The sequence below is a fragment of the Hydractinia symbiolongicarpus genome, chromosome 2 (assembly GCF_029227915.1).
Source record: "Hydractinia symbiolongicarpus strain clone_291-10 chromosome 2, HSymV2.1, whole genome shotgun sequence".
Classification (NCBI taxonomy): Eukaryota; Metazoa; Cnidaria; class Hydrozoa; order Anthoathecata; family Hydractiniidae; genus Hydractinia; species Hydractinia symbiolongicarpus.
The window spans coordinates 35,474,684-35,618,862 of record NC_079876.1 but is presented as its reverse complement, the minus strand read 5'-3'; the positions used below and the strand labels follow the sequence as shown (position 1 = coordinate 35,618,862).

General features: G+C 32.6%; 7 protein-coding genes and 4 long non-coding RNA genes across 13 annotated transcripts; 5 read left to right on the top strand and 6 right to left on the bottom strand.

The window, feature by feature from the left end:
• The first annotated feature begins 2,677 nt into the window (after positions 1 to 2,677).
• Positions 2,678 to 4,932, top strand: LOC130630727 (uncharacterized). The gene is made up of 3 exons (XR_008982111.1): positions 2,678 to 2,967; positions 3,060 to 3,163; positions 3,298 to 4,932. It is a non-coding gene; the product is annotated as an uncharacterized LOC130630727 (long non-coding RNA).
• An 8,417-nt stretch (positions 4,933 to 13,349) lies between these two features.
• Positions 13,350 to 14,999, bottom strand: LOC130627999 (uncharacterized). The gene is made up of 2 exons (XM_057441419.1): positions 14,453 to 14,999; positions 13,350 to 13,901 (listed from the first exon to the last, which is right to left on the bottom strand). Exons 1-2 carry the CDS (start codon positions 14,841 to 14,843, stop codon positions 13,879 to 13,881), a joined length of 414 nt encoding a protein of 137 aa, XP_057297402.1. The 5' UTR covers positions 14,844 to 14,999; the 3' UTR covers positions 13,350 to 13,878.
• Positions 15,000 to 39,186: 24,187 nt separating this feature from the next.
• On the top strand, positions 39,187 to 47,592 carry LOC130630726 (receptor-type tyrosine-protein phosphatase F-like). The gene is made up of 14 exons (XM_057444314.1): positions 39,187 to 39,712; positions 40,826 to 41,035; positions 41,263 to 41,355; positions 41,507 to 41,570; positions 41,931 to 42,286; positions 42,479 to 42,637; positions 43,199 to 43,560; positions 43,989 to 44,291; positions 44,502 to 44,772; positions 45,011 to 45,342; positions 45,648 to 45,782; positions 46,103 to 46,260; positions 46,561 to 46,696; positions 46,803 to 47,592. Exons 1-14 carry the CDS (start codon positions 39,673 to 39,675, stop codon positions 46,989 to 46,991), a joined length of 2,808 nt encoding a protein of 935 aa, XP_057300297.1. The 5' UTR covers positions 39,187 to 39,672; the 3' UTR covers positions 46,992 to 47,592.
• Positions 47,593 to 54,317: 6,725 nt separating this feature from the next.
• LOC130627983 (penicillin acylase-like) lies at positions 54,318 to 59,527 on the bottom strand. Its single transcript, XM_057441418.1, has 5 exons — positions 59,083 to 59,527; positions 56,854 to 57,142; positions 55,899 to 56,009; positions 54,998 to 55,459; positions 54,318 to 54,584 (listed from the first exon to the last, which is right to left on the bottom strand). Exons 1-5 carry the CDS (start codon positions 59,083 to 59,085, stop codon positions 54,352 to 54,354), a joined length of 1,098 nt encoding a protein of 365 aa, XP_057297401.1. The 5' UTR covers positions 59,086 to 59,527; the 3' UTR covers positions 54,318 to 54,351.
• Positions 59,528 to 63,130: 3,603 nt separating this feature from the next.
• On the bottom strand, positions 63,131 to 67,722 carry LOC130630725 (penicillin acylase-like). The gene is made up of 5 exons (XM_057444313.1): positions 67,482 to 67,722; positions 64,949 to 65,237; positions 64,320 to 64,430; positions 63,638 to 64,099; positions 63,131 to 63,458 (listed from the first exon to the last, which is right to left on the bottom strand). Exons 1-5 carry the CDS (start codon positions 67,491 to 67,493, stop codon positions 63,292 to 63,294), a joined length of 1,041 nt encoding a protein of 346 aa, XP_057300296.1. The 5' UTR covers positions 67,494 to 67,722; the 3' UTR covers positions 63,131 to 63,291.
• Positions 67,723 to 69,295: 1,573 nt separating this feature from the next.
• LOC130630154 (uncharacterized) lies at positions 69,296 to 77,307 on the bottom strand. The gene is made up of 7 exons (XM_057443547.1): positions 75,510 to 77,307; positions 72,527 to 72,595; positions 70,959 to 71,037; positions 70,381 to 70,645; positions 70,099 to 70,311; positions 69,901 to 69,929; positions 69,296 to 69,531 (listed from the first exon to the last, which is right to left on the bottom strand). The coding sequence occupies exons 3-7, from the start codon at positions 71,026 to 71,028 to the stop codon at positions 69,296 to 69,298; spliced, it is 813 nt and encodes a 270-aa protein (XP_057299530.1). The 5' UTR covers positions 71,029 to 71,037; positions 72,527 to 72,595; positions 75,510 to 77,307.
• A 5,053-nt stretch (positions 77,308 to 82,360) lies between these two features.
• Positions 82,361 to 83,979, bottom strand: LOC130630724 (uncharacterized). 3 transcript variants are annotated; one of them, XM_057444312.1, is made up of 3 exons: positions 83,594 to 83,979; positions 83,124 to 83,234; positions 82,361 to 82,950 (listed from the first exon to the last, which is right to left on the bottom strand). In XM_057444312.1, the coding sequence occupies exons 1-3, from the start codon at positions 83,867 to 83,869 to the stop codon at positions 82,945 to 82,947; spliced, it is 393 nt and encodes a 130-aa protein (XP_057300295.1). In that variant the 5' UTR covers positions 83,870 to 83,979; the 3' UTR covers positions 82,361 to 82,944. The 3 variants fall into 3 exon arrangements, 2 of the variants coding, with proteins under 2 accessions (XP_057300295.1, XP_057300294.1); XM_057444311.1 differs by having other exon boundaries at positions 82,361 to 83,234; XR_008982110.1 differs by having other exon boundaries at positions 82,454 to 82,950; positions 83,124 to 83,951.
• A 479-nt stretch (positions 83,980 to 84,458) lies between these two features.
• LOC130630723 (uncharacterized) lies at positions 84,459 to 85,497 on the bottom strand. The gene is made up of 2 exons (XR_008982109.1): positions 85,249 to 85,497; positions 84,459 to 85,163 (listed from the first exon to the last, which is right to left on the bottom strand). It is a non-coding gene; the product is annotated as an uncharacterized LOC130630723 (long non-coding RNA).
• A 13,340-nt stretch (positions 85,498 to 98,837) lies between these two features.
• On the top strand, positions 98,838 to 106,551 carry LOC130630722 (uncharacterized). Its single transcript, XM_057444309.1, has 7 exons — positions 98,838 to 100,435; positions 100,513 to 100,541; positions 100,623 to 100,721; positions 100,940 to 101,017; positions 103,210 to 103,246; positions 103,894 to 103,968; positions 105,011 to 106,551. The coding sequence occupies exons 1-7, from the start codon at positions 100,256 to 100,258 to the stop codon at positions 105,560 to 105,562; spliced, it is 1,050 nt and encodes a 349-aa protein (XP_057300292.1). The 5' UTR covers positions 98,838 to 100,255; the 3' UTR covers positions 105,563 to 106,551.
• Positions 106,552 to 116,078: 9,527 nt separating this feature from the next.
• LOC130627972 (uncharacterized) lies at positions 116,079 to 117,909 on the top strand. Its single transcript, XR_008981833.1, has 3 exons — positions 116,079 to 116,214; positions 116,375 to 117,501; positions 117,833 to 117,909. It is a non-coding gene; the product is annotated as an uncharacterized LOC130627972 (long non-coding RNA).
• Positions 117,910 to 118,238: 329 nt separating this feature from the next.
• On the top strand, positions 118,239 to 122,610 carry LOC130627961 (uncharacterized). The gene is made up of 3 exons (XR_008981832.1): positions 118,239 to 119,510; positions 120,470 to 120,536; positions 120,749 to 122,610. It is a non-coding gene; the product is annotated as an uncharacterized LOC130627961 (long non-coding RNA).
• Positions 122,611 to 144,179: the final 21,569 nt, after the last annotated feature.

Sequence of the window (144,179 nt, the reverse complement as noted above, 5' to 3'; positions counted from 1 at the left end):
CCTTCCCTCGATACAAGTAATTTCAAACTACTTCTTATAGGCAGGTAACAGTATGTCTTCAATGGATATAAAAGTGTTTTCCCAGAAGCAGTAGAAATCTACATCATTAATACTTGACCACACGCTTTGCGGTGGTGCTTTTGAGTGTGGTTCGGATACAAAACATTTGAACATAATTTTGAATGCGGAACACCCTGAATTTTTGTGATACAATCCTCTAAACTATACAGCGTGAAGCACTTTGTGCAGACTACATATTTTTTGTAGGGGGTAGAATCACATCCAATATGTTTAAAAAACATGTACAAAGATGAGGGCATAAAAGCTGCTAATTCACCAATTCCATCAAACCGTTGAGCTAATACGTTTAAAAATGCTTTCAAAAATTTTATTAAATGCTCAAAGGCTGTGTCTGTTATAGAGAAGGTGTATTGCCATAATGCTAAAAACAGGCATAGCCATGTAATCAAGTATATTGGTCCATTTACTTTTTGTATATTCTCTATTGGTGTATTAACTTCAACACTGAAGTCAGTTAACAAATCATGTAATTCAGATTCATCAACCAGCTCTTCGAGTAATGTTTGAATATGCTCCCTATCATCGTCATTATCCCCATCATCATCATCATTGTTACTGAACCCATCAATATTTTCATCATTATTCATCTCTGGTAAAGGTGTATCCTGTACAATGTCTAGTGGCTCATCAGTATCACTATCTAGAAATGACAGATTTAATGGCACAGAAGGCTTGTTTGTATTTTGCTTTTCTTCACATTTTTGAATATGTCGGCTAAAGTAATGACAGGAAAAGCTTTTTCGACAGAAGGGACAGGTTCTTCGTAGTGAATAATTACTCCTAAAATAAAAATAAACATCTTGGCACAAATGAAATTTATTTTAGTTCCCGAAACAATTGTTTGTCAATATTCTTAAATTCAATTTAGAAATTAATTCTGCATTTTGCACTAAAAAGAGTTTCTAGCTAGGCTGCTGCTGGAAACTGTTTCCATAAAGATAAATTATTTCCTTATCTCATTGGACTATGTGGGCAGCAGGGGGGGGGAGACAACATTGTTTTTTAGCTAGCTAGCTATCATCTGGACTGAGAAATAGAAAAACACATATATATTAGCTGGCTCTATACTCCCCCTACTCATCGAAAAGAATTATTCTTGCAAAGCGGGCCTTCTTCACAATCCTATTTTTTAAATGAATGTTAGCTATAACTTACATTGCAGATTCTTGTTTAGTCTTTCTTTCCCTTTCCTCGTGTTTACATAGCTTTAGCTAGCATCTTTTTTGGTCTTTGTTCGGAAGACGCGCGCAACGAAACAATGCCGGTAGCCATCTGGTTTCCTGTGCACCTAGCACAGAATTTACGGGGGTAATAATTACAATGATTAATGAATAATAATTCAAATTATTTAATAAAATAAATAAATAGAGCTCCTGCTCATTTTTTCTTTTATTTTTGTAGTTCTTGGCATTAACATTTTGGCCTCAATATTAATTTAATTCGTCTTAAAGATAATGATATTATTACTTAAACACCCTTTGATAATAAAAAGGAGACTAGAACTAGAAAGCGCGAAAGCGTAGTCAATACAAAAAGCTGGCTGACGGCCATGCTGACTTTCTTTTTCTGTTGGCGCATGCAAAGTTGAATCATGTCTGCTTCAAATTCAAAAAGAGCAAAAGTAAGAAACGACAGCAAGTTGGCTTTCCTCAGCTGTAGTGAAGACGAAAGTGGTAACTCAGGATATTGCAGTGATCACCACTTCTTCTTATCTTCTTCATTATCGTCGTCGGTGAACCACAGTCCAAACATCACTGTAAACAACACACCAAAACCTAAACCTCGCCCAAGGAGTACACCCATACTAAAAAGAAAGGTGGCTAGGCAAGAAAGTGAGGAGAATGATATACTTGGAGACTTATCTGGTAAGAAAGTTTTTCTAATTTTTGCCTCATATCTTCTAGCTAGTATATATATAATTGCTGTCTTTTTATAGGCTAGTAGTTTCCAATATTTACAAAATGTACGTGCTTTTGTGGGGGCAGAAAAAGCAAAGCCACAGGGATATAGCTACAAAGACACTGAAATTAATTATTCCTAGCTTCATATGCTCTTTTTAAAGGCAACACAGGTTTATATTTTCTGCCCTTATGTATGCACTGCATGCCCATTGTTCTCGACGTAAAATCACAACATGTCACACAACGTGCCGACGTAAAGCAGGCAAATTGCATCACGTCAGTAGTTTTTTGCCAACATGTAGTAATTGGATTAGCAAGGCTGAGCTAGAACTTTTTCTTTTTTAGTACCTGCACCAAGACCAATAACCGTTGATGATTTGGACGATCTAAATGCAAAATATCAACAAACTTTAGAAAACCAAAAAAATTTGTTTGACAGGTTAAATAGCGTAGAGACGAAGAAAAAGAAAGAAATAACTGTTAACGCATATACCAAAGTAAGATTTTTTATTTTTGTGAGCTTTATGGTAACTAACCTCGTACAAAATCAGAAGACGTTGACCAGCATATGTAGCTAGCACTTTTAAATCTAATTTCTTTTAAGCATAGTATTGTCATTGTTATATTTTATTTCTGTAGAATTTGAGGAATTCTGGTTATTTAGAGGGATCTAACAGAGATCTAAATTGGAACTTAGATAAACCAAGGTATAAAGTTGTCAATTTGATTAACCATTGTTACATGTCGGTTTTTTTTTTTATTATTTGCAGTTTTTTAAAAATGTTATATCTCTGTCTAAAGTTTTGAAAATCCTTTGTTTGATAAAACAGCATCTTTGGTTGTTGTTTTGTTCTAAATCTTTTTATTTTACTTTCAAATTATTATATCTCTAGCCCATTTCGTGATGGAAACGAGCAGTTATCCAATTTTATTAAACAGCATATCAGGGGATACGATAAAGATATAACTGATGACATAATAATAGGTGAGATTTGGAAAAGTGATTTGATACTGTGTATACAATTTACTGATATATTTTAGTGATTGGAAAAGAGTGCTGTCTATGGAATATTTTAGCATCAATTGAACAATATTTCACATCAAAGAAGACAATGAGAAAGAAGGGGTCTCATCGATAAAACATTAAAGCAGTCGCTGCTTCTACACAGCGCAAGTTGAATGTAAGTTTTTCAAATTATAGTGTCTGTTGACATTGTTTACTGTGAAAAAGACACAAGACTGCCTGCTTCGATAAATGTTTACATAGTCTTTCTTGAAGTTTATTTATGTTTATCATCTTTTGGTTTACTTTTAGAAAAGTAAAAGACGGACGAAGGTTCTTCAAGCAATGAACCTGCCTGAAGAAAAGAAGGCAAAAGTTTTGAAAGTCCTTGGGGTACAGTATATGTCATCAGAGGAAGAGATAGATGATAACAATGGGCGATATTTTACTGTCCATTCGCTTCCGTGGAGATGCAAAAATTGAATTCAACTTTTAAAAAACTCGATGCAAGACATCAAGAAAATCAAAACAAAAGAAGCAAAAATCAGACCGTGCGTCGCGAGGAAGGACAACCATCAGAACGAAACCCGCCACCAGATGCTCCTTCATTTGCCATTGCTCCTTTTGATGAATCACAATAAAATATTGAACATTCGTGACATTCCTAAAAAGATTTTTTTGTATATATTTAGAGAAAACATTTTTGTTTATAAGTTTTTGTAAATAGACATACATCTTGTGATATTTGTTTCTCTCTTCCTTGCACCTTCTGTATACGTCAATCATCCCATCCTGCAAGCTTTAGGATATTCATTATTTTTATCAGGTGGATGAGATTATAGGTACTTTTAACTCCTAACTCAATAAAAACTAAAAAAAAATTAAGAAAGGAAATTGAGCTCTTGTTGAAAAGTATTTGCAGGTTATAATAAAGGAAATTTTAGTTAAAAAGCGGAGCATAATTTTTTAAAAAAACATTACAAAATCTGGTATTTTCGTAAAGATTATGTCAAATAAACGCAGATCATCGGACAATTACTTCGCTAAAAAAATGTATAATCTTTTCCAGAAAGTTCGTATAATTGCGTGTTTTCGGCTGTGATTATTTTATATAAAATGCATATAATCTATCAGATTAGTTAACATATGGAAATAATTGATTCGCGAAAATTTCATATAATCGAATTTTCGATTATGTCTGAAATATTTAGATTATTCTGAATAATCGAATATAATTTTGCATAATCTCATTACCGATTATTCCTTTTTTCGTGCAGTGATTCGAAAACATTCATATGCAGAATCTGTTCTGTCTTTGACCACACGCTTCCCGTTCTGGTACCATGGAAAACTGCCCCCCAACCTTTCATAAAAGCATCTCCCTGTAACAAAATTTGTGCTTCAGATTGCACAAGCGAACGCCCATTGTACAAAATTAGATTGTTTACCCACCATAAAAGTTCCTTTAGAGACTCCTTCTTTAAATGCACTAGGATGGCATAAGTTTTTGATGCTTTTAGATTTGAATTTGTTGTTATAGAAAAAAACTCCAGACATGTTGGCAGAACTGCTTGTATGGTGGAGGAAAGAGCTCCTATTAATTGAGTTAGCTCCAAAATAGTAGCCTCTTGCCTCAAGCACTGTTTCTGTACTCAAGCACTGTTTCTGTACTCAAGCACTGTTTCTGTACTCAAGCACTGCTTCTGTTTTTTGGCAACTTTCTCCCTTGTTAGATACAGAAATTTTCCGGGTTGCCTTTAGGGCAGATTTTTTCAAATTTATTAGAAATCCTAAATTTTGTAACAGGAAAATCAAAGTGTCTTGTGCCATCAGGACCTCCTCTTGGCACCGTCCTAAAACTAACAATCGTCTAAGCAAATTATAAGTCGTATCAATAATCGACGAAGTACTGCCATAGGGAACAAAGACAGAGGAATTCGTATAGGTTGCATGATCATTCGAACGTCACAAATTTTTTGGAAGAATCGTGCAATGAAATAGGTATCCTTCAGGTCTAACTTGCACATCCAATCGCCTTTGGTTAATGTGAGTTTTAGTGAATACAAACCTTCCATTTTGAAGTGTTCGTAAGGAAAAAATTTGTTTAAATGCTTGATGTTTATTACTGGTCGATTTCCTCAATCTTTTTTTCTTACTAAAATTGGCGTGCTCAGAAGTTGTCCCTTTGATGGAGGCACTTTTAAAATGGCTTCTTTACTCAACATCTGCTCCACTTCTAAATCTATTAATTTTTTGTCTGGCAGACTGGAAACTGGCACATGTGGCGTCTGAATTTGTGTTTGTTCTGAAAGAAATAGGATTCGAAAACCTTTACTACTGACAAGAGATTTTGGTCCTGTGTCAACCTGCATTTATTTCAACCGTCCTGCTAACGGTGCAGTCGGGATTTGCCATCCGGTAAAAAGACATTTTATGGCGGGATGAATTTGAGTAAGGTCCTCCAAGTTCACCCAATTTTCCATCAGTAAAAGTGGTACTGAAAGTTGTGAGTTGAGAAAAAGATCCTTTTTTAATTTTTGCTATAGTAGTGTTGTTTTGAAGATGAGTATTGATTTCGCCCCTCACTTCTTCGTTGATGTGAGGGGTCACACTGAAAGGCCCTTGTATCCACCCTCGACCACTGGTGTGGCGACGACTAGAAACAGCCACTGTAGCTTCTTGTTTCATCTATTTTGACACCTGGGCCATATGGTCTCTATAAGCTTTCTTAAACAGCTTGTTGTCATGTTTTTGTAAATACAAAGCTTGCTCTCTACGGGTAGCAGTTGCTTGAGCCTGAGACATTTTCGACGATGCCATCAAAACATTGCATCTTCTCTCATATGTGATGAAGTTCATTGACTGACCCACCATCGTGACTGCTTTTTCCACCACAGAAGAAATTCCTTTGGGTGATGGGAGATCATCTTCCTCATTGGTAGACGTGCGAACTTGCCCGACCATCGACCACACCTTTGGCAAAGAGCCCATGATATCTCCTACCTTCGCCTGAATCTTCTTCTAGCATCTTTCGTAGTCTCTAGTACTATCATTGCTTTTGATGAGACTCGCCAACGTCTCATCTAATGATTTGATTGGATCCCAGTTCGTGGGTCTAGGAGTCTCAACCATAACTTGCTCCTTTAATTCTTTGTCTGACATAAACTCCTCAGACGCCTCATTTGCATAAGAGGCCATGCCATCAGGAAGAGCCCATTTGAAGGCATCTTCTTCCTTAATAACTTTAAATCGTTTGTGACTTACTAAAACATTTGTCTTCGGCGTTATACGCTATTCACCCATCGTGGTTTCTGTGTCTTCATTGACCACAGAATGATCTTCTACATCTCCGTTACGCTCGTCGTCAACAGAAGTATTTGATGTTATAGGTGCCGAAGCCATGACAATGTAAATTGAAGTATGTATTATAGATAAAGACCTAATTCCAAGGTCCTTTTTCGATCGCGAAGAAGTTGAAAGAGAAACGATGTCTGGGCTCCATTAGCTCAGTCTAGTGGAGCTGGTTGGATTTAGACTAAGACTATTTGATCGATTGTAATTTTATGAAATAAAATCGTAATTTTTTCCACTTAACTATTCTGATATCTCGGCTATAATAAATATTATGCTGGGATTTCTGGCTGAGTACTCCAATATTGACCACAACAGCAATAACAAATTAAATATGGTCCAAATATGTATAACCAAAATGTGTCCAACTCTTTTTACACAAAACAAATTTTGACCTGAAATCGAAGTTTGATTTGGTCCGGAAGCAATATTCGATGGGGTAGCGAAACATTTCATAAGAAAATGCTACAAAATGTTAAATTAAACTGGAATGGTATCCGGTATTTAGTTTTCTTATACGAAATATTTAGGGCAAACCCTAAAAACGAATATCAATGTGGTGACATCTTACCCTTAACAGCCAAGAAAATTTTAATATGTTTTAGTGATTTCCCGATTATTAATACTACTTTGACAGTGGGGACTGGGAAGGCAAGGAGAGCGACAAGGCATGGCAACGACCAAACGACTCCTTGTCCATTGGGCCACTATAGCGGAGCCGATACTCCAAAATTGAGTCCAGACATTCACTAAAATAAAAATAAACGTTAATTCAATGAATTACATAGAAAAGTAAAGTATACCGAAGTTTTAAAGCCTAACACGAACTTTTAAAATATTGGAAAATTAAAATCTTACTCAATTCTAAACCAGGTGATTTTTTAGTTAGATCATAAAAGACCTGTATCCCATTAATCCGGGATACAATTTATGAAATCAGCATAAAGTGCAACTAAAAATTGGAATTTTGCGATAAATTTTTTGTTCATGAATACGGTGAATAATCTATATAATAATACGCTAAGTGTGTCTGTGTGTCTGTGACAGGTAAAGTTGATATCGTCATTTTCCTTTGATGTTGCCGAAAAATTTTTTTGATGTTGCCGAAAAAAATATGTATTCTTTGTCGTGAAAAGCCGCGAGTTTTGTGTGGTTTATTAAATGAAGTTCAAGCACAAAGTAACGGAAATTGTGTTTGCAAAAAGGATGGCTGTCCTTTTTAAGCATTTGTCGTCTGTTGCCTTCAAAATAAATCTTTACAAAAGCATTTAAAAAGGGGCATGGTATATAATTGAAGTATAGAAAGGTTTCTGTAAGGTTTGTTTATGTTTTTTAAAGTTTTGATGATATTATTGATGCGAGACATGTTTGTTAGCTAGCATCAACCACACCAACAACAACTAGCTAGGTAGCTAGGAATTTATAAATATGTAGCCATGTTCTTTATACCTAGCTAAGTCTCCAGTTTATATTTAAGTGACCAGCTATTAGCTGCTGTAGCTACCTTGTGTTAGCTTCAGTTTTATGTTACTTTTTACATGTAAGCTAATCTTAGTGGTCTTTGCTAAGAATGTGCCTGTAACTTATTTTAATTGACATTTTAAGCTTAAATTACCAAGCCACAACAACTTTTAAAAAAGTATTACATAATATTTAAGAAGAGTTTAAGGACTGTTTTTAGGCAAATAATGTATTTTTCACAATTTGTGTATGCAAATAATTTATTTTTCACATTTTGTGTAACTAAACTTATATACATCGGTTACATGCAATATGACGAAACGATTTTTATTTAACATGTAGTAATTCTGGTACCTTAAGTGTAGTGATTTTTGTTGTTCTAGATGTTCTGACTAAAATGTTTTTGTTTATGGCATTTTGTCTCAATTAAGAAAAGTTTCAACTTTTTTGAGGGAGTACAACACCGAAAAAACTTGTGTTTTTTTTATATTTTGTATAAATTCTTACCGGGCAGGACTCTGTACAACATACCGAAATGACTGATCTCTCTCTATTTATAAATTTGATGCATTCCAAATCACAGTTTTTTGAAATTTTGGGTAATATTTAATGAGTACAAGATGCAAATACTGATTTTTGTTGAATCAGAAGTATTTCCTACAACCATTCTTTTTTTACACTTTTGTGGAGAAAAAGTGTATGCAATATCATCAGAATAACTGATTTTGTTGCAAACTGTTTTTCTTTTTCACATTTTGGATTGAAATATTGTTATAAAGGGCATATATCAATAGAAATATATATACCAAAATAATTAAATTCTGCAAACTTTGATTTTGTCGTTCACCTCTCATCTTTTATATTTTGATTAAACTTTTGAGGAAAACCATAGGAATTATTTAGAATTTGTATTTTGTGTTGCAAATTTAGTGCAAAAATTTAACTGTTGTGAGGGAGGACCATATGCAATTATATATACTAAAAATAATAATTTGATATTCTACAAGTTGTATTTTTGTATGCACTTAAATGACTGCTTTTTCTGAGTTGAATTTGATGGGTTTCATATCAATTTTGTGGAAGATTTTATGGCTGAAGACAATATAGAACATGCCAATTGAACTGATTTTTGTTCATATTTTGATTTGCTCCTCATAAACCTTTGTGTTCTACATTTATTGTAAACTTTTGTGAGGAAGGACCATATATGTATACAATGTTTTCAAAATAATGATTTTTGTTGATTTGAAATTTATTCCTTGCTCATTGCTTTTTTGACATTTCAGGTTAAAATGTTTGGTAAAGTCAGTACGGATCATTAGACAAAAAATTGTTTTGTTAACCGGTTAATTTTTACATTTTGTGCATATTTTTGTGGGAGAGGATGGTATGCAACCGAATGAATGATTTTTTAAAGTTTAACTTTTTGTTTTTAGGTGTTTTGTGTTTGTTTAAGTTTGGCTTTTTGATATTGTTTAAAATGCGTAAAGAACTTATTTCATAGATTTGTGCTTACTGTTGCAAGCCTTTCTTTTCAACACTTCAGATTAAAATATTGAAGGTTTTCAACATAATCACATAATAAGATGTATACATATTTGAGATATGTGTTATTTCTGACATTATTATTATTGTTGTCGTAACTGTCTGGGTTGTGACTGTCAATGTTGTAACTTTCTACTAACTAGATTTTACACCTTGCACGCCGTTGTTTTTCATATTTTGTCTGAAGTTTTGTTGGGAGGATTTCATGCGATTTGACATTTGATATTTTGTGTTAGATTTTAAGAACTTTTTTGTTAAATTATGACTTATATACTTTCTTTTTATGCATTTTCAGATTATTTTTTTTAGTAAAAGGCATATTCAATATACTGAAATATTTGCTGATGTCATCAAAATTCAAATGACAGAACTTTTCAATTGTTTTTCTGCCTAAGTGGATTTTTCCACGGGCCTAATCGACTAGTAATAACAATAATACACTTACCAATTTTTTTATCGATCGTGGTAAGAGCTAACAAAAGCTAAAAATTCATTTTTTTCTTACATTTCTTATTACGAAAGAAATAAGCTAAAAAAGTTAAATAAATTATTTAAAATAAGTTTTTATTCAAGTAAAATTAAAATAGTATATTTATTGATATACAGATTAGTATCATTAGCGTAACAGGGTGCACCTCATAAAAGTAAGCCATAGGATTTCGAACCCCACCTATAAAAGAAAAACATACATTGCCACAAAGGGTGGTTCCACCTATCATAGGTGTTGGACGGAAAATAACATTATTAATTGTAGAAGATAGGATTTCTAAAGCAACACCACGTGTGACAACCTTGTGTCACAAAACACCAAGTAGACACGCAATATCCAGGCATAAAACGTGCTTTAACCTTCAGTTGAGAAACATGGCATGATTATTGCATTAGACAGGACCTAACAATGTCCACATGCCGGTAAAGATATGAGTATACCTGGAAATGATTTTACTGCATGTTTTACAATATTTAATTACTGTCTGTAACTGTGACCACAACAACGTCATGCAACTGCTGTTGTTTCTCCACTTCCAGGGAACAAAAGGATTCAATTTTAATTTTACCAACGTGTAAGTCAATAGCAGACTCTTTTAACAAATTTTTACAACCTCAAGAACTTCTAGGTGACAACAAGTGGTTCTGCCCCCAGTGTTCATCGCATCAAGAGGCCACAATTGAAACTCAGATTTCTAATTGCGGCGACTTCCTTGTTGTACAATTGTTAAGATACACATCAGTAAATGGGTCTTCTTTCAAAGACAACAAGTTAGTCAATTGCTTGCCTAAAAAACATCATGTCTTAAAGGTAGCATCTCACCCAACTGACGATGTGTCTTTCAACAACAAGTATAACTTGGTTGCTACCATTAACCACTCAGGTACATTAAAAGCAGGTCATTACTGGGCCTTCATTAAGGACCAACAAAACACCTGGTTCAAAAGCAACGATCGCTGTATTTCTCAAGTAGACACATTCCACTTGAATAATTCTTCGTCATACATACTTTTCTTTTCCAGAAGTTAGCTTATTTGTATGTCACACAACAAATGGGGGAGGGAATCCATGACCCTAGCGGTTTTATTTACACCAGCTGATTTATGTTGGTCAGTGTACCGTGAAACCGGAGTTTGCTCACTCTTCTCTTTGTATAGAGACACTGTAAGAAGCACAGCAAGGGGGCTTAATATCATATCTTGTCTTTGGGCTTAACGATCCCACTTATTACCCCAGTCCAGTAGGGAGGCAGAGTTTGCTCACTTTCCTTTCAGGATTGACAATCCTGCTGCCCTTAGTCATTTTAGAAGAAGCTTTGCAAGGGGGGTAGATTTTCTTATCTGGTCTTCGTGGTGTTACGCCCACGCATATTACCCCAGTTATGACAGGCTGGTACTGTCATTAGGCAGGTCCACAGCAACAATTATCTGTGTAAGGCTGAGTGTTGGAGCTCCATAACACATGTGGAAAGCTACAGCCAGGGTCACAAGTCCTGGCGCGCAGATAGTTGTTTGCTTCTTAAACACATTCTCTAAAGAATAATTTTAAATTTATTCGTTTAAGGATATTCACGTTATGATAAGTTTTATTTATTTCATTTGTACCTATTCAATTCATTTTGAATTGCTTTAATATTTATTGTTTAGTGTTGTGTTCTGTCGCTGTTGTATTTTTCTGCCTTTTACGGTCAATGTTTTTAGGAAATCCTTGCAAAAAGGGGGATTTTGCTTTTTTGAAAAATCTCTAGAGGGTTGCAACCTCTAACTATAGTAGAACCAGCTGTCATTAGACAAGAAATATCATTACAGCTAGCTGTTTTGTCACCTCATCATCAATGACATAATACTTTAATAAGTGAACGTGTGTAGTAAGGCAAACATAGTGTAACACTTGCTTATACAATACACAATTTTTCCACTCAAAAGTGAAAAGGCAGAAGTTGGTAGCAATTGCAATCTTTTACATTAAATTTTGTGTTGTTGTGGGGTTAATGCTAACATGTAACAATGTAGCACAAACCGATTCCTAGTACCATAGTGTTGCATTAAATCAAAGAATTGAATATTTTACCAAACTTGTGGAAAAACACATTTTTTGTGAAACATATTTCGTACATAACCTTGCTTAAAAGTATTAACAACATTGGCCTTCACGGCATGAAATGACTGAGCATGTGAAAATGCAACATAAAGCTGGACGTTACTAAAGAAATGTCTATGTAAAAATATACCAAATTTCTCGAAAGTTTGGCCTTGACTCTTATTAATAGTCAATACGTAAGACAATCTTAAAGAAAACTGACTGCGCTTTAATTGTAAAGGTAGATTGGTATCATTTGGGCAGAGAGACACTCTAGGACTAAACACACTACCACTTCTACAAATAACAGTAAGAATTTCACAATCGATAATTGACCTTGTACCATTATAAATGTTCCCTTATCATTTTTGGCAAAATACATAAGGTCACCGGTCTGGTTTTTAATGTCCGAATTGAATTTGTATTGCACTCTGTGTTTTAAGGTCGTTGAAGGTTCTTTTTTAAGCTTGTTAATGAAATCTCTTGTGTCTTCTATATAATTTTGTTTTAGCTGCTCTTATTTATAAGTAAAGAATTTCTTCCAATCGTCCAAAGCGGATGACCCATTTTCTCTTTGGCGCTTCGACGGATTCTCTTCTCCTGGACCTGGTAATCTTGCATGTGCTTTTGGCATCTTTTTCTATAACTTGTTACGGCTTTAATGGTTAATCGACTTGTGGAAGGGTGGAAGGTGTTGTAACTTTTACGATAGGATCTGAGGTGCCGTGTAACAGAGCACGAAATATCATGTAACGAAAATAAATACAACTTATGTAAATTGAAAAAAAAATTGTAGTTGGAAGTAGCCTATTTATTTGAAAATAAAACTCACCAGAACTTATGCCGTAAAATAAAATTGCTGACTTAGTCTTTGCAGTATGAAGTAACGTCAGGCTGTCCACTTTTTATTTCAACGTTTGCGAGAAAGTAATTTTTTGAAAAGAACATTATGTCTTATAGCGCACTGCTATAGGCATTCTACACAGCGCACTACTATGAGGACTTCATAAGGTTGTGCAGCACGGTTTAGCGGCACTTAAACGCTCAATCTAACGTTCAATGCAGGGTTACCTAGATACACTCTACATTAATAATCGGTTGTGCGCGAGATAAAACTTGTGTAAACATGAAATAGCAGATGCGATACATTTTTATTTTAAGCAACAAGGTTTCTTATTTCTATATTTCTGTTACGTGTTTAACCTTTGCTTAGACAAACCTAATTTGGCAGGTCCAGTTCACTTTTGTGGTAAAGCACTTGTGTATCACCTACTTTCCTTGGTATTATTGTATATCCTGGGTTTCCACTAATGATATACATTAAATGAAAAGCAAGCCGTTTTTAAAGTATTCCATTTGGTTATGGATTGCTCACTTTGGAGAATTCAAGTTTGGTGCCTTTTAAAAGATCTCTTTTCATAAATTTTATTGTGGACTTATTGCGAACGTTTAAATTTCCTCTTTGTTATGTAGCCATATCTTGAGACAATACAAAATCTCCACGATATATATATACATACATTGCATATTTCCGTCATAAAAACAATACTAATACTAAACGTCTGCACGTTAGAGCTATTATTACTTTAGGGGTGCATGCGGAAACACAAGAACTTTGATCTCAAGTAAAATACAACACAAAAGTGAAATCTATATGTTAACTTTAAGAGCTACCTGCTTGTTCTAACAAAAACGTCATTTAATTATTACTTGCATTTCTCTGACCCGCTCACATTATAATTTTTTTATGCGGACATTGGGCGTTATTTGCAACGATACATTTAACGTCGCGATATAAAAAAAATAAAATGAATAATAAAAAAAAGGTTTCGTAATTACGTCGTCAAATAAGCGCTAGCAAGATCAATTTCAGTAGTTACATCAAGTAACAAGTGTATTTGATATGACATCTTTTTATCGAGGGCTCTTCCTGGTGCTTTATCGAGCGCTTGCCCTAGGATACATGTTCATATGTTACCACGACTGCAACCTAAAATTACGAAAGGATATTAAAATATATTTAGATCGCTACTTGTACGTTTTGTTAAAAAATTTCGGGAATTCTCATACAGGCTAACGAATAGTCCTTATTTATGTGTTCCAGATGGCTGCATGCAGCCTAATCCCCGAACCTACGTGTAAATGAAGACTATCCTTTACACGAAACTGGTTTATAATAATTTAAAAAATGTATGAAGCCACAAAAAGTAATTAGTTTGTCATAAGAAACTTAAGTTAAATGTTTTTGCTGCCAGTATTTCTTTAACATAAGAATTTGTAAAAAACGTGTAACAGTAATATATGGTTTCGTGACCTTTAAGAACTGATTTAAAACAAATAGGTTTGGAACTAACGAAAAACCCAAGTGGTAACGTCATTGCATGGAGGTATTAAGGATCTCTATAGTATGGTCATTATTGTAATTCAATAACGTAAAATTCCAATTTTTGTGCATAACGCATGTCAAAAACTTTAATTGTTGTCTTAATTACTAAAATATTCTGAACACAAAAACATTGGCAAATAATAAATAGAGCTAACCTTGCAATTGTATGAAAAAGTTTTCTACAGTTGGTACATCACACTGAATTTCACCAGGACGAGTGTCGATTAGACATTGCTTTAAATAAACTGTTTTGTCTTTGAAACCAAAACAATTATTTTCATCTACTGCGTCTGTTCTTCTTTTAAAGTAAATGGAGAGACAAAACTTCTTGCGTAAGCATTCGTCAGCACATTGGATGTAATTGTTTGAAGTTGTCTTTAAAACAACAAAACGACTTCCGCAGTGTTCTTTACTTATGTTAAAAACTCTGTCATTAATTGGGAATAAAGTGTGTAAATTGCAGAATGGCTGCTCAGCTTTTACGGGAAAGAACGTAATGAGATATGAAGCAAATATAATTTTCTGTAACATTTTTGCAGCTTTCATTTACTCTTCTAACCGTTTTAAAATTTTCCACTTTAATCTTGTTTACTTTTTCTTTTCTTATTCTTACATTTTTCTTTGATATTTTGTTCTTTATCATTTTTTTCTCGCCTTTTTTCTTTTTAGAGATTTCGTTTTACAGTTTAATTTTTCATGTGAGCGTTATATCTAAATCATTTAGGTGTTATCTCTTTATTTTTATGTTTTTGTGCAGCGAACAAAAACAGAGAATGTTCTCATAACATTGTGTAAATTATCCACACCTTCAGTTGTAGCAACTTCAAAAGCAGAATTTTATTATTTTTATGGTATACCAAATCAGAATTTCACAAAGAAATTCTTGTTTTTATATTATGCGAAATCAACGGGATAACTTTATGTCACAATCCTTTTTAGCGATGAAATAGAATATTTTCTACGTTCTAATAATATTCATACATTAATTTGTCAACAACTTCTTTAAATTATTTGGCTTAATTAATTTTTGACAAAAAAATATTTCCCCTTTACTTAACACACAATCTGTTTTAATTAGATAGTCGTTCATGTGTTTATCTTGAATTAACAATAAATTATTTTTCGTAATCATTAGCGTATGTAACGTATGAAGGATAAAAGGCGCCAGGAATTAAGCATGCGACAAATACAATGTATCTGTGATGTTTCCATTAGAAAGAGTAAAATTTTATGATTAAAAAATATCTGTACGTGTTTTGACATTACGCTAGTGTATAGTGAACCCTCCTAACAGAAAATGATCCCCAGGCCGTAGTACAAAATTACTCCCCCCTAATTGCTTCCAAAATCAAACCATAGTCACTTATTGCATGGTATATTGAGAATAAAGCCATTGCAGTTTTGTTTGATCAGTCTGGATTTTTTCTGCGTTTCGTTTTTGTTTTTTCTCATCGTCCGCGTTTATTCAGGCTGAGAACTTTAATCTGCGAATAAGCGGTGACCTTTTGTATTTTGGGCCATGCGGTATGGCAGCGCGCGTTGCGAAGCGCCAGGTAATTATATAATCAGTTGTTACCTTTGAATGATTCTGAACAAAGGCTAGTTTATTGTTTAAAAGATATTTAATCTTTAATCTTGGCTGCAAAACACGGTTGCAGTAAATAAAACAAAGAATACCACAAACAACATCATTTTTTTCTGACTTTTACGATAATCATTAAATAGTCAAATTCTTAAGTTTTCACGGAACTTTGAAAAGATATCTCCAGTTTGATTAATGTTTAAATAAGCTGAGGTAAACAGCAAAGTACATGTGCATATAAAATATGCCTGGTAAAAATCTTAAGGATGTTGTGGACGTCTTTGCCTACAAAATATTTACCACGATAAGCTTTCTCGTCAACCTGTTTTTTTAATTTCTACAATCGCGGACAAAAATATTGAGACCAAGGCATTTTTACTCATTATCCAAATATGGACAAAACAGTCAAACAGTCAACGCTCTGCAGCCGGCAGCCGGCAGAGTGCAAAGTCGCTGCTTGTGCACACAAGTAGACCAGGCAGAGAGCGTTGAAAAGTTGCTAGTCACATTCTTTAGCACGCCTGCACACCGAAATAATTCATTTCGGGGACCACGAAGGCCCCGAAATTCGTGATTAACGGCCTTGCTGACATCAGCAACAATTTGCACATTTTAAGAAATTCGTATTTACCAAATAACTTTAGCCCACTTTGAACATAGACAGGTGAACTTTGACAAGTTCAAGATGTATGAATCTAATACAGAATGAGCCTATGCAATTACTTGTGGTTGCCAACTGCGAAATTCTTTGTCTTATGCCAACATATAGTGACCACGATTGTAGTCTCATTGTTTTACACCTATATAAAACGCGCATTGCCAATTTTTATCTTTAAAGTAGCAATGTTATGAGAACTTATCCTTTGTAACCAAGACTCTCATATGTTTAAGCAAATTTTTTTTTCTTTGTTTCGTCTGTTTGTTTGTGACATATAAATGCGATTTTATTGGCCACAATTTTCTGCAACAACCTATACCCGGAATGCTTATGTTTTTGTTGTTGTCAATGTCTGGATGATTGTGGGCGCAAAAGGGAAGCATAAAAGCTGAAATTTTGGATCCTACGCTTTAAAAAGAATTCCAAAAATGTAACAGTGCTGGGAAACTTTGATGTAAACAAAAATGTTTGAATCTGTGAGTTTGAAATTTCGATGTCTAAATAATTGTCGGGCGCAAAAGCATTAAAGAAAGAATTTTGGATCGTAATTCTGTATTCGAATTACAGAGAATGTAAAAGGACTTGCGGACTTTGATGTAAACAAAGATATTCGAATTTATGAGCAGGAAATTTTGATCTGTTTTATGTTGTTTAGTGGATTAGGCTTTGAGTTTAGTGAAATAAACGTTGTAGGTTTCCATTGGTCTTGGGATGTTGGATTTTGGGTAATACGATGCATAACTACTGTCTACACCATGAACCGGGGTGGTGAAAAATCTTTTAGCGTTTTAGTCATTTCACCAAGACAAAATTAAATGTCCATGCATTTATCGTGGTTGATCAGGATTTGGTTCATTTTGTTTATGTATTCAATGGTGCGGGTTATTGGTGAGTCTGGGGTTTTCGCCTTGAGCTTTTAGATAGCGTGTTGTTGGAACAAAAAGCGTGGTGCACTGATAGTGTGTGTATTCAAGGAGGGTGGCCTCCGCTCATGTAATATCATACTTATAGTATTAAGTTGCGGAAATATGGCCTGTGGGAAAAACGAGTTTATGTTTTTTTTTCCAGCAACCCATTTGTTCAAAAAAGCAAATTATCAATGCTCACAAATTGATAAGAATTAGCGTAAGAAATATTTACCATGATAAGCCTGTTCGACACCCAGTTGATTTTTCGTCTAATTGTTTGACACCTGCATAAAATGCGCATTGTGACTTTTTATTTCTAAAGTAGCAACTCCAATATACTTACTTTCTCTTAATCATCGATCTTTATCAACTAGTTTTAAGAAACAAAAATAACATTCAGTGATTTTTTTTAATTTAAATAAGTTATAAAATGTAGAAATATTTATAGTTTATCCTTTATTTTCTTCCAAGATGTTTTAATCTTGGTTCGACACTTTTATGCAATTCTTCTTTTTCCGGGCGCTTTAACCTGTTGGTGGCAAATGCTTTTCTCCTTACAATTCTAGACGAGGTGTTCTATTACGCCACAAGCGTATGTATACGTCAAAATATGTTTTCATGCGACCAGAGTAATCAGACGCGAACAACTATACACGTCAAGTATTGTAACCTTGTGCGACCTACCATTTTTTACCTCAACAACCAAGGATTATCATATTATAAATGTTAAAATATACATAAAAAATGTTCATTTCTTCTCTAGCAAGTTATCTTTCAGACTTTATTATGAAATTTTTTTAAAACATGGTGCTGAGCAGAGTTCAGAATGATTTATACAATTATTGCATTTAAAGCGATTATTTTTTCTGTTTCCTTCTTGGCGCAGGTCTGCAATGCTATTTGGGGTTTAATTTATTTTCAGTTGGTGGAACAGGTTGCAAGACAAGTCTTCCAATTATTGGAGGGTCGTATTCTGCACTATGTGAAATAATTCCGCAAAGAATTTATGAGGAAGCCCTGACTATTTACTTTAATTTTCCCTTTTAATTTCAATGGAATCCTTTAATTGTGATTATTGTTTCAGTAGCTTAGTTTAATATTTTCACTAATTTCGACACTTGATCAACTAGTGAATCACTTCTTATCACCTGTTAAAAGTTGGAATTGACCAAGAATAAGCTTGTACCTGTGTGTTATACTTTTGCTGCGAACTCATGGTGTTGAAGTCAAGACCAAGCGTTGCAAGGACAGTATAGGTTTCTTTAATTATGTTTAGACATTAATGTTGTAGATATTGGTGTGTACATAATAATTAAGTGTAGTTTTGATGTTTTTCTTCTGCAATTAATGTTTAGATATTTTATTTATGGTGTATACAGTCTCAAAAATCGACATTTCATTATGTTATATATCCACAGAATTTGCATGTTGAAAAGAAGTGACGCTAAATAGGACAAATTCATAATCGATACGGATCAGATATGATTCACATCTCAATTGCGATCTTCTAATGTGCGAAAGGCGTATACTTAGAAAAGGGAGCTAAAAATGACGAGATTATGATAGACAATGCATTTAAAATACCGACACGCAAAATGGTACCGTAAGTAGAAAGATGCATGCAATTGCGGTATAAAAAGAGCGCCTGAACCCGTGGATGTTTCCACAGGCCCCGACTAATGTTCTGATAAAGCACTAAAGTAAAGAAACTAGTACTGTATGACAAACAAAACACAACGTAAGCAAATGTATAAACGAACACAGAAGAACGAGTTTTATTGTGTAGAAGAAGACAGTTACACTTCGCGTTAAGACTGTTATATCGACATCTAAATAAAACAGAAATGTTACGAGGAGTTGTTTCATTTAAAAATGTATTAAACAAAAACTGTCCCGATTGTTTCCTGATAAATCATTAATAGATCTACCAAACTAAAAAAAATAAAATAAAAATAATAAAAATAACCAACAAGAATGTTAAATGAACGAGCGAATTATCCAACAAAAATAGCTTTTGAAAATCATTGTTAACAAAGAAAATGTGTACTGTGATTAAATGAGACCAGATGTTTTGTTGTTTCTAAAAAACCTACCGCATTCTTCTTGATTAAGATTCAAGTCATGCATAGAACGTTTCTTAAAAACGTGTCTGTTTAAAGAAGTGATTCTCATTTTCATATTAATGCTAAAATATACTTATAAAAGAATATGTATAGTTGAATTCCTATTATCAATCATGACAGCTTCAGATGCTGCATTAAAAGTGTCCCGGACTTGACAATTATCAAGCAATGTAATCGACAATGAACTCTCAATACACACATGTATTTTTCCAAGTCCAAATCCAAGTAGAGTAATAATAATAAGTAACCAAAATTATAATAATAATAATAAGTTTTCCACTATTTATAATAAAATTCCGAAAATAAATTCTTTAATGTCTTTTTTTTCTTTCTTCCAATTTTAATGTTTTAATAACGTCCATGAAAACCAAGTCGTTATTCAAAACAAATAACTCTTTGAACAATTTTGGATAACTTTGCATGGCATTTAAGAAATCTAAAGATTTTAAGCCGTCACTTAACTAGTCAAGGGCCACCTTCCTCCGACCAATTACGTGAACAAGAGTTTCTTTACTTTTGAAATAATTAGTCCTTCAGGCCCTGTAATAGTCTGATCCAGACCACTTGAGTAAAATGCGAGATGTGGTGACACATTCAAATACCGCTTTTCAAGTTTATAACACACAAGTCAACTGCGCTATCAAATTTATGATATTTTCAGTTGCTACTAGATCGTTGAGAGTTATTAAACCAGCAATAGCAGTGCAAACGTTTTTCTTTGAAAGTTCACAATCAATATTATCATCATTTTTAATGTTTTGTGTCAGCAATGATAACTCATTTAAAAACTGCACCGGTGATCTTTCTCTCTTCCATCCATCGTTCAGTATATAATGCAAATTTTAATCTGAAAATGGTAAAATTATTATACATTACATTAAATAAACACAGGTTTCATTTGTTGCTGTTAATGTCCTTTAGGTAATAACGTGTCAAGAGCAATATTGACCAAGCACTTGAGAAGGGGGCAGGTACTGTTAACTCATTATATAATCTTAAATTTTATTAACATACAGCTAAGAAGAATAACTAGGCCTGAGAATTACTACGTACCTCTGAATTACTTATTGTATCGGCGAAAAGGGGTTAACGAGCCGTAAAGAAGCAGTTTTCAGAAACGAAAGTTTATCATGGAGCGCTGTGCGATGTAAGCAAGGCTTAACCAGCTAAACTCTTTTCTGACAGTTGGGGGATATTGTAGTCAATATTTGGATCTATACTTGTAACAATAACTCTGAAATGAGAGCATACACAAAATCACAACAAACAGTTTTTCTCTTCTCTCTTTTTCAAACCTCCATTCATGCTAACACACATGGTTATGAATTAACAGTTTGCAAAATATCCTTAGTGTCACCTGTATTCAAAATCTGGTTGCTCTCTTTTCATCTTGAAACAATCCGCTTATAGCGATTAAGTGAAAAAAGAGAAATTCTTACTCTGGCATTACTAATCATAAATTCCGTGCCACTATTAGGTAACGTAGATTTAGCCATTTTGGTTTTTATAGCAAGAGCTGCTTCTTCAAAATTCTAGGGGATTTTACTTTCATTATTAATGTCAGTAAAGGGGTGTAAATAATTTATTTGTCGTGTTATTGTGTCAGAAGACAAAATCAGTTCATGTTTCACCTTCAACTGTTTTTATGAAACATCTGTAACAGAAAGAGTGCTGGCATTTGATTAGCTGCTGCTAGCATTTTAAATATACAGGAGGAAAATGAGTACAGATCCAAATTTGAATTGTTCTCCTTTTCTTAACTTTGTTTCTGCAGCTTATCAACTTTTCGTATATTTTGTAAGATGCATACTTAGTCCAGTATGCAAAATTCATTGAAATAGGTGCAACGAATTGATTTTAGAGGGGCGACAAAACCATATTATTTTGTTATTTTATGTTATTTCTCTTAAACATTAAATTTGAAAAAATCTGGGAAGCCTAGACAGTTACCTGTGGTCAATACGCCAAGTATCGAATTACTGGCCGAAATGTTTACAGCAATAACACCGCCGACGATCCAGGTCCATTATCCATCTTTTTCTTGATTAATATAGTGCCAGTTATACACCGAGTATGTATTCTCGATTGACATATAACATATAAAAATTCCTGTGCTGGAGGGGCTGAACTCTTTTGTATCATATCAATAATGGTTATGCAATTTGGAAGTTTCACTGACCGTGAATTTTATATGACATCATAAAATCGTATATGCATACGCCCAGGCAGCAACTTTGCGATTTTCACTCTTCACAATATTGTCAAGAAACTTCTTATTTTCAATCCACAGTGAACGGCTTATCCATCTTATGATTATTCACTTTAATCCGCAATGAAAACCAGAATCTCTCTTGTATATTTTAGTGCTTTGTTGTTTTATTATTGTTGTTGTTTTTTAAAAAATAGTTAAGTGCTAAAATAAATGAAATTAATAGCCTACCTAACCTTATTTAATATTTTAGGCGTTCTGGTTCCCTGGTTGCAGGGTTAACGTGAATAAATCTGTTTTTCGTTTTTAAGCGTAGGTTCTCGGTCCCAGCTCTGTATTATTAGATGCCATGCTACAGATTATATCCACAAATTTCAACGTACCACACAATGTTCTCCGTCATAGAATTTTGCGTCATAACAATAAATTTAAGTTACAAAAACACAATTTAAATTTAAAATGTAAATTCATAAAGTAAATTGACTATATGACAATGTAAAGGAATATTACCATTTTGAATTAAATCCTCGATTCCCAGAGCTGTGAACCGCAAACGAATCCACCAAACGACGTGCGCCAGTGCTTACAACAATGACATAGAAAGTGTATTAAAATGGTGTGTACATTTAGATTGAAATATTTATCTCATATATTAAAACCTGTACCCTGTTTAAAATGTTACGGATGCACGAAATGTCAAATCTAATGTTTTGTTTTTATAATCAGAACGAAATAGGCGAAGACCTGGTGACTGGACTATGTATTATAGTGTAAATATGAAAATATGTTTTCAATATTTTTGACACGTAAGAGTGCAATACTCTTTTTTAGTTTGATGTTAATTTGTCTTTATATCTCTTATTTTCTATCTTCTTATACGTCACGTGGTTTATTGGGTGTTTTCTCACTCCAGAATGTTCTTAAAACCAGTCTTTGATTTTATTGCGTGATCTGTCACTTTATATATTTTTCCTTTGTAAGTATCCCATTTGCAAAAAAAATCATAATTTAAAAAGTGCTAAATATGTTCAACATACAAATTTTGCGAGATTTGATGGCTGAAGATACCTACGACGGGCGAAGATCTGGTGACTCGAATATGTATGACAGGTGGATTTTTTCACGGGTTAACGACTAGTAATAGTACTAGCGTATTTTGTCTGCGATATAATAACTGCAAAAATCGCTTCGTATTAAACATGCACAAACAACGAACATTAACCAAGCTTGTTGCTTAACCGGTCGATTAGTTAGATTAGAAACGATTAGTCCCCCGATTAGTTTATATTATTAGTCTAGTTTGTCTTTCTGACATTTTTCGTATGGTTCAAGCAGAACGTCAACAAGTAAATGTCCACCAAATGATGAATATCAAGGACTGATAGACTGTGTCCAAACGCAAGATAATAACTGGCCAGCATGGACCCAACACGTCGTATCATACATGATGCACTTCAGCGCGCTCTAAGTTTAAAGTAATAATATAAGTCGTGTTGAATTACTGTATTGAATTTGTTGACATCGTACAGCATTACTTCAATTATACATTGATCACGTACATTTCTAACGACACAACACAATTACACTCGACCAATCAGCGAGTGCCAAGTTAGCTAAACTGAACCATCTTAAGACGTGGAAGAGGGCACGTTTTTCTACCAACCACGCTGATACAATGACTCACCTTATGATAACCTCGCGTCCAATTATTTTATTCTCAACTCGAACTGGACAGTTATGACGAATTATAGTTTTGTATTAAAAAGGTTACATTAAAAAATCTGCTTAAAAAGAAATTTGACGTGTGGAATGCTTGTAAAAAACATTTTTAGTAGTCCGAATTCTATTTTTACGAACGCCAGGGATTTCTTGGCGCGACAAATTGACGTCAGATGCCTAACAAGAACGGGAAGGAAATATTTTTTGCACAAAACCTTTCTTTTATACAAATGAAGAAGAAAAAAACTTTTGATTCAAACTCGCAATTATATCTACGTGATTTTGTACATGCTTTAACAGAATATCCAACATAGCATCCTCATAGGAAACAAAATTTTGTCGGACAGGTGACGGATATTTTGCCCCGTAATAAATTATAACCGGCACAATGTGAAGTTGGAAATAAGCATGTTATTTCTTATTAGGCCCAGCATAATTTTTCTTACCACCAGAAAATCGAAATAGGTAAGGTAAGAAAAATTACGCTCGGCCTTTTCCCATTTTTCTGCGGTGAGAATACTAACCGCGCTTTTTGATTGATTAATTCCATTGTTCTTTGCGTACTGGTCTTACCCACTCGAACAAGTATAATAAATTTTTGTATTTCTTAAGAGGTTGAGATGTAACCACGCTGACTTTGTGCTTATTGGTTGATTGTAATTCGGGGTTTGCTATGACGTGGATTTGAACTTTTGGGAATTGCTCTGACATTTTTTTGCTTAGCTTTCGTTTGAGTAAAACTGAATTTAATAGCCTTCAAAAAAACTTAGTTAACTAGGCTACTTTCTTATAAGAATGATGTATCCTTTAAAGCGTTAAATTTTTAGCACTTGAAGCTTTTTGTAACATTATAGCATAGACTAAAAACTTTTAACATAGTCTTATGTCGTTGACAAGCCTAATAAGAATGATAAAATCAATTTTTGTTAGCAACTAGGTTATGTAACATAGGCTTTAATTAGGTAAAAATCAACGACATCTTCAAAGTAGCGCAGTCACTAGAAAGAAGCAAGTAAGTAAGTAACGGGAAGTTTTTACGTCCTTAAGGATTCCATCCCAACGATTGACTCTTCCTCCACTTCGACTGTGACTATGTTACATTACAACCAGAGATACGTATATCATTGGTCTAACTTGCTTGCCTGCCACACAAGCCAGTTAGCGGTCAGTAGATGGCACCAAATGGGCTGGCAACAATACATTTAAAGTGCGCCGAAGTGGGAGCTTAAACCTGAAACCTTATGACTACAAGTCGAACGCGCTACACTACACCATCTCCTCTTATATATTAATAGGGGTAAAAGAACTGAAAAAAGGAGCAAAATATTCAAAGTAAAATATAACATTTTTACTGTCATCAATTTTATCTACCTAGCTATAGCAGCTCAGAAACAGCTATTTTGTCATAAGCAGAAGATGCGATGAATCCTAGTTTTTCATTGTATGTATTGTATGAATGTTTATATGAGAAGCGAAGTGGTATTTTCCATACAAACAAATATTTTTGTGCATGATTAAAGTTATTAAAAAAAATATTTTTTCTGTACATAGTGCAAAATTAAGGGAAGTGAAACAGTTGGCTGGTTTACATCTATAACGCAAACGCGGAAGCAAGTGAAACAAAACGTGTGAAGGAAATTTTTTCATTCAACAAAGAAGAAATTATGCTACAACTTTTGATAAAATGCAGAACACTTACAGCTTCAAAATGTTAGGAGTTTCTGCAAGCAAAGTGAAAATCATGAAAGCTTTGGTATAAGTCGTCCTCAAACTTTTATCGATTTTACTACTAACTCCTATATTTTTATTTTTTCGACACAACCTTGTGGTCAACGTCTTCGTGTTTTGGAATAGGTTTGCTTCAGTATCTTCTGGTTTAGTCTCTTTATGTATAAAAAAATGAACATGCGCTTACGGAAGATTATATCTTTCGTAAACGCAGCTATGCGAATAGTCAACGTATGTGATTAGTCAACAATAATGAATTTTGACGTTTGATATTGTTAAATCAATGACATCCTCAACAAAACATTCTTACTTTTTAAAATAGACATTTTTAATTTTTTAGCAATATATCTTTTGCAAGATATGTATTTTTCATTCGTCTTCAGGTCGTATTTTATAATTTGAAACCTTTTATTCTCTTGCGTATTTAAAAACATTGCCAGCGTACATTGCTAGTGGGTTTAAAAAATTGATATTCTTGCTTTAACGCTTGCTTCACATCTACTTCATTTCCTTCATCAGTTCCCACCCCCTCAGCTTCTACGTCTGCTTCATAGATGTGAACCAGATATTTAAATCTAATGGTGAAAACTAAAGCCTGATATTGTTTCATATTATACGCGCTCTCAACTGAACAACGTTAAAAATGTTTTTAAATGTATATTTTAACTTTGATTTGTAAATTTTATGTTAAACTTTGGTTTTTAAGAGAATAGAACAATTTGTACACTTTTAGATGTGAGTCATACCTTAATTATGAAAACAAGATTTTGAAGGAAATGACTAAAATGTATTAGATGACAACTCAAATAAAACAGGTAAGGTAGCTGATATTCCTGATTTTTACAGGAAAGTGCCTGTAAAAATCCAAAGGTCGCTCGAAAGATGCCTGAACTTGTTAGGATAAGACTTTGGCGTTAAAAAAATATAAATGTTTATAATTTCGTGAATTCAAAGATTGATATTGTTATTAATGGGAGACAAAATAAATACCTCAAATCAAAATGCTTTCTTAACAGAAGATTTAACAGCACTTTACAACAGCGACAATAGACTTTAGTTCATTGCATATTTTTGATACTCCGGGTATTGCTGTTCACTATCATTTATCTTCTTTTTAAAAAAAACTCCAACTGCAGTGGGTTGAGTAAAGAAGGATCTTTGTAAAATAATCGGATTATGAATATAAAGCCTGATAGTTCTTCGAGAAGAACATGTGTTGAATAGGCCGAATCTTAACAAGCTTTGCCCTATTTTTTAAAAACAAGAAAATTCATCTTAATGAAGAGAATATTCTCTATGTTCATAAAAAATCGAAAGAAATTATTGAAATAATCAATTTCACAATTAATGCTGTCGGCAAAACAAAGTATAAGTCCTTCGGAATGTTACTTAAAAGCGGGGCTTTTTTATGTATTACATCTTGGCCTGTTTAGCCTCACTTTGATATAGGTTTCTTAAAAATCAGGAAAGAAAAAAATCTGTGTTTTTTGTAATATTTGTGTTTGTGTTGTGTAAATATTTGTAAACATCAAATAGAGGTTACATTTAATTTATATTGCCAAATAAAATAATTAGCATACCCATTTCAAGAAGCTTTTCTCATATCTTCTTCGCTTATTACTTTTGGAATACAACCTGAAAATTATTTAAAGTGAAACATGAAAATACATAGTAAAGTTTCTCAAAAAAATTTAGACGATGTTTTATCCTGTATATATATTTATTATAAATAAATACAAATAAATAAAGCTTTCTTCTCCTTTTTTCTCTTCTGGGACTTTAAATAAGTTAAAAACAACATGGAGGATTTCCCTCATGCAAACAAAACTTTGTGTTGTATTTTCTGATATTTGAGTGGTTGAGAAACAAAGAATTCTGACTCCAACATTGTTGGCGCGTGGTTTGTTCATAACTGCGTGGTTTATGTACAAAAACAGTCCCGAGAAGATCATAGTTAGTTAAATGTTTTCTTATATTAACTATTGCAGCATTGTTTATTTCATCTGATAATGTTCGTGCAGATTTTAATTTGATCTGTCGTAGTCATTATTTACTCCTTTTTTACTTTTGATGGCACGAGAGGCCCATGGGGTCAGCGGAATTGTAGCTACGACCCCTGTAGAAACAGGGATTTAAATAACACTAATTTAACAACAACTGCTGCTTTAAAGTCTATACCATCCGTAACAAAAAGAAGGGATAAAGCACATGCTCGCAAACAATTACTTACAAGGTGAGCAATGCATTGTATGCATAATGCATTGCGACTAAGTTTGACAGTTCTACGGAACCGAGAATAAATATATACATAACTAGTTGTTAGCCCGTGGAAAAATCCACGGGTTCGCCCGTTGCAGCTAACCTACCATCTTGCATGACACACAGACGGACAGACGGACGGACAGACGTATACAGGCATTATAATGTAGATAATCAATGGCCCGGAGAAAAATCCACGGGTCTGCTCATCTTTTTTATACCACTTAAGCGTGTCTCCCGTTTGGCTTACCCCAGTGTCGAAACGTCGGGGTAAGCCAAAGTCAAGGTGTGACCTGACATTGAACACTCTGTAGAACGCTTAATAAGAGCCGTAAACTGTGCCACACGATCAGGTGGAGCGCTTTAGTACAGGTATACAGTATGTCGTAAATTAAGTGAAGCGCATACACCATTATAGTCTTGCGACTGTAACATATTTTTCAAAAAATATTTCCGCAACGATAGCTGAAATAAAAACACAGTTTACAAACAACATTCGGTACCCCATCATAGCAAAAACAATCAGTCAATATTATTTTATTTTGCAGAATAAGTTTTTGTGAAGTTAAAAAATTTATCGTGACACTGGGCTAAGCGCTTACTACAGTTAAACCATGTCGCACATGCGGATAGGAATAATACACCTTTGGAAAAAACTTTCTCACAGACTCTGTTTAAAAAAAAACACAACAGGGCTGATCAGTTAGTCCAGGTAAACATTGTTGCACATCCATACAGACAGAGAAAGTTTAAAAATGAATTGTCACATTGGGTTGACCCCTTAAGTCAGGTAAACCACGTTGTACATGGTGCATAGGCGTAACAGCCTTTACCAAAAACAACAGTCTGTTGTTAACACTGGGCTAACCGCTTAGTATAGTTAAACTGAGTTGAACAGGCGTATAGGCGTAATACCCCTTTTCCAAAAAAAATTCATTGCAACTTCGGCCTGTCATTACCGGTTCAGCTAAAATAATCTGTCAGTCATTTTATTTGCACAAAAAGCTTTCAGGAAAAAATAATAAAAGGTGTAGCTACCTAGCTAACTGCATTTAGCATAACACTTTTTGTTTAAGAATTGTTGTAGCCAAACTGCATTTTCATACTCTCAATTTTTGCCAAAGATAGGAGCTAACTAAATGGCTACAGTCACAACACAAAAATAAATGGTGGGTAAGATAAAAAGATGTTATACCATACAGAATAGTAATAAGTAAGGTTCTAGCTAGCTAGCTAGCCTTCAAAATCTTTGTTCCTAGCCAAAAATCCTAAAACTGTTGCGTTTAAGATGTGTACGTGACTAAAAACGTGACAATATATTTATCTTAACATTTTTTAGAACATACATAAAAACAATATTACGAAAATAAAAAGCTTATAGAAGACGAAACAGACTTACAAACAGCACTGACCACCATTACTTTAATAACTAAAATGGCCATCATGTTTCGGTCCTCATGTTTCTTCGTTGGCATGCCCAGGCCGCGAAAGTTTTGGATTGGTTTTTTAAACAATTAAGCGTTTTGATTGGTGTATTATGTGCGAGCGGTCAAAACAAAGTCAGTAAAACTATCAGTAAACTGTCCCATTTGTTTTCTGTAGGTTCTGAGCGAAAACGGCGATTGAGGTCACGGGGGTAATTATTATTAAAAATGGCGTATTAAAATAATGCATTCATTTTTATCACTAAATTTATTTCTCTTACTTATGGCAATAAATTAAAGTAATTCAATTAATTAAAGAAATAAATTAATTTTTAGAATTTATTTTAATCAATAATAAGATTTGCGATTGAACAACCCCCTGTTTTCTAAAAATTCGCGGAAAGATCAAAGGAATATCGGTAACCCTTTTGAACAGACAGACAGACGACGGCTATTATTATAGAGAAAATTGTTCGTCTTGCACATTCACAAAAGAAAAAAAATATGAAAAATGAAAAATGCGTTAACTAACACAACGTCTTCAGAAATTTTGGGTGTGTGTTTTCAATGGAACTATTTTCCACTAACTGTTAGCTATTAGCTACAACAACCTTTATTGTCGTCCTCGTAATTTTAAAATATTAAGGGAGTATCTGTGAACTGCAAACCTTCCGTTTATTAAAACCGTTTTTGGAGGACCAAAGTATTCATTCCCTGTAATCCTCTAGCTAATCTTCAAATGATATTCTTTTTGAATTTTTTAGCGTATTTAAATATAGTATTTAAATATAGAGCTAACAAATTTTTTAGCGTATTTACTTACATTCTGTGCAGAGCTAAAGCTGGAAGTAAAACCTTTCATGCTTGATGTTCTTATTTTCTTCTAATTATGAACTACCAGTATGGAAATCGCCCAGGCTTCCCCGTACGAAAGCTAATAATTACTGGTTTCGAAAGTGTACTTAATTTGTTTGTCATAAAATTTCATAATTTATACTGCGTAAAACTTTAATTACTAAACAACTACTAAGAATGACTTTTGACAAAAATGTTTTTTTCATTTTCTAAAGCTTGCATTTATGTAACGAAGCGCTGTATTGGGTGTAGGCGTTGTAATGAATTTATGTAACAATTCGCCGTTCCCTCCTCTGTACTTTCTAAAGTTGTCATTAACACGTCATGAAAAACTTATCACAAGTGTTGTCCAGGCCTTAAGTAAAAACTTCGTCACAAAATATTACTGACGACAAGACTTGTTTGCCAATGACGTCATAAAATTTGTCAAAATGGAAAAAAAATTACAGTAAATTTGGAATTCGCAAAATATTTGTATAATTGTTTGTAATGATGGAGAATTATCGCGATAGTAAATTGACAACAAAAAACCACATTATTTGCAGTTTACACACCCATTTTCAAGCTATCAAAATCGTACAATGTTCTCATAAATATATACAAGTTACAGTTGTTAAATACTATTAAATACTAATTGTATAAATAAAATACAATATGATACAAATGTTTGTAAGATTTAAAAACATTTTCAAGAACATTTCCTGGAAATATCAAGTTGTAACTTTAAACATGAAGTTATAAAAACCCCCGTACAAATAAGATTAAGGATTACCCTCATCTCATGAAAGTTCACAGAACAGTTTCATACGTTTTTTACGCAGTCTTTTGGACAAAGGGATAATCGGTAGGACGTAAATGTTTAACTTTTAAGTTTCGTTTCGTTGAATCATGTAATATGAACAATAAAGAAGGGGGTTTAACTTTTAACTCAAAACTTGCATTTAAACACTTCTTGATGCATATTAGACGAAACATGTTTGATGATGTCAAATGAATATGATCAGATAGATATTAAAACAATGGTTTATAGAAAAGAAGTCAATATCTCAAAAAGTCCTGACTTATAAATTTCCAGCGCAGACAAGCTATATAAAATTTAAGTTTGGCGACGTCGCTTCTTTGAATTGGAAGTCAGTCAAAAAGAAAAGACAATTGCGAAATATTTCTGTATTGAACATGAAGTACTTTGAAAGAAGACCAAAGTGTTTGTGTTTAAATGGACAAATGTCCGTTCTCAACCGTACCAAATTTTTAACTAAAATACTTTTAAATTTCGGAAGTTACGTGTCTTTTTTCAACATTAGACGCCATGATAAAAAACTGTGAGACAAAAATATGACTTTTTTAGTGTTAGCTTGGTAAATGGAATGGTTGATTACACCGGAATTCATAGATTGTGGCAGTCACGATACAAATGTTGTGACTAATATTTCCTTTTATCTTCACAGCCGGTTAGCCAGGAGAGCCAGCATAGTTTTTTCTTACTACCGGGAAATCAGAATAGTTAAGGTGGGAAAAATTATTCTTGGTCGTAAACGAAGTTTCTACGGCCGGAATACTGACTGCGCATTTTTATTACTTGCTTCCATTGTTTCTTGCTTACAGGAAATCTTTTCTTCCTTTTGTTTTAAGTGATAATATTCTCACTCACCCGAACAAACATGATTAATTCCGCTATTAATTAAAAGGGATGTGAACATACTGGCATTATGCTCATTGGTTGATTTTAATTCGGGTTTCGCTGTAAGAAATTAGTTTGGGTTTATTAGTAGATTAGAGAGAAATTCATTTTAATTTACTAGTATAAAAACCAGGTAATAGAGTTATCAACTGTCCCATCTTGAGTTCACATAGCACATCTTAGACCACAGGTACAACTATTATTTGGCGTTGAAATTTAATGACAATAATTATAATGGCGACGTTTAGCAGGATGTTAACAATAAGAAAAAGAAGTTCGTCTAAATGTTGACCGGAAAGTTGATTTGCGTCAGTTCCCTATTAATTAATTTAAATTACTTTGTTACCGCCATTATCTTCATTTTTTGTAAAAGCAAACAAGGAAGCCAATAACGGTAATTACATTGAACATATGCTTTTTATTATTTTGAAAAAAAAACCTTCCCTGCTTCCTACCACAGTAAAGGTAATTTTGTTTCATGGGCATTTGATGGTCCTTTCTCCAAGATACGCTATTTCTTGCTACTTTTAAACGCTACGTAAAATTCACGTGCGTATTTCACAAAGAAAAAATTTTACGCATTGATCAACTTAGCATTTAAGAGGAATAAGGAAAACCAGAAGCATAGACTTTTCCAATCATCCCGCTAAAGGTTTCGGGTAACTGAAGATTTTGATATGTCTCACTTTGTGAGCAATACACGTTCCTTGAATTGCTTGTTTTTTAAAATTTTAGAATTTTGATGTTTTAACTTTAAGATCATATTCAGCATCATTGAATTGGTGTGTGTATAAACGTCTAACTTCCGACATGCTAAGTTGCTGTTTTGATGGTATTAATGTTGAGGTCACAGTCTTTTTAATTTTTGATATGTCTTAATAAGCTTCTGTTTCAAGCAGAGTTCAATTAGTACAAATGAAAAAACCTGCTTTAACAGGCTGTGTGTTTGCTGTATGAATCTAAAAAAATCACATTTTATCAAGTTACAGGTGAGGATTTCATTTATTTTGTTTGACAAAGTTGAGAAATAGCAGCGGTACATCAAAGAAAACTAATTCGGGAAATGTGTATTTCGGTAATTGTAGATATTGAACAGGAAACGGAAATTTGAACACTGGTCTACTTATTGCGCCAATGTACGTGATATTGACATGTTGAGATTTTCACATTCAACGTGTATGAGTTGGAGTTGTGAAATATATTTAGACTTAACATAATGTCAAATAAAACCTGAATTTTTTATCTTCCTTACTTTTAAAGTAAATTATCTTCCTTTATCGCGGTGTCTTTAGGTTCACCATAATTAGCAGCGATATAAATTGTTGCTGAAAGAAATTACTGGCTTTGGTTGTTGACCAGAAACATCCTGTTGATAAATCGCATACAGGAAGGTAAATTTAACGTAACCTCGGGTTTGTATGACTCATCTTTTCAGGCAAAGTAACATGATAATACCCATAATTTTCAACGATATTACTTTTTATCCGGAACGAGGAAATATTACCTAAAGAAAATCACGCCATTCTGCAATGTCGTGTTTTTTTTTACTTTTATTTTCGTGAGATTTATCCGAGCATCACTATGTTTTCTGAAGCCTATTTACAAGTGAAGGTTAGCTATACAACTAACAAACACGTTTAAATATAATTACTAACTTTCGTTAGTCACGTAACAAAAAAGGCTGGCGAGTTGGATGCTAACCGTGGTTCTTAATTCTTGTAAAAAAGTGACAAAATATTGGCTTTGTCTCACATTTTCACGACCATGATTTTTACCGCTTTATTTTTTTTTTACCCTTACTGAATTTGCTTTCCCTGTTTGCAGTGTATTTAGAGCTCAAATACCTCACACACAAGAAGATGAAAGTTATGGATATTTTTAGTTGATTTTTGAAGTAAAAATTGTTATTTAAACAAAAGAATTTGTAAATTTCCTTCGCATTTTTGATCGTTTTTTATCCATTTTTCTTTCAACTAATGCTTGCTTTGAAAATAATTGCTTTCCACCATTTGTTTTTGAAATTTGTCGGCAAAAGTTTTTTCCGACCTTGTTGACCTTGTCTTAGCCGACTTTTTTTTTACCGTCTTGATAGTTATAGCTACTTTGAGTGAGTTTTTAATCCATAATTTGTGCTAGACGTGAATACACTTTCATTTCCCTATAAATTTTCTGCAGTTTTTGCGTTAAAACGAGAATCAAAAACTCACATTCCGTTAATGGATGTAATAATAATCTGTCTGTTAGCCAAAACCGGGTCATGCTGAACGACGCACAAATCAACCAAAACTGTCCGATTTAATCACGTGATTTAAATGCTTATAATCCGGTTAAACCATGTGATAAAAATGCATATTGTCTGACTACGTCACGTGAAATACATGCATTATATTTAATTGAATCACGTGATTTTAATGCGTAAAATGAATCATCAAAATAACGTGAATGAAATTTAATTTTTTTTTTTGTTAAATGTGTCTCTGGTGTATTTTTGGCCATATTACATAAGTAAATGAGGAAAATATTTTATTGTTGTTTTGGCTCGAGGCGAAACTTTGCTTTGTCACGCTTCATGCAACACAATCTTACACGGTTTAAAAAAACTTTTAAAACTATAATAACAAGACGTTCTAAATAATCGATGTCTTATCAGAAATAATGGCGGTGAAAGAGGTGAATATTTTTAAGGATGTGAATCCTTCCTCGTGAAAGCACATTTCTTTTGCTTGTTTGACAAATTATTAAGAGAATTTGCGTTACATATAGCATGTCTGTCTCAAAAAATTATACATTGCACTGTACAGCTGCGGTGTAGCAATGTATTTTTTTATTGTTTTATTAAAAAATTGCACTTATGCGGTGTGTTCGAAACCACATAGTGAAGAAACATAAGACTTCGGTACTTTAAAACTGCAACGATTTCAGGAACGTATTCGCCATAACAGTAATTCTTTATGGCTGATTAACTTGAAACGTTTGCACACGCTTCAAATAAATGTATCCTTGTCACAAATCATTATACAGAAAGACAGGTTTTCTGCATTATATTACGTCCGTTTTAACTGTACGAAATATTTACTTGTAATATCCATACTGCGTACGAAAATTGTTATGTGCAGCGAGAACAGGGTCAGTTTTGTATAAATCTATTGTTGTAAAATGAATTTTTTGTAAACCCATAATACGTTTGCAGTTTTATAATTGACAATAATTGACAATTCTCACCTAACAGAATTACGAATTAGCAACTATCAGTATTTTTTAGGAAAATCGCTATGTAACCACGAAATTTTCATTAAATTAATGAATTTTTAAAAGATTTGCAAATTCGTTTGCAGTTATATCTTTTTTACATAGTTTTAAAGGTTGTGTCATCATAAATTTGTCCGTACAAGCAGATCGTACTTAACGAAGGTTCTGTGTAATAAGCACGGTCAGCATTTTGAACCTACTAGTATAGAAGATCAACGACATTGCATATTTTTAAGAAAGGGATAGAGCAATTCTATTGACTTGGACACTATTTCCCGCTTGTTTTTTGTCTGTAATTGAATTGATGCTACAAATCTTTTATTGTTGCCCACATGCACACCATGTCAATATAGCAATGAGACAAAAAAAACATATTTTTCGTGTGTGAATTAACAATGCTGAGATTTCATCTTTTTACAGCTAGTCGTTTATTTATTATATTAATGTAATCTTAACTTTATCTCTAGTTACATCATTTCTTTAAAAGTTAAGCCACTAACAGAAGGTTAGTGAGCAGAATAGAAAATCAGCTTTTTCCACCTAAATTATTGCCGTGTCCGCCGATTGTATATTTTTGACTGATCGGAATTTTCGCTTGAGGATTTAATTATAAGAAGACTCTTCACTATGCAAAAGAATCATCATATTTGTTTATTATATGAAAATATTTCAACAACACTTATTTAGTTGGGCTATTACAATTTGAACGCGTTACAAGCGGGGGAGTAGAGAATCCCTCAATAATATGGAAAAATGATTATTAATCTTTTTTTAATCATCTTGGCCAAAAGTTAGGTTTGTGATACATATATTGCATCGTTTTTAAATGATTAAAACATATCATTTTGCAAAATAAACATCCCCACACACACCCCACCAACACTACCATCACACTCTCAAAACAAGTTTTCTTCTACAGGCCTGTAATTTAACAATTATATTCTCTTGATAATGGGCCTAGAACGTCTGTAACACCAAACAATTATTTGAAATGGCGTTATGTCAACGTCAATTATTAAATATGCAACCATAGCTAAAAGATAAGAAGTAAAAATAGTTCTTGACCAAAACGTTTTAATTCACAAAAATATGCTCTACAAAGCATTCTGACGCATGTGTCTTACACATCAATAATATTTTTAAACAAGCAAAATCTTAACCAATCATGACATGGGCATGTACAGGTTGATGCACGCTTATATTTTGTTGCCCTGACTACTTGTTGACTATGGAAGAATTAGTATCAAGGAAATAATTGAAACATACAGTTATACTTTCAGTAATTTTCTTCGATTCCTTTTGCACGTATGATCATCCGTTTCGAAGGAAGTATGCACATTATAAAATCCTGTCAGACATCCTGTGCAATAGGACTGTCATTAAAACGTCAATAAAGTTGTGCTGTTTGGAAAGTGGTGTTAACCTTCCCTGTGTCTCATTTAAGTTAATGAGAAGACAAAATGTAAGATGACTAAACAGAATAGGCATATTAGGATTACGAAGCTTTAAGATCGGATATATATGTAATTTCGTCACTCCTTAAACTCAAGCTGCTTATATTTTTTTTATAAATAATGAGATAATAAAATAATCAGCATATCTCTCCGAGGTTATTATAACTTTTAAATTATCACTGATACTTTTAATTATTCTGTTTCCTTATCACTGAGGGGAACTGCCTAAAAGGTATTCAAATGATTTCTCCTTAATTGTTTAAGTGTTTCTGTTGTTGTAATTGGAGCTTTAATCCCTCTGGAGATTTTTAAACATCTATGTAATAATACAAAGAGTGTGTCTGTCTGTCTGTAACAGGCAAAGTGGATTATATTTTTTTTATATTTTCTTTAAAAGCGTCTAGTACGTCTCCTATAAAAATGTTCTGTATTTTATAAACGTTTTGTTTACAATTTTAATTGGCTAGAATGTGATAAAATAAAGTGACTACATTCATTAGTTAGGGATTTATTACATTCTAATTTAAATTTACCGTGACGAGTGCTTTTATAAATTATTGCACGGGTAAAAACACAGACAATTAACGTTGTTATTGTTGTTGTCAATTTCGTTTCAAAGTTTTAATTGATTGTTTGTGTCTTTTAAATGAAATTGACAACAAATCATGTAGTGATAAGAAACATACCAGACATTTTATAAGTTCTTTAGTGGACACCTCCACGGAATTTCGTTCAGCCTTGTTAATGAAATTATTGAACCACTTTTTGTGATAAAAAACAAAATAAATTTCGGTGAAATCTCCACCAAAAAGAGAACAACTTCAAGCACTGATATAGATAATTAAAGAAGCAGTGAATCTAAAGGATAGGTAATTATTGGTATCCTCATAATTGCTATTAAAATATGTCGTCACTTTCTAAGTTTGTACAAAAGAAATGACGTAGTTATCAATGTTATTGTGTGACTTTTGTTCAAAGTTGTCAAAGATTTCAGTTATAAATATTTGAATTTCTAGCCGATGAATACTCAAGTTATCTGGAATAATTAACAAACGGACTAACTGTGTTCTGTTTCCCATAACAAAACCATGTTGACCCTACAGGGATCCATGTTGTTTACCCTACATGGAATAAAGAATGTCTCTTAGGTTTTGTAGGTCAATCATAAAGAAAAATGCTTCCTTTTCCACTTTTGAAATTTGGTGGAAAAGAACGTAAACTGAAAAGGATACGATAAAATTGTTATCCACCGAAAGTTAAATTAGAATTATTAGAATTAGAATTAGAAGTATTAAATTAGAATTTTTTTAAAAAGAGAATAAGAACTTAAATATTGATTGAAGTCAGACCTATTTATAACAAGTAAGGCAACTGGTAATTCTAGATCAGGTGGAACAATAACGACAAAGGTATGAGACTGTAGACTTTAAGGTAAAGAGAGCGTAAGTACCACATTCTTTTATGTGAAGTAAAAAAATTATAGAAATATATCCTCCACAGACGCTTTATGCATCACTGCTTATTTCTACTTATTTTAAAGCTGAAAAAAAAACATTCACGGAGGAGGAGATCTTGCGTCTTTCACGAGGAAGCAATTTACAACGTTAATTTCGTTTGAACGACTTTGTCAATTATATATAACATGGAAACCACGCTTAGACCACGCAGAATGAAACTGACGCGCATAAAGAAAACGTGAGTTTGCGCATGCGCGATAAAACGTGGAAAATACCCTATCAAGAAAATTAAACAAAAATCTAAGAAAGATCGTACTATCAAACGCGTCCAATTTTGTTGCAGGTTACAGAAAGAACAAGATATAAAATTCCATGTCTTTCTGTGTGTTATAACGCAACCAATACTATTTGCTGATTCATGATGATCTGGATTAACAAAAATAGTGTTTTTAATTAACTTAATGAGTCAATTTACTTAGTTATATAAATGTATACTTCTTTGATTTTGTCAAAGAAACTTAATTGATGCTACTATCGATTCACAATGCAGGCTAAAGATGTTGATGGATATTTGCAAACGTAACGTGAGATGTTTGATATATAAAAAGAGTCGGTTAACATGGGGGTAATGGTTTGCTGTTCCTAATGGGACATTAAAAGTGTTGTTGTCATATATTATCAAGAGTTATGTAAGATGCATTTAAAACAACATTAAAAAGTGATTATGCTGAAATAAAAACAAAACAAAAATAATGATAGATTATAATTATAAATAGTAGCAATTCTGAAAATATTTATTTACAACTTTTTGTTTATAATTTTTAAATCGAAAGTTTTCATTTTGAACACCATTTACCTCAAATGACGTTAGTTCTTAAGAGCTAAGAATAGGAGACTGGTAATTAAGTTGAGTAAACTATGACACGGTTAATTAACTTTTGGTATTTTTAACGAGCTTACGTTGGTTAGAATGATTATGTTGAACTGTGAAAAGAAGTTTCGATGTTTACCGACTGTTGTTTTCAAATAAAAAATTTTCCGCCTGATGGTCAGTTTTGTCTGAAAGTAACAAGAACTTAACGGGAATGTGCTACACAGAAACATTTCGTATAGACATGCTGTTTTGTTTTTAATGTTTAGGATTTTCATGTTTATATGTTTATGTATGGCATGTTTGATAAAGCATACAAAGTTTTTTATGATATTGGTATATATTATACATATATATTTCTGTTATCTATCTATTTTTTTTAATTATATCTTCATACAGACATGAGTAATTTAAAAAAACAGACTTGGTAAGGACTTGGTAACTACAGCTACATATAACGACTGCTTTGAAATATCAAGTCTTGCTGTTATCATTAGAACTAGCCTCAATATTCTTGTATTTATTGTATACCTTCTGTTCCTCAAAGTCGAAAGTTAAGTATTATATAATTATCTGTGTGCGTCACAACAACGCGTATATAATGTGGCTGTTCTGTCTCTGGATAAATACTTCCTGGATGGAATAACCATGTTCTTTATCCTATGGTCGCATCAGAAAATAAACCGGATATCCTAAATGACACAGGATTTTCCACAAAACCAACTGGCAATACGACGGTGAATCATTGGAATAAGATACGCAGCATCTATGGACAGATGGATTTACTTTACAAGAATTTACAACAATGCTGGTGCTAACTAGCTAACTATAGGGAGCGTGTTTGTTTTTGTGTGTGTGTGTGTGTGTCTTTTTGTGTGTGTGGTCAAAATTTGTAGAGTTAAGGGTATATTTATTAATTTAACGTCTTGTAAACGACCCAGATTATAAATGTTGTTCATGTGTGAACGATTAAAATTGAACAGGGGTTAATGTATATTTTTGTGCGTTGAATACTGGTAAAGCGCCGTTGACATTGACGGACAAGATTTCACTGATAGAGTCTTCCATTATAGAAATTTTAAATAACTTTTCAATTTTATTTAGAAATATACATAAAAAACAAATACACACAGGACAAGGAAGTCTACCAAAAACGAAATTGAGTTCAAAAGCAGATACACATAAAAAAGAAGCAGAAATGAAACTTATCGGTTATTTGTTATTAAGTATTGGACTAGGTAGGATTTCTATATTAAACATGCCTGCATTTCGTTTACAATAGCTGCTTTGTGATCGATATCTACTTAGTAGCGATGTTGGCAATATGTATGACGAATAATTTTCGTTGATCTTCCACAGAATGACATTTTTATGTAATAACTTTAAAATTTACTTCAATAACCCTTTATACTTCAATAATGTTTTTATTCCTTAAAATTTCTCCACGGAACGAAACCAAAAAGATAGCTTAGTTTATCTTCTAATCCTATTTGTCTGAATCATCTTTTTGCAACATAAAAGATGCTTGTTATTATTCTATTTAATGTGTTAATACCCACAACAATGTTGCTATGAGCTGGGCCGAAGTTTATTAAACTTAGACTTTCCGCTTTAAAGATTATGCCGTTAAATACAACATACAATTGGCTGGTTAACTTTCCTCTTTCCCTCCGTAGTAAATACTGTCATTATTTTAGCTTCCTTTTGAAAAAAAAAGCGGAAAATGTTTAACAAAACAAACGAATAATTAAAAGTTTAATTACCGAAAGAAGCCGTGGATTGACACAAAACATCAGCTACATGTGAAAACATTATGCCTTCTTACCTTTTCTTTTCTTCTCATCCCGAAAATGAACTTTTATGTGAAAAACATTGTCCCTTCTCAACATTTTCACAATGTGAGAGAACAACACGTTTTTATTACACAGTTTCTTTATTTTTTTGTTAAGAACTGAACTTTTCATACTGTCTCTTAATAGTGAATGAATGCTTAAAACAAAAGAAAATCAAAATCTCGCGCATTTGCAAAATTGGCTTCAAACAACAAAGTTCTCTTCTTCCTGAAATTAGAAACGAAGGTTTTCTTCTAAAATACCCTAAAATTGGTTCTCCTATGCATTTTATGCATTTTTCTTGTATGTCTATTTGGTAAGGCTTACTTATGAATAACTCTTTGGTTTCTATTATGGAACCATTTTTGTACGTATTTTGTTTATATTCTAAATTTTAAACCCAAAACCTTTTAGATTCTCCTAAAATTGTACAGTTTTGAGCCTGTGATCACCCTGCGTTACTGAAAATGTTATCCGCGCAACTGCTTTCTAGTCTAGATACTCAACTCTTCTCTTTAGCCTATGGCGGAGTTAAAGAATTTAGCATTAACGAAATTGACGCTCCTTTGCAACTTCAAAAGGTAAAATTAAGCTGGGATGCACCAGATAGCACAAATAAAACGGAATATCGGGTGATTTACAGAAAAGTTGCGGGTTTTGATCACTCAAACGAAGATGCTAAAACTACTGAGAAGACAGAACATAAACAAGTCGAGATCACTGGATTAGGTGAGAGTACATTTTGATATGCGGTCAATTAGTTGAAGATTTAGATAGACATATCCTTTCTACTAGACATACTGGCATCCCTCACTTTTGTTTTTTTATAAACAAAGCTTTCCTTTGAAAATGAACTTTTAAGACGTTCTCGAGTTTAATTTATGTTCTTTTCTCTCAAAAAACATCAGAGGATTGACTGGCAAAAAACTAAACTCCCTTTACTGCTTTTTATTTAGATTATGATTCAAAGTATAATTTTTCTGTCGAGACAATTGTTAACTCAAAAACTGAAGGTCGATCACAAAATAAATCATTTAGCACAGAACCAGGTAAGATCTTTTTTTGCAGGCGCCAATTCTTATTTTTTGTAAAAATTTGGCAACAGTTCTCAATTATTCTTTATACCATATATTTATTATACTTAGTTCCGACAAATATATTCTTCATTAATCAAGTCTTTATATATAAACTTTCATTTAGCTCCATGTGCAATGTTAATTAATGGAGAAATGAAAGCATTCTTGATTCATGACGAAAAAGCTACGTAAGTTGAATTTATAAATTTGCTGTGAATGGTAAGTTGCATGACCATTGTATAAAACATCGATATATATATATTTAATAAAAATATTAATACTGAATTGACGAACCAACAAACCAACGTTGCCAAAATTTTCATAGAGCAGATAATAAGTTTTCATCGATTTATATGTATAGGACCATAGTTACTCTACCATTTTAAAAAAAATGTGATGACATTTTACTGTAAATCAGCTACTCAAGTATACTTTTGGTGTATTTTACAACTAGAAACCTTCAGTCAATGTCTTATTTGTTTATGCGTTGCTAGGTGCGTTGTTGAGGTTTTCTTTTATTTGTTAATGTTAGAAATTTGTCTGTTTAGGAAGTATTCGTTAATTGTCCTGAAAATGCCAATCGATATGACCATTGCACAACTAGAAAGCACTAGCTCTATTGATAGTAGCAAATATACGGGCAATAACAGCAGCTTTTACATCACCTATGAAACCACTGACCAAATTCATAAGAATGGTAAAAACATAACTATTGGAAGTGGGAAACCCAATATAAACAAACCGTTACAAAACGGAAGTTACTACACGTTCTTTCAAAGAACAGAACTTTCTGATGGCAGAGCCATCATGCATAAATGGATGCCAAAGGTGCAATTTCTAAAGGCAGATGCAGCAACTTCCAATTCTACAAATAATCCAAAAGAAGCAGATACTGGACTGGACGGTGAGAAATGTGTCTGATTACTAACTAACTTTTTTTATTTAGAATTTGCGTTTTTTTTTAAATTCTGTACCAGTTTTTATTCAGTCTTTAAAGAAGAGTTCCTAAGTCAATATCTATTTTTTATAACCTCTATATTTTTAGAAAACATTTGTAAGCATGCATATCAGTTGATTTTCCAATGTTAAATTTCAGGTGACGACATTGCATTGATGACTGCAGGAATTGCCATTGGTCTTATTGCACTGATCTTCTGTCTCATCTGCATATGCCATTACAAATATTCTCTAAAATATGCTCCGAAACCACCTAAAAAGGGAGGACGAACACTCGCAATGGTGCGTCTAAGCACAGGTAGGCACAAAAGTCGTTTCTAATCTAAGAATTCTTAAGTGTTAAAATTTTTTTCAATCTGAAAATTTTTGCACTTTGTTAATTATTTTTTTTGCATTTTTGTGAAATTTGTTAGTCAACATATCAAATACACAAAACGTGATCTTGTGTTAAAAAGTGTAAAAAATTAATGTATTGCAGAATTCAGGGAGAAGGAGAGAAAATCTGTTTGCCAATAAAGTATTTTAAGCTTTACATTGCTGTTTATTTTTGGAAACATGCTTCCAAAGTCCATACATACATGTAAAGAGAACTACTGATTCTTACAAGTAAATCTGTTATAAACTTTAGACTACATTTACACGCTAATATAATACATGTTCAAATTTGCAAATTTTTTAAAAAAACTCGGTAGTTAGGCATTATTTAGTATAAGGTTAAACCTCCTCAAAGCTTAGTGAAAACCTTCTAATATATACGAGTCTTTATACGTACGTTTATGTAAAGTTTATCTTAAGCCTAAAAGTAATAGTTTATGAAAAATTTAGGCATCGATTACACCATCCCCCTTTTTTTTTCTAGACCCTAGTATACCGGTCACCGATACTGACTTTTACGACCATATGGCTCACATGAAATTCCATAACTTCAAAGGATTTTATGAGGAGTTCTCTCAAATGAAAATTGCTTTTCAACCTTCGGAAGATTTTCGACGTATAGGCAACAATATGAAAAATAGATTCGTTAACATCCCTTGCTACGACCATTCAAGATGTATGCTTGAAAGCCAAAATAGTGACGGTATTTCAACTTATATCCACGCTAACTTTGTACCTGGAACTCATTCTGATAAGGACTATATATTGACCCAGAGCCCTCTACCCGAAACTGTATGTGACTTTTGGCAGATGGTATGGGAGCAAAATGTGACTACGATTGTCATGGTATGTAAATGCTACTGATACAAGAATTTCTTGTTTGTATTTATTTGATTGTAACCTTTTGTTTACACCTATGTGTAGGTCCCTTTTACATATGATTTAAGTGTTACGACTGTAAAACATACACTAAGTTAATCTTAACTCATAAACCGGACGAATTTATTGCGCATTGTTTTCCTGAATGTCTTAGTATAACTAGAATTTTGTAGTGTCATCATTTCTATGTGACAACATGAGAAATTGGTAAATTTTTAAAAATACGAGAGATTGAAATAACAATGACCATCCTGATTAGAATTTTCGCTAGGGACCTTATCATTGTGATTCTTTTCGTGTTATAACAAATTTCACACCTTAACTAAAAGTGTAAAAGAAGTTTAAGACAAGTAGCAGTTTGTAATTTAACAAGGAATTTGTTTTTATGGTCTTAGATTGGCGAAATCGTTGAGAAAAAAAATACTGTTTGTGCGCCATATTTTCCTACTTCGTCTAATGAACACATCAAAGCATATGGGAATGTAAGCCTTGTGAAAGAGTACATCATTGCTGATTACGCTGTTAGAACTCTCTCAATGAAAATGACGGACGACGAAACTGAAATACCGCGCACAATTCATCATTTTCAATTTCTTGGATGGCCGCCAGTTCAGATTACTCCTTCATGTCCAACTCCGTTCTTAGAATTCGTACAAATAATTTCAAAGTCGAAAGCAGAGAAAAACAATAGTCCAATCGTAAGTGAATTTTATCTTATTTGCACTGGACCAATTGTTAATAGTCTCTTTTGTTGTCATTATTTCTTAAACATGAATGATTCAGACAGACAGTATTACTAGTGCTTTTAACACGACGTCATCAAAGTCATTGCAGAAACACTGTAACACTATTGTTAAAATTACTTACAGTCAAATTTTGTGTGAACAATGTTATTTTTTTTATTACAGGTCGTGCATGGTACTACTGGATCTGGGCGTGCTGGTATTTACGCCTGCATTGACGCCCAAGTTGACCGTGTTCTTAAACAGAATGACGTGAATGTTTACAATGGCGTCAAATTGATCCGTGAGCATCGATACGACGGTGTGAAGACATTGGATGAATATATATTTATCCATGAGGCTGTTTTGGAATTTATTTTAAAACGAAATATACATGATATCCCTGTGCAACATTTACCAAAATACATTGAAAACATCACAAGAACATCAAAAGAAGGTAAGATGTCTGTGATTCACTTTTTAGCGAGTCTAATTTGTATTATTAAACCAAAATTTGCAAAAAAAGTACTACAGCATACAAGGCATGGCAAGGCGTAGCCCTTCACTACTTAAATTATTGACCGGAGGCATAATCTCAATTGAATTAACTTAGGGATATTTGTACAGCTAAACGTACTTCATGGCTATGCATACGTTATAATAAACTTATCTATTCTATTTTTATCTATTTTTAGAACCGTTTGACGTGGAATATGGTTTCTTATCATCAACTGTTGTCTCGTCCACCCAAAAAATGGATGCAGCCAACCAACCTCAAAACAAGAAGAAAAACAGATACGAAAACATTAAACCTTTTGATGATAATCGAGTTAAATTATCAAAGTTGATTAACTCCGATGGTTCGGACTATATAAATGCTAGTTACGTGGACACGTATGCTCATAAAAAAGCTTTTATAGCGACGCAGGCGCCGCTTGTGGAAACGCTCTCCGATTTTTGGCGTATGATCTACGAGAATGAATCGTGGGTGATAGTTATGCTTGGCCAGGAAATTGAAAACGGACAGGTAATATTTTGATTTTGGATCCAAGTTGTAACAATCAGTGAAAGAAAAAAAATTTAACTTTAAGAAATTTTTCAGTTTTTTTTTATTTTTTTGGCGTTTTGGTGTTTATGTTTAAAATTATTCAGTGTCCAAAAACCTTCCGAAAAAATATTATGTGTGATCCTGGAAAAGTCTTATAACTTTCAGGCTAGAATTCTTCTATACGGAACTATTTTTTAAGATAAGCGTTCTTTTATTTCTTTGTAAACTAAATACTTTGTTTATTTTCTGCGTGTCATTTAAAAAAGATAACGTACTTTTTATAGCTAAAAGCTGATAGATTTTGGCCAGAAGAAGGCTTTGTTATGGCGCTTGGTGATCTGTCAATCAAACTTATCTCTTCTTCCCAAGATGCAATAAAAGACGTGGTCATACGACAAATGGAATTAATGCACACAAAGGTATGTAACATTTTTAAAGTTGTGCAAACTGAGTTCGAAATATACCACCTTTCTCCTTAGAAAAAATGTTTTCAAAATTGAGATGATGTTTTATGTCTGCAATAAAATTTAATTAAGCGGTCCAATTTAAAACTCTTTTTAATGATGCACTGTTAATACATTTAATCATTTTTTAAATCTTAAAGCGCTGCTTTCATCTTACAGATTAATCGAGACAAAATTTTGAATTAACGAGAAAGAAACAAATTCAGTGCAATGGTCTTTTCTCTCATGTAGTTTTCCCGATGGTTTCTTATATGCAACTTTTCCTTATTTTTTAGAAATCTGAAACAAAGCTGATACAAATGTACCAATATCTCACTTGGCCTAACCACGAAGGAATCACATCAGAAAGCATCACTAGTTTGGTGCAGCTTGTACATGAGTCTGACTTATGGAAAACAAAGTTAAAGGCTAAAACTACAACAGTTGTATCAAGGTAAGAAAAATTAAATTAGAATAAAAACAGTAAAAAATAAAAAAAAATAACAGTGAAGAATAAAACAGTGAAACAAAAAAGGATAAAAACACGTATGCAATCTTCTGTCAGTACACCTTCACCGTGTGTTATCGGCGACATAATTTAAGCCGCTAAGCTTTCTGTTTGGATTTTTTATTCCCACCTTAGTTGTAAAAATGTTTAAGAAGGGCAGGGATGGAGATATATAAGGAAACATCACTAAGAAAAATAACTCATTATATGGAAAACGTAATAGTATGCCATAATTTTTTATTTTAGTACTGGTATTGGCCGACCGGGTGTTTTGATAGCCCTTCGTTCACTGCAAGAAGAAAGCGAGAACGAAGGCAAAGTAAATGTGTTCCGCACAGTTCAAAAACTGAGACAACAAAGAGCAGCACTTATACAAAAGAGGGTACGTGGCCTTGTTTATTCAACTGTTTCTGACTCGCTTAATTAAGTAGAGAAAATATTTTATATCTTATTTACTCATTTAACACCACTCTATTTTATTATCATAGGAGGAGTATGTTCTTATTTATACCTCTACGTTGGAGATCAGCAAACACGTGAGAAGGCGCTCCGTATTCACAGCACTTGAAGATGTTAATAGCATCGGAACTAATATTTTACCGAATGGATACAATATACCATCCACTCCGCAAACGACTGAGAGGCTGAACTCTGTTTCGTCAACTAGTGAGCTTTAACCGTAACATACACGATCACACAAACTCTCTCAACGACTTTTTTTCACATCTTTGTGTTTGAATAAACACACAAATTTTCTGGATACCGGGAAACACATATAAATACTTTCTTCAGTGTAATTTTTCCACGAAATTCCATGGACTGTTTAAATCTTTTACGGCTGCTACGTAAAGTCTGTAAAAAAGTCTCATGCATGCTTTTCTTCTTCATGAATGTCGATTTCACTATTCTATGATTGGTCTTTTGCCTTAAAACAGAAGTAACGTTATATTTCTGTAATATCAGATTTTATTGTCCAAGCCGTTAGATTTATTTACATTTTTAACAAAATAATAAGAATTTCCCGTAGAAAGTAGACTAAAAATCGTCCTTGTTAAATAGTTATTTTAGATTTTTGTATTATCTAAAAGATGTAAAGTGTTCTTAAAATGTAAAACGTAGAATTAAAAGCCTGTTTTTGTTTCGTAGAAAACAAGGATTTTAATCGATTCATCTCGAATTATATTTAAATGTAAAAAAAAAATACTTCTGGTTGTATTTATGTGTTTTGTTTGGTGTTTTTATGTTGTATTTATAAAAAGATGTTTGTTTAAAAACTGATATGTAGTTTTTTAGACCAATTTCGCGCCTTTCTTGCTGCCATCAAGCAGTGCAAACACTTGTGGGGAATTTATTCTAATCTACTCATGCTTAAATAAGCATGAGTGATACAGAGTTTGCACAGTTGACCTTGCTATAAACTCATTACACAAAAATAAATCAAATTAATGACATGATAGGGACAAGAATGACGTCACACATACCAAAAAGATTATCTTAATCATTTTAACATGCATTTTAGTTTTTGATGTGTTATTGAGCTAAGATTCTTGGTGACTAGTGGACTGAATACAAAAATTGGTGTGGCACGAAAACTATATTTTATTCTATATTTATTCCGTATCCGTGTCCTGATACTTGCATCTCTAGCAACACATTGGTATATGTGATAATTACTTTTGTTTGTTTTTTAAGCAGGCAATACGAGTTTTTAGGCATTCTGATTGGCTTAGCGCTCTTGACGACGGGCCTATATTTTGCGGTATTGCCCGTCGTCAAGAAAAATGGTAGCTTAAAATGTAAACAAGCACGAGAAACAAGTTTTAAGAAGCATTGGAAATGATTATATATCTAACTCCTACAATACATTTACATCAATAAAAACATTTTCATAGAACAGAAACAACACGTCGCGTAAAATTAACATGTTTTGCTACCATTTTAGACAAAAATTGAAAAGCAGGGGGTTTTCTTACAGAAGAATGACTTCGCATGTGAAAATATATGGTGCACGACACAAAAAAACTGATTTTTATTTTTTTGAAGTACATTTTCTTTAATCTACTTCACATTCTTTCACTGACATTCAATGGTTCCATAAATATAGCACGAAAGCTCTGTAGAAAACCTAAACATACTGGCAAATGCGCTATCAAAACATGGTTAAAACAGGCTAAAATACCCATTTTTGACAAATTGATCTCCCAAAAAAATATTTAACGACCAAAAATCACAAACAATTAGAAACAATAGGAAAACCTTTACCCTGGCAAAGGCACTTCCAAGTTGATACTGTTCGCAAATTTTTCAAATAATCAACGTAAATGGAGAATTTCCAAGATATAATGAATTTTTTTTCTACGGCGTGAGCTTTCAAGGCCCGGGTTCAAAGAAGTAATGGTTTCCGCCACAGACATAGAGAAATCGCTAAACTTTATCAGCGACCATGTGGGCTTAATTATTTCATAACGAAAACGTCACACATAATTATATTTCATTGTTTTTTTTAACGAATCAAATAGCGCATTTATGTAGTTAGGGGATAAGGGTATAAATAAAAGCGGGAAAAAAAGGACTGTTTTAAATTTTGACCTTACGTGTTAACGAAAGTAGTGCTAGTGCATTATATTATTACTAGCCGAATTCCCGTGGAAGAATCCACTGAATCTCTCTTTGAGTCCACATGAGAGGTGCCAAATAAAAACATTGAACACAGTAATTTGAATATTTAAAAGTCACAATTTGCATTATTCTATATCTATAACTGTTGAAACAAAACGCCCAAAAATATAAGCATGTGCTTATATTTTTCGGCTTGAGGGATTTGGATTTTGGGATTTTGGGATTTTGGGATTGAGGTTGCTCACAGTCTGCATTATATTCATACACGCTGAAACAAAACGTTTAAATATAAGCAGGTCATGCAACAAAATAAAAATAAAATGAAATAAAAATTCAAAAATCTGTTTAAACTATATACTTGCCTTGCCGTCAGAAGTACACCAGGGAAAAAAGTATACCAGACATTAGGAAAAATCGTTAAGTCACACATAAAAGGTTATTGCAAAATTTTCACAATGTATAGTTTGTAATGCATCATACCAAATTAGCTATTTAGTCTATTGCATACAGCAACCCTCCTAATGCGCAAACGTGTTATGTATGATAACAATGCAGCGTTTTCAAATTTAGGAATCGAATAATATTTTAAACGGTAACGTAACAGATGTAAACATTGATTTAACTTTGTTTACATTAAGGTTTATTATAACGACATCAACCACTTCGTAGCGTTGAAAAAAGTAACAATGGAAAAACATTTTATATAAATTATTCTCCAGGATATACACACTGCATTTTATAAGACTTGTTTTTTTCGTTCATTTCGTTCAGGCTTCATGTTCTTAACTTTCTTGACAAATCCTATCCTCATTATCTTATATATTAATTCCCTTGCGTGAGTAAAACTGTGAGTCCACGACACGGAAATCACGGGTCACTTTCTTTTGACGTGGCTGTACGCTTAAATTTAACTAAAAAGATTAGGGATGTACTTCATAGAAACCGCACATAAGGTGTAAATATATAACCCGCTGCTAATAACGATATAAATATATATACCCTTATGCCAAAAAGCTCTATGTTAGCATATATATATAGGTATCGCTACATATGAAACGGTATTAGATATTCACAAAGCATGCGGACTGTTAAATGAAGTTCCTAGCATAAAACGGAAATTGTGTTTACGAAAAAGATGGCTGTTCTTTTTGAGTAATCTCTACTCTTTCATTCAAAATAAATCTTTAAAAAAACATTTGAAGAAGAGCATGGTTTTATAAATTAATCATAGCAAGGTTCTGTAAGGTTTTTTCATGTTTTAATTTCAGTTTTGATTATATTATTGTTGCCAGACATGTTTTATAGCTAGCATCATAAAAAGCCAACCACCACCAACAACTAGCTAGCTAGCTAGGAATATATATATATATGTAGCCATGTTCTTTATACCTAGCTAAGTCTCCAGTTTATATTTAAGTGACTAGCTATTAGCTGCTGTAGCTAGCTAATGCTAGCTTTAAACTAAAGATTCCCAGTATATATATTCCCACAAAACCCATCAAATGTTATTAACCCTGAAAATTTTAAACATTTTCCTGGTTTTTTTTGGTTTGCGAAGTTCTTTTCCTCCAAATATTCTGAAAATAAAGTTCAGAAATTACTTATTTTTAAAATGTAAATTTAATTTGCTTCAAATTGTGGTTTTGACATTTTCATGTAAGAATTTGTGGGCAAAAACCTTAATCAGCATGCTAAAAGAACTGACTTTTCTTAATTTAGAATTACTAAACACAACCATTTTCTTACATTTAGTGTAAACTTTTGTGCGTATGGCTTATATTTAATACACCAAAAGAGCTACTTTGTTGATTTCAATTTTATACCCTTGGTAAGCTATTTTTTTCTTCTTTTTGACATTTTGAATTAACTTATTGTTGTAGAAGGCATATAATATACATGCATATAAAAAAATGGAATTTTGCAAATTTCTGTTTTACCACTCAATTTTTACATTTTATAAGTTATTTGGAACAGAATGGTATGAAATAGACCGAAATACCTGATCTTAGTTGTTTTTAATTTGCAGGCTGTGTCTGTGAAACTTTAAGGGGAACATTTGGTGGAAGACAATGGCATGACATATACTGATAGAACTGATTTTTGTTGTGTTAGATGTTATATCTGAATCTTCTTGACATTTTATGTTAATTTTGCGAGGAAGGACCATATATATATACACAGAAGAAGAATTCAATTTTACACCTTGCAAGCTTTGTTTTTCTATATTTTGTATAAATTCTTACTGGGGAGGACTCCGTGCAATATATCGAAATGACTGATCCTTCTCGATTTAAATTTTATGTGTTCTAAATCGTATATAGTTTTGGAAATTTTGTGTAAGATTTAATGGGTAAGGGCTAGATGCAATATGTCAAAAAACTTTTTTTGTTGAATCAGAAGCACTCCCTACAACCATTCTTTTTTTTACAGTTTGTGAAGCTTTTGTGAGGAAAGAGTGTATGCAATATTATCGAAATAACTGATTTTTGTTGCAAACTGTTTCTCTTTGGCATTTTGGATTAAAATATTGTTTTAGAGGGCATATGCAGTAGATATATGTACTGAAATAGTTAAATTTTGCAAACTTTGATTTTGTCGTTACCTCTCATTTTTTACATTTTGATTAAACTTTTGTGGGAGACCGTCGGTATGCGAAGGACCAAAATAAGAGATTTTAGTATTATTTAGAATTTGTATTTTGTGTTGCAAAATTGGTGCAAAAATTGACATAAAATGAACTTATATACAGATTGATTGCTGTTGTTTAACATGACTCATTATGACTTATATATATATTTTATGAAAATTTGTGACAGAATACTATGTGAGATTTGAAATTTTGTTTACTTTATTGATGGTAAAACAGCATGCAAATTGCTAAAAGGACTTTATTAATTTTAAATTTAAACACCGTTATTTAGTTGACATTTTGTCTAAAGTTTGGTGAGGAAGGACTGTATGCAATATATCAAATAATGTTTTATTGCATTATAATTTGTCCTTGCAAATCCCTTTTTTTACACCTTAGATAAAAAATTCTGTCAGAGGCACAATTTATTGTTTATTTTTCACATTGTGGGTCAACCTTTGGCAGGGTTTGCAATAAACTAACTGATTTTAACATATACAATGAGAGAGATTTGTGTTTGACATTGATCAGCTTTTTTGTATATATGTGGCGTTTTGAGTGATTTAAATTTTATGGGTGAGATGTATGTTGAAATGCTTTTGGAAACTTCTTTCCGAATAATTTTCGCATTTGTCAGATGGTCAGAGCAAGTAATTTTAGTAGATTTAGATTTTAAATGTCACATAAATACTGCAGTTGTTGAAAATGCAGATGTAAGATGCGCACTGCTGTATTGTTTGTTTTTTGATGGACATATATCTGCTACATAAATTAAATGGAATACAGTGGATTCTTCCACGGGAAACAGCTAGTTCTTAATATTTTCTTAGCATGACTATGGCCACAAAATACATAATGCCTCTAAAAAAAATAAAGTCTGTTATAAGTTACTATAACTAGCTAATGGCATTTTCTACTACATGTAACGGCCCATTGCTTGGACAGAAAAAAGATCAGTTTGTTTGATATACAATAAAAAAGTAAACTTCAAGTTAATTTTGTGCGTCATACAAATATTCATATTTAGAATAAACAATCAAGCTTAGACATATTCTTAGAATATTTTTAATTTTTAACCCATTTTTCAGAGTATATTCTTGCAACAAAAGTGTTTCTTAAAGAAAATATATTTCGCTTCAAGACACAACAACAAACTTAGTATTTAAAGAAAATGTAGCTCCGAGAGAAGCGGCTAAAAAATCGTTATGCACCCAAATTCATTTCTGTACTAAAAAATCTGAACAACACACCTGCTTTCTTTCGCTTTCTCAGTAGTAAGAGCATGCTAGCGTTCTCTGGATGAAAGTTCAATCAGTTTTTTACTTCGAATACTAAACTTCGCTTCATAAATTGGAAGCGTATACAATTATTTCATACATTTTCAATCATTTCTCCTTGTAATGTCATATCATTGTACATTTTATTTTAAAACAAATATTTTTAACTAAAAATACCAACTTCGTTCGACAACATCAGTTTGTTTTTTACAGTTTAAATTCGAATTACATTCCGAATTCCATAGATTTTCTATAAAAGGAAGCAACCTCGGTCCCAGAGCACAAAAATGAAAAATATAGAAGATAAGTAAAGCTTTAAGCTAACCTTATGATGAGTTTTTAGGATACTTTGAAAAAGAGACAATTTTCTTCGCTTCGATTTTCTTTTCTTCAGTTGATAAACAACTTGTATTCAGGGAGATACGGTGCATATGGTAAACCGGGGTAAAATAAATTTTTCTATCTATGCCGACCAACGGGGCTTTTTAAACAAAAAAAAAACAAATAGAAACATTTAAAAATAAAATAAAAATTAGTTTTAATAAAATAAAGAAAAAAAGTTTTCTTTTTTAAAGTAATAAGAAAAGAGAATTAAATATTTAAATAGTAACTCCCTGATTCGCGTTTTTTTTAAGTTGGTAAATTTTAGCGTAACGCCACCTCGTAAGAAAGTGACCTGTACTTTGCGTGTCGTGGACTCACATGGTTACTCACGCAAGCGTATTATTATATAGATAAGAACAGTAAACTGAAATTCTTATACAAATATTGTCCTCAGTCGTAGACCTCGGGCGACATTTTGCGGTACAGCCCGGGGTAATCGGTTATTATTGTATTAGTACAATATTTTACAAGTCCTTGTGTTTTTAAATTCCCCAATGAATTAAGACGTAGCTTGACAAACATTGAACCGACCATACCTTAGGATGAAGATGAATGTGACATTGATATTTATTTTGCTGAACTATTTTTTTCTTTGTACTTGTTTACCCATAACAACAGTTGTTTGTCTGCTTGTTTGATTGAGACTACCAGTTGGATAGGTTACCAGTTGGACAAGTTAACAGTTGGACAAGTTTCCAGTTGGACAAGTTTCCAGTTGGACAAATCACCAGTTGGATAAGTTACCAATTGGACAAGTTTCCAGTTGGACAAATTACCAGTTGGGCAAGTAATAACTAGTTCCTTTTTCATTTGTTTATTTGTTGAAAGCTGTAACTGTAAAGGTAGGGACGTAAGTACGTAAAAAACGTAAATTCTGTTTCGTGCATGAAAAGCGCCGTGCGCGTAAACATACAAGCATGGAAAGTCTGTATTTTAGTACTTTATCTATTGGTAAAAAATTTTTTTTTAAAATTTAAAAAAAGTGCAAGCTAAACTGAAAAAAAACAGTTCTACAATAAATGTTTGCACACTACAACAATCACAGCAAATGCAATAATAAGACTAACAACAACCAAAAGTTTAACACACGAGCAGAAACAACGTATCACAATCATATTTACTGAAATTTCAGAACAAAGCAATCACAAGAAAAAAAACGATAAAAAGCCGAGTTAACGAAGATTGGAAGCACGAAACAACCCCAGATGTCAATGGCTTCATTGTTTTTAAATCAAATGTTTTAAACGTAAAGTCGTCATAAAAACGGAGGTAAATAACTTGGTTCTTTAAATCTTTCATCACAACCCACTGTGTGTAATCATAATGACCTTCTTCCGGTTCTACTTCAACCTGCGCAGCACCTGTAAGTAACATTAAGAGAAATAGACTACGCCAATGAAGACGGAGGGTTAGTCTAATTTTGTAAAATTTCATCAGTGCGGTCGATCTAATATCTGTGTATTTTAACCTATTAACGAAGACATTATTTCTCCGAAGTACAAACAGTATTGTTATGAAAAGGAGAAGATAAAGGAGAGTCTTAAAGGTGGGTTTCCATTAATGTCAATAAAGGTGAAATTCCACTCCGACTTCCACCACGAGCATGAGCAGTTTTAAATTTACCGCGGGAACGTTGGGAATTTTTCATTTTCACGGAATAAATCGGAAGTTTATTTTTTTCTGTGTGTGTAAAAAATTCTTTGACAAACTCTTGCTCAACTTTTTTATGGTTACTAAAACTAATCTTAAATGTACATAAAACAAATACTCTTACCCTTTGGAATATCAACAGTGTTCAACAAGTGATAAGTCAGCTTAAGCGCTTCATCTGTTGTGTTTGGTTGGTTTGAGAAATGCAGGAGAGAAGCCATGCGAATAAATCTTGAAGGAGGTGTAAAATCTCCTGGTACACCAAGTAATCCACTGCCAATACCCGCTGGAGTAAACACAACATCACCAAATCTTAGATTCTTTGAAGAAAACTTCGATAACGTTACGTAGTTTTTGATATTCATTATGTGAAAATCATACGGAGGTGAGTTTGTTGTAACGCCAATCGTATTATCATGAGCTTTTCTTCCATCCTTAGTGTATTCCAACACTAACGCATCTCCACTAGAATCTGTTACAGTGTAGTGAAGTGGATAATACGCACCAAGAAACTCCATATCAAAGACCTTTGGAAAAATGTTACCATTGATGTCATTTCGAAGCTGTTGGGTGGAATTGTATGTTGCTGCAAATTTGAAAAAGATTAATTAATAAAAAATGATGCCATAACTTGTTTTCTTAAATTGAAACCGCGAGTAAATATGCGACAAAGCCAATATTGCTATCCTTGAAAGAAAATTGATATCAAATTGATAAAAAAATTTATAATACGTGAATACGTCATGCGACGTTGTCAACATTCGTATTTACGGAATAGCCGAAGCAACCGAGTGTGGCTTTATTAACAAGATAAAGGTCGGCATTAAACAATGAGACAAACATTACAATTTCCGAAAAGGAGAAAAAAGAAGTTCAACAGAATATTTTTTAAAAGAATAAAAAATAGAGCTTTACAAATAAACATTCTGTATTTTTCCATGTCTTCATGTGGTTTCTATTCAAGAGCGGCTTTTAGCCAAAAAAATACGATAATGTTGGTAAAGTACTATTGATAATGGACTTACCCAAGATAAAATTCGCAGTTTGAATATTAGACAAGATGTCAGAGCAAGCGTGTTGTGTAACATTATCATACACTGTGTATTGTGGCAGATACAGTACACCAACTGATAAACCTATTGGAAAGAAGATTTCATATGGTATCCTATATATTACATGGATACTAAGTAGATATACAATAGTTAAACATAGGTTATTGAGATTTATTAACCGTAGGTGATTTATATTCAACGACGCGCAGCGGAGTTGAATATAATATCACCGAGGGTTAATAAATCCAATAACCTATGTTTACCTATTGTATATATGTTTTATTATATACCCAAAAGAGATTGTTATAATTAATATTACTTATTTTGTTAATCAGAAAACGGACCACTAAGAAACAACCAATCACAGTTAATTACGATAAAAATTAATGAGGCGGAAAGGATAAAATCAAAACATGCGTTTACGAATGTTTTGTCAAAACTATTGTTACGTCACAAGCATTGAATAATACGGGTGGAATACGATTATTTATTCAATGGCTGTTTTTGCTTACGGGTATATAATAATAATCATTATTCGTACAAAACTATCTCATTGTACTTCCGCAAAACTGTGAAAAGGTGCAAATCTTTTATAACTTCTACACCAGAACATAGATAGGTTTATTAAAACTTATTTTTTAATTCGTACCTCAAACAAAAATAACTTTATTTATTATTATCTTTATTTCTTTATCACTTATAGTAGAGTCAGTCTAGAAAGGTACAGCAAGTGTTATACAATATCTAACACAAAATATACCGTATATATTTCTTTCCTCAATATATGTCCTACATATATCATTCTAATCTAAGGGTGGGTGGGAGGGTAAATTCTATCGATTTGCGATGATTCTTAAGACGATACACCTTAAAAAGAGTAGGACACATGATAAAGGCGCGCCAAAGAAACAAAAATAAATTCATTTACCTGCACTGTTAACACCATCTGTGCATACAGGTTGCTTTAGTGCATTCAGGCAAAGTACATTATATTTGTAACTCCATTTCAAAGGAGAGGCTTGACCACAGGAAGGAGGCAAAGAACTTTTCTCTTGTGTGCCTATTGCCTTAAGTACAACTTCAGATTTTAAATCGGTCGCGAATTCCATAGTACGTCCGACAAGCACGTTGTTATCTTTGGTTTTTATAAAAAATTCTGTACATGATTCAACTACATAAAACAGCGATAAAGCGGTCCAAAGTGACTTTAGTGCAAGCTATAAGAAAAAGAATACCAACTTGATCTAATACATCCGATTCTCTTTTTGTAGTAATGGGCATTTAGCTACTATATATTACATACATTTAATGACGGCGCTCCTGTAAAATTATTATAGGACTGTCACAAATCAAGATATGTATACCTCAGATGTAATGACATCAACGTCAAGCTGGTAGGGTAATTTCATTCAGAACGAAATCGACAAAATTTAAGAAAATAAATTAAATTCAATAAAAAAATGTTCACTAATGGTTTATTGTTTATGGAGAAAACCTACAACGAATAAAAAGCAGGAGAATGTATAAATTGTGAAATCAACTGCTTGTTCTTGAGATCAATGTTCATATAATTTTACAAAAGTGCAAAAGGCCTTTGTTAGCATATGCGATTATCGTGAATTATTCTGAACTAAAACTGTTTGTATGTTACAAAAATAAATTAGTCAATAAAAATTTGTTGCACATAAAAACATAAAACTTTTAGGCAGCTCAACTCTGAAATTTTTGCTGCGGAATTGTTTCCCAGTTTACCATGCTGTATAGACAAATTCTGACGTATGAAAAATTGTTTGGAAACGCTAACTCTCTAGAGGGATCTCTAATATTAAAAAAAGAATTACAAAACGGTTCGAGAGAAACAAATTGATTATATTTATCTCGTATTTCTGCATTACAACACTTTCTTAGTAAAAGCAACATCTTATCATGTCTTTGAGTTATAATAAAGTAAACTTGATATTTTTATTTTAGGTTTGAACTAGTTATTTGTGACACTATAATCAGCATAATTCTGTTCATAGTGTTTGCTTAATGACAGTTTTTTGACAAACCTCGAAAAAGATAAATACATCAGCTGACAAGTGCTTCGTAGCTGGTAGGCTGCGAAGGTTCCACTAAGACAAATCTGTAGGCGGAGTGAGGAACGTTAAAAAAGAACAAGTTGCAGTTTCTGCGACGTCGGCATTTTAAAGAAATTAACCCTACCTCCACGTTCAGTAAATAAAAAATAGGCTATGCTAACGTTAGCAAGTTATAGTACAGGTTAAAGTTTCGAATCTAACCAAATAACCTCAGATTCTTAGATCCTAAGCCCGTTTGTGAACATTGATAGGTGAAATTTGACCAATTAAAAATGCATGTATCTATTAAGACAAGGACGTACTGTTATTCCAATAATTTTTTATTAAGATTTCTTTATGTTTCTTTATTTCTTTATTATTATTTTGATAACGTATTTATTTATTAGAAAGTTTTACGAAGCTTTTTGCCAACATGTTTTTACCAAAGAAGCTTTTTGCAACAACAGTTACATTCTTAGTTGTCAATAGAGATGATAATCAAAACAATGTCTTTTGCACATTTGATATACGTATTATGCGAGGAGAAAGTTTAAAATCTTTAAACGACTCCTTGTATTTTAAGGGAGCTGGTAAAGCGTTCCATACAAGAGAGTTTCTCTAAACTTATATGGACATATTTCAAAACTATTGACGGTTGCCGTGGGTACAATGAACGAGTTTGTTTTTCGGAAGGAATATGGTACTCCTTAAACTTAAAAAAGTTATAGGTTGGATTTGTCGCTGAGGTATGTGTTACAAAACGACGCATAAGAATAGTGAAAACACTTGGACTTTTTTATTAAATATCCAAATTCTTGCCAAAACTACCACAAGTAGACACAGGAAGAGTTTGTTTCTAAGTTTTGGGTTTTTTATAGTGGAGTTGCCGGATCTTTTAAAACACAATAATCAAAATATTAAGTTTTCGGGTTTTTTAATATGAGGAGTTAAACGTACTCATATTTGTTTGCGATCACGTAACAGATATTTTTACGATTTACTAAAATGGCGTTGGCGACAAAACATCAACAAAGTATAAAGTGTCAAAAAACACGTATATAATTTAAGTAGTTTAACGAATTAATTTTAGAACTTACCATTTTTACTTAAAAGTATGTGACTCGTCAATAAACTGTACAGACTGAGCTAAAGCAATCAATATTTATTCACGTGAAAAAAAGAATGCTTATTACAATCAACAAACACTTTAGAAAACCTTAGCAACTATATTTACTTTATAATGGCTTTTTCACCACAGTCGGGCCGCTTCATGTTACTTTTAGATTAAACCTAAGCCTTTCCATTAATTTCTCTATGTGTAGACAAACATGGATGACAACTGACAAGCAAAGTTTTTTCTAAATTGAATGTAATTTTTAATGACTTTATAAGCACATACTCCAAGGTCTCCATGACCCACATTTATGGCAAAACTTGTCCTAATAAAACAAGGAAACTTTACACAATATCTTAAAACTGATTATGTATATGAAATATTTAAATTTGATATGTATAATGTTCACAAGTTTACAAGTATCATTGAATGAAAACAAATGTAAATGTTCACGCAGTATAAAGCTCTCTTTTATTACATTTACTACGTCAAAGTTTACAATCGTTTCGCTCGCGTCCCACGGTCAATCGTTTCACCATTTAAAGCGTGGTAGTAATATCGGAAGATTATTTCTAAACTGTTGTGGTACCGCTAGAAAGTCAGTGAAAAGAAGTTTTTAAGTAGTTTTCACTTCCTTGAGATACTGTGAAGTTTTCAGAACTACTGCATAATTCTATTTTACTTTCGTTTTCGTTTTAACCATGTCTTTTTTCATTTTTCTTAGGGTTTTTCTTCTTTTTTTGAATTTCTGGCCGATTTAACTTTTTGGCACCGAATGCGCTTGCAAAATTGTATGTGTATCACTCCCCTTTGCTCACACGATATGGAATTACGCAGAGACGGGGGAAAACTAATATATACTCGAATTGTAGCTGGTTGTATCAAATTAGTTTACTATATTATTTTCAGTAAATCAACATAGACTTTCTAAAAAAACCATTTGGAGACTGCTTCGGTTTAGTTTTTCTTCTTTGTAGTTGTTGTGTGTATTTTTGATGACAGTTAGTTAGAACTGCTGCATATACTGAACAAAATGATTACATGAAAACATCTATAATAAAACGAAATTTTTAAAATACGCACCAATACCAAATGCGATACATTTTTGCCGACTTTGTTTTCACTATACTAATCACGACGCCTGATTTTTTAAAAAAACAATCTACGATTTTCGCAACCAGGAAGAATCCAAGATTTTCGCTTAAAAAAACAATTCAATATATTTTCGCGGCTGAATGAACGAAGGCCATTTTGATTCTTAGAAAAACAATCCAAGATTTTCGCGGCTGAATGAACAAAGGCCATTATGAGTTTGAAATTGGTCATGTGCAATGTGTGGTCAGTGTGTAGAAAGTTTGTAGGCCTATTTGACTTTTTTATCTTTTAAAAGTTTCATATTTTTTTAATATTTGCTTTATGTATGTTTTTAGATGTTAAGATATATATATTGTCACGTTTTTTAGTCACGTACAGATCTTAAACGCACCAGTTTTAGGACTTTTGGATAGAAACGAAGATTTTAAAGGCTAGCTAGCTAGAGCCTTAGTCTTGACTATTCAGTTTGGTACAACAGCTATTTATCCCAGCCAATATAATTTATTTTTATGTTGAAGTTGTGTCTAGCTAGCTCCTTTTTTAGCTACCTCTGGCTAAAAAGTGAAAGTAGCCAAATGCAGTTAGGCTGCAACACAATTCTTAACAATTTTCATGCTAAATGCAGTTGGCAGCGTCTAATTATATTACTGTTTTAAAAACTCATGCTCCTAAACAAAATTGCTGAGTATTTTATTAACTGAACATGATAACGACAGGCGGTTTCCTGATTTTTTTTAACCAAAGTTGCAATAAAGGTTTTTGAAAAATGGTGTTACGCCTTTACTAATGCGCCACATGGTTTACCTGTACTAAGCGAATAGTCCAGTGTTAACGACTGGGCTGTTTCCTGTGGTTCTGTTTAACTGAAGTTGCGATAACGCTTTTTACAGAAAAGAGTACTACACCTGAATGGATGTTTCACATTGTTTACCTATACTAAGTGCTCAGCTTAACTTTTTTTTAAACTTTCGCCAGGAATATTCTCTGATAAATAAAGAAGGTTGGCCAGCTGCTTTTGCTATGACGGGATTACAATGAATTGTAATCTGTGTTTTTATTTTAGCTTAAGTTGTCGAAAGTTATTTTTCAATATGTTACGCCGGAAACAACATAAAGTTGTGTGCACTTCCTTGACTTTCTACAATACTATATAGCTGTACTAAAGCGCTTTGCCTGAATGTGTGGCACAGTTGACGGTTCTTATTAATCACTCCTCGGGCATTTAACGCCGGGTAACACAGTTACTTGTGGCTTAACCTGGTGTTTTAACAGAGTGTATCCTGTGTTTTGCAAACCAAAGCTGTAATACAGTTTTTTTCAATAGGGTATTATCGCTATACGGCTGTACAACACCGTTTCACTGTACTAAACACTCAGCCCGGTGTCACGATTAATTTCTTTCACAAAAACTTATTCCGCAAAATAAAATAATATTGACCGATTGTTTTTGCTATAATGGAGTAACAACGGCTTGTAAACTTTTTATTTCAGCTATCGTTGCAGAAAGGTTATTTTTGGAAAAACATGTTACAGTCGCAACACTATAATGGTGCATGTGTCTCACTTGATTTACGAAATACTGTACTAAAGCGCTCAACTTGATCGTGTGGCACAGTTTACGGTACTTATTAAGCGCTTCAAAGAGTGTTCAACGCTGAGTCATACCTTGACTTGTGGCTTAACCCGGCGTTTCGACGCCGGGTCTCCCGGCTAGTTAGCCTTATTAATGTAGCGCGACAAGCGGTGAATTTTCGTGTTGTCGAGAAAAATATATTCAAAATTTTAGTTTCTATTGTATAAATAGATATACCTGATGTAAATGACTGGTTTTAGCACTTAAAATGGATATTATTTTTACTTTTAAATTTTAGTAAAATAGAAGAAGAATAAATATAGTGAAATTGGACGAAGTTTCTGTGTTTTTAACAGTGAGATTTAATATAGTGAAGCATTTTGTTTTAATCAGGAAACTCAGCACAGCACAGCAGATTAGTACTACAGATAAACTAATCTGGGCCCTCTTCAGTATTGCATCACAGCGTGAAAATTTTTTCCCTGAAAAAAAGTGATCTAACTAATGCATCCGTCGAGGTAGATAGCTAGCTGTTTATGGTGCTTAATACGTCCAATGTGCATTGTAATTTTAGCGATTTAGCTATAATTTTATATGGATAATCTCAACATACAGTTTTAGTGCCACTTATACGTGCAAGATATGTAATAATTAGCATGCGTTTCGAATTTTTTGTAACTGGAACCGGACAGTCTAAAAAAGTTCTCTGTTGATCGATTAGGTTCGATCAATTTTTAGGCCTATTTTATGAAGATTAATAGTGAAATAACTGCTAAACAAGGAAAGTCATGTTAAAACTGTGTTTTTCAGACTTTTTTTTTATAAGAAACCAGTCAAAAGAGACCAAAGGTTCAAAAATTTTAGGAAAGTGAAAAAAATTTTTAACAAGAAACTTAATGTATAAGTAATATAATAGGTAACATTATTAATCACCTTTTAAAAAAAATCATATTTTATTTGAAACGCTTAAGAAAAGGTAGGAAAAGGGTAGCAAATGTCGTTCGTATAGCTGTACCCAAACTGTCCAAAAAACTCTTCTAAATTAGATATTTTCTTTTTGAGAAAATTTTTAAAGTCTATTGAATAATAAAGCTAAAAGCTTAGGTTTCTTACAGAAAAAAGAAAAATTTTAGTCAAGGATATAAATTTTTTTTTAGCTTGTGGACGATTTTTTTTTACTTACATAACGTAAGAACCAAACGAGGCTATGTTTTAAAGTTTTAATCTTCTATTTAAAACAAAGTATGAACTTATCAGACTGCAAAAGGATCAAAAAATAAAAACAGTTAGCCTCATGTCGGATTTTACTGGTTTTTAAAAAATGTACAATTGAAAAATAATATTATGTTAGCTACATTTTCTAAATTGAAGAACACAGGCAATTTTAAGAAGGGCGATTGAATAAAAGACTTGGTTTTCAAGAGATTTTTAGCGTGAAAACTATATGCCGCAAATGTAGTGTAAGTGATAAAATATTTTACTCCAAGACTTAACATCAATAGAGTACAATTGTTAGTTGTATCTCTAAGACACGACTTTTTCTTTCTTCGTTTCCTTCATGTTATTTTTTTGAAACATGAAGTCGTCGTAATAACGGATGTAAAGGACACGATTCTTTAAATCTTTCATCACAACCCACTGCGTATAATCGTAATGACCTTCTTTCGGTCCTACTTCAACTTGTGCTACACCTTTTAATAACAAGAAAGAAAACAACTTTAAGAAAGTCAAAAATCTTTTTCATTTTATTGCCTATCCGACTACAGACAGGCTATATGGATACAGAATCATTATTCTATCTGGAAGTAGGAAGTATTAGTAAAGCGCTAGGGCTTTACTTAAATGAAATGTATATAACAAAGTCTCTTACCCTTTGGAATATCAACAGTGTTCAACAAGTGATAAGTCAGCTTAAGCGCTTCATCTGTTGTGTTTGGTTGGTTTGAGAAATGCAGGAGAGAAGCCATGCGAATAAATCTTGAAGGAGGTGTAAAATCTCCTGGTACACCAAGTAATCCACTGCCAATACCCACTGGAGTAAACACAACATCACTAAATGTTAGATCTTTTGAAGAAAACTTTGATAACGTAACGTAGTTTTTAATGTTCATCATATGAAAATCATACGGAGGTGAGTTTGTTGTAACACCAATCGTATTATCATGAGCTTCTCTTCCATCTTTAGTGTATTCCAACACTAACGCATCTCCACTTGCATCTGTTACGGTGTAATGGAACTCAAAATTCTGACCAAAAACTGCCATGCCAAAGACTTTTGGAAAGTTGTTTCCATTAACGGCATGGCGAAGTTGCGCTGTCGAATTATAATTTGCTGCAAAGTAAGCGATATAACTGATGCAGGCTTAAGGATTATCTTACAGAATGCATAATTAATGTTAAATTTTAATGTTTCTAAATTATTTACGGGTCCTAATGCCACAATTTTTTCCCTGTGTTTCAAAGCTTAACCCTGGTGAAGCCAGGGTATAATAGGTTGTACAAGTTAATCATAATGCTGCTGCATTAGTGTAGAATTTATTGATCTTTCTTACCCAGTATAAAATTTAGTACTTGAACATTTGACACCATGTTGGAACAATCTTGTTGAGTTGTGTTGTCATACACCGTGTACTGCGGCAAATACAAAGCACCAACTGATAGACCTAGTGAAGAAATCACATTCTATTTATACCCTTCTCTGATAACAGTTTTAATTGGTCGATTTTTACGCAAATATAAAGGCTTTACATTTGCAACTACAATCGTGGCCAAATTAATGAAGCAGACCGTTTTCTCTTTCATCATTTCTCAAACACGGACAAAAAGTTGAAACAGTTACTACCCTGAAGCCGATAAGCTGCAAAGGAGCTACTTTTTCACTCACCCAGGCCAGGTAGCAAAGTTTGCTAGTGCAGTTATTTGGAGCAACCGCACAACGAAATAATCCACATAAGGTCCGATGACGGTCGCCAAATTTAGAAAAAATTATTTGTGATTACGGCGGCAACAATTAACACGTTTCAAAAGTATGAGTTTGACGAAACAGTCCGGTGTAAAGTAAAAACTAACAAGTTCAAAATGCGCGACTGTAATATAGAAAAAAACAAATATAATCTTGGTTTGTACATGTTTATGGTTGTAGTTGCATTTTTTCGTCTGAGGGAACTAAAGTAATGCCAACCTTCACTATTAATACCATCCACACATATAGGCTTCCCGAAGGCATTTACACAAAGTACATCATATTTGTATATCCATTCCAGGGGAGAAGATTCACGGCAAAAGGATGGCAAAAAACTTTTCTCAGGAGATCCTCCTGCTTTTGATATGACTTTTGATTTCAAATCTTCCGCAAGTTCCATCGTACGTCCAACAACCACACTATCATCTTTTGCTTTCCGGAAAAATTCTGTACATGACTGTACTGCATTATGGAACAGCAAACAAGCCAAAACAAAATTGATTAGAAGCTACGATTAGAAAACATACGTTAATTCCAATTGAGGTCTAACTGATGCATTGAGGGTTGAACCCCACTGTAACTGTTCACAAGAACTAGCGGAAGAGGAATTGGAAAAATTTGCTATAAACAAAACATGAAACAAAACAGGGGGCATAAAAGAGTTAATGAAATTTTACGAAAGTTTCTATCTTGTACAAACAAACGCACAAGAAACTTTTCCGCATCTAATGTTTTGTTATCGTGTGGCTTTTAGTTAGTCGTAATCGACATTTCAATACTCTCAGGAGGCTAAGCATTCCCGAAGCAAAATGTAAGGTCCTTATACAACATAAAATTAGCAACGCAACCGATTTTACAACACCTTGTCAGTTTGAATAAATTGTAGAACCACAAAAGCAGAATAATTTCCATTTAAAAAGGAAACAAACAAACTCCTTAAATTTACCGCGGACATTTTTGCTACCGTAATTAACCTAGGGGATCCTGTTTGGGGAGATTTTCGTGGTTCCACCAAATCTCTAACGCGTATGAGGATATGTCAAAGCACCTAAATGATTAATGAAATAATGTCCTTGTGATGACAAATATGATAAAATGCACACCATGAACTGTAAAACAAGAGGGTACCTCACAAGTAGACAGGTAATCAACTGCTCATAAACATGTTCATCCTGAGCCACATTTGATTCGAGTTACAGCAGAGAAATTCCATTTTATTTAGCACGAAAGGAAAAAGAACCGAGTGCTCTAACAACGTCAAAACTTTAAAAAGACTAAAAAGTCCGCAAATAATTAGAACGTGTACTACTATTCAAAAAGAACTTTCACGCCTCTTGTGTTTTAAATGGCACGAAGGCATAAAAGAGGTATGTAGAAATTTTTTTTCATATTAACTGTATAAAATATTTGAGAAAAGTAATGACTCTCACGAAAATGTCATAACGTGCAAGAACACACTAAAGACAAAGCAAAATGTTTCGCTGTAAAGTCTTGAGTCTGTTCTATTTTTTATATTTGGGCTTTTTCTTCCAGAATTAGCTTACTGGCTCACTTTATCGTCGAGTTTACTATACCCTAGCAACCCAGAGTATGTTTTGAAGCAATATAACCCAATTTGGAACAAACCCCTGTGACGAACACTGGTCTTAAACTAACTTTTTTTTGAAAGGTACTGTACCACTAGACGATCTACGTTACAAGTATACAACGGCAGAGTTGAACAATCCGAAGTATGCAAAGAAAACAATTAAAAGAGAATAAACTTCATGTTATTTCGGAGTTATGTTTTTCATTTGATTCCCCTTAACCCTATTCGGTCCGGGAGGGGGCGGATTCCGCCCCCCCCCCCCTGACGGTTTTTTTTAATAACTCCTGATTGCTTTGTTATATGGCTATGATACTTACTGAGTTTCAACATTTATCTATTAGACACCTGCATGCTAATTTTTTAGGTCTCATACCTTTCAGAGGCTTTGATAGTGGCCATTACTAGAAACTACCCCTAAAAATCTCTATGAAATCCTTATAATGGGGAAAATATAATAACTCCTGTTAGGATTATCCTTAGAACTTGAAACTTGCAACACAACTTTGTTTCATCAAGAAGAATCATTTGGAATAATTTGAACACGTGACTAATCCGATTTCCCGATTTTGTCGGATTTTACCCGAAAATCGGGAAAAAAACGGATTTTCGGGCAATTTTTGGCAATTTTTCATCCGATCCATGTAAAAACCGGAAGATATGTTAAATAACTTTTATTTAGCTTTCAGAAACTTAAAACAGAATGTAAAAATTCGCTCTAGAACAAAAGTAATTATATTTTAAGCAGATAGTGGCATTTTTAACAATTTTCAAGCTTTTGATGACGTCACAGAAAATGTGCTGACGCAAGCAAAAATTTTTTGGCGCCATTTTGTTCCTTTTATGACGTACTATAAGTGTGCCAAGTTTGATTCAATTTGAACAACCCTATGAAAAGTTATTGAGGGGGGGGGGGGGCGGAATCCGCCCCCCCGGTCATAGTATGTTCGAAAAACCCCGGACCGAATAGGGTTAAATGTAAATTTTTGTTGATAGCACAAACATAAACCATAAATCGGACCTCGGAAATAAAAGAGAGATTATTTTGCAAATATTGTGCTACTTGTCACAAAATCAAATATTCACTTAAATGCTCTCAACAAGAAAAGGGCCACTGTTGCAATTTCCTAATTTGAACACTCTTTTTAATAAATGTTTATAACGTACCTTGTGTTCCATCTTTAAAAATTGAAACTAAAATAAACTGTGCGCATAGCGATGATTAAAACACTTTTTTATCAACATAAAAGACGAGAACATGTTTGGTAAGAATTTTTCTTAAATCAATATTAGTTTATAAAAACTTCAGAAAGTTATAACTGCTGAATCAGGTTACATTTGATTAGCATTTGTTGGTAGTACGATGTATATACTGTTCACAATGAAGAGATGTATTAGTTAAGTATTCTTCTAATAATATGTAACTAAAAGAGCTAAAAGTTTTAGATATCTGTATTTGATGGGAAAAAAGATGACCGCAAATTGTAAGTTTCGTTGTCACAAGTTGTAATTTCTGTTATTTCTGTATTAGATTTACACAATTTGAAATTGTTGTTTCTTTTTAGCGGACTAGTTTATTTGGTTAATGAATAATTAGATTTTAAAATTTTAGCTTGTTTCAAAGTTTCTTGTAACTGTAATGGTGAGTTAAAATAAACAGTATGGGCGGAGGGAGCATTTTAAGCCCTCGGTACGTTGTATTGTGTGCAAGTTGAAAGAAATAATGTATAAGCATCATACAGTGGTAAAATAACCAGAATTGTTTTAATTATAATCAAGAGAAAGAAGATTTTAGCGTAATGGCGTAATTGACCACGTGCTGGAGGTTATTTTTTCTTTATTTTTTCTTCATTAGTCAACATCATATAGATTAACACTCTAAATTTGAGACACAATCAGATGTTGCAGACGGAAGCCCTAGGGTAGGGCAGGACAGGGTAGGGTGGGTTAGGGTAGGACACACCCTTCCCCCAACCTGAATACGTAATAACCATCACAAACTTTTAGCTGTGGCTCAACTTTTGCTCATTGAATATTTGTTTGGAAATCTTAAATTTATGCGTTTGTTTATTTAGTTATGTTAGTGCACCAATCAAAATCAAACTTTTGTTTCCATCATGTTTCTCGTCAAATGAGACGTCGTATGACTGTTGGAAGAAGAAAGTCTCGGAAATCTTCATTTTTAAAATAGATTTTTCAAAAGTTAGCATTTAGATGATACGCGTGATAATTGTATACTTTCACGTGTCTATAGATAGTCTGTATATTAATTGCTCCATTTGAGAATGTAATATCGAAGTTCGAGTCATCGTTAATCGGAACAGAGTTAAACGTAGCAGAATGGGTTCATATATTCTTATGAAATAATAATAATAAAAAAAGAACTAACGAGTATTTATATTTGCCTATTTATAAATAATCCAACAGATGGGCAAAGCACCTGCGTACGCTGACGTAGCAAATTTACAATAATTTATTTACGCTAACAAATACAAAATTTTCTAACGCTTTATAAAATTTTTAACAATGACGAAAAGTCGCAAGTTTCATCTACGTAATCTACATTGTATTACCTGTCCGTCCGTCCGTCTGTCTGTCACGCAAAATGGTAGCTTAGCTGTGCAGGTAGCGAGATGCACGCAATGCGGTATAAAAAGGACGGGCAAACCCGTGGATTTTTCCACGGGCTAACGAGTAGTTGGATTCTAATATTCGTGTTTCTACATATACTGACATTAACCATACGGCCAATGTCAATATAGCTGCGTGTAAAAGCGTAGTAAGACCTCTAATATAAAGACATGTGAAGTTGAAAACGTAACTTTGAAATCAACACGGATAAAGTGCAAGAGAAACTACTTTCACGAGAAACGACTTTCTTGACATCAACATGGTCTAATTATTTTCGATATTTATCCGGTGGCCGACACCCTGCTTGTAAATCGACTTGCGGAGTACGTGGTGGAAAGCCTGCTAACGATTCAATATGCGGAGTACGGTGGTGGAGAGCCTGCTAGTGAATCAATTGGCAGATGTATTGGCAACTGCTGAGAAGTTGATGTCACAGGTATCAGTATAAATGGCTGACCAGTGTTTGCCGTAACAAGAATTTCATTTTGTTGCAATTTTGGTATTTGGAATTGGTCTTGCGACGCGTAGGTTTGTAGTAATGTTGGATGAGGTTTAGCTTGAATAATCTCGCCATTCCTTTGTTGACCTGAATTAAGAAATGAGTATTATATTTTAACTCTGCTAGTCGTTGTTATCCTGTGAAAAAATTCACGAGAAATCTCCTGTCATATATGTTTCGGTCCTCAGATTTCCGCCCGTTGTATAAAATCTGGCCATCGTTTTTTATGCTGCCTTACACGCCTGTTTAAAAGTAATTAAATTAGTTTTTAGAGTTCGATATGAAAAGAAACAACCGGTATTATTGATACGGAGATTCGGGTTAGTGCCTGGTATAAGCTATCAGCCAAAATTCCTTATTTTGATTTATCAAATTTCATTTACTTTGTACATAAAGACGTTCAAAAGCTCCCGTTACGTCCTCACATATTCATATGGGGCGCCAAAACTAACACACTTTTTCGAATACTTAATGCACGCAAAAACCTAAAATGTGCACTTTAAAGAAGACAGGAAAGAGTATGAAAAATATCTGTACGCGTAGCTTATGTTGTTGTATACTAAGGCGTAATTACAAGGGCGCAAATCACAGAAATATTATTTGGCGGTAATACAACCTGTATCTTATAGCAACAAAACATTTCTTTCTTTTCACCAACCTATATTTTCAATTCTGGAAATTTTGAATCCGTATACTGTGGTTGCCATTGAGATTATACACTGCAAGAAGTGGAGCAGGAAAAGCATAGCATACACAGCCACCCCATAATCTCGACTTTTTGTACAAAAATTTGCAGACCACAACGTGTAGGTGTAATGATTATCAGGACTAAAACGTCTAGTTACACGTCTACAATCGAGGTACATTCTAAAGATCAAGCAAACTGAATTAATAATTCTATTTTTGTAGATCTTGGCTAGAATTTGGTTCACTTACATGAATCCAGCTATTGATGCTACAACACCCACAAAAGCAAGGATGTCAGCTGCCATTGCAGAAGCGTTAAAATGTCGAATCAATGGTCGGTTACTTGACGTACCAGAAAAAACATGTATACCCAAACTAGCTGTAAATATCATCCATAAGGAAATGAATATTGATGCGCCTGGTATGTAGAATGGAAATCTTGATGTGCGTAGTGTGAGATAAACACTGATACCAAAACATAATGTTAGGATACCAGTGATAATGAAAACAATACCTTGTGGTTAAAAAGTGGAACAGTGATAATTTCAAAACAGGAGTAGAGCAATATCATAATTTTTTTAGTAATAACCACGATGATGTACTTTTATTTGCAACAATAAAATTTAGTTCACACCCGCCAGTTCGAATGAAAAAGTGTTCAAAAAATCGTTATTTCAAATACTTCTTTCCTTTCTTGATAAAACTCTTTGTTTACTGCTGCATTTTTGAATATTTGTTTATTGAACATATTTTCAAATTAGCGGATAGGTACGTTAGCACAATGTCTTGATAATCTAGAACTTTCCTATTTCACGAATGATACTTACAAAGTCTAGAGGCGAATCGTGCAAATTTCTTTGCAACAGGCGAGTTAACTGTGGGTTGTTGATCTATCATCCTATTTTACTAAATAAAAAAAGAAAAGAGTGAAATAAAATCAAATCTTACACGTGCTTAGATGTTCTTCATTATAATTTTTTTCCGTGAGATAAACTTTTAGGAACTGATAATCAACCTTATTTATTTTACAATTCGTTTTCATTTCAAATAAAAAGCCGCCCGGATCAGTGCGGTATGGTTTTACAAAAAGTGCAATGGTTAGGTAGATATATTACAAACCTGTTTTAAGAAACTGACTTCACTTTTTTAATTCTTCTTCAACGTGTGACAACATCGACTATTGATTTGTTTTTACGTTTTAACTATTTTTTATTGGAGTATTTCATGATATTTATATTACAAAAATGATGACGTTATCAAAAGTTTAAATAAAGCTATATTCACCATGTGTGTACTTTCATTGAGAAGGGAATGCTTAGTCGCATGTAAAAGAATGAAATCATGTCAACACGGTAGCTCACTTTTAAAGGTACGTTCAAGCTATCACGAAATATCTGTTCCTGTCTTACTGCAGCTATATGCATTTTTGAATGAAATTAGTACAGTTTCATCGGCAGTGACAGTAGCTTTATCCCAAAAATGAAATGTGCCACTGATGCTGTTGTTACGTTCGCAACACACAGGACATATTGTTTCAGTTAGGTTGTTAGGATAATTATCAGTCTTTTGAAAGTGGAAAACAAATTTGGTATCAGGGGTTTGCTGCTCATGTATAGAATATATAACCTAAAATCCAGCTAAAATTCATCCACCTCAGACGGGCAATAAATCTATCGCGCACACGCTTAGTTAGGTTTGTCGATTCACTGATTGTTTTGGAAGTAATTAATTCCATTGAACAGAAAATCTCGGCATACAACCAATCACTTTCGGCTTTAGACTGAATTAGCTAGGAATATAGTATACTTCCGTTTGGATGCCTATTCTTTGCTAGATTTTATAACTCAACTTGTAAACTTATAAAGGCAAGATTATCCCAAGCTATGGCGTTTCTCTACATGCAGAGAGTGACGAAACAAACCGTTAGAAACCGTTCTTTTCTCGATATTGTCTCGTTACTCATAACATAAATTAGGTATTGAATCACTATCAAACATGTTTAATGAAGTAATAGGAAAGTGTACGAATTTATTCGGACATCTAGACAAGCATTAATAAGTGTATTGTAATTATAGGTTTAATTATAAGCCTACGTAAAAGTGATTAATATATAAATCGAATTAGTTGAGATTAATCATATTTAACGTGCTGTGTAAAAGACTGTTTACTAATTAAAAAAACTTTGCTCGAAAAAAACTTTCCGTGTAAAAGGAATGGGCAATACATAGGATCAGATTATAGTGGTAAAGACTTTTATAGGATTTTCGTTTTATGTTATTGTAGAACGAAAATTAGAAAATAAAAAAGGTGTACGATGTATTCTCTTAAGTTGCATGCGAAATTTATCAATTAAATATAAAACACCAGATAAATACTTTAAAGTGATGCTACTAACCTGTTAAGATGACGGCGGAAAGTTAGCTGGGACGGAAAGGAATGTAGAGATCGATCTTTAACTTTGTATCTAAACAGCATGCGATTCACTCGTTCACTGTGAAGTAGTGTGCAGACTATCGTAACAAAAATAATTACAGTTAAGAAAAAACACTAGCTAAGTATCACGGATTAATGGAGACTGTTCTTCTTTTAGACTTCTGCTAAATTTTTTTTATAGGTAAGTGTACATTGGCTACTTTCACGTTTAAACTAGAGGTAGGCAGATTTACAGCTTAGTAAGAATCACATTAGTGAAAATAAGACAGAAAAAATAACACAAAAAGAATTAACGCTGGCTTAAAAAAAGCTCCCGTACCTAACTGAATAATTAGACTAGCTAGTCAGCTGGCTTTTAAGGACTCTTCCTCTAAATCGAAGTTTGTAGTTATAATACTAAATTTGGTGACCTTAAGACCTTAAGATGCGGCTGAATGATGTGACGATATATTTGTTTAGCGGGGAATTTCCGATATAAAAATGGGCGCAACTTTTTTAAACATAGGATACGGCTATTATTGCAGCTATTATTAAAGAAACTAGACTTGATAAATGAGCGCAAGTAAATCGTTATACACAACCAGGTTGAGGATGCAGTACAGTTTTAAGATATTCGTCGTTGATTTATTACATGTAGCCGATCACAATAACTGCAGCTATACTCTTCATCACATGACCTACAATTTTTTATTTCCGGAATGAGGTTTCGTTTTTTATAATTAAATTAATAATTCCAAAATTAAACATAAGCTGTTTGTTTGTTTTCAAAGATCCAGTGGAGTGCATATAATAATAATAATTTCAGGGGTAACATTCTTATTAAAAATTTCTCGAAACTTCAGTGTAAAAAAAACACATACAGAGACTTGTCTTTCTAAACCATAATCTCAATTTTCCAACGGCAATTTCGAATTTCATTTATGCTTCGCATAGAATATGTCCAACATTTTTATCGCTCCTCTACTTTTAGTTATTCAACATGTCACATTTTAGAATACATGAGGCTCAAGTATTATTTTAATACCAGCGTTCCTTTTTTTGATGTTTCATTTTGATAGTATAATTATATATTAAATTTTTTGGATGACACTCAACTATGGATCGCATTAGTCTACATTAAATTTAAAACGGCCTTATAACAGATATGGAAACCTGACACCATCACTTGCGCTTTTTTGAACAAATGTAGATTTTTTGTTAAATCATTCGTATGGAGTAGTGCGATTTGTTGGTTTAACCTTTTGTCGCGGCGGCGACGGCGGTCTATCGGAAAGTTTTGCATGACTGGATTCGAGTCATTGTTATTCGTCGTTTTACTTGATTAAAAATTCTTTACTATTTTATCGCGTAAACGGAAAGCTCGTATTGTTTTGCTTTTCTAATAAAAAGTTAATGAGGAAGACCTTTATTTTTATTTTATTCAAGCATATCTCAGACACCAACATGTGAAACAGAAGGAAAACAAATACTGCAAAATTCAAAAGGTTTCCTTTAGAAAACAAAAAAGTCAAACAGATACGGAAACCTGACACCATCACTTCCAAACTAGAATAGTCTCTGTTGTTTATCGGGTTCTGACGTGATTCTGAAATTATTCTGAAATTGGGCTGCATCGAACCGAAAAGTCCACAAAAATTGGGCCGTGCGATAATTTTTTTAAAAAAAGGCTGCGCGCAACCATGTTGAAGAAAATACCGCTATTACTAAAAGGAGACTAGCCGTTAACCCGTGGAAAAGTCCACGGGGTCGCCCGTCCTTTATATATCGCACTTCGTGTTTCTGTAACAGGACGTGGTTTTCGCGGACAGACAGACAAAATATGGCTATTATTAAAGAGAATACAAACACATTCATGAAATTGTTTCACCCTGTAGAATCCCCTGTCCACTAGACAGGGTTAACTTCGAAATGCTGTTGCTAGTGTGGGAGAAAGTTTAATAAAGCTTCATGTTAATATTCGTGTGATTTTATAAAAATACAAAAAACAACTGTACTTAAGGTCACCTAAATCAAAAGTCATCCATACATTTCTTGTACAGAGAAATTATCACACATTCACGCATAAACATTCAATGTGCGAAAATTGACGCAAACATCACCTTCCCGCTGCAGGACTAGTTTTTTAATCAACGAAAAAAAAGTGTTCAATACTGGTTTTTCCAGCCTTCAGGATTAGTGAAAAGGCGGAATATTTTTAAATTATTTTGAAAGAGGCAAGATAAATACTTAGTCGACTTCTCTGATATATACGTCTGTAGTATTACTAATTAGTACAAGAGTCGTGGGGAAGTAACTCACACAATTATGGGTAAAAGCCTTTAACAAGAGGCACCCTTTTACAAACAGAAATATTCTAATATTTGCTATTAAAAGTCAACAATAGTATGGAAATAATAAAATATGAAAAACAAAAGTAAAAAATGACTATAGCAAAAGTTTGAATAGGCTATCATTTTTTGGCATATGCTTTGCATTTTAAACAAAAGCATTATGGCCATGTTGTTGACGTATTCAAAGTAACTTAAAATTACCTTTTTGTTCCAAGTATTTCTTTTTTTATTTGTTTTTGGTATTCGTGTCATATATTTTTAAGGCAAAGGTAGCTTATCACTTTACCAAACTAGAATATTTAGAACGATATAAAAAACAAATCTGAAAAAAAACTGTGGAGTCAAACGTTCTTTTTAACAAAAAAGAACTTATACTTTACTGTAAAAAAACTTACTCGTCTATGAATATTTTTTTGTTGATCTAAGAGGTTAGTTTGCCAGCCGGAATAAACAACGTATATTTTTTCCTTTTTCGCAAACTTTTCATCACAGTACTCACTATAACAAATTGTTGTGTCCCCTATAGTATACTGAAATTGTCAAGACACATTGTGGTGTGACAGGCTTCACGATGATGTTTATTAACCGTACAATTAGAGAAGTTTGATTTCTTACCTGTTAAGGCAGACACTCCGAGGTGCCGAGGTGCTCGCTTGCCTCAACCTTTAGACGTCTCGCTATAAGTGGAGTTGTACTGCGCTCATATTAGTATATGACGCCTGACTTTAATTCTTTAGGCACTAGGTTTTTAAATCTAGAGAAGTTAGATAAGCGAGTGTGAGTTCTAAAAACAACAGAAAGTTTACAACAATGCAGAGTAGATTAAGTTTTTCTGACATCGTTCTCGTTTGTAAAGATGTTTTACCTAAAAAGGGAATATGATCAAATGTTCTTCTTAGTCCTGTTGGTGATTTTTTTGGTTTTGGAAGATGTAGAAAGAACGTGTTTATAACCTTGTCAATAAATATAATTATATCTTTGATTATATTAACCTCATGATAAAAAGTCACGAATTTGAACAAATTTTAAAACAACGGTGAAGCAAAGTATAAATTAAGCCGAATTTATACCTTTCGGGAATAAAACTATCGAGGTGCGTGTATACTCCGCTAAAGGTAGGCTCTCCCTAAATGGATGTTATAATGGAGGTATTCAACTTTTTGTGTTACAGATTAAAAAGAGTTTATTCATAGTGCGGGATAGTCCCATTTGAATGACAACATTAGATCTGCTCGATTGTATTTATACAATTAGTATTTAATCTGTAACTATGGTTACTGTTAAACTTTGGATATATTTAGGATGAAAAATTTTACGTTATTGATTGCTTAAAAATGGAGCGTCGCAAATAACGTAGTTTTTTTAATTGTCCATTTACTATGGCGGCGATTTTTTATCATTGCGACAAATGCTAACGTGTTAACAAAAACTCTTGATTCACGTCACGAAATGTTTTGCTGACATGGTTTTTAAGTTACATGTAACTCAAACTTACACTCTCTTAATTTGCGTGCCGTCACATAACAAAATTTAAATTCCCAATGTGAAATACAAGCTTGCCTACGTAAAGGTGGCAAATGGCATTTCACGTCTTCAATAATTTGCAGATATGAAATAAATTACTAAAACACGACTATTAAATTGAAAATCTTTTTTTATTCTTAGAGTGCATGAAACAGCGTTCATTTTCCCACAAACCAACTGCTAGTCTATATATCTCTTCCGTGGAAAAGTGGATGTGTTGTCTTTTCTAAAGAAACAGCCGCGGTAACATGTCACTTTTGCTAAACATTTATTTTTATTCTGTCTTTTGTGCGCTTTTTCAAATTGATTTAAAATTTTTGTTTTAATAAAGTCACGGTTAATTTATTTTATTGTTCTCATAAAAAGCTTTGTTTAATGAGGTAAACTTTATTACACAAAGGTCACGGGTGATTGATTTTTATTATTACCCTAATCACATGCCTATTGTCTACTTATGAAAAACGTTTGATTTTATTTTTTCCCGCTATGGAATTAACAACAAAACATTTTGATAAAAGGAACAATGAATTTTATGGTTCATTTCGCTAATTAGACTAGCCGGGAGACCCGGCGTCGAAACGCCGGGTTAAGCCACAAGTCAAGGTGTGACCATGCGTTGAACGCCCTGAGGAGTGCTTAATAAGAGCCGTAAACTGTGCCACACGGTCAGGTGGGTGCTTTAGTACAGGTATACAGTATGCCGTAAATCAAGTAAAGCACGTACACCATTATAGTGTTGCAAATGTTACATATTTTTCAAAAAGTAACTTTCCCGCAACAAAAGCTGAAATAAAAACAGAGTTTACAAACCGTTGTTACTCCGTCATGGCAAAAACAATTAGTCAGTATTAATTTATTTTGCGGAATAAGTGTTAGTAAACGTTAAAAAATTAATCGTGACATCGGGCTAAGCGTTTAGTACAGTTAAACAGAGTTGAAGAGGCGTGTAGGGACAATACCCTTTTGAAAATACTTTCCCGCAGACTCTGTTTAAATAAAAACACAAGAAACAGTCCATTACCCACACGAGGTTGAGCGGTTAGTCCAGGTAACCAGTGTTGCACACCCGTACAGACGTGATTCCCGAGAAAGTTTAAAAAGTAATTGTCATAGTGGGCTGACCCCTTAGTACAGGTAAACCCCATCGCACATGCTTTAGTAACAGCCTTTTCCAAAAAAACAGTGCATTGTTAACACTTAGTACAGGAAAACGTGTCGCACATGCCTATAAGCTTAATAGCCTGTTCCAAAATACTTCAGTTTAAATAAAAACACAGGAAACAGACCTTCGTTTAACAACACGGGATAGGCACATAGCACAGGTACTCTGTGTCTCATTAATAAACTTTTGACTTTTGCTAAAATTTATATTACAGTAAAGTGGTAGCTAACTACTTAATTGCATTTAGTATGAAAAAGATTACTTAAAAATTCTGTTGCAGCCAACTGTATTTGGTTACTTTTACATTTTAGCTAGAGGTAACTAACCCCAGTTCACATCCAAGTAAAAATCAGATTGACAAAGCTAACACAAAACTCAGAAATGTTAGCTAACATCTACGTTGGTAGCCTGAATCTTAAAATTGGTTTTGTTTAAGATTAATATATGGCTAGAGAACGTGACAGTAAGAGGCAAATAAGACTAATACAAATCTTTAGGTGGCTGAATAGGTAGCTTAGCTAGTAGCTAGCTAGCGAAAATAAAAGAAACTGCAATCTTGTTAGAATACAAATAGAAGTATCAGAAAGAAAAATTAAAGCAAACAGTTAAGAAACTTTTCTTTCTCCAGCAATGAGTTGGTTCAATCTGCATGCCAAATTTCGGACCGATAACGTAAAAATCGTTGCTAAGAAATATAAAGAGCTTTAGTTTCTGATTGATCATTTATATAAAACTCCGCTCTTGATTGGACCTTTATTTTAGCGGCAATTGTCCCTGTGCCGGTGGGGGCCCGAGGGGTTTCTCGTCCCTGCGTCTTTTGGATTTCGTGCGTGGTTAACACAAGTCGCTTTTGACGCACGAACAGACAGACGGAATACGGGTATTTTTATAGAGATACAGATTGTTCTAATGTACTGTATACACATTACCACTCGATACTTCGATGCTGTTTCAACTTGCCTCGTGTAATAATCTTTTATTTTGTCGTTATACCTTATTGCGAAGCAATTGAGCTTTGCGAGCGCAGTGAATGAAGCGAAATTGCGGAGCACGTTTGCTATGCGTTGAGTATACCAAGGAACTGAAAAATTTCTACTACCCCCCCCCCCCCCCCTACCAAACCTCCGACGCCGAGTAAGAAAAAGAATTCATCAAAGATAGAGCACAAGAAAACGGTGGCTGTAAAAAAAAATGGGGTATATTTCACAGACTTGAAATTTGCTCTATTTCCTTGTATTTAAATTAATTATAATGCAATAATTTCTCACTTAATTGGAAATTATGTTTTTAATGTTATTTCACATGTATTTTAATTAAAAATAGCTAATAGTTTTAAAACTGTTTTTGTTGTTTAAAATAATCTAATGCTAGTCCTGTTTCTGATCGTCTTCACTCGTGTATTTTTAGTATTTTTTGTTCCTTGAGATTTGAGTTGGATTTGAAAAGCTCGTGCAGTTTTCAAATTTTGCTGTAGCTAGCTACATATACAGCTAAACGTATAAAAGAATTGAAGGTAATTTCTGGAGTAAACATGGAGTAGATATATTATTACCTCCTGACTGCAGAAAAACCTGTTGACACCTGTAGCTCTAGCTAGCTATACTTTGTAAGCTGAAAGTTGTGTAGTTTTCAGTAGGGCAGACATACCGAATGTCTGGTGTTAAGGATTCAGCCGACCAACCCTGTTAGAGTCAGGCGCCTGATCCTTTTTCATAACATTTTTTTGTTTGATGAAAAATATGACTCGTGCAGAAAATAGACATATAAAAAAGACATAAGCGAGTCGACAAATAAAGTTTAATTAACAAAAGTCATTTTACGTTACATTTTCTATAAATTACGTGTTATAAGTTAACAACTTTGTATTATGACTAAGGATGGCCGAAGTTACGGTCAAAAGCTTTTGCTAAATAATTTTTTTATTTATTGAGAAAAAACTGTACAGTAATTAAAAAAAATCTAGATTTGTTACTAAACCGCCATCATTGCATTTCGCTTTACAAATAATTCGTTCTTATGCTCTCCTGAGAAAAATGTTTAAAACGATGTGGGAAACTGTAATTTAAACAAGCTGCACCTGTCCTTTAAAATTTGTCTGCGTTTTCAGAACTGTTTGACACTTTGGAATTTTCTTGAAATATTAGTCCAAGGAAATTAAATTACAGTTTCTTGCCCACTGCCAACGTGTTTAGGCATATGAAAATTTTGTTATTTTTAAAATTATGCGAAATTATATGTAAAAATTTCCATTTTATTTATATATATATACTATAAGCTATTTGACAGTCATTTCATCAATTTCTTCACCTAAACACAGAATCCTCTTTTATCCTCTATCTGATCGTGGTATTCAATAACGAAAGACGTCTTTCGGCGTAGTTTTCAAAATGGTCTGATTGCAAAATACGCTTGACCTGGTTTGCCTTACAAAAGAAGTAAATTAAGTCCCAGGATGATGTAAAAAAGATGTAAAATTCTATTGTTAGTGTTCCACACTTCTTTTGAGTTTTTAAAAGTAAGTGCTTTTCTATGGAGATGGTGGTCTTGTTTAGGTCGTTTTTCTTAACGGGCATGTATTTCAATGCAATCTTGTATGAACTTGTGTATCTCCACTTTTTCTTCTGCATCATCTATAGCGTATATAACTGATATCGGTAAGTTCGAGAAATCCAACAAAAAAGATTCCCTATCAAAATGCTTTTCCTCTCTTATCATTCTATATTGAGGTTTAAATACTTACCGTATTTAATGTTGATGATAGCGTAAGGTCCATCATTGTCACTAATAGTTTCGCATGGTAATACATCAGTATGTAATATTTTGGTACTTCTGTTAATTATCATATGATCGATCGATTTCGCGCTTAAAGGAGTCGCCTTGGTTGGCTTTGATACCATATGTTTAGGGTTAAATGCAGATAAAATATTGTTGTACTGTCTTACTTGGCAACATTCTGGTTTGAGAAGATTTATGTTTATTGACTGGTTTACTGGTGAACTTTAACTATTAATTCCCTATAAACCTTAAAAAAGTCCATGTAATGCCAACTTAGCAACGTTTTGTAAATAACCTTTCCAGACCAGTGAATTAATTTTTTATTTTTTTTTATTTTGTGCAGCTGAATATTATAGAAACATTATATGAATAATGGAACGAAAAAAAAAACTCTCAATGTTCCATCTTTGGGCTAACAGGTATGATATCAAATATTAAGTCAACTAAATTTTTATTAATCTCAGTTCTTGCTTAGCTTTGCAACCAATAGGTTATCGTTTAAGTTTATTTAAAATTTTAAATTAGTACTTCTGCCCGGCCACCGTAATATTATTAAAGCGGTTGTACGGTTGCTAAAATTATGTAATTAAAAACAAAGCTAGCTAACTATATAACCAACTAAACGTAAATCAGTTTTGATAAAGAGATAATTTAGCTACATATCATCATTTAGATAGAAACAAAAAAAGACATGTTAAAGAAACAGCTTGAGTATTTGAGATATAGCTTATCAAGTGATGCAAAGATGATCGATTGAGTGGGATTTAGCATCAGTGGAATTGAACGGCTGGCATATTTTTATTTTTTATTTTGTCAACAAGATTTACTGAAGCAAAATCGAAAGTCAAAATAACATTGGGTTAATTATTGCTGAGCTGAGACAGCGAGTGGAGAGAGCTAAGCGCAAGCTAAGTAGATATTTATTTCCAGGGAACATTTTTTAAAAGTTAGTCAATTGTTTACTTATGATATTTAGCCCGGTTCTGCTTATGACTTCCAGATTAAATATATTTTTTCGTTGCCCTAATATCAGTCCGAAATTTGGCAACCAGATCTGACTAACCCTAACTGATTTTAAGATTCTGGCTACCAACGTAGATATGTGATTTTTATGTTAGCCAACATTATTGATTTTCGTGTTATCTTCGCCGATCTGATCTTCACTTACCTTCATCTGGGGTTTTGACTGCAGTTAGCTACCTCTAGCTAACATGTATAAGAACCCAAACACAGTTGGCTTCAACAGAGCTTTCAAGTAATCTTTTTATACCAAATGCAATTAAGTGGTTAGCTAGCTACCACTTTACTGTAATATAAACTTTAGCAAATGTCAAAAGGTTATTAATGCGACATGGGCGTTTGTTTTTTCTGGACGGGTAACGATAGGCTGGTCCCTGTCTTTTTATTTATTTAAACTGAAAAGGGGTATTACGCCTATACGCATCTTCAACTCTGTTTAACTGTACTAAGCCGTTAGCCCAGTGTTAACAACAGACTGCTTTTTTGCAACACTGTTTACCTGGACTAACAGCTCAGCCATCTTTCAGCAATTAACTGTTTTTTGTGTACTTATTTAAACAGAGTCTGTGAGAAGGTTTTTCTTAAAAGTGTATTATCCCTATACGCTTGTGCAACACCATATTTCTAAGCGCTCAGTCCGGTGCCACGATTAATTTTTGACATTCACAAAAACTTATTCTGCAAAATAAAATAATATTTACCGATTGTTTTTACTATAATGGGGTAACAACGATTTGTAAACTTTGTTTTTGTTACAGCTATTGTAGTGGGAAAGATATTATTTGAAAAAACATGTTACAACCGCAATATTATAATGGTGTATATATGCGCTTTGTTTGATTTACACCATACTGTATAACTGTACTAAAGAGCTCCACCGGATTGTTTACGGCTCTTATGAAGCGCTCCAAAAAGTGCTCAACGCCTGGGCGCGCCTTGACTTGTGGCTTACCCCGTGTATTTTTCCATGGGCTAACGACTAGTGTATTAAAATCTTTTTTTAAATGTAAACGACTGCCACTATCAATTTTCTCCTATATAATATACGTCGTTGTTTTCCAATTTAATCTTCTCAGCATTCAGACATATCTTTACTCTCAAATATACTCCGTCCAGCAGTAAATTGACCATGAATTAAAAAAACATATATAACGCCCAGGTTGAATATAATCTTAAAAATAAAAGTCGATAATTTCCGTCAAAAGTGTAGGAATGACTCAAAAAATGTGTACAAATAAAGCTCAGATGTTGTTAAGATGTTATTTTTTGTTATTTAATCATTTAAACCCGTGAAATTATCCACTAATTGTCTTTTTAAAATTTATTATGCTTCTTATCGCAAAATGTTTGTTAGCAACTCCGTTAAGAAGGCTGAAAAGGTTTAAACGAAAATCCCTTGGGAGAATCCACTAAATAACATTTAAAATTTAATATTTAAAATGAATTAAAACTTTTGAACAAAATAACAATTGTCTGTGACTTTAAAGAAGATTGTAACAAATATAATCCACTTTGCCTGTTACAGACACACTCCTCGTATAATTATAGAGACAAGCCTTGGGGTCGAGGTTATCCCTAAATAAAATATAAATAAATAAAAAAACACAACGGTGCAAAAATATGCTATAAGATACGACAGTGAAAAAGAGAATTATTGAAGGAATTCAAATAAATATACAGTTGGAGAAAAGTAGTGATGTAAGGATTTAATAATATATCAAAATATATAACTTCCGTAAAACGTGTACTTGTATTCTCTGAACAACACTCAATGAAAGATTTTCATAATCATTCCTTGGTCGATTCACAGGATCAGATTTTGTGTTTAAATCAACAGTTTTCATTTTTGAGGTCACAATCTACAAAACGATTACAAATCTTAATTTTATTTTAGAATTTTAATTTTAACAACAATAGACTGAACCCTATGCATATTTAGTATATAAGTATAAAAGCAATGGTGACAAGGTTGCTGGAAACAATTTGTTTTTTGTCCATTTCAATCTCTTATTGAGCTCGAAAACTGTTTCCATTCCTCTTCTGTAAGTGTAACTCCATTTCTCAATGGAGTTGCTTCTCCGTTCTGCTTTACATCTTGAGACTTTCCAATACTTACTCCTTTGTAGGTACCTTTAGTCTTATCGTCGTGTTCAAACTCACCAACACGAAGTAGAACATTATCAGGAAGAAGATGCTGAAAAACATTTTCGTTACTTACTTTCTTTATTTCATCTGCCACAACATCTAGAACAGTTTTAACACAATCCAACTGTTTTGAATTAAGTTCGATTGTTACTTTGTTGCTTACACTCAATTCATTACTTTTATTAAAATGAATTATTTCCACGCGATCTTTTTTTACGATTATTGTGGTAGCTCGGGATAGTTTATATGTCTTGTCTGTGTGCTTTTGCGGTGGCCAGAAGTCATCGCCAACTTGCAATCTGCCATCAACCCAATACACATCGCTTCTTCCACTTGGACTTATTGCCATTATTTCTTCTTTCAACGACTGTTATGGCTGATCTGATTACAGATATCTTTTTATATATAAAAAATCTAACAAACCACACAGTATTGTAAATAGTTTTATTCTGACGTCACTCCGTGTTAATACAATGGGCACAGTTTGTCTTCATGGCTTTATAATCCTCAATAAATGCTGTGTTTGCATAAGTAATAAATTGTAACACTCATTAAATGCTGTCGTCAACAAAATTGTAAATCATTTTCCGCTCATAATCACATGTTTTTTATAAACAAATAAACATTCTTAATCAGCTTTATGTAAAAAAAACACAATCAGGCGGAGAGTATGCTTACCTCATCTTTTTTAAAAAATAATTTTTAAGCTTATAATATGGCTATTCAGATAAAATAAAATGGTCCCATTATACGTTTATAACTAGAAATTAAAAAAAGGTTGAGAAGCATTACGCAAGTTGCAAGCAAAATTGAAATCAGCCAATAGTTGTCCCTTTGATATAATACGGCGAGGTGCTAACATCTTCCTGCAGGTGATATATGCAACAAAACTGATATCACAGACGTAGAAACAATTCTGGGGACGAGGTTGTGAATAAAATTACCGCGGAACAACAACAATTCGTTGCGCTAAAGTAGTGATTTTTTGGCGAAAATTCAACATGCGCGGAATATTTCTTTTCAGAAGGTGCGAGAAAATTAGATCGCGCGAAACTAAACAAAAACGATTACTGAGAAATTTATTTCCATATTGTCAGTCTTGGTAACGTAAATTCAAAATTTATGAAGCTTTTAGCGCCAGTAATTCATGCAAAGTTATACTTTATAACGCTAAAACCCTTATTCTGAAAGATATGCAATACATTGAGTTGTACAACCCGTAGTGTGCGAAAATGCCACAAATTAAGGGGATGCGCGTCGTAAGGTACGCCCTTTCAACCGGAAGTTGATACTCGGGTCAAAGATAATGTTATAGAGACTTTCGAGTTAACGATTTCGGAGATGAGAAGACGAACGAAGCAGTTTGTGGTGTTCTTTTCATGTAAATATACCGTCACTAGTTATGAAAATCAATTCCTTGAAGCCACGGAATCTGTTACAATGAATTTCAAAAACTTACGGGATACAATAAATAAAAACAAACAATCTACACAAACGAAAACAATTTATTAACTTTATCAAGATTTATAAAACAGCTTCACATTTTTGACAAAAAAACAATGACAACGCGGTGTGAGGTTTCGCTTTCTTCTTTTTATCTCACATATTGAAAGATAACATCTCTCGCTCGCATTGTATGCAATCTAAAAAGAAAAGTAAAAGTTTTGTAGTAAAGTTTCTAAATACATTAAAATCCAGTGCCTTTGAGGTACAATATTTAGAGCTAACCTTTTAAACTGCAAATATATATCATTAAATATATCGCCAAAAAAGCACTACTTTAGCGCAACGAATTGTTGTTGTTCCGCGGTGATTTTATTCACAACCTCGTCCCCAGAATTGTTTCTACGTCTATGATATCAGTTTTGTTGCATATATCACCTGAAGGAAGATGTTAGCACCTCGCCGTATTATATCAAAGGGACAACTATTGGCTGGTTTCAATTTTGCTTGCAACTTGCGTAATGCTTCTCAACCTTTTTTTAATTTCTAATTATAAACGTATAATGGGACCATTTTATTTTATCTGAATAGCCATATTTTAAGCTTAAAAATTATTTTTTAAAAAACATGACGTAAGCATACTCTCCGCCTGATTGTGTTTTTTTTTACATAAGCTGATTAAGAATGTTTATTTGCTTATAAAAACATGTGATTATGAGCGGAAAATGATTTACAATTTTGTTGACGACAGCATTTAATGAGTGTTAGAATTTATTACTTATGCAAACACAGCATTTATTGAGGATTATAAAGCCATGAAGACAAACTGTGCCCATTAGATTAACACGGAGTGGCGTCAGAATAAAAGTATTCACAATACTGTGTGGTTTGTTAGATTTTTTATATATAAAAAGATATCTATAATCAGATCAGCCATAACAGTCGTTGGAAGAAGAAATAATGGCAATAAGTCCAAGTGGAAGAAGCGATGTGTATTGGGTTGAAGGCAGATTGCAAGTTGGCGATGACTTCTGGCCACCGCAAAAGCACACAGACAAGACATATAAACTATCCCGAGCTACCACAATAATCGTAAAAAAAGATCGCGTGGAAATAATTCATTTTAATAAAAGTAATGAATTGAGTGAAAATAACAAAGTAGCAATAGAACTTAATTCAAAACAGTTGGATTGTGTTAAAACTCTTCTAGATGTTGTGGCAGATGAAATAAAGAAAGTAAGTAACGAAAATGTTTTTCAGCATCTTCTTCCTGATAATGTGCTACTTCGTGTTGGTGAGTTTGAACACGACGATAAGACTAAAGGTACATATAAAGGAGTAAGTATTGGAAAGTCTCAAGATGTAAAGCCGATCGGAGAAGCAACTCCATTGAAAAAGGGAGTTACACTTACAGAAGAGGAATGGAAAAAGTTTTCGAGCTCAATAAGAGAGTGAAATGGACAAAAAACAAATTGTTTCCAGCAACCTTGTCACCATTGCTTTTATATTTATATACTAAATATGAGATTGCATAGGGTTCAGTCTATTGTTGTTAAAATTAAAATTCTAATAAAATTAAGATCTGTAATAGTTTTGTAGATTCTGACGCCAAAAATAAAAAATGTTGATTTAAACACAAAATCCAATCCCGTGAATCGACAAAGGAATGATTATGAAAATCTTTCATTGAGTGTTGTTCAGAGAATACAAGTACACGTTTTACGGAAGTTATATATTTTGATATATTATTAAATCCTTACAACACTACTTTTCTCCAACTGTATGTTTATTTGAATTCCTTCAATAATTCTCTTTTTTTCACTGTCGTATCTTATAGCATATTTTTGCACCGTTGGGTTTTTTTTATCTCTATTATAATAGCAGTATTTTGTGTGTTCAAAAGGGTTACCGATATTCCTTTGATCTTACCGCAAATTTTTAGAAACCAGGGGATTGTTTAATTGGAAATCTTATGATTTATCAAAATAAATTACAAAAATTAATTTATTTCCTTACATAATTTAATCAATTTAATTGATAAACCTCTAATTTGAAAAAAAAATTAAGTGATTAAAATGAATTCATTATTTAAATGCGCCATTTTTAATAATAATTTACCCCGTCACCTTGATCGCCGATTCCGCCCAGGAGCCACAGAAAACAAATAGGATGGTTTTACTGACAGTTTAACTGACTTTGTTTTGACCGCTCGCACGTGTATACCAATCAAAACGCCTGATTCTTTGAAAAACCAATCAAGACTTTCGCGGCGTAGACATGCCAACGAAGAAACATGATGGCCATTTTAGTTTTTAAAAAGTAATGGTGTTCAGTGTTGTTTTTAAGTCTTTGTCTTCTATAAGCCTTCTATAAGCTTTTCATATTTGTAATATTTGTTTTTTTTATGTTCTAAAATGTGAAGATAAATATATTGCCACGTTTTTTAGCTACGTGCAGAACTTAAAAGCCCCAGTTTTACGATTTTTGGCTAGGAACGAATATTTTGAAGGCTAGCTAGCTAATAGCCTTACTTTTTACTAATTTTGTTTGGTATAAGAGGTTTTTCTCCAACCCAACATTTATTTTTATGTCGAGGATATAGCCATTTAGCTATCTCATATATTTACCTAAAAAGTTAGAGTATAAAAATTCAGTTTAGCTATCAATATCGCAATATTCTCAGCAATCAATCTTATGCTAAATGCAGTTTAGCTAGGTAGCTACATCTTTAATTATTTTCCTTAAAACATTTTTTGCAAATAAAATGACTGAGCAATTGCTTTAGCTGGAGGGGTAACGGCAGAATGTTTCCTGTGTTGTCATTCAAACCGAAGTTGTGATAAAGTTATTTTGGAGAAGGGTACTGTTCACATCCCGTACTAAGCTGTCAGCTCAGTGTTAACAATAGCCTGTTTTTGGAAAAAGGCTGTTACGCCTATGCGGGTCAGCCCACTGTGACAATTAATTTTATAAACTTTCTTGGGAATCACGCCTGTACGAATGTCCAACAATGTTTACCTGAACTAACCTCTTAGCCCTGAGCAAGAAGCGAAGGACTGTTTCTTGTGCTTTCATTTAAATAGAGTCTGCAAGAAAATTTTTTCAAAAGGGTGTTATCCCTATACACCTGTGTAACACCGTTTAACTGTACTAAGCGCTCAGTCCGGTGTCATGATTAATTTTTTAACTTTTACAAAAACTTATTCCGCAAAATAAAATAATATTGACCGATTGTTTTTGCTATGACAGAGTCACAACGGTTGTAAACTGTGTTTTTAATTCAGCCTTTGTTGCAGGAAAGTTGTTTTTTGAAAAATATGTTACAGTCGCAACACTATAATGGTGTGCGCGCTTCACTTGATTTACGACATACCGCATACCTGTACTAAAGCGCTCCACCTGACTGTGTCGCACAGTTTGCAGTTCTTTCTAAGCGCTCCTTAGGGTGTTCAACAACAGTTACTTGTGGCTCATCCCAGCGATTCGACGCCGGGTTTGCCGGCTAGTTTATTTATATTTTAGTTAGGAAGAACCTCGACCCAAAGGCTTTTCTCTATAATAATGCGATGTGTGTGTCTGTAACAGGCAAAGCGGATTATATTTGTTACAATTTTCTTTGAAAGCGTCTATAATATATCTCCTATAAGAATGTTATAAATTATGTTATTGAGTGGATTCTCACAAGGGATTTTCGTTTAAACCTTTTTCAGCCTTCTTAACGGAGTTGCTAAATTTTGTGATAAAAAGCATAATAAATTTTAAAAAGACAATTAGTGGATTATTCCACGGGTTTAAATAACAAGTATACTATATTATATCATGTGCAGATTTTACTAAAATAACATCTTAACAACACCTGAGCTTTATTTGTATACATTTTCTGAATTTTGTGAGTCATTCCTACACTTTTGAGGGAAAATATCGACTTTTAGTTTTAGGATTATATTCAACCTGGGCGTTATATATGTTTCTTTCATTCATGGGCAATTTACTGCTGGACGGAATATATTTGAGAGTAAAGTTATGTCTGAATACTGAGAAGATTAAATTGGAAAACAACGACGTATATTATATAGGAGAACATTGATAGCAGACAGTCGTTTACATTTAAAAAAAGATTATAATACACTAGTCGTTAGCGCGTGGAAAAATACACGGGGTAAGCCACAAGTCAAGGCGCGACCAGGCGTTAAACACTCTGTGGAGCGCTTCATAAGAGCCGTAAACAATCCGGTGGAGCTCTTTAGTACAGAATTTTACATCTTCCTTCGAAGCCTCTTCATTTTGACGTTGATAGTTGATAACTCCAAAATCTGAAATTGATTTAACGGAAGTACCATTAGCACCATTAACTTTCAAAATGTTTCAACATGTTAAGTATGAGTTAAGAAATTTAAAGGACTACGCAACGATATATCAACTGGGTTTGATGATATACCAGTGAATTTTGTTAAATTACTAGCAAATGAAATTTCTTTTATTCTAACACATATCTGCTTTAAGAAAAAAATGCTTACCGTGATAATAAAAAGTGGCAAGAGTCGCACCTATCCCAAAAGTGAATGTTCCTACATCAATAAAAAAACAATCTCCATCCTTCTTTTAGCTAGATATTTGAACGTCTTATCCTTGCAAAAACGATAATCTTTATCGATGAGAAATCTTTATACTCAAAAATGAGGTCCGGGTAGTGAAAATGACACTACTCGACTACTTGGTTGATGAAACTTAGAACGCATATAAAAGAAGCAATGAGTAAAAACGAAATCAGTCTTGTAGTATTCGAAAGCTTTTGATACTTTTCAATATGAAACTACAATGAGAAAACTCAACCAAATCATTTTTTCCAAAAGGTTTGTAGATTTAATTTTGATTTACTTGTGTGTCAGAAAACAAATTGTGCGAATCAATGATAAGCCCTCTGCATTTTTTAACGTGACATCTGGTGTGTCGCAAGGGTCAATATTAGGCCCTATTATTTTCAATTTATGTCACTTTCCTGGAAATGAACTTGACATTGTGTACGTTACAGTATGCTGACGACACCACCACCATTTACGTGCATAAAATTAAATTTTCTTGGGAAGGCCAAAGAACAAATATACGGAGAATAAGTCAATTTCAAAGATGATCTACAAATAACAATCTCTTCTGAACATAAAAGAACAAAGCCAATTGTGTTTTCAACATCATAAATGTCAAAACGGCACAACCTCAAAGACCTCGATTGTAGTTATAAAACTGGATGATTTCCAAATTGAAAGAGTTCCAACATGGTCTGTATTGGGTGTTAAATGAGATGAACACCTATATAATATATTAATTGTTAACATAATGTTGGCGACTTGTTATTATTATGTCAACTTGTCATAGGTATATCGACTTGTTGTTATTATGTCAACATAATATGATTGCTAATTGAATCCAGTGAAGTAGCATATGTCATCAAGTCGTCTACTGTTGTTAACTAAAAGATGGCGGCTGGTGGAGTGTCCGATCCTACTATAGTGCTCGACAACAAAAATGAGGTAAAAATGCATCTGACAAGATAAACGTGTACGATATTTTGAAAACCCAACAAGGTTGTTTTGTTCAAGTAAAAGTGAGTAATGTAGTTGTGTCAAGTTGCATAGCTAGCTATAAGTACAAAAAGAGTGCACAAACTCAACTCACAACAACACAAAACAAGCTTGTTGTTTCCTATTGCGGAATATTTGTTATAAGGTAGTTTTCTATAGAATTATTGTCACATTGATGAGTAAAATTCTGAAAAGCTTATGCAAAACTGATGCAAATTTTTAATTTTTTTAGATTATTCCATTTTTTCAAGATAAAATGTATGGTGCTGATATCATAAACAAGATTAAGGCAAGCTAAGTACATATCTGAGAACTTTGCTGTGGCTTTCATGCATACATATTTGTAATCATGGCACTTCATCAACTTGACATTAATTTGTTAGCTAGAATGTCATTGTGTTTGTAAAATATATACTACTGAATGTCTAGCTAGCTTTTAGCTGTTATCAAAAAATAGTATATTTTTATATACAGGTTTCGTGTGAATCTCTGCATTTATTTCAAAAAGAAGATTTTATGTCTATGGGTATAGCTTTGGCAAATTATTACCTTATTCCGGAAAAGTTTTCCATTAACCAAAAAAATAAGCTTCAAAGAGCTTCTGTTTTAAAGTCATTCAGGTTGCCTTCCAAGCGAAATAAAACATCAAACAGAAAGCCGATTAGATCAAAGACCGAAATGATAACTGAAGCACGATATAAGCAAGTCAGAGAGCCATCTGGTGGAGGAAGGAGAGCAAAAGTACTGAAACTTTTCTCAAGTTATGAAGAAACTTTAAATGTAGCAAAAAACTTCTTTTTCAGTAATGGAAAAAGTAGCAAGGGAAAAAATAGTATTTATTAGAACACTACATAGCTGGTTTTAGCCTTAATGCGTTTGATTCAGCTACCTTCGTACTAAACGACTATGTATAGGGGTCAGGTTTGACAAAACCAAATATTGCGCTATTAACAAAAACAAGAAATTTTCTTCAGGAGCATGTGTAGATACGTGGAAGAAGCATCAACATCACTTCTTCAGGGCCGGATCTAGGATTTTTTTTGACTGGTGTAAAAAAGCTTCACCGTCCGCCAGGGCTGTAATTTTGCAACTGGGGGTTTGGGGGGGGGCGTTGTGAGCCCCCCAAAGGGTCCAGAAGCCAACGCCTTTTAACGCCATTAAACGGCTAAAATAGCTTAAAATCATCTCTCAGACTCATCTTTGCTAAGTAGGTGTAAATGGTTTTTTCAGTTTTTTAGCTGACGAAGATTATATTTTGGAATGTTTTTTGTACAACTTGTGTAATTTAAATGTTTTTTAAAAAAATTTGGTGTCATGCCTTATTACCTTTAGGGAATTTATATACGGGGACATTTAAACAACAGATAATAATATACAAGATTTATTCCTTTTTCTATCAAGACTGTTACACTTTTATACGTCGTTCTGAATATCTAACATTTTAAGTCTTTTTGGATATTTTATTGCCAGCATATCGGTTACGTCATCTAAATTTATTTTCATCTTGTTGTGGATATTTAGCAACACCAAGCCATTAAGTCGATCCTGAACAAGAGTTTCAAAATTATAGTTAAATGCACTTAATGTGGTGTTACACAATTAAAACAGATATCTCAATAAATTAAGATACACGACAAGGGTAAAAATGTCACATACTCTTTAATACACAATGTTATATTGTAGAAACATACCTGGGTCATTGAGCTTCTTAAATATGTCTTTGCTCGTCGTAGCATTGATATAGATCTCTCACAAGAACTTGTCGTTACTGGCACTACGGCAAGAATATGTAAAATCTTGAAAATATTTGGGTACAACATAAAAATATGTGCAGCTAATGCATTAGTAATTATTTCTAAGAAATAAAGCTGATAGAACTTTCTCTTTTAAAAACACAAGCAATAAATTACTTCTTACCTCTTAAACCTTTGCCATTTAAAATCATTGTTGCTGACGTTTTGTCTTTCTTCATGGTGGTATATACAAAGTGATTTGGCTCAAAAAACCCAAATGGCGTTTTTCTTGACTACATAATAGTTATTCATTCGCTCGTATATTCCATACTTGTTCTTGGGGTAATCAACCCATTATCAAAATTTCCATGGATGTTATCTATATTATGAGGTTATACGGTTTTAATATTTTTCCCAATAATTATTGCAAGACCAAGCATATTCATTAAAGAGCAGAATCTTGTATTTTTACGATTATAAATGGCTTCCTTGATGACACATGACTTCCTATCTAAGTTTTTTTCCTGTAAATTCATCAACAACATCATGGGGAAATATTAATGCAAAAGTCCTCTTTCATTACGAGGAAAGTTCTCTATAATCTTTTTGTCAACATTATGTGAAGCATAGCAAAGGCTCTCATTTCCAACAATTAATATTGAAACAGAATTGTATAAACAATTTCCAGTAGATCTAAATAAAAATGTTTTTCTATTATTTATAGACGATATATAGTTAGCTACAAAATTTTCTGCAAAAAAAATGTTAAAATGAAGAATACAAAAAACAAAGAAACTATATATAATAACAAGTCTAAGCTATTGATTAGATTCATTTATCGAAGATAAAAGATATATAAATGTTCAAATATAAACAAAACACACTGTTTATAACAATCTGCAGAAAATTTTACTTACTGGTATTTGAACTTATCATGTGAGTAGCTAGGTATCTAGTTACAATTTCTGTATTTAAAATTTATATTAAAAAAAACACAAGCAAACAACTAAAATTTGTTACCTTAAACATCTACAAATAGACCCTGTGGGAAATTTTACCAAGGGAGCATTCAGTTGTGTCTGTGAGATTCAGTCCAACTTTTTCTTCCCAACTCTTGCATTCAAATATGATACTTCTCCAACACATGTCAAAATATGGTGCTTTACTTTACATCTCGCTCCAAATCTTCGAAGACATAAATCAAGTAAAAAAACACTGACCTGTTTCACAGCGGTCGTAAAAGAGAAAGTTTGCAGATCACTCACCTGAATATATGTCCTGGCACTGCATGAAATGCTAGATTTTCAACAAATTTTGTTTAAGAGAATATGATATAATCTGATCCGAAAAAGCAGATTATAATAAAAATGACATAATCCGAATTTCCTCGTGGATAATACGAAATAATCCTGTTTGATTATTCAGATAATATGATAGTAGCCACGATAATATAAGATAACATTGTACGTAGATAATCTCGTCGTTTTGACACTAGTCACAAGCAAAATAAGAACTAATATACAAAATTTCATAGAAATAATAATACATAAGAAAACATATAAAAACGAAAAAAGTAAGAGACATTTGTTAGACTTGAAGTAACATCAAAAAAATAAAAGACTGAGATAAATGTTGATTTGGTTGAACATTTGCGAAAGTCTCTCTCCGAATATTAAAGTACTTTTCTTACATTTAATCTTGTATGTTTGTCGTCATGCCGTATAATTTTCATTTTACACTAGTTGGCTACACCAGAGAAATACACCAGGATATTTTTTGCCCAGAAGATTGCGCAGCTTACACCAGTTGAACTGGTGCAAATACTGATGCTGGTAACGATTAGGATATGAAAAATTTTGCAGGATGAAACAGCCGCATTCGGCTAAATTGACACAAAAACAGGACCACGAAACCCAAACGGCGGGGAGCGGGACCCCGAATATCAGTTTTATACGCGACTTACGCTGGCGGCCGTTATTCTAGTTCAGTTTAATAATGGGCGTAAAAATCAGAGAGCAAAAGGCTCACAGAGATACACCTTACTATTTTGAGCAGAATTTTTGCTGGTGTATTTAAACCAGCACACCATAGCTAAATCTGCCCCTGTTCTTCAGTCGTTGCTTCGTTTTGTCACTGGCTCAAATTTTATTTTGCATGGTATAAAGATTTTTATATCGTCTATTACCATGAATGATGTTGAAGCTCGACCAATGGCTAAGACATGTGTAAAAACGCTGGTCATATCCCGTAGCATAACTACCTATCATTTAATTGAAACGAAAATGACTTACCACTTCTATAACAAAGACCTTTGGGCAATGCAAGATTAACATTTCTATGTTTTATTTGTAATTTAACGTTTTTTATTTTATTTTTTTTAGTTAGGGGTATATACATTTTTTCTTCTTTGTTTTCTTGTTTGTTTGGGACGTTGTGTTATAGGTTTTTATAACTATTTTCTATTTTGTTTCTGTTTCGTCGGAACTTACATTTTATTCATACCAATTTTCGTGTGCAATGATTTTCCCTATTTACAGCTACTCTTGTTACAAAACATTAAAAGTACACTAATGTATTATTTTCTACTATTGGCTAATAGACAGATTTGTATATTTTACAACTTTTTTAAAAGAAACTTTTTACTGTCGGTACAAGCTAGAAATTTCTTTCACAAGTTCATTGAAAATGTATCGCGCTTCTTCAGGTTCCAACGGTTCCGCAAATTTTCTTATTTTCATAATTCCTTTTGTGAGTTCAACAAACTCTACAAAGCATACGTAATTTGTAGTTACGGCTTTGGAAGCTTCTCTTTTAGCAATTAATGTCGTTTCCATTCACTGCCAGTTTGTAGTCTTTACTTTCTGAACAGAAGGTTTAAGACACGTTAGTAAATTAGTTCTGATAACTTTATTTGCAAATAACTGTAGATCAAAAGCTCACTATACGCGTCTGGCTAATGATATATTATATCTGGTTTTCCAGTGGGGCATTCTTGATGGGCGTAAGGGCGTATTCTACGGGCATTGTGTAGAAGTTGCACTTAATCTAAATATTTTTGCGCCAAATCAACAAAACAAAAGCAAATGCATTCGCTAAAATAAAGCATTTAATTATTAATAAAAAGCTACTGTGTTTGCTTTCTATTGCGTTTTTTCTAACCGGGTACACAAAAAATAACCGGTTACACAAAAAATAATCGGGTACACAAAAAATCTGTCACCTTGCGATAACGTCAGATATATCTAGCTCTCCGGAGTCTGCCATGTCCCAAAAAAATAATAAACATCAGCTTCCGTACGGGAAATCGCATGGTTTCTTAATAAATCGCAATAACTAACCTTATTAAATTCATCCAAAATTGAGAATTATGCTGTCGTAACTTGCTCCACTATGCTTCAATTCTCTATAATATATTATCAAATTACTTTAAAAAAGTTGTAAGAATTAAGTCCGCTGTTTCAAAAATTATTACCAACCTGATTAGATGTAGACTTTTCGTGCAAATATCTCTTTTCGGCAGCAAATTTATCGTAATGACTGTATCGAAAGAACTTTTGAATTGCCTCAACGTTAACGTTTTTTACTTCTGCAATCTGCTCGTATTCTCATTGGAGCACCTAATATCAAATCAAAAGATCGTAACATGAAGAACCAGGAATTAACGACTATTTCAATCTCGTTTCCAGCTCCTTTAGCCTCTTACCATTGATAGCCTTGGTACAAGTTAAATAATAATGCGCTATTATTTTCAGGTTGTTATTTGATGAAGCTACTTCCAAAGGAGTCTTCTTGAGTAGCTGTGAATATTACGACAAATGTTAGGAACGCATTAAATTAAATTTGTTAGCAAAAACAGAAAAAAAAACCGAATGAATAGCAAAGCCGTACGGTTTAAGCTTATCGTATCCATTGATATGCGATAAATAGTTCGGACCCTGAAAAAGACACAGGTAACAATGATCGTGCTTTCATCAGATTTGTCTGTAAATGTAAGTTTAAAAATCACATACTTCACTAATGTACTATCACCTTTTTAAACGAAGGGGTTTCCTCCTCTCTACGCCGACGGGGTCTACTTTTTTAGAATTTTTCGCACAGATTCACTAAAACAGAGCGTCAGTCAATTTAATTATATATAGACATATAAATAACGATTCCTTATAAGAGACAAAGACAGCATGTGGAGACGTAAGTGCTTGTCCTTTGTCCGTACACAACTGACAACTTTTGGTGCATGGCTCTATAACCTAGATGACATCCATTACCCAAAATATAGAGAATATGCATAAAAATTATGCAGAAAGGGCATGTAGTACAAAGGCAAGAACCAATGATGTCAATTACAGCTCTAACGTCCACATGAGTTGCATTTTTCTGTGTTAAGGCATTGGCTCTAAGGATTCTTTTTAGTTGTCCCAAACTAAAAGTAAGATAACATGTTTTGACCTTTTTTTGATAAGTGCTAACAAATGCGGAATAAAAACAACACACCTCAGGCTGATATTGTGCCGAATAAATAAACAGGCCGATATTTCCTTGTTTTAAAACTCAAATTAAGTTTTTATGTACATGAATCCTAAATTTGTAATAAAATCAGTGCGACAGACTCATAACAGCACAAGCGACAATACAATTAAATGATCTAGTAACTTACTCGCTGTTTTATCGGCCATCTTGAATGTTTGAATGAGAGAACACAAGATCATGTGGATGAACCATGCTGACCCATGTGCACATATTAATGCTATGTGCCCATTTAATTTCGACTTAATTTTATTTGTGCACAAAATAAAGTTACCATAGCCCTAATATTCTTCCGTAAGTATATGCATATTTTTATTTCTTATTAAAATTAAAAACGGTGTGACATCACAGCTGATATGACACCAAATTCGTCACCGTTAAAACGCCGCCCATTCGGTTTGAATTTGCTCCAGGTTGGCCTTACTTCTTATACTATTAAATGTCAAAGAGAAGTAAAAAAGAAGCTTAAAGAACATTAATGAACCTGTGACCAAAAATGCGATGTTAAGTTTTAAAAGGATCAAACTGCGACCCCGTCTTTTTGTTGCGATAATTTTTTTTTCTATAGAAGCCACAAATTATGCGCAATAATAGTTTGTGAGCTTCTAATTGGGAATTACTTTTATTACATCTTGGCATTTTTTATTGCGTAATCTAGTTCTTTTTTCTTGAACAAAATAGATACATTACATGGTAGTTATTTATGAGAAACTTTAACGCTGAACAAAGTTTATTATACGCGTCTGCATGTAAAAACCAGGTCCATCATTTCGCGCGCAGTGACGCAATTCTCTTGACGCGGTATTACGCTATAAAAACATCAGAGTGCAAAGAAACCTGTTCCTCAGTCTGCTTATTATCGTCATTTACTTTGCTAGGAATACGCTTAATCGCAATTTATCACAATGGTAAGTTTTACTATATAAAAGCCTCTTCTTACGTTTTTTGAAAAATAAGTTACTTCTGAACGTGTTGAGTTTCCTGTCGCTTCGTTTTTAAATTACAAAGTTATGTTTTTAAAAGATTTTAAGGAAACAACAATAAACAAAATACTTCCTGTTTGTATACTAAGACTGCTTTGATAGCAGGGTACTATCCTTTTCATAGTACAATATCCAAAGATTTATTTTGTTTTGGGTTAATTCGATATTTTTTAAAACAAAGTAAAACAAGCTGGAGCACAAAAACTCTGAATTATGTGGTAATCCAAATTCTTTAACTTTACGTTAAGTATAGGAGTTTACCTGACAACTAAGACATGTTTTTGGAAAAACGTTTTTCTTTACAGAAGTATCATAATGTCCCACTAAAACAAATCACCAATCAAAACAAATCACACAAATAAGGTATCAAGGAACTTTTTAATAACCTTGTTAACCTTTGACGTAGTGAACGATTCATATTCTATTGGCAGAATTTATTTGGTTTGAGCTATTTTTTTGTAAATGTAATGCCTTGTTACTATTCAATTACTTAAAATATTTAGAACCTATCATTTTCCTCCAAAAATTGTTATATTTTGTTTAACTAAAAGAAATCACAAAGAAACAACAAATAAGCGTAAACCTACGGTTAAATTTATGTTAGTTTTTTTCTCAAAAAATATATTTGGTGTACATAAAGATAAGTTTTAATCCATCATTTCTGCTAAAAATTATTCTAACTGATATTCTCCTCAAAAAATTATTTTTTCTCCAACATCGAAAAAGCAACATCAACACAAGCTCTTTAGAAGCGTCATATTTTATTGCGAATGAAAGTTTGTATTACTTTTCATAGAAATATATTCTTACGTGAATTAAATTTTCAGAGACAATAAAAAGTTCTTAATCCTGACCGAGTGTAATTTATTAACTTTCATTCAAAGATAACATTGCCTCTGTGATCTAAGACATTACTACCTTAGAGAAATGTCGCTGTAAACAAAACAACTATGTTTAATGATACAAAATTTACTTGCAGTCATAATTGTATGGAGCAGAATAATTTGGGATTGATTTTGGATGAGTATGTAGGTTACAATTTTATGAGTCATAAATAAAAGTAATAATTAAAATCTATTCATGAAAACAACTGATATCATAATGCAAAGATGTTTTATTAAAAGAGAAATTTTAGACATTTGTTGCTTTTTGAAAGAAAAAATAGAAAAATATATTTGTGACAAACATGCAAACTCAACAAAGTTGAATTCTTTTAAATTTATAATACGAAGCTGTTACTTCTTCTTATGGGAGCTACAAATTTTTATGCAAACAGACATAACGAATATATATTTGCAACTTTACCATTGCCAAACAACAAGAACATTGTGCTACTTCTTTGGTAACTTTTAATTTAGAGAAAAGCAGAAAAGAATTAATTTTGACGAAAACTTAAATTGGCAGGTGTTAAGAATTATCTATTGGTGGTAGTTTGATTTAAAACTGATCGATAGGCAGGAGACAACGAAAAACATTAGGTTTTGATAGTTGTATTGACGCCACCAGTGCAGAAAGAAGCATTCATTATAAAGATTTTGTTTTTCCTTGTCTGTTAACATGTATAATTTAAAACGCTTGTTCATATGATTTTGATCAACAGTTAGGAAGGGTTAAATTGTTAAAAGTCAGCAAAAACTCGCAAAAGTAATATTTGAAAGTGTCTCCCGTGTGTAGGGTTCAAAACAATTGTAGATGATGGAATTTCATAACGTTATCAATTTGTCTTTTATTTAAAAAGTTTGGTTAACCCAGCTTTAGGAAATTGGTCCTTTTTAGTTTCTGGTAGCCTCTAGTTACCCACTCAGCAGATGACGTCACTAGATTCCACATTTTTTCAATTTAATTGTCCTTAAACTGCAAAATACTCTGCAAAAGCTTCACCAACTGTAAAAAATCATTGGAGTCAATCTTTGTAATTACTTAATGTTAAAAACCCGATGAACAAGTTGATCTACTCTCCTAAATTTTCTCCTCAACATTCTTTATAAGGAAAAAACATCTTGATTGCAAGCAAGAATTTTAGCTTAGTTCTGTATTCTCAGTCAGGGACCAATTTTTCTTATTAACGTAAAAGATCTTAAATCGAGCAATTCTGCCAACTTAGTTTCGATTTAAATTGAATAACAACCTTTTGCTTTTGAAAGAACCAACACACAAAGAAAACATCAATAATTGAAAAATCTCAGCAATATTACTAAGTAAAATAACAATTATAATTGTTAAACGATTTTTATTTATTTATTTATTTTTTGTTTTATATTTTGTTTTATCGCCTTTTTAGAACACTACCAAGAAAAACAAAGAAAAAGAAAAAGAAAAATTTAATTATGGAAAAGAAAACCCTCAAAAAAATCAGAAAAAGAAAAAAACTCAAAAACAACAACAACAACAAAAACAACAACAACAACCCAAAAAACAACAACAACATATTCAGCAACAACAACAACATATTCAGCAACAACAACAACATCAAATGCAGCAACAACAACAAGAAATTCAAGAGCAACAACAACAACAACAACAACAACAACAACAGCAACAACAAATGCAGCAGCAACAACAACAACAACAACAACAACGGCAGCAGCAACAAGCCCCAAGAGAAGTGTGGAGGAATGGAGAAAAATTTATTCTACATTCAGTTGTCCGAAGGGTAAGAAACCTGATATAAACCCTCTTTTGTTCTAATGACCACTTAATACTAATGGTTTACTTATTTAATTACTTTAGAATCCGAGAAGAGCAGTGAAGAGAGTGGCGTAAGTTTTTGCTACTTTTTCTTGTTAATATGTTATCACACTGTGCTATATACTTATAGAGATAATCGTTGTCTGTTGCAGGGAAAATGATGGTGCAGCAGTGTTGGTCAGAGTTAGGCGGAGGAGGTTAAACCGAGGGGAAAATCGCGAAGAGGAAGAAAATGAAAATATCCATAATGAGTAGGTTTACCTTTCTACAATGAAATGATTTTCCCGTTTTTAGTATTAATTTTGTACCTCACAATGTAAGAGTATTTAAAAAAATCTTCGTATTTTATTGTGCATTTTGAATGTTTTTAATAAAAAGAATAATCATGGCGAAGAAAACAATTTCTATATTGAGTTCTTTATAACAGAAAACTGTATAAGTTGTAATATTGTGCAATAATTTTATTAAGGGCCTTTGAGCAACCACCACCAATTCAACCAGTAGCACCCATGCCAGTGGAGGAGGAAGATCGACCATACATAGTCCCGTAAGTAAATCATTATTTAGTTAAAAGACTTAAGCATTGCACAATCAAAGTGATTAAAAGCAATATTAGTTCAAGAAGGCATACTGCTGCCTCATTTATAATTCCTATAAAAGAACTCACGAACTAAACAATATGAAAAATAATTTACACAAATTCAGTTTGCATTAGGATCCCTACTTACTATGAATAGATGCTCACTTCTGTGTGTTGGGCATGTTGTCCAGTATCAATTGTCAGTTCCGTAATTCATTGTGGGAATAATATATTTATAAAATCTAAAAACATATATGTATTAACTCGTCGCTTTCCTCCAATTCTACAAGTAAATTTTTTTGCGCCTTTTTCACAATTTTATTTCGTCCTTATAATGTTCATGTAACAACGATTTACCCGAAACGAACTCATTGCACACATGTACACGTGTGCAATAAATTAACTTTTGCTCATTTTGGCAATGACCACATTGAACATGAATAATAATTTCGTATATAACACGAGTGTTAAGTCTGATTTTGCTTCTCAAGGAGTTTGGTTTAAGTTCAGTTCAAAGAGAAGTTCAACATTCTGATTGAAATATTGATACCAAATACCATTTTTAGCCACGAGATCGATATACATAAGTATACATACATAATATATAGTATATATAATATATGTATATAATATAATATAATATAATATATACATAAGTATGAGTATACAAGACAGTTGATTTGAAGTTTCTAATCAGTTTTTTTTTGTTTTGTCCGATCTCTTGATTTCTTTTTTTTATAAACAATGCAGATATAAGATTCTGTCAAATTGTAACTAAAATTTAAAACAAACTTTGCTGAAATCCTAAGGTGAAAGAAAATTGGCTACCATATGGGGATAAAAAGATATATACGTTTAAGAAATCGTGAAATTGGATGAATGATGTTCTCTTGATGAAGCTATCTCATACTAAGAATAATCAAGATAAAGTTGTTAAATTTTGCCGATTATTATGATTATAATAAAATTTGTTGTTTCGATAAATAGACAATATTATTACCATAGTTATGCAGCAGAGAAAAAAAAGGTAAACATGGGAGGGGGGAATAGGATTAAATAAACAAACAAACAATTCTTTTATATTTATGACAATAAACAGATCATCCGAAAGTTAAGACATCACAACACACACCGAATTGTTGTAAGTCGGTGGCGAGTACAAAAATCCACGGACTCACCCATCTTTTTTATACCGCATTGTGTGCGCCTCGCTACTGCGCAGCTAAGCTACCATCTTGCGCAGAGACAGACAGACGACGGCTATTATTATAGAGATTTTTTCTTTTGTGAAGGAAAAAATATTCCCTAGGCAAGTGTGTACCTTAAGTTAAGGTTACATTTTCCTAAAAAAACTTTTTTTCCTAAATGTCTGCATAGAATAAATATAAAGCTAGCAAAAAGACGTTTCGTAATAGTTAGGATGGAAATCGTTGGACAAACGAAATCACGTAAAAACATGTAAAACTTTCTTCATGGTATGAATTCAAATTCGAATTACTTTTGTACATAGAACGATTAAACGACTTTTGATGAAGAAATTTGAGGCTGTGATGACTTCGTTTAAAATAATCACACGTTAGAGCTGCCTTATTATAGGCGAGATAATAAGAAATACGTCAATTTTTGTTCATCCTACAAATTAAAGTTACAAACATGGTAATTTTCACTTCAGAAGAAAAGTTTCTTTTATTAGAGCGCACACGACTTTTATTATTTTGATGTAACGCGTAAGTTCTATTTGAAATGTTTTTAGCAAAAAATAATAATATTTTTATGCGACGCAAAACAGATAAAAACAGTAGATGACAGTAATGTCGTGTGATGTTAGATATCCAATTAAACTTTGCGAGTGAACTGATTTTCGTATAAAAAGCATGGTCTCTTGTAGAATGAAATACTCAAAGAACTAATTACTATTGTTTCAAACATGTTGACTCTTTTAAGATATTGCATTATTCTATTCAATTATTTAACCAACTTCTCTAATGCAGTAGAAATCCGTAACTAGCTCTATGCAAACGATTTCTCAGTATTATTTTTATGTTTTTATAATCGGCATGCTCTAATTCCTGAAGCTTTTCATTCTTTCACTATATCTCCTAAGTCGTTGTTCCACCATTGTCCGTAATTTATAATGACTCCGTATACTTTTTATTTAGACTTGATCCTCCTCCAAATTTACAAAATTGGCTTGAAGTAAGTAATTTATTTTTACATTTAGTTGGAATTACATAAATAAAGTACGATGCATTAAAATGTTCAGTTAACTTTTGCTACAGACACGTTGATTACGAGTTTGTTTTAAAAAGATACACTTGTGTCAAATTAAGACCTATTTGCAATCCTTAAGAGTGGAGTTTAAGAAACAGCACGATATCGAAGAAAATGTTTTCCCATATTTATTTTTTACGCAATTATGATCAAACGAATCCAATCAAACAAATGAACGTGAGATTGTCTGTTTACAATGAAATACTTTGTCGGAACTATATCGTGATAGCCACATAATCAAGTATGCTTTCGATGTGTATTAACGAAGTTTATGTTTAACGTATATGTGTCTTGTTACTTGGGTACTGCTTAGTGTGTGTGATCTTTAAAAATACTCCAATATTCTTAATAAAATAGCAAAAGTTTCACTTCTAAGATGAGAAAAATGTTAATCATTTTAAAAGTTTTTACAACCTAAACCTAGCAGAATTCCTTTCGTAAGCTACTCGTCAAAAATTAATCCCAAATTACATTGTGCCCTATATGCTACCACTAATTAAAAATCATAAATTAACCATTTGCGTCATAAATGTATTTCTTAGTAATATTGATACCAATTATCTTATTTTCAGAACGCACCAGAATGGCTGAGATTATACATGCGCACACAAGAGGAGAGAGTTTCTGCATTGGAGGCTCGCGTGGAGGTAATTTTTATAAAATAATAATTTGAAGCTCTGTACAGAACTGCACCAGTTCTTTTAGAGATACCTTAAAGAAACTTTAAGTTCAATGACTAACCAAGATAAGTGTGATAGCCTTTCTAAAATGTCATGTTTACTTGTTTTGCTGCTTGTGTTCGCGATAATGTAGAATGTTTTATTCATCATCCGTCCATAATATACTTCACTAATCGTTATAAGTGCCCAGTACAAAAGAATTCTATAAGTTCACTGAAATTGCAAACACGCGTACAAATAAGAAGCCAGTAAGATAACAATTACATTTGGTTCATTTTCGAAACTCATTTTGGCGCTACTGTTTTAACATTAATCTAATCTTTTCTTATGCTTACGAATTATAATCAAGAAGAACAAAATAACTAATATTTCGAAGCAATGTAAATAAAAACAAGAAAGACGTTCGTCTTAAACCATCTGCGAAAGTCACCAAGTTTTAGCTCCGGGATTAATACTTTGTACCGATGTTTTTTGCCAACAAACCATTTTAACCGACTATATTTTCGACGGAGTAAATCTTTTACCGATTATTGCTCAAAGTTTATCAACACGCTAAGATTCAAAATGTTCCAAAATAATAAGATTGGTTGGTTATTTTCTGTTCACAATTTAAGTTGAAATTCTTGCCGGCTTGTTTTACTGATCGATGCCGGCTTAATTTACTCTGCTTAAAATTTATGGATTTTCTTGTGTAAGACTTAAGTGGTTCAAATTTTAATTTAGCTATATACAAAAACGTTGATTTTGGGTAAAATGATAAAAATAACATTGGATAAAATGATGAAAATGAATATATAATTAAGTATGGTTTTCCGTAATTTGCGTTTCTTGTTCTGTAGTGCAAAATTTACATTAAACTTTCTACAAGGAAAAATCAAAAGTGAGATAATTGACTTTCTTTTTATGTGGAACATTATTCAGAATATTCATGCATTGTTTACATTTAATGCTAGGGTTTTTACTCATGTTGTAAGGCAAAACTTTGACATTTATCCAACCTTTGTTTTAGGCACTAGAGAATAACGTACAACAGAGGGGGGCAGCCAGGGATCAGTCTCCACCACTTTCCCGTCCACCATCACCCCGTTCCCTTATTCCTAATTGTTGTTTACCTGTTCCAAAACTTCCACCAATACCCCTTTCTTTATCATCGTCATCTGTAACTGTATGTGCGCCCCGTTGTTTGTCTGTGCCGTGTGTTTCGTTGTCTTCGTCTACGTTATGTCCATGTTCGTCCTCCCCGCAGAATCCACCATTCCCTTGTGAACACCCTAACTCTCCAGCATATTCCCCCGTTCCACCACCAATCCAGCCAACAAACCAATCAACACCCATTTCTTCCAAACGACGTTATCCCCGCTTCTCATTCCACACTCCATCAACACCTCCAGGCCCACCTACACCACCACGCCCACCTACGCCACCACGCCCACCAACTCCACCTCATTTGCCTACTTTCTTTCCTCCGATAACGTCTAATCCAACACCATCTACCCCCCGCCCATTGTCATTCCGTGTTAATCGTCGTCCCGCCCTTTATAGCCGTCCCACCCCTCCATAGCCACCTCCTATTTAAGTTTCTTGTAAGTTTGGTATGTAAGTGAAATGATTGGCTGTGGAGGGACAATCACCCTTTCTTAATTTCTAAGACGTAGTGGTTTATACTTTGTTCCGTTTTAACCTTAGTGATACCGAACGTTTTACTAATGCCTTCATCTTTTTTCTCGTAAAAGGGAGTATACGTCGTTACATGCAGCTGTGTATTGCAGCATAAATGTTTTGCTTTTCTCAACAGTTTTTTAGGAAGACTAAAATGCAAGTACCCTCAGAGGTTTATGCAAATAGATTTCATACTTGTGTTCATTACGTAACAGTGTGAGTTGCTCGTCATATCAGTTTTGTCTTCCTGTTTAAGCTAAATGCTAACATCCAGAACTATGAGAATGTTTCAGAATGGAGAGATAATTCGGGCATAGATTGTCTGTTAAACAGATAGCTTCATTGAAAAATATATGCATAATTACACGTATGAGGGGAAAATTTTATCCATTGAGAAATGTTGATAACGTTTATATGTATCATTTTGACTTTTAAAATTGTAATATTTTTGTTAACATATATCATCAATAAAGATAAAACACGATTAATTTAACATTTAAATGTTGGATATCTACATTTATTTAGCAGCAGTTCTCATATCTTGCTTACGTTTTCTTTTCGGTTATGATAACGGTGATTGCACTGTGCAATAATAAAAAAAGATATAAAATGTTTCGCTAGTTTCAACTTGAATGACATAAGATGTCAAGTAGAAATTGATAATATCGCAGCTCAGCTAAATAATTCTAGATTTCCCTTCACACGCTTTTATTACATAACAATCAGCTGCTATTACCTTTAGAAGAGAAATTTATCTCGAATTCTGTCAAATTAAAGGTTTAAGCCTTGTGGATTTCTAAAAGTGTTAAAACAATGCTGAAACTAAATTATTTAACAATTCGTTGTATTTAATTCACGCCAAAATGCTTTTTAAACCGTTTGTCAAATTGACTCTAATCAAATTTTCTTGCCACTCGTGACCAAGGAGTTTCAACGAGTCAATTAGATTTTGCAAAAAAAGAAAAGTTCCTCTTTGCTTTTATTTAGAAAATGATTTTACTTTTTTTTAACTTTGATTTAAAATTCAACTTTACAGTACTTTTTGAAAATTACTTTTGCAAGAATAATTTCACACGTTGAAACTCAGTACTCAACATTCATACTTTTTCTAAAGGTAATAAAATATTAAGGCAAAGCTAGTGTTTACCATTTTGGCTCATCACAAAAATCTAAATAATCATCTAAGAATCTTAAAACAAGGTCAGAAAGCATTCCAAATATTAATAAAATATTCATTTTTTAAAAGGGGCGTATTTGAGTGTATCCATCCTGGTTGTTGCCTTAATTATTTTTTTAACGACGAAAAATGGGTTATTAAACATGATCTCCACCTTACAATATTTTTTATTTTTTGCATTGCTATTTCTGCGTTTTAATCAAAATTAAATTTCTTTCTCACAAAGACACATTTGAGAAGTTCTTTCATCTAAATTTCACATTTTTATCAATTTTCTAAACTATTCTATATCAGTAAGATTTTCTTTTCCAAGAGTGTTTATGATACAATTTAGATTGTTGGGAAAAAAAAGGAAGTAGCAGAAATCTTGAATAACTGAAAATTTTTTTCTCTTCTCACAAAGTCTTGAACATGACAACACAAAAATTATATTTATGCGATAAAATAGGTCTAAAAATAGACATCGCGTTTGATAAGGCGCCATTTTAATAAGAATTTTGAAATTAAATCTCTCAAAAACCTTATTTAAAAAAACTTATTTATTGGCTGCATAAGTTAAGAAGAGTTCTCAAAATTCTGTGATGGAGAATAAGATAATCACAGTATTTGTTGCGTCTTAATGCAGATTTTTGTGTTAGTGGAAAAATTGTGATTCATGTATGTATATACCTTCTACAAGAGCTACAAGAACATGATATCTAAATTCACCACTATGGCTTTTAATCTAAATAAAAGTAGAACTCGTTTCAGGCAAGAACATCCCTAAAAAACCTTATTAGAGAATTGTTGTTTCTAAATGCGAAAAAAATCAGAATGGTTTATTGCTTTTTGGCTGTTTAACTCTCTTTTGCATATAAACCTTCACAACATGACGACAGCTTTTTCACGACAAAAGGTGAATGATTTAAAATGCTGAATGGCAACCTTGTCTCCAGGTCTTGTAAGGCTTTAATTCGAATGGCTTTAACAAATGACCTGGCCCTGACTAGTCACAAGAAAACAAAATGTCCACGTATATCGGAAGGATGTTTTTATCCTGTCGAGTTACAATTTTCGCGCCAAATACTATAATGCAATTTTTTAAAAGCAGGAGTAAAATCTTTTTCTTCTTCTGCATATTTCTGTTGGCCGGTAAAAATGAAATTTAAATTCTCACACCTGATTTGGAAACCTTCATGATGGTAAAATACTCTTTAAATAATTTATTTATTTCTCTGTTTACGTTTTATATGAAAATTAATGCTTGCTTTTAATTATAATTTCTATATAACAGACCATCACCAAGCCAAATGCTACACTTTTAATAACAAAGCAGCAACCACCATTTTTAAAGTTCTCAAAGTTTGATTTTTGTCGCTACAAAATTATGGCTGTTAATACAACTCGTTACACACATGTTAATTATGTGAGTTTTCATGTAAAACAAGACAGCTTTTTCAAAATCTTAGCTCTAATAATTTTTTTCTATTTCTAAATTTACGCGATATTTTTTAAGCAAAATTAAAACAAACGGTATTATGCATGCAAATTGACCGTCTAATTCAACTTGTTAAAGTCCTTCCTAATGTAGATTTATTTTAAGAAAGGCAGATCATGTTTTTTAACTCCTTAATTTTATTTTTCTGCTTGTATAGTTTGTTATCCAAATTGCTTTTGAAGGCAAATATACACAAATAATGAAATGCAAATTTTTGAAACTTTGTTCGAATTTTTAAACATTTGCCATGCACAAGAGCATTAGCTACTTCGCCATTTACATCTACTATCTTTAATATTTCTGATGAACTATCTACTTTACTCAGACATTCTGCAACCTTTTTGTATTGCCTGCCATTCCCTAAACGTGTGATCCCGGTTACCATGTTGGACAGGCTATATCCATAAATCTTGTGACTTTTCGACCTTTTCTAACAGTAAACTTAATTTTTTATAAAATCAAGTGGTTTTAGAAGCTTTTTACACTGCCTGACAAGGTGGCGAAGAAGAACTATTAAAGTACTTACTTTTATAAATAAAAGGGAAATCAAAGTTAGACCTTGTTTTGATTAATGTCTTTTTTACATTTTAATATTTTTCATAAATTTTTCATTGTTCAAACTCAACGTTTGACCACTGAAAATACAATCTAATTCTTTTTCTTACTAGCCTTTATTTTGACATGCTGGAACCACGGAATGAAACCAATGTGTGCCGTTATTGTCTTTGGATTTACATTGTTCAAACTCATTAAGCGTTTGACCATTGAAAATACAATCTAATCTTTTTTCTTACTAGCCTTTATTTTGACATGCTGGAACCACGGAATGAAACATATGCGTGTCTTTTTTGTGTTTAGATTTACATTGTTTAAACTCAATAAACGTTTGACCACTTATAATACAATCTAATTCTTTTTCATACAAGTCTTTATTTTATTACATGCTGGAACCACGGAATGAAACCAATGTGTGCCGTTATTGTCTTAAGTCTTTATTTTGTGACACTTGGAATCAAGGAGTGAAACCGACATGCAACATTATTGTCCATGTAAATTTAAAACAATTTTTTTCAGTGAGCGCGTTTCATCAGTGTATTTTTTATATCAATTATACATTCTTTTATCTGCCTACGATCTGTTATTGTTCCTTTTGATCTTTTTCTGTCATGTTGGTCAGATTTTGTTACTGCTCGGAAAAAATAGTTTATGTACTCGACTACCATTCTTCAGGATTAGGACTTTCTTTTATAACTTTGTACTGCAGACTAATTACTTCTACTTAATTCTATTCTATTCTCTTTGTATTAGCAAGATTTTATGTTGTGAAAATTATTCAAACGGTACCAATTTCGCTGGAAATGTGTTAGCATATTCATATGCATCGTAAGAAAGAAAACCAAAAATTTAACAGGTTTTAGATCCATTCAAGAGAAAGAAAACAGAGATTGTAATTGGCGTCGTGATCAATTTGTTCAAAAACTACATTACTTAACTCTACTTAACGCAAATTACTTAACTTTGGTTTATTTCTTTATACTTCTATTGTTATCTGAAAACACCCTATCCTCAATTTTCTGCCTGTGCAAGATTCTGCTTTGAAAGTAATAATGATTAATGTTTCATCAATTCAGTCTGGCAAATGTTTAATTGTGAAATAGTTATTTTACAAAGTCCTCATTAGTGTATATTTGCCTTTGGTGTTTTTACTTTTCTACACATAAGGTAAAACTTTTCCTGCCTGATCATTTTATTTCCAGGACTTCTTGTTTTTGAATTACGTTGTCCTTTTGAAGTTTATTATCCTTTTTCTCTTTTTTTTTTCTTTTTAATAATTTTTGTTTTTAATTCTTAGAGAAAATCATAAAAAGTTATTGTTGCGTTTAGAATGAAAAAAGAACTATTTACCGATACTTCAGGAATTCTAATTTCGCATGTCGGTGTAGGATTTTCATAGTATATAAATTGCCAGAAGCTTTTGCTCTTTCTCATATCAAAATGATGTTTTTAACGTTTAGAAGTGTGAAATCTTACTGATGAAAACAATAATTAAAAAAATGAGTTAGTCGCAATCTGTTTTAAGAAGAGGTGGCGTATTATTTTTTAATGACATCTTCAAATATAATTTAGATTTCCATGCAGAAAGTTTGGGAATTGTAATCCTGGCGGAAATAAAATTTTCACGAAATAGAACGATCTGATTGGTTTACTAATTTAATTGATCTCGATTCTACTTTCCCCGGATCAGAACAGGAAGGAGAATTAGCGTAGTGTAAACATTTTAAACATGAAAAACTTTACCGTTTCTGTCTTTAGTGAAAAAATACCTTTCACTGATAAGGCTATACTTGTTTGGAAATTTAAAATGTTTTTTTTCTAAAAAATTTGTCACTCTGATCAAAAAAACATACAGACACGATTTTTTTTGTTATCACCTACCAGTTTTTACGACAAAGACCAAACAAAAAATATAATCCTACGCTAGTTAGAAAACAAGGTTAACTTTTAAAAGTATACCCACAACAGAACACAAAATATTGATATCCGTTTTTGAGCATTAGATAAATCTTGAAAATAAAATCAAAAATTTCGTAGTTGTAAAATGAAGCTATAATGTAAAATTGGGTAAAAATTAAAGTAAATAAAGTTCAAGTAAATTAAATGCGCTGCTTATGTTTTTTTCCCACTGTAAAATTTACCAAAAAAATAACCTTGTTTTCAATTTGATGCGATAAATTTTTTTTGTTTAATCTTACAAAACTAACATTTCAATCATAATTTATTGAGCAAATATCATATTATGATTGAAAAAAAATTACTAAAACATTCATGTCAATAAAAGAACCAATAGTTTTTTAAGTAGGCATAATATAACTTTTAAAGTGATATATGGTTCAAAGAAAGTATTGACATTATTATTTAAAATATTCCCTAATTTTGGGATAATGAGAGTGATGATTCTTAAAAAACAAAATGTACCTATACACTTTTTTCTACAAAGCAAATATCGTGAATCACTCTATAGCTCCAAAATGTTTAACCCACGTGTTAAGCATGCTCAGAATTTTTTCTGTTCCTGTCTTGAGATGGAAAATAGTTCTTACTGACTGAGGCCATATTTGCGTCAAAAATTGACATAATATTTTTGAAAAATATGCTCAAAATGATTACTTGTTCGAAAAACAGAAAGGTTTTGTTTTTTATAACATTTGTTATTCTGATCAAAAAGGAATAATGGACACAATCGTAATTTTTTTATCACCTATTGGTTTTTAGGACAAAGCCAAACAAAAATTATATTCCTTCGCTAATTAGAAAACAGGATTAACGTTTTAAAAAATCTACGTACAACAAAACACAAAATAATGATATCCGTTCCCTTTTTTAAATATTTCTAGGTGAATCTGTAACCGAAAGTAAAATTAGAAATTGTAAAATAAAGCTAAAAGCTGGTAAGATCTTGGGTACAATTGGGTAAAAAAATGATGTAAATAATATCTGCAGTTGTTCGTTTTGTTCTGAGATTGTTTTCAGTTTGATGAAATAAACATATTTCTTTACTATTGTCGAGACTGGTGAATCAAAACCAATATTACACTCCTAATTTACTGAGCAATTCTCACATTATTATTGAAAAAATTACCAAAACATTTATTCCAATTAAAGAACCAATATTTTTTAAAATATGCATAATATGACTAATATATATGCATAACACTATCTTCAAAATATTCCTGAAATTTTTGTTATTGAGACTGTATTTTTTCTACTAAAACCAGATATCGTGCATCATTCTATAGCTTCGTAATTATTTGTGTTCTAATGATGGCAAAATTCAATTAAAATTAGCGAGATTAGTTAAAACAAATCGCCGTTGGTGTAAGTTTTTATTTAAAACTAAATAAATTTATCGCATATCATAACTTCCTTTCTGCCTTTAAAACCATATATTTATATGCCACAAAAAAGCCTACAATCCACTATTCTTTAAAACTTATAATTGAGAAAAGTATCGGTAAATAGATTGCTTAAAAAAACCTTTAAGCTGGAGACTTTGACCATCAATGTAAAAAAACAAGAAGTTCTGTGAAAAATATGCAAGGGTAGCATACTAACTATGTGTATAAAATGACAGAGCTGATCATTTTGCAGCAATATATGTGCGTTCTCTGTTTTCAGCAAATAATTTTCGTAGAAAGAAATGTTAGCATGACGCTTAACAGGAACGTAAAAGTTTTGACATGTTGAGCAAAAGCATTGCTGCAGTAACTGTACACAAGTGATATCTGTCTGCATTCATCTCTTCGGTGCATTGCATTGTTTTCTTCCTACAAGACTAATTGGGTTAAGCTGGGCATTTGTGCTTCCAATACAGAACTGTGTGTAAGGATGTGCTGCTCCCAATGCTAAATAATAATAAAAAAGGCATTTTTAAAACGTTCGGTCAAAAAGGAAAACAGTTTTAAAGTTTAAGCCACTACTGTCTATTGTGGGACGGCTTTGTTTTAATATCCCCATGTTTTATGTTTGCGTTTTACGTTAAGTTCAATGCAGTGACGGATTCAGGAATTGTAGAAAAATTCAGAAAGTAGTTAGTTATTATAAAATCACAATTTAAAATCACAACAACCTGCAGCCTTTTTAAAATCAAGTTAATACTTTAATTCAAATGTGTTTCACATGCAGTCTCATATACATCTCACAAAGACATTAGGGACATTTTTTTAATACATTGATTTATACTATCTCCACGAAAACTATGATCATTAAATTAAAATACCCAAAAAGAGAAAAAAGGAACAATGCGGCCTAAGGTTAAACTTTTTTTTATCATTATTACATTTAATTTTAACTTTTATATATAATATTGTAATCTATCTGATCTTATTACCCATACTTTTAAATTTTATTATTTTACTATTTATGTCTTTTTATCATTATTACATTTAATTTTAACTTTTATACATATTATCTGATCTTATTACCCATAATTTTAAGTTTTATTAGTTCACTATTTATATCTTTTTTTATCATTATTATTTTAAATAGCAACTTTTATATATAATTTTTTAATTTCATTTTATATTTTATTATTTTATTTTATATAATAATTTTTACTTTATGTTATATTTTATAATTTTATATTGTCTTTTTATCATTATGATTTTAAATTTTATCTCTAAATCTAATATGTGAATAAATTGAACCAAACAATACTAAATTACCCAAGAGTTTTTAGAAGATTTTGAATCCGTCACTGTGTCCCTCATTTTTTTTGCCAATACCTCTTCCCTTTGTACCCTGGCTTCCCCAATGATGAAGATGATAGCTACAGATACACGTCTCCACATGCTCTCTGAAATCCTCTAATCACTGTGTCTTCAGCAAATATGGTGAGAAATGTTTATTTTATTTCTAATCTGTATTTGATGTTCAAAAATATTTTTAAAAATAATTTCTTGCATTATAGTGATTCTGGTGATTGTTCAAGCTACGTCCTACTGTTCACGCATGGGTGCTGCTGTTAATATCAGAATACAATTAAATTTTAGACCTTTTTTTCATAATTATTTTAATTTCTAATATTTTCAGATTTTGTCTTTTAAATATTTTTTTATGCTATTTTAACAATTTATCTTTTAAATATTTTTTATGCAATTTTAATATTTTATCTTTTTTATATATATTTAAATGCAATTTTAACATTATAACTTTTAAATAAACTAAAGGTATTCAGTCTAAGAAATAAGTTTTGCAGTGATAATAGTAAATACATTAACATTTATTAACAATACACAACAATGAAGCATCCGCAACAAACAAATTTTCTCATTATCGGCCACTTACCTCCTCCCGGTTTGCTGTACTCCTCTGCAAGATTGCTCGCACAATAACACTGCACCACCTCCACCTCTGCACCACCTCCACCTCTTCTCGGTTCCAAGGGTAAGTTAATCGTTGACATGTTTTTGGTGTCATTTTTCTTTTGTTTGCCTCTCGTTAATTACTTTGCGTAACTCTTAAATAGTGCTAACAAATCATATTTATAAAACTAAAGACATAAGAACCTGAAATTGTGTGAATTGAACACCAACATTATATAATGGTGTTAAAAGTCACAAAATTGCAGCACTAAACAATAACAAAAATAAACGTAAAGATTTGCGTGCACATTTCTATGCTAAACCCGTTAGTGTAATAATCTCACGTTTTGTTTAGTAAAATATTTATGTAAAATATTTTGTACTTATATATACGATTTCTGATAGTACACATTACTGTTATAGCATTGATGACTCCATTCCTCCTAATTGCTTCTACAATATATTATCAGGTAAAAATCATCTTCATAACAGGTATTTCATTTCGAAATTAGTGCTGCTGCTAGTTTTCCTTTGTTTTCGATTTTCCTATTTCATTAAATATTCTGTTGTTACAAATGTTAAGATTATTTTTTTGTTGTTACGAATAACATTTTTTTTGAGAAAATTCCGCGAATGTAGAGTGAATTCCATCTCCTCCATTCTGTTTTAACAAAAGTGTTTTTGCCACTTAAAATTTGTTGCTATGGGTAAATGCCAGCACCCCAATTTTTTTGCTGATTCTTAAAATTTGTTATGATAGGTGAATTCCATCTCCCTAATTTTCTTGTTGCTACTTAAAATTTGTTGCTATGGGTGAACTTCATCTCCCCAATTTTGTTGTTGTCACTTAAAATTTGTTGCTATAGGTGAATTCCATCTCCCTAATTTTCTTATTGTTATATAAAATTTGTTGCTATAGGTGAATTCCATCTCCCTAATTTTGTTGTCTTGGGTTAATTCCATCTGCCCAATGTTGTTGTTACAACTAGTTGTTCCGGGTGAATTCCATCCCACCTTTGTTTTTGTTGTTGTCTATTTTTCAATGGGTGAAGTCGACCTCCCCATCAATTTTAATTATACTGTTGCTTCTATTCGCTGAACTCCAACTTCCATCCCAAAAATATTTTTGTATATAGTTACTTACATTTTTTTCTACGATTTTAGAATAATTTATAACAAAAAAATATTTTTTTATATTTAATCAATTTAAAACCAAAAAAATATTTTTATATATAAATTTTTCATTACGATTTTGTAATATGAGTTTCAAATATTAAAAAAAACCCAGAAAGTGCCACATTTTTCTTAAAGTCGACTTATTATCAAAACGTGTTTTTGTTTCCACAACATACAATACAAGTACAGTTAATAATATCAGCAAAAAACTTTTACATGTATTTATTCAATTTTTTTATTAAAAAATATGCCAAATAAGTTGTTCCCTTAAAAAAATTGCCACATATCAACAATTTCACACAGTTGATTAAACCTCTAACGATTTGTACCTTAAAAAGAGTGAACTCTTTCTACAAAGACAGTTTTTTAAGTTGTTCAGTTATTAAATAGTTAGTTTACTTCTTCAAATAGTTACGTTTGAAATAGACTTTTCATAGCAAAGTATAACCAAATTTAACAATTTGCCGTCCATGTTGTCAAAGCTGATTTTTACCAAAAGACATATTTCCAGCAAGCTCATGGTATCGGATAATGTTCTCTATACAAAGGTAAAATTCTAAATAACTTAAATTACTCTGTTTTCAAACATTCGATTTTTTAACATTTGCGTCTGATACTTACTAACATTCTTAAAAGTCCTAATTTCTACTTCTAAACACACAATGTGGTACGTGTTTCTGAAACTGAACCCTTTTTTGTTATAATATTTATGTGTTAACATTTTATTGTAAAATCTTTAGAAACAAAACAAAACAAAAAAGGACCAGGAGAAATATTCTACCTCTAATGTGCTGCCATGAACATATATTTAAAAGATGTACAAGTTTGCGGTTGACTTATGGACTCAACAAATTTAATATAAGGTATCACTTTCTTTTTACATTTTGTTTTTTCTTATATGTACACAATCAGTTTGAAAATCTTTTTAACGCAAGTTTGCGATACAGCAATGCAACTGCTCATCTTCACAGTATATTTGCATAATTGTGTTCCCATTAAAATACATTTTTGTGTTTCCAATAGATTATGTTGAAATTACCTGCTTTGAATTGTTGCTACACGTTATATCATGCACATAAAAGATTGCCCACTAATAACTTCGTTTTGGGACATAGCAGTTAACATGTATGACATCGTAGAATTCGTCATACACCTTGCAGACCGAAGAAATACGTTGATTCTTTTTGAGAGCATTACATTAGCAGTACCTGAAATCTGATGGTTCAGTGATAGTTGGTAAACTTGTGCCGAACCTTCGCCATCATGATGGAAGACTGTTGTATAAACTGCTGAAGGGTCATATGCAACTAAAGTTGCAACTGAAGAAGCTATGTTGCGTAGAAAGAAAATAGAAGTAACTACATCGCAATGCAGATTGTACTAGTCTTTGACAAAAGGTGGAAGTTTCTTTCAAAGAATAACAAGCCGCAAAAGAACTTCTGCATTCTTTCCTTTCAGGGATGAGAAGTGATAGAAAAGTAATGGATTGTAGCTGTACTGAAACAAACAGTTGTGAATTGCAAAGCATGCGGATTGGTGAAATATACCATGCTTGGGATCTGGTGTGTTACCTTGAGTTAGCATCCCTTGCCTGTTGCAAGACACCAGTTATATGTATTGGCACTATCCGCAATAACCAATAATTTTTGTTCAACGTATACAATAATTCAAATGTTATATTTAATGAATTTCTTTCTGGAGCTTTTCCGTTATTACCATCCTCGATTGTGGACACAAATCTCACCATAAATGATGTTATTGCACTTCATCATGTGTTGTACATTACGTAAAAGGCTCTTGCTTTAATTTTATCTCATAAAATAACATTCTATGAGTTGCTATTGTTGTGGTTAAACATTCACATTCAAAATGCACAGATTAAATCGATGCCTTACTGCACCATTCCACATGAAATTCAATTGACAATTTATTGGGTTCTATAGTGAAGCTGTGGCTATGCTTTCATGTTTTTGTAGTTTGTGTGAGAGCATTGATGTACTTGCAGTACTCCTACTTATAACAGTATCAATTACCAATTAATTGTGGTACCAGAATATAAATAGACGTCTTGGGCCACATTTAATGCAGTGATCAGTACGGCACAGCTATGTCGAAAATGTCTCATGTTTTATTCATTGTCTCTCAAAGAGGTAAGCTCGTGTCATTAAAAAATCTGTACGCTAAAGAATACTGCATGTTTTGTTATTGTGTTAAAATAGATATTTCTTTCGAACACTGCTTCTTATTTTATGGCTTAACTAAGACGAACTATATGACTGAATAATTTTCTCACTTTTGCATTGAATACAACCTCAAAATGTTGCCATACTTAATTTTCTTGAAATTTATTTTACCTGCTAGTCTTCCCACTAAGCGGACAATCGTTATTAAAGTATATGAAGTTCCAGCAACATTTCCATCAAAAAGACAAATTACTTCCCGGCAGTAATAAATGTTTATCACACAGCTTAATCATTGTAGGTTCTGATGGACATCACAGAAGTGAGAAAACAACTGCACTTTCGCAATCTGACAGCACTGGTTAAATTCTGTTGGTGGAAAAACATGCCGCGTGAATGAAATCTCCTGCGGAGTTTGATCAATTACTTAGCAGTTATATTTAGTGCTAAGGAAATGTAATTATGATGAAAGTTGTTTGTTATGACAACTTATTGTTATATTGTTTTATAATAACATATTATTGAAGTTGCTTTTACTGACACTGTTGTTTATTGCCAGGAAAATGTTTCTGAGGATTTAAAAAATATGTTGTTTACCATGTCTTTGTTAACTGTGACACCTTATCAATATTGTTCTACTTTTTTCTGTTTTGTTAAAAATATGCGATATTATGTGCTCTGGAAAAGGTGGTAATGTTGGAAGCGCCACAGACAACATGCACGGCAATACGTGAAAAAACTTTATAATTGTTCACATTTTTTCGTTGCTATATGTTCTTAACAACAGTCAACATTTGATAAGCAATAATACGACTTTACGCTTAGCAAAGTATAACGAGCAGGTAAAGAATAGTCAGACAGTAATTTTAAAGTTTAGACTAGACTGCATTAAAGTAAATCGAAACTTGTTTTCCCGTTCTATTTTCGTCCCCTGTAATAATTTAAGGCAGGTGTTATTGACGCCAAGTATAGAGTGGCCATACATTCAGCAATTGCGATACCCAAATGCTTTTTGTATAACCAAATGTTCTCCGAAATATCCAGATGATATCTTACATTAAAAACGTGTTTTTTTATTATTTTTTTCTAATATTTCTTAGAAACAGTTTCATATATTTTTTTCTTTCCTTTTTCTTTTCTGTATTTTTTCATGATTAATCAGCCTTTACGAGAGCACCTTATGTAATTATGTTATCATTATCTACTATTTTTGAAAACTGTGATAACAAACACATAGCTATAAATACGATTTTTAGTTATATATATTTTTAATTGGCTCGTTTTCGTATATTTTAGAATTTTTACAATCATAGAACCCTTGTCTTTTTGTTATATTTTCCAATTTTGTTATTTCATGAAATTGATATGTTATATCACGGGCTATTTAACTGACATTTTTATATGTTTACATGTTATTACGTATACACGTGTGTTTTGTATTTTAAATTTCAAGACTTACTTTCCATTATATGAATATTATAAACTTAGTGTTTTGACAATTATTTTAGTTATTTTATTCCCGAAAGGTGTGTAAGGTAATGGTCTGTGTATCTGGCCTTGATGTATGACATTTTATAGTATATTTCCACGTGACGTGAAAGAGATTTTTGTTGCTGATTATCGGTGATCATACGATAAAACGTCCACGTGTTGAGATTGAACCATGCGGTTGTAAGTGAACGTTGGCTGGTATTTAATGCTGCTCGTGCTGTGCAAAAATACGCTTGTCGTAATGTCAAACAAAACTGCATAACGAATGTTTTCCGAATTAATTCTGAGTGAACGTTGGTTTGCAAGTAATGCGGAATTTGATTTTTCATGCTCGTGTAACGATTGTAATACGAAAACAGGTATACAGATCGAATGTGAGTAACAAAATGGGATTGGCATGGTCAACATGATTTGAACGAAATTAATGAATTAAGTTTTCGCTTTACAGTCATCCGTAAGACTACTTACTCAGACTGAACATTATAACGGTGAGTTTCACTTTAATGCGTGTCGCGTATGGATAGCATGATTAAAAGCATCAACTCACTTAGAACTTTCTTTCTTATTTTGAAGATGATCACTATGATATATTTTCTCCCTATGCTTTGTCAAAAAATATTTCAATATCTTTAGGACGCATTTTCATCAGAACATATTACAATCGTTTCAAAAGTTTAGAAAAACATAAAAACGTTAGATTTCTCCAAAAATCCAATGCATCAGTAATATAATAATTCTAAGCCTTTCAATCCTATTATACCAGAGTTTTTTGCCCATTGTAGCCCTGGGAAAGGGGAGGAGAGGGTGGGTAGGGGATTGCGGTATGTATCCTTAAAGAATGAACCATTCATTAGCATATATAAAAAATTATTTTAACATCAAAACAGCGCAAAAAATGTTTTAAGTTGACCTGCCGAAAAAATAAGTCTAAAAAACAGGAAAGTTCAGTTTCTCCAACCAAATATTTTTTTCACGATGGATAAATAAAACTTAGAAAAAGTCACCAAGTTTCAGAACTATCATCAGCGCTCTTTTTGTGACTTATTCCTGCACAAGCATATAATCATTAAAACGGGATAAGCACAAAGAAGATTTTGTCGTTTTTAAATTTGACGTCCTGTTTAAAAAATGCGTGTGATCTGGGTCATACATCATGTAAGTTGTTAAAAGCCGAATCTTGAATATCAATTGTTTACTTTTAATTTCTTAACCCTAAAAATATTCTCGCGTTTAAATGGTTTAAATACCAAAAAACAATTCGTATTTAAAAATCCCAGTTGTCATCGGTTGCTAAGGAAATGACAAAGATAGTTTGATTTCGAAAATATTTTAAACTACGACATTAGTATCAATGAAACTCTCAAAATTTGCACACCACATCAAACAAAATGATGTAAATTTAAGTTAGAGTCAAAGATATTTTTCAGTTGTTTTGTCATTTTTTTAGAAAAAAGTTTATTCGAAGATGGTTAAATTCATAATTTTCATCTAAAGAAAGAAGTCTTCCCAAAAACGTATGTAGTTGCCATGTCATCTAGCTTACTTGTAACGCATTTTTGTTTTCAATTTTCTTGCCTTTAACAAACAATGGTATTATATTACCATATATTGCTAAGAAAATGTGTGAATTTTTTTAGGTAAAAGTTGCCATGTAGAAGTTAAAGATGACAAAATTATATGTTGTTATAATGGCTTCTAAACACATTATAACAATTCAATTTTTTAGCTGCTATGGAAGACCTCAAACAAACGGTATAAGACGTCGTTGGGTAATTACGAAAAAACCGTGTCACATAGATGTTAGAATTATAGCTTGTGTCAAATTGCTTGAGATGAAACGGAGTGACATCTAATGTTAGTGAGTTCGTTCTGTCAAGTGCTTACACAGAATTTACAGTATCAGAGAGTTTAAAAGAATCATTTTAACCTTTTTGGAAGCTGAATTATACAAGCGTCAGCTAGGTAATCCAAACAAGAAATCGCATGAAGAGTTGTCTAATTCGATTTAATGTTGCTGGTGGCAGTAGTGATGGACACATTGAAGAGTACATTCTCCTTTCTCGCGATTACTTTGGTCGACTGAATAATTCTATTCAGGTAACTGGCTGATCAAATGGTATTATTTTAGAAATTGTTGAAAACAATGCATGAAACCAACATAAAATATTTTTTGCCAAAACATACGAAGATCATAGGTGTTAGCAGTAAGTATCGGTTTATTGAGTTGTTTGTGCCAGAAATGTATTCCATCATATGACACCGACGATAAAAATAAAATTCAACCTAATTCTTGAGAAATGGAAATGTGTACCCGCCAGAATGAAAGGTTTAACTTAATTGTTTTTTTTAATGTATCAGTACTGATTGTGCACCAGTCATTCGTTCATTATCACTTAAAGCCAGCACTGCAAATAATATTAAGTAAATTTAGTTGATTGTGCTGCTAAGTATTCGACGTTTGGAATTAGAACTATTCTTGCTGGGGGGTGGGGGTGATTCATATTAAAGGTTATTTAGCATTGCTGGAAAATCAGGTAGTTATAAAATAAGAATGTCTCATGGAACTCATCCAGTTTGGCGATAAAAGTGATGGTAACGACAGATTTTCTTTTATTTGTGACACCTTCTATTGTGTTAACTCGTTATTGTCATGCAAAATTACAAAAATAATTTATTTCATTAAAAACACCCTAAATCTCTTATAATAATACAGAGACTGTGTCTGTTTGTAACAGGCAAAGTGGATATCGTCATTTTCCTTTGATGTCGCCGAAAAATGTCTAATATATTACATTTTCTGAGGTAACGGCTTGACGTCAGTAACACTACCTTTGCGTCAATGTCCTATATATTAGATTAATGAAGCCATTGCAGTGCACTTAAGACTTTGAGTTCAAATAACTTGGAAACGAGGTGGTGACGTCAATGATTTTTCACCGCGTAGGAAACTAGAGACCACCAGGAACCAATTTGGGTAAGTTTTCCAAACCTGGCTCCCTGAATCCGTTTCGGAATTAAAGGGTTGATGACGTCATCAAAAAACCTTTGAATCCCAATATCTCTGCAACCGTTTGTCAAAAGTACATGATCCTATACATTTTCTTGATCAGCGTTTCAAGATCTATAAGATGAAGACGACGTGTATAAAAATTTCCTAAAAAATATTTTTAGTACTTTTATTAGGGACTTCGTTGACGTCAGCACAATTTTCCAAGCCTTTTATCTTATTAACCGTTCATCATAAGTACATGATCATATACATTGTCTTAACCAGCGTTTTAAGCTCTAAACAATAGAAACAACGTGGAAAGAAGGTTCTATTTTTTTTTTGTGGATGGATTGCTGTCGTCATCAAAACATCTAAAACAACCTGTTTTCCATTGACCTTCTCACTAAGTGGATTTCTCCGCGAGCCTTATCGACTAGTATTAAATAATATTAAATGGTCTAAATTATCGTTTATAATTCAGGGACACTACGTCCAATTGCAAAATGTTTTTTCATAATCTAACCATAAAATATACACAGTAACTTAACTTTATTATAAATTATCTGTAGTGTAAAAAGTGCAGTTTAATTTCATTGAGATACTGTTGTATCACTGCTCATGGTTATTGCTGCTGCGTGATTATACTAGATTGTCGCGTGATAAAGGTATGTGCCTACGAACATTTTATTGGATGGATCCATCCAATCCAATATTGATACATTGCGATTACATGCAACTACAATATCATGGAGACGAATATTCAAGAAATTAAGTTGCTGATGGTGATAATAATTGTAAAAGTATATTTTTACGCCACATTCAATCTATCAAAGGATACACATGTTTTGTCAGGTCTTTTTTGTTGGCTAGGCATTAGTGCTAAGGAGAGGAACTAAATTATTAAATACCTACTACAACGCATTTTTAGTTTTCATTGACGGAGTGGTGTCTTTCATTTCGTGCTTGTTTAGTAATTCTGCACCTACTGTAGACCGGTGGGGGAAGTTGATTAATTAGTTGATTAGTACACATTTTAATAGTGGTGCTATTAAATTATTTAGTGTGGCAGTTTCATCCACACTAATTCGTGAAGTATATCTATAGTTAAGAAATAACTACCGCATGGCGTATTCACGTTCAATAGTATTTATTTTTTGAAAGAGATTCCCATATTTCCGTACTTTCATTAAAATTAATGATTTTACTAGGGCTAGTTCAATTTGTTCAATTTCTAATAACCAACGTAAGTTGATGATTTATATACCACAATAACGACCAAAACGTTGCCACAGTGCGGTTTTTTGATTGCAAGAGCCGTAGAGTACTAAAGCCTTACTGTAACACCCAGAACTTTCCAAAGTATGTATTAATCAACTAATTCTAAGCGAGAAGTTTGATACATCAAGGTAAAAATTAACTAAAGGATAATTCTAACGAAAGTTATAGTATTTTCCGATTGTAAGTAAGTATTTTAGAAATTTGAGTAGTTGCTTCAACAAGTGGTCAATTTAACATTCCGGTGTCTAATAAATATAATAATAAGCATAATAACACAGTAAGTATCATAACTATGCAGCATAGCAAAATTAAACCGGGATTTAGCACAATCGAAATTTTTTTATTTTTGTTTTGTCGATAACACACTGACATGTTTGATAATATTAAGAGAATTTTTATCTTATAGCCTTTGTGCTATGTTTCTGAAACTCTTCTTATTTTTTCCATATTTTAATTTTTTGAATTATGTGTCTTTTTAATTTTTGTCCATGAATACGGTCAACGTTTGTTTTAATCAAGGACTGACAACGAATTCCTTTCTATAAATGATAATTGTAAAATTAGTTCATCACCAAGTAATCAAGCTCAACACAAAGATGTCATGCAGACTGTGAAGCAGTAAGGTGCTGTAATGGAGCTAATTTGTTGAAGTTATAACTCCAGTTATAACTTCAAATCGAGTTTACAGTTAATATAAGCTGAAGTAGAACAAATATGCGAATGTAATTGCACAATCTGAGAAACATATTACTTAATAAAAATGCGTAACTAGTTCATAATATTTTGAATTCAAAACAATCCTGGCAAGGCATTGCATAATTATATTGTAATTACGTATTGGCGCGCTATCGTGATGTCATCAACTTTTTTCTATCGTTATTCTTGGTAGCGGTGGTTGTAGTGTTGACACAGACACGATGTATGGTATCTTTGCTCACATGAAAATGAAAAACTGCCATGAGTTTTGACAGGTACATGTTTACATAATACATTAATCTACTTTCCGTTATAATTAAAATATTGACAAACGTTTCAAGTAAAATCAGCCATTAAATTGTTTGGTGTTGGCAGCTTAGTCATCGCTTGATGAGCTTACATGAAAAGCCAAAAAATATTTTTGCCTTAGATTAATGGAAAAAGACCCTGAGGTATATCTTAAGTGCGCGTTCCTAATGTTTAGGAGAATTGAAAACTATTTTGCTTTTTTGTTTCTTCCACATTGCATTTTTGTCCTAAATGTTTATAACCTGTAACTAAAAGAAAGTTTTTTATATTCTTTTTTGTATCTTGACCGTAATTCAGAACGTACGAAAATAATTGATAAATACAGCGGACTAATAATGTATTTTAATCAATTTGAATTCTTTTGAACCGTCCAAAGTAAGAAGGTTTTGACTTGACTTTTTCAGTCATCAGTCCTCCAGTTCCAGTTTATGTATTTCATTTCATATTGCATGTAAAGCTCAACAAGGGATAACCTTACATTTAATACGGATAGTTTCATATTGTTTTTGAAAATAGTGTGCAAATCATTACTTACTTTTAGCTTGTGATTAAATTTAAAATTAGATTTTATGATGTTAATAAACACATTAACTCTTTGGATAAGCTAATTTTCACTGTTCAAATAGGTGGATATTTGCAATAAAGATTATTACTTCTTTTAGATTTTGAAATATGAACGAAATAATTGTTTTTGACAGCAACTCTAATGTGTAAAAGTGAAAAAAAAACTTTACAGCATCTGTGTAATTTCATCAATGGGCTCAACATTACACGTCTGAGTTAATATCGTCCTATACGGAAACTGCAGAAAAATTTAGAATCTCTCACGAACTTAAACCTCAATCAAGGTGAAGAAGATGAATATTATATTTTACATGAAACGTCTATAACAAGGCATCTGTACCAACTGCGCCAGGCTACCTGAAAATTTGATTTCAAGTTTAAATAAATCAAACGTAGGTATTGGAGTTTCGGCTAAATGTGTTAGAGAAAAAAAAAATTCCTATTAATCGTTGTATTTTTATTTATTTTAATTTTATTTTCTCTATTTAGTGTGTGAATACTTCAACATACAAACAATTTTGCACAGTCGTTACAATTTTTGAAGAAAACGAATCAATTTAGATTTAACAGATACTGCGTTTCTCCGTCACAATGGCAAGATCAAATTCTATGCAAGGTGATAATATTTTTTGTTATCAATTTTGTTCTTAAAATTTTAACCCGAAATATCTGATATTCTGATTAAAAAAAGTTTGAAAAATGTGTAGCTACTTAATTTATAAATAACATGTTTTAGTTCGATGAGTATCCAGATCAGTTATACCGTCCTAACCATCATCTCAGTTCTTTGCACAAAAGTAATTTTCTTCAAGGTCTGTATGCTTTTGTATACTGAAATTTAAACTTCAATATTTTATGTGCGTACAAATCTGGCGCACAAACAAAAGATTTAGTACAAAAATTACACACAAAGCGTTTCACTTGAATATTATAACGCGTAAAATACGTTCATGATACTATTACACTAGAAGTTATTCCGCGCGCCATAAGTGTAATACCAAAAAGACGTGTATAGGCATTTCAGACCGCGAAACTTGTCTGATATGGCTCTTTTTAACAAAATACTGTTTTTGCGCTTATCTATACAATTTCTTATCAATTGCTACCACATCCATAAGACATCAAAACTATCATGACTGATTGGAATGGAGGCCTATGGTTGTTGCGAACAGCTCAGCATGTTTAATCTCAATTTGCTGCTTCTGGTAACTTCGTGTATTTATTTGACGTCTATTGCTGTACATCTGTAAGCTAATTTAGAAACTGGGGCTCTTGTAGTCGCAAAACGCCCCTCAATTGCACCTATAATCATAGCAGCAGTAATTTTCGCAAAACGTAACCATCCGTGACAATAAACTTACCTTGCCACTAAAGAAACTTATAGAAAACAAACAACCGATTTAATCTCAACAATCTCATACCGTTCGTACAATTAAAGCTATAAAAACATCACAAGTCATGCTCAATATCATAACGAACAGCAGCTGCGGTTTTTTTTTTTGCCTGTTAATTGGTTTGTTTTGTACTGTATCTTAAGAGATTGTTTGCGGTACAAATGCTTAAGTCATAGGCTGAATTTTATTATCAAACGTTTTACACATGTACGCATAAGTAGGTTTGTATTTTTTACTTCCCAATCTACATTCAGTGCGCACAACGTAAATTTATTCTTTCATTGCAAGCAGCAACTTTTTTCCCTTTTTGGTCTAGTCTCTCAATAAAAACTGAAATATCTTCCAGCAAACTTTCCAGACTATTTATGCACTTACATATAGCGCCAATTCGCAATTGAATTTATCAATACTTACCCTCAAGGTGAACAACTGGTGTAACGCGCAACCAAATGCACGTCCTTCCAAAAATATCCAACCACTTCAATCTATATATTTACCATGGCAAGCACAAGCATGTACCGTTCCCCACATTGCTACCACGCCACTGACTGTACATAATAAAAATTAACAGAAGAAATTTAACCGTTTCAATCTAAATATTACCATGACAGAAAAACCGTGTATGTAATGTGCGCCTACTACTGGTTCTAGTGATGGTCCTGAGTGGTTTCTTAAATAGTTTTAAAGCTGCATCTAGATTTCATTTGAGAATATTTCATTAGGCCGTGTTATATTAAGCAAATATCACACATCGATCTAAAGGTTAATTAACATGTCCAACAAAATCAAATGTGTTTAACAACTTGTAATTTAAAAGCCAAATCTAAATACTTACTTTGCCATGCCTAAATCATTTCCGTATGTTGCATATCTACCGCAATATTTCAATTCAAAATATTAAAAGGACAGCTTGTCATAATTTATAATAAAGAAAATCATTCATTTTGGTATTATGTATCAAAAAACAGCGCCAGCGTGCCGAGTATGAGCATTAATTTAACTTTGTTTACATTTAGGTTTATTATAACGACATCTACCATTTTGTTGCGTTAGAAACAGTAACAACGGAAAAATGTACATTTATGAAATTCTTCTCTAAAATATACGCCGTGTATTTTATAAGAGTAGTGCTTTCTGGTTTCAGCCTTGATGTTCTTAACTTTCTGGAAAAATACTATCTCAATTGTTCTTAACATATTCTTAGCGTGCCTATGGCCTAAAGATATATAATGCTTTAGTATAGGACTAGCCAAATTGCTGTGGATTAACGGCTCTTTGTCCCATTTTTGTAACTAAACTGCAGAAAAAAGAGAAAAAGCCCTAGAATCGACATTTCTCACAATGTCTATTACTCTATATTTATACCCGCTGAAACTATATAAGGTTGTCTCCATTTTATATTTATACCCGCTGAAACTATATAAGGTTGTCTCCAGTTTATATAAATTCTTCTTTAGGATGTACGCGCTGTTTTTAAAAGAATAGTGTGTTTTCGTTTCAGCCTCCCTGTTCTTATATAATGTTTTTATAAAATAAGGGCTGCTATAACTTGCTATACCGAGTAAAAAATTAAAAGCTACAGAAAATTACTTTTTACAGTTTATATAACTTTTCTCTTTAGGATGTACTCGCTATTTTTATAAGAATAGTGTGTTTTCGTTTAGTCTCCATGTTTTTATATAATGTATATAAAAACATAATGTATAATAATAAAATAAAGACTGCTATAACTTAAATATGCTGTTCTATGCAAGGTAATAATATTCTTTGTTATCAATTTTGTTCGAAAGGTTATAAGCCTAAATCTCTCATATTCTGATAGAAACCATTCTTATAACAAATGTGAGTAAAATTTCAATGTGTAATTTGTTTTTATTGAACATGTTTAAGTCCAATCAGAATCAAAATCAGTTGAAATATCTTGCACATCATATATTTGACGTCAGGAGCGTATTTTCAACTAAGCCTGCCGTTTGATCTATCGCTATTACGGGGAGTGACTTATGCAAGCCATAGCTTCATAAATAAATGACATCTCAGCTATTTGCACAGAAGTCATTTTCTCAAAGGTTTGCATGGTTTTGTAAAATTTCCATTAATGTTATATCATTGCCAGGCTATCTTCGCGCCCTTGCGTACAAACAACAATTTTAGTACAGAAATTTTACGTTAAGCCAATAAATATAACGTGTTAAAATGTAATTTTTTTTCTAAGAAAAAGAACTGATTGCGGAAAGGTGTTTTAAGCGTCGATTTTTCCTTTGTATTTATTGGTAAACTAAGCGTGGACGAAATAAGTTCATGCTATTGCACAAGAATTTCTAACGCGTGAAGCAGATTTTCTTCAATGTAATTCCACTTAAGGTATGGCAAATAAAAAGCTTGTCTAATACGACGCTTCTCAACAGAATAATGTTTTGCGCTTATGTATACAATTTCTTATCAATAACTACCGCATCTATCAAGCTATCATCTAGCATAATTGATTAGTGTAAAGCTCTATGCTGGTTAGTTTCACTTCAGCAAGAAGTTTAATCTTGATTTGTGAAACTGCTTCTGTTAGCTATATGCGTATTATTTTGTAATAGAAAACGCCACTATAATCACGCCTATAAAATTAAAGCAGTACTAATTCTCGGTAAAAAATAACCATGCATGACGATATACTCACTAAGTACACTTCAGAACACCACACCATCAACACGTCCTACAAACTGATCAAACACAAGCAACCGTTTTCATATAAAAAATGTAACCGTGACGTACCATTAAAGCGCAATTAATTCATATCTGATATCACAACGAACAGCAGCACTTCCGAACCCGTTACTCAATTTATACTACTTGACCTAAACTGAGTTCACTTCTCGGTCCTTGTATATCAGAAAATTTTAATTGTTCTCTCCTATGTTGTTAATACCCGTTGTTTAAAAAACTTCCTCGCTGCTTTGAATGCGTAGATTTTCTGCATTCTAGGAACTATAAAAATAAAATAGTATTTATAAAAATCGGCGCTCGTATAATTGGTTGCACAGAAGTACTTATGTTTTTTTCTCCGCAATCTATTTTTAGTCCTTTTATTATTTTATTGCATGTTGCAACTGGTGTTAGCGTCAAGTTAAAAATTGTTAACTAGGCTTATGCAACATAGTGGAAAGAAAAATCTCTTCCCACCGAGCTCTATGCTTAAAAAAGGTGATATACTATGGTTTTGACACCATTTGTAGCGGATGAAATTAATTGTAATTGAATTACATTATGGGTACAAGTTTAATAATTTTTCTCGTTCCTCACTAAAAACATGTTAGGCCTGAAATATCACCTAGCAAAATAATAAAATGTTTTGATCACAACTGCTCATGCGCTATCTTTCTCTTGATCATGTTAAAAAACGTTTTGCGACGTTCTCAAACGATATGTCATCGCCTTAGATGTACAATTTGATTTTTTGCTTGTGGTTTTACTTTGTTTCAAAGTCTGAGAAAAATAAGATGACTTTATCACATCACCACTTATGCACACCGCCACTTTCGCAATCAAATTTTATCAATACTAACTGTCACAGTCAATTGGTCTAGCGCTACCGCACCACACTACATGACGTCTGGCTGACATAGCACAAGTTGTATGGCAGTCATGTATTAACCAAACAACACCACTTTTTAGAGAATATAGCGACGGCAAACAATTTTTATTTTCTTTGAAGGAATAACTTGACATATAACGTTCGCTGTCGTAAGTTTCGCTGTTTTAAATTAGTCTGATAGCTTTCCGCTGTTCAGAGGTTCATAACAGTAGTCTTATATAACTTCTTTTATTTATCTTATAACCAGTGTTGTTCAATCAAATTTCTTTCGATTTCTCGTAACGTATCATCAATGTATCGACTGCATAATGTTACATTCCTTTATTTCGTGCTATTCAACCAGACATTGACTGACATGGGAACCGGAACCAATTGTATAACTATTTATTTGGTCGTATTACTACAAACAAATAATCCAGATCTTTATAAACGTTTCCTTGCCAACGGGAGATTCCCAGAGTAAGATGTATTTGTATCATATTCAAAACAGGTATTTCATTTCAAAATTAGTGCTACTGTTATCATTATTATTTTAAAATTTACGTTTTCTACATAATTATTTTTCTTTTAACTTTATATATGTATTATTTTACTGCATTTTTATCATTATTTTATAATTTTTATTTTATTATTTTATTATATACTATTATTATACTTTTATATTATCTTATTTTTTATTATTTTAATCTGTACTTTTATCATTATTTCTTTAAATTTTAACTTTTTTATGTATTCTTTTACTTCATTTTTATTACCTTTATCATTATTTTATGTTTTATTGTTTTGTTGTATACTTTTATCGTTATAATTTTATAATTTGTTATTATATTCTGAACTTATATCATTTATTACTTTAAATTTTACCTTTTGTATTCTTTTACAACATTTTAATCATTATTTTACAATTTCAGCTAAATTTTATTAATTATTTGTACTTTTATGCTTATTGTTTAAAATTATAACTTTTATCAGTATTTTATAATTTTATATTTCATTAATATATTTCATCAGTTTTATCATTGCAATTTTAAAAGTTTTCCTTTGTTTTCGATTTTCCTATTTCATTAAATATTCTGTTGTTACAAACGTTAAGATTATTTTGCTGTTGTTAGGAATAACATTTTTTTTTTAGAAAATTCCGCGAATGTAGAGTGAATTCCATCTCCTCCATTCTGTTTTAACAAAAGTGTTGTTGCCACTTAAAATTTGTTGCTATGGGTAAATTCCAACACTCCAATTTTGATGCTGATTTTTAAAATTTGTTACGATAGGTGAATTCCACCTCCCTAATTTTGTTCTTTCTGTTTAAAATTTGTTGTTATGGGTTAATTCCATCGGTCCAATTTTGTTGCCACTTAAAATTTTTTGCTATAGGTGAATTCCATCTCCCTGATTTTCTTGCTGCTATATGAAATTTGTTGCTGTAAGTGAATTCCATCTCCCTAATTTTGTTGTTGTGTTGTTTCTGTTAAAAATTTGTTGTCATAAGTTAATTCCATTTGCCCAATTTTGTTGTTACTTTTATTATTAGTTGTTCCGGGTGAATTCCAGCTCCCCTTTGTTTTTGTTGTTGTTGTTTTTCGATGGGTGAATTCCATCTCCCCTTTGTTTTTGTTGTTGTTTAATTTTCAATAGGTGAATTTCACCTCCCCATCAATTTTACTTTTGAAAAATACTGTTGTTTCTATTTCGTGAACTCCATCTCCCATCATAAAAATATTTTTGTATATAATTAATTATAATTTCTCTACGTTTTTAGAATAATTTATAATAAAATTTTTTTTATATATATAATCAATTTATAACAAAAATTTTTTTTTGTATATAATAAACCTTTCGTTACGAGTTTTTATTATGAGTTTTAAATATTGAAAAAAAACAGAAAGTGCCACATTTTTCATCAAGTCAACTTATTATCAAAACGTGCTTTTGTTTCCACAACATACAATACAAGTACAGTTAATAATAGCAGCAAAAAGCCTTTACATGTATTTATTCAATTTCTTTATTAAAAAATATGCCAATATATAAATATTGTTCCCTTAAAAAAAGATTGCCACATATAAACATTTTCAAAAGTTGATTAAACCTCTATACAATTTGTATCTTGAAAGAGTGAACTTTTTCTAGAAAGAAAGTTTTTTTAAGTTGTTCAGTTATTAAATAGTTAAATTAATTCTTGAAATAGTTACCTTTGAAATGAACTTTTCATTGCAATGTGTACCTTATTTCGACAATTTGCCTTCCATGTTGTCAAAGCTGTGTTTACAAAAAGACATATTTCCAGCAAGCTCATGGTATCGGATATTGTTCTCTATACAAAGGTAAAATTCTAAATAACTGCAATTACTCTGTTTTTTAAACATTTGATTTACTAATTTCTTAAAAGTCCTAATTTTTACTTCTAAACACACAATGTGGTATGTATTTCTCAAACTGAACCCTTTTTTCTTTGTTATGATATTTATGTGTTAACATTTTATTGTAAAATTTTTAGAAACAAAACAAAACAAAAACACAAAAGGACTAGAAGAAATATCCTGCACCTGATGTGCTGCCATGAACATATACTTAAAGATGTACAAGTTTGCGGTTGACTTATGGACTCAAAAAATTTAATATAAGGTATCACTTTACTTCTTTTTACAATTTGTTCTTTCTTGTACACAATATTTACACAATCAGTTCGAAAATCTATGATACGCAAGTTTGCGATACAGCAATGCAACTATTCATCTTAACAGTATATTTGCATAATTGTGTTCCCATTAAAATACATTTTTGTGTTTCCAATAGATTATGTCGAAATTACCTAATTTGAATTGTTGCTACACGGTATATCATGCACATGAAAGATTGTCAACTAATAACTTCTTCGTGTTGGGACATAGCAGTTAACATATATGACATTGTACAATTCGTCATACACCTTACAGACGGTTGAAGGTTCAGTGATAATTGGTAAGCTTGTGCCAAACCTTCGCCATCAGGATGAAAGACCGTTGTGTAAACTGCTGACGGGTCAGAATATACAAGTCTAAAGAGAAAAGTGACTTTCTGAGTAGGGGCAAGCACGAAGACATCATTGATTTCTTACTCAATAGTGCAACCAAGCGCTGTCACAGTTTTTGTTGCAGTATTTTACTAACTTACCAATTGCAACTGAAGAAGCTATGTTGCATTATTTGCCGAACCTTCGCCATCATGATGGAAGACTGTTGTATAAACTGCTGAAGGGTCATATGCAACTAAAGTTGCAACTGAAGAAGCTATGTTGCGTAGAAAGAAAATAGGAGTAACTACATCGCAATGCAGATCGTTCTAGTCTTTGACCAAAGGTGGAGGTTTCTTTGAAAGAATAAGAAGCCGCCAAAGAACTTCTGCATTCTTTCAGTGACAAAAAGTAATGGAAAAGTAATGGATTTTAGGCGTACTGAAACAAACAGTTGTGAATGGTAAAACATGCGGATTGGTGAAGTTTACTATGCTTGGAATCCGGTGCGTTACCTTGAGTTAGCATCCCTTGCCTGTTGCAAGACACCAGTTATATGTATTGGCACTATCCGCAATAACCAATATTTTTTGTTAAACGTATACAATAATTCAAATGTTATATTTAATGAATTTCTTTCTGGAGCTTTTCCGTTATTACCATTCTCGATTGTTGACATAAATCTCACCATAAATAATGTTATTCCACTTCATCATGTGTTGTACATTACGTAAAAGGCTCTTGCTTTAATTTTATCTCATAAAATAACATTCTATGAGTTGCTATTGTTGTGGTTAAACATTCACATTCAAAATGCACAGATTAAATCGATGCCTTACTGCACCATTCCACATGAAATTCAATTGACAATTTATTGGGTTCTATAGTGAAGCTGTGGCTATGCTTTCATGTTTTTGTAGTTTGCATGAGAGCATTGATGTACTTGCAGTACTCCTAGTTATAACAGTATCAATTACCAATTAATTGTGGCACCAGAAAGTAAATAGACGTCTTGGGCCACATTTAATTCAGTGATCAGTACGGCACAGCTATGTCGAAAATGTCTCATGTTTTATCCATTGTCTCCCAAAGAGGTAAGCTTGTGTCATTATAAAAATCTGTATGCTAAAGAATACTGCATGTTTTGTTATTGTGTTAAAATAGACATTTCTTCGAACACTGCTTCTTATTTTATGGCTTAACTAAGACGAACTATATAACTGAATAATTTTCTCACTTTTGCATTAAATACAACCTCAAAATGTTGCCATACTTAATTTTTTTGAAATTTATTTTACCTGCTAGTCTTCCCACTAAGCGGACAATCGTTAATAAAGTATATGAAGTTCCAGCAACATTTCCATCAAAAAGACAAATTACTTCCCGGCTGTAATAAATGTTTAACACACAGCTTAATCATTGTAGGTTCTGATGGACATCACAGAAGTGAGAAAACAACTGCACTTTCGCAATCTGACAGCACTGGTTAAATGCTGTTGGTGGAAAAACATGCCGCGTGAATGAAATCTCCTGCAGAGTTTGATCAATTACTTAGCATTTATGTTTAGTGCTAAGGAAATGCAATTATGATGAAAGTTGTGTGTTATGGCAACTTATTGTAATATTATTTTATACCAACATATTATTGAAGTTGCTTTTACTGACACTGTTGCAATAAATTGAAAAATATATTAAAAATTGTTTGCCATGAAAATTTTGTTTACCAAGTCTTTGTTTATTGTTCTAATTTTTTCTATTTTGTTAAAAATATGCGATATCTGGTGCTCTGGAAAGGATGGTAATGTTGGAAGCGCCACAGACGACATGCACGGCAATACGAGAAAAAACTTTATAATTGTTCACATTTTTTTCGTTACTGTATGTTGTGAACAACAGTCAACTTTTGATAAGGAATAATACGAGTTTACGCTTAGCAAAGTATAACGAGCAGGTAAAAACAGCCAGACAGTAATTTTAAAGTTTAGACTAAACTGCATTGAAGTATATCGAAATTTGTTTTCCTGTTCTAGTTTCGTCCCCTGAACTACGCTTAAGGCAGGTGTTATTGACACCAAGTATAGAGTGGCCATACATTCAGCAATTGCGATATCAAAATGCTTTTTATATAACCAAATGTTCTTTCTTAGAAACAGTATTTATATATTTTTTTCTTTCCTTTCTCATTTCTTCTGTATTTTCTGTATTTTCTTCTGTATTTTTTCATGATTAAGCACCTTATGTAATTATGTTATCATTTTCTAATATTTTTGGAACTGTGATATCGGACACATAGCTATAACTACTTTTTTTAATTTTATGTATTTTTAATTGACCCGTTCTTGTATATTTTAGACTTTATGTGAAAATTTTTACAATCATAAGACTTTTATCTTCATGTTATATTTTCCAATTTCTTGGATGTTAGAATTATAGCTTGTGTCAAATTGCTTGAGATGAAACGGAGTGACATCTAATGCTAGTGAGTTCGTTCTGTCAAGTGCTTACACAGAATTTACAGTATCAGAGAGTTTAAAAGAATCATTTTTTTGGAACCTGAATTATACAAGCGTCAGCTACGTAATCCAAACAAGAAATCGCATGAAGAGTTGTCTAATTCGATTTAATGTTGCTGGTGGTGATGGATACATTGAAGAGTACAATCTCCTTTCTCACGAATACTTTGGTCGACTGAATAATTCTATTCAGGTAACTGGCTGATCAAATGGTATTATTTTAGAAATTGTTGAAAACAATGCATGAAACCAACATACAATATTTTTTGCCAAAACATACGAAGATCATAGGTGTTAGCAGTAAGTATCGGTTTATTGAGTTGTTTGTGCCAGAAATGTATTCCCATCATATGAAACCCACGATAAAAATAAAATTCAACCTAATTCTTGAGAAATTGAAATGTGTACCCGCCAGAATGAAACGTTCAACTTAATAGTTTTGAATGTCTCAGTACTGATTGTGCACCAGTCATTCGTTCATTATCACTTAAAGCCAGCACTGCAAATAATATTAAGTAAATTTAGTTGATTGTGGTGTTGCTAAGTATTTGACGTTTGGAATTACCACTGTTCTTTCTGGGGGGTGGGGGTGATTCATATTAAAGGTTATTTAGCATTGCTGGAAAATCAGGTAGTTATAAAATAAGAATGTCTCATGGAACTCATCCAGTTTGGCGATAGAAGTGATGGTAACGACAGATTTTCTTTTATTTGTGACACCTTCTATTGTGTTAACTCGTTATTTTCATGCAAAATTACAAAAATAATTTATTTCATTAAAAACACACTAAATCTCTTATAATAATACAGAGACTGTGTCTGTTTGTAACAGGCAAAGTGGATATCGTTATTTTCCTTTGATGTTGCCGAAAAACTTATGTCTAATATGTTAAATTTTCTGACGTCATGGCGCGACGTCAATAGCACTAGCTTAGGGTCAATATCCTATATATTAAATTAATGAAGCCATTACAGTGCACTTAAGACTTTGAGGTCAAATAACTTGGAAACGAGGTGGTGACGTAAATGATTTTTCACCGCGTAGGTAACTAGAGACCACCTGGAACTAATTTGGGTAAGCTTTTAAACCTGGCTGATGACGTCATCAAAAACCTTCAAATCCCAATATCTCAACCGTTTGTCAAAAGTACATGATCCTATACATTTTCTTGATCAGCGTTTCAAGATCTATACGATGAAGACAACGGGTATACAAATTTCCTAAAAAATATTTTTAATACTTTTATTAGGGACTTCGCTGACGTCAGCACAATTTTTCAAGCCTTATATCTTATTAACCGTTCATCAAAAGTACATGATCATATACAATTTCTTGACCAGCGTTTTAAGCTTTATACAATAGAAGCAACGTGGAAAGAAGGTTCTAATTTTTTCTTGTGGATGGATTTCTCCACGGGCCTTATCGACTAGTATTAAAAAATATTAAATAGTCTTTAATTATCGTTTATAATTCAGGGACACTATGTCCAATTGTATAATGTTTTTTCATAATCTAACCATAAAATATATACATTAATTTAACTTTATTATAAATTATCTGTAGTGTAAAAAGTGCAGTTTAATTTCATTGAGATACTGTTGTATCGCGGCTCATGGTTATTGCTGCTGCGTGATTGTCGCGTGATAAAGATATGTGCCTACGAAGATTTTATTGGATGGATCCATCCAATCCAATATTGATACATTGCATCTCCGTCATACTGATGTCCTTTCAATTCAGAGATTGCATTCATACCTGCAAAACTTTAGAAAATTTCACTAACTTAAGTTTTTGTTGGTAATATAAGAAATTACAAGCAACTGCAATATCATGGAGACGAATATTCAAGAAATTAAGTTGCTGATGGTGATAATAATTGTAAAAGTATATTTTTACACCACATTCAATCTATAAAAGGATACACCTGTTTTGTCAGGTCCTTTTTGTTGGCTAGCCAATAGTGCTAAGGAGAGGAACTAAATTATTAAATACCTACTACAGCGCATTTTTTGTTTCCATTGACGGGGTGGTGTCTTTCATTTCGTTGTTGTTTAGTGTTTCTGCACCTACTGTAGACCAGTAGGGAAGTTGATTGATTAAATACTTTAGCTAATTAATTGTACACATTTTAATAGTGGTGCTATTAAATTATTTAGTGTGGCAGTTTCATCCACACTAATTCGTGAACTATATCTATAGTTAAGAAATAACTACCGCTGGTGGTTAATGGGGAACGTTTTATTTCTTTTAAAAAATTTTGCTAAAGTGTGAAATGGCGTATGCACATTCGATAATATTTATTTCCCTATTTCCGTATTCTTATTAATAATAATGATTTTACTAGGGCTAGTTCAATTTCTTCAATTCCTAATAACCAACGTAAGTTGATGATTTATATACCACAATAACGACCAAAATGTTGCCACAGTGCGGTCCTGTAGAGTACTAAAGCCTTATTGTAACAAGCAGAACTTTCCAAATTATGTATTAATCAACTATTTCTAAGCGAGAAGTTTTAATACTATCTGATACATCGAGGTAAATATTAAATAAAGGATAATTCTATCGAAAGTTATAGTATTTTCCGATTGTAAGTAAGTATTATAGAAATTTGAGTAGTTGCTTTAACAAGTGGTCAATTTAACATTCCAGTGTCTAATAGATAAGCATAATAAAATAGTAAGTATCATAACTATGCAGCATAGCAAAATTAAACCGAAATTTAGCACACTTGTGCAATGTTTCATTGATTTGAGGAAGTAGGTTTTGTCGATAGCATTATCTATGAAGTGTTTTAGTGATCATGAAACTGCATTGTTGAAGTTATAACTCGAGTTATAACTTAAAATCGAGTTTACAGTTAATATAAGCTGAAGTGGAACAAATATGCGACTGTAATTGCACAATATGAGAAACATATTACGCTATCCGGTCATGACGAAATGAAACGATAACAAGTGATTTTTTTTTTCTATCGTTATTCTTGGTATCGGTGGTTGTAGTGTTGTTACAGACACGATGTAAGGTATCTTTGCTCACATGAAAATGGACAACTGCTATGAGTTTTGACAGGTACATGTTTACTAATACACTAATCTACTTTCCGTTATAATTATAATATTGACAAACGTTTTAAGTAAAATCAGCCATTAAATTATTTGGTGTTGGCAGCTTAGTCATCGCTTGATAAGCTTACATCCAAAACCAAAAAAATATTTTTGCCTTAGATTTTTGGAAAACAGACCCTGAGGTATATCTCAAGTGCGCGTTCCTAATGTTTAGGAGAATTGAAAACTATTTTGCTTTTTTGTTTCTTCCACATTGCATTTTTGTCCTAATTGTTTATAACCTGTAAATAAAATAAATTATTTATATTTTTTTGTATCTTGACCGTAATTCAGAACGTACGAAAAGAATTAATAAACACCGTGGACTAAAAATGCATTTTAATCAATCAGCGCACAAACAAAAGATTTAGTACAAAAATTACACACCAAGCGTTTCACTTGAATATTATAACGCGTAAAATACGTTCATGATACTATTACACTAGAAGTTATTCAGCGCGCAATAAGTGTAATACCAAAAAGACGTTTATAGGCATTTCAGACCGCGAAACTTGTCTGATATGGCTCTTTTTAACAAAATACTGTTTTTGCGCTTATCTATACAATTTCTTTTCAATTGCTACCACATCCATAAGACATCAAAACTATCATGACTGATTGGAATGGAGGCCTATGGTTGTTGCGTACAGCTCAGCATGTTTAATCTCAATTTGCTGCTTCTGGTAACTGCGTGTATTTATTTGATGTCTATTGCTGTACATCTGTAAGCTAATTTGGAAACTGGGGCTCTTGTAGTCGAAAAACGCCCCTCAATTGCACCTATAATCATAGCAGCAGTAATTTTCGCAAAACGTAACCATCCGTGACAATAAACTTACCTTGCCACTAAAGAAAATTATAGAAAACAAACAACCGATTTAATCTCAACAATATCATACCGTTCGTACAATTAAAGCTATAAAAACATCACAAGTCATGCTCAATATCATAACGAACAGCAGCTGCGGTTATTATTATCAAACGTTTTACACATGTACGCATAAGTAGGTTTGTATTTTTTACTTCCCAATCTACATTCAGTGCGCACAACGTAAATTTATTCTTTCATTGCAAGCAGCAACTTTTTTCCTTTTTTGGTCTAGACTCTCAATAAAAACTGAAATATCATCCAGCAAACTTTCCAGACTATTTATGCACTTACATATAGCGCCAATTCGCAATTGATTTTATCAATACTTACCCTCAAGGTGAACAACTGGTGTAACGCGCAACCAAATGCACGTCCTTCCAAAAATATCCAACCACTTCAATCTATATATTTACCATGGCAAGCACAAGCATGTACCGTTCCCCACATTGCTACCACGCCACTGACTGTACATAATAAAAATTAACAGAAGAAATTCAACCGTTTCAATCTAAATATTACCATGACAGAAAACCCGTGTATGTAATGTGCGCCTACTACTGGTGCTAGTGATGGTCCTGAGTGGTTTCTTAAATAGTTTTGAAGCTGCATCTAGATTTCATTTGAGAATATTTCATTAGGCCGTGTTATATTAAGCAAATATCACACATCGATCTAAAGGTCAATTAACATGTCCAACAAAATCAAATGTGTTTAACAACTTGTAATTTGAAAGCCAAATCTAAATACTTACTTTGCCATGCCTAAATCATTTCCGTATGTTGCATATCTACCGCAATATTTCAATTCAAAATATTAAAAGGACAGCTTGTCATAATTTATAATAAAGAAAATCATTCATTTTGGTATTATGTATCAAAAAACAGCGCCAGCGTGCCGAGTATGATAATAATACAGCATTTTATAATTTTTGGGACGATAATACCGTAACATATGTGAGCATTAATTTAACTTTGTTTACATTTAGGTTTATTATAACGACATCTACCATTTCGTTGCGTTAGAAACAGTAACAACGGAAAAATGTACATTTACAGTTTATGAAATTCTTCTCTAAAATATACGCCGTGTATTTTATAAGAGTAGTGCTTTCTGGTTTCAGCCTTGATGTTCTTAACTTTCTGGAAAAATACTATCTCAATTGTTCTTAACATATTCTTAGCGTGGCTATGGCGTAAAGATATATAATGCTTTAGTATAGGACTAGCCAAATTGCTGTGGATTAACGGCTCTTTGTCCCCTTTTTGTAACTAAACTGCAGAAAAAAGAGAAAAAGCTCTGGAATCGAGATTTCTCACAATGTCTATTACTCTATACTTATACCCGCTGAAACTATATAAGGTTGTCTCCATTTTATATAAATTCTTCTTTAGGATGTACACGCTGTTTTTAGAAGAATAGTGTGTTTTCGTTTCAGCCTTCCTGTTCTTATATAATGTTTTAATAAAATAAAGGCTGCTATAACTTGCTATACCGAGTAAAAAATTAAAAGCTACAGAAAATTACTTTTTACAGTTTATATAACTTTTCTCTTTAGGATGTACTCGCTATTTTTATAAGAATAGTGTGTTTTCGTTTAGTCTCCATGTTTTTATATAATGTTTTGGTAAAACAAAGACTGCTATAACTTAAATATGCTGTTCTATGCAAGGTAATAATATTCTTTGTTATTAATTTTGTTCGAAAGGTTATAAGCCTAAATCTCTCATATTCTGATAAAAAGCATCTTATAACAAATGTGAGTAAAATTTCAATGTGTAATTTGTTCTTAAAGAACATGTCTTAGTCGGATAAGAATCAAGATCAGTTGAAATGTCTTGCACATCATATATTTGACGTCAGGAGCGTATTTTCAACTAAGCCTGCCGTTTGATCATTTGCTATTACGGGCAGTGATTTATGCAAGCCATAGCTTCATAAATAAGTGACATCTCAGTGATTTGCACAGAAGTCATTTTCTCAAAGGTTTGCATGGTTTTGTAAAATTTCCACCAATGTTATATCATTGCCAGCCTATCTTCGCGCCCTTGCGTACAAACAACAATTTTAGTACAGAAATTTTACGTTAAGCCAATAAATATAACGTGTTAAAATGTAATTTTTTTTCTAAGAAAAAGAACTGATTACGGAAAGGTGTTTTAAGCGTCGATTTTGCCTTGCTATTTATTGGTAATCTAAGCGTGGACGAAATAAGTTCATGCTATTGCACAAGATTTTCTAACGCGTGAAACAGATTTTCTTCAATGTAATTCCACTTAAGGTATGGCAAATAAAAAGCTTGTCTAATACGACGCTTCTCAACAGAATAATGTTTTGCGCTTATATATACAATTTCTTATCAATAACTCCCGCATCTGTCAAGCTATCATCTAGGAATATGTAGGAAAAGATAGCATGGTTAAAATCAATTAAAATCGTGTAGTATATAATGATCTGTTCTACTGCGCACAGAGCACAAATATTTGCAAAAAGTTTTTCTTGGTGACAATGTATAGGCGAAAATAAATTGGTGTCCGTTTGATTTTTCTTTTTGGTTTAGTCAAACTTATTCAAACCTAGCATAACTGATTAGTGTAAAGCTCTATGCTGGTTAGCTTCACTTCAGCAAGAAGTTTAATCTTGATTTGTGAAACTGCTTCTGTTTGCTATATGCGTATTTTTTTTGTAATAGAAAACGCCACTATAATCACGCCTATATAATTAAAGCAGTACTAATTGTCGGTAAAAAGTAACCATGTATGACGATATACTCACTAAATACACTCCAGAACACCACACCATCAACACGTCCTACAAACTGATCAAATACAAACAACCGTTTTCATATAAAAAATATAACCGTGACGTACAATTAAAGCGGAATTAATTCATATCTGATATCACAACGAACAGCAGCACTTCCGAACCCATTTACTCAATTTATACGACTTAACCTAAACTGAGTTCACTTCTCGGTCCTTGTATATCAGAAAATTTTAATTGTTCTAGGTGATATACTATGTTTTTGACACCATTTGTAGCGGATGAAATTAATTGTAATTGAATTAAATTATGGGTACAGGTTAATAATTTTTCTCGTCCCTCACTAAAAACATGTTAGGCCTGAAATATCACCTAGCAAAATAATAAAGTGTCTTGATCACAACTGCTCATGCGTTATCTTTCTCTTGGTCATGTTAAAAAAGGTTTTGCGCCGTTCTCAAACGATATGTCATCGCCTGAGATGACTTTATCACATCACCACTTATGCACACCGCCACTTGCGCAATCAAATTTTATCAATACTAACTGTCACAGTCAATTGGTCTAGCGCTACTGCACCACACTACATGACGTCTGGCTGACATAGCACAAGTTGTATGGCAGTCATGTATTAACCAAACAACACCACTTTTTAGAGAATATAGCGACGGCAAACAATTTTTATTTTCTTTGAAGGAATAACTTGACATATAACGTTCGCTGTCGTAAGTTTCGCTGTTTTAAATTAGTCTGATAGCTTTCCGCTGTTCAGAGGTTCATAACAGTAGTCTTATATAACTTCTTTTATTTATCTTATAACCAGTGTTGTTCAATCAAATTTCTTTCGATTTCTCGTAACGTATCATCAATGTATCGACTGCATAATGTTACATTCATTCATTTCGTGCTATTCAACCAGACATTGACTGACATGGGAACCGTAACCAATTGTATAACTATTTACTTGGTCGTATTACTACAAACAAATAATCCAGATCTTTATAAAGGTTTCCTTGTCAACGGGAGATTCCCAGAGTAAGATGTATTTGTATCATATTCAAAACAGGTATTTCATTTCCAAATTAGTGCTACTGTTATCATTATTATTTTAAAATTTACGTTTTCTACATAATTATTTTACTTTTAACTTTATATATGTATTATTTTACTTCATTTTTATCATTATTTTATAATTTTTATTTTATTGTTTTATTATATACTTTTATTATACTTTTATATTATCTTATTTTTTATTATTTTATTCTGTACTTTTTTCACTATTTCTTTAAATTTTGACTTTTTTATGTATTTATTTACTTCATTTTTATTACCTTTATCATTATTTTATGTTTTATTGTTTTGTTGTATACTTTTATCGTTATATTCTTTTATTATATTCTGAACTTTTATCATTATTATTTACCTTTTATATGAATTCTTTTACTTCATTTTAATCATTATTTTATAATTTTAGCTAAATTTTCTTAATTATTTTAATTTTTATGCTTATTATTTAAAATTTTAACTTTTATCAGTATTTTATAATTTTATATTTCATTAATATATTTTATCAGTTTCATCATTGTAATTTTAAAAGTTTTCCTTTGTTTTCGATTTTCCTATTTCATTAAATATTCTGTTGTTAAAAATGTTAAGATTATTTTGCTGTTGTTAGGAATAACATTTTTTTTTGAGAAAATTCCGCGAATGTAGAGTGAATTCCATCTCCTCCATTCTGTTTTAACAAAAGTGTTTTTGCCACTTAAAATTTGTTGCTATGGGTAAATTCCAACACCCTAATTTTGTTGCTGATTTTTAAAATTTGTTACGATAGGTGAATTCCACCTCCCTAATTTTGTTCTTTCTGTTTAAAATTTGTTGTTATGGGTTAATTCCATCGGTCCAATTTTGTTGCCACTTAAAATTTGTTGCTATAGGTGAATTCCATCTCCCTGATTTTCTTGCTGCCATATAAAATTTGTTGCTCTAGGTGAATTCCATCTCCTAATTTTGTTGTTGTGTTGTTTCTGTTTAAAATTTGTTGTCATAAGTTAATTCCATCTGCCCAATTTTGTTGTTACTTTTATAATTAGTTGT

What these genes read in the sequence shown, in the direction of transcription:
- LOC130627999 (XM_057441419.1), bottom strand. Translation starts at nt 14,843, where the DNA reads ATGAAAGCTGCAAAAATGTTACAGAAAATTATATTTGCTTCATATCTC. An exon ending in CTTTTTCATACAATTGCAAG is followed by an intron (nt 13,902 to 14,452) that starts GTTAGCTCTATT and finishes TCGTAATTTTAG; the next exon opens with GTTGCAGTCGTGGTAACATA.
- LOC130630726 (XM_057444314.1), top strand. Translation starts at nt 39,673, where the DNA reads ATGAAACTTATCGGTTATTTGTTATTAAGTATTGGACTAG. An exon ending in AGCAGATACTGGACTGGACG is followed by an intron (nt 42,287 to 42,478) that starts GTGAGAAATGTG and finishes GTTAAATTTCAG; the next exon opens with GTGACGACATTGCATTGATG. An exon ending in AATGGTGCGTCTAAGCACAG is followed by an intron (nt 42,638 to 43,198) that starts GTAGGCACAAAA and finishes TTTTTTTTCTAG; the next exon opens with ACCCTAGTATACCGGTCACC.
- LOC130627983 (XM_057441418.1), bottom strand. An exon ending in AGATGGTGTTAACAGTGCAG is followed by an intron (nt 56,010 to 56,853) that starts GTAAATGAATTT and finishes TCTTTCCAATAG; the next exon opens with GTTTATCAGTTGGTGTACTG. An exon ending in AACTGCGAATTTTATCTTGG is followed by an intron (nt 55,460 to 55,898) that starts GTAAGTCCATTA and finishes TCAAATTTGCAG; the next exon opens with CAACATACAATTCCACCCAA.
- LOC130630725 (XM_057444313.1), bottom strand. An exon ending in AGTACTAAATTTTATACTGG is followed by an intron (nt 64,100 to 64,319) that starts GTAAGAAAGATC and finishes CTTACTTTGCAG; the next exon opens with CAAATTATAATTCGACAGCG. An exon ending in CACTGTTGATATTCCAAAGG is followed by an intron (nt 63,459 to 63,637) that starts GTAAGAGACTTT and finishes TGTTATTAAAAG; the next exon opens with GTGTAGCACAAGTTGAAGTA.
- LOC130630154 (XM_057443547.1), bottom strand. Translation starts at nt 71,028, where the DNA reads ATGATAGATCAACAACCCACAGTTAACTCGCCTGTTGCAAAGAAATTT. An exon ending in ACGATTCGCCTCTAGACTTT is followed by an intron (nt 70,646 to 70,958) that starts GTAAGTATCATT and finishes TTTAACCACAAG; the next exon opens with GTATTGTTTTCATTATCACT. An exon ending in AGAATTGAAAATATAGGTTG is followed by an intron (nt 69,930 to 70,098) that starts GTGAAAAGAAAG and finishes TGCACATTTTAG; the next exon opens with GTTTTTGCGTGCATTAAGTA.
- LOC130630724 (XM_057444311.1), bottom strand. Translation starts at nt 83,869, where the DNA reads ATGGCAATAAGTCCAAGTGGAAGAAGCGATGTGTATTGGGTTGATGGC. An exon ending in TGGCAGATGAAATAAAGAAA is followed by an intron (nt 83,235 to 83,593) that starts GTAAGTAACGAA and finishes ATCGTTTTGTAG; the next exon opens with ATTGTGACCTCAAAAATGAA.
- LOC130630722 (XM_057444309.1), top strand. Translation starts at nt 100,256, where the DNA reads ATGCAGCAACAACAACAAGAAATTCAAGAGCAACAACAACAACAACAA. An exon ending in TACATTCAGTTGTCCGAAGG is followed by an intron (nt 100,436 to 100,512) that starts GTAAGAAACCTG and finishes TAATTACTTTAG; the next exon opens with AATCCGAGAAGAGCAGTGAA. An exon ending in GATCGACCATACATAGTCCC is followed by an intron (nt 101,018 to 103,209) that starts GTAAGTAAATCA and finishes CTTTTTATTTAG; the next exon opens with ACTTGATCCTCCTCCAAATT.